This window comes from Hyperolius riggenbachi, chromosome 1 (assembly GCF_040937935.1).
Source record: "Hyperolius riggenbachi isolate aHypRig1 chromosome 1, aHypRig1.pri, whole genome shotgun sequence".
In the NCBI taxonomy this organism is placed as follows: domain Eukaryota; kingdom Metazoa; phylum Chordata; class Amphibia; order Anura; family Hyperoliidae; genus Hyperolius; species Hyperolius riggenbachi.
The window spans coordinates 175,673,219-175,817,397 of NC_090646.1; the positions used below are offsets into that span (position 1 = coordinate 175,673,219).

Consider the following 144,179-nt stretch of genomic DNA (forward strand, 5'->3'; position numbering starts at 1 on the left):
AAATGGCAAAAGGTAGCTTATCTCGGGGAGAGCACAGCACAATTTAAAAAAATATATAAATTACAAAATGTAATTCCAGTTACACACCCATACAGCAAAACTTGATGAAGTTCTTCATGAATTCCATGAGTAAGGGGGGCTCCAAGTAGGGAATAATAGACACTATGTGGTCATATGACTGGTATCCATTCTAGTTAGAAAAATGCATTTGCCGGGTGTGGTGAAAGATTTTGCAACTTTTATTATCTAATGATTAGAGATGGCCCGAAGTGTTCGCTGGAGAACTTGTTCGCGCGAACTTAGCTGTGAACCACAAACACTTAGCGAGTTCGACCCGCCCCCTGTACTACATCATTGGGCTACACTTTGACCCTCTACATCACAGTCAGCAGACACATGGCAGCCAATCAGGTTGCACTCCCTCCTGGAGCCCTCCCCCCCCCCCCCTTATAAAAGGCAGCGCCGGCAATTTTCTCACTGTGTGCTGCTGTATTAGTCAGAGAAGGGAGAGACATTGGAGAGATAGGGAAAGCGACAGTTAGGAGGTCTGTTAGCTTGCTCCTTGCTGATATTTGTTGATGAAAAGCACCCCAAAACTGCTCTTTTGAGATCTAATGTTCTTCTGATGTGTGTGTGTGTGTGCCACTGACACTGCATATACAGTTCTGTCTGTCACAGCTGGCCCATGCTAATTACTGTACTGTGCCAGGCCCAGCACATTCAGTGCATACCTTTCACTGCCTCTGTGTGACTGCACATTGTATTATACCACCAGCAGTCAGGTCAAAAAAGTGTTCAGTACCTCACCTTATCAAAATGAATGAGGCATGGATCCTGGAGGGCTACTGCCTGCCCAAAGACTAAGTTAGTCCCCACACACAGCATCTCTGCATGCACGCCGTGTGACTGCCTGCCCCAAGACTAATTCAGTCCCCACACAGCATCTCTGCCTGCCGGCTGCTGCTGCCTGCCCCAAGACTAAGTCAATCTCCACACAGCATCTCTGCCTGCAGGCCACTTGACTGCCTTCTCTGCCACCACCAACAGGGCCCAAGACTCCAGGTGGATTCCTGAATTTTTATGGCCGCTGCTGCTAGCAGCAGCTGCTACCAAACATAATAATATTTTTTCTGGTGCGTGTACATGCCTAATTTTTCTGGCTGCACTGCAGCTGCAACAACAAAACAAAAGTCATGTACATGTATCAATTCCCCTTTGTGATCGTTACCTTGCCGCGGTGAAGGGGCTTGCGTATCACAATGAAGCAATGACCGGCTATATGAGTGTGTTGGGGGGCACACCTGACCCAAGATAATAAGGTCATTGCTTCATTGTGGACAGTTGTCCTGTCATTGAGCTAACTTAGCCCGACCATATGGGCTTGAATACCGCCATCGCCTGCACTCTCGCCATGGTGCGCACCAGTCCAGCACGGCCATCACTGCACTGAAAGCTGTTTGCAGTGCGTTACACAGTGAGTTTGGTCTGTCAGTGTGAAGCAGTACACTACTTACACTAACTGCTGATCCATGTATACACACGCAAGATGTTTTCAAGCACTTTAGACCTCCAATTTAGCAATGCATTGTGATTTGAACCTAACTTGCCTAATCTCCATGCTCCCCTCCAGTGACTGACTGAGCATTACCTAGTACTCATACTGTGCTGTGTGATCTGGTTTTCTTGTATTCCTGTATTGTCATATTGCTGTTTGTCACCCCTAAATATCGTCTGTAACCTAAATTAATGTCCAGCGCTGCCTAATATGTTGGCGCTTTATAAATACAATAAATAACAATAATAATAATTTCTGCCTTTTAGGGATTATAACCCTGCTGTGCGACAAATCCATAATTTTCCCCGGGACTTTTGGCATGTATTCCACTCTGCCATGCCCCCCTCCAGGTGTTAGACCCCTTGAAACATCTTTTCCATCACTTTTGTGGCCAGAAACAGTGTTTGTAGTTTTTCAAGTTCGCCTGCCCATTGAAGTCTATTGCAGTTCGAAAAGTTTTTCAGAAGTTTGAGTTCGAGGTTAGCAAACCGAAAATCGGAGGTTCGAGCCATCTCTACTAACGATTGACTCAAAGCTATTAGTATGAGAAAATGTAACCCAACCTAACCCTATTCTCATACACAACCTTCCCCTGGTGATTCCTAACCATCACCCCTCCAACGCCTAACCATAAGTAATCACTTGGTGATGCCTAACCCTAAGAACCCCTCTGCCGGTGCCTAAGCCCAAAGTCCCCGCTAATGTCTAACCTTAATTTGCCCCCGCCAATGCCTAACCCTAACTAGCCATCCTGGCGATGCCTAAACCCAGTGGAGTACTTAAGGAACTCTGGGCCCCATTGTGAGTTTTACATTGGGGCCCCCCAAGCACTCTATACATAACAATTGATACGGCACATCAAAACCTGCCAAGGACAGCCACAGTGTCAGAGGTGCAAGAATGGGATGGGGAACAGCTTGTTAGGGATTACTAGCATTCAAAGCATCTATAGAAGTGATTATTAACAGAACAGGACCAAGAAAGAGCTAAAACTGCAGTTAAGGGAGGGCCCAACAGGCCCCCCGCCCCTGGCCCAAGGGCCCTGGTGTGGTCGAGACCTATGCAACCCCTATTGCTACGCCACTGCCTATTGCCTAACCCTAACTAAACTTAATCGATCCCCTCCATCTGCAAACCCGCCAAAAGAGATTGAAAACTATCAATTAGGTGACGGTGGTTGCAGATAATTACAGCTGGGAGTACTGAAAAATCCAGGCATGCGCAGTTATACACAGTCCGTACAAACTACAAAACTACATAGCAACTTAAAGTTTTTGAATAAATAAGTTCATATTAGCTCTGTGCTCCCTTTTCAATGGTTGGTTCTGGTACAAAACTACATAGTCTGTTGGGTCGCAATATCTTTCACCACACTGGAATTGTGTTTAAAACTTATGATAGTGTTGTGAACATACTGTAGCAACACACACCATGCAATAAAATGATCCAATTTTACTGCAATTCGATAAAAACGATCGAAAAATCGAAACAATTTTTTTTTTTTTTTGTTCGGTAAATCTGATCAAATTTCCTGTTTTTATTAGATAAAAGAAGATCGGGAGTGTTGTATTTTTCTGATCAATTTTTATCAAAATTGAATGGCGTAGGGTAGACTGTCAGTTACTTGATGTACAGACCCAAGCAATTTTCAGACACAGTTTTCAATAATTTTTTTTCAGAATTGGTGAGACATAGAATATATGTATTTGGTACATTGGTCAGATTTTTGAAATGTTACAATCAGTCAGAAAAATTGATTACAATTCTTGAATTGAAAAGATATTGAATTTAAAAGTGTATCTTGTGTGGCTACCTTAACAATCTTTCTCTGAGGTGTGACTGACAGGTGCAAGGAATGAGCAGGGCTGAAATACATAATGACAGGCCCTACATGGAATTGTGGCAACCTGAAGGGTTATGTTTGAGTTTCCCTCTGTGAGGTAGCCCGTGTCCGGATTGGTCAATGAGGTACTGCATAAAGGTGGGAACAGGTTATAGGTTCTGATTGGTCGGCACTGTGGTGAGTAAAAATCTGCCAGGTGTTACTAGGGCCAAACAATGTTGCAACAGCCAATGGCTGTGAACTAAGGTGAATATAAACAGGTCCGTTTTTGGCAGGTTAGCTGCCTTTGTTCCTGAGCGGTCTGGGCGAGCTCTTGAGCTTGTAATACAGAGCTTGTATTACTGAGCCCCCAGCCGCAGTGGATATACTAAGGCTCCTGGCAGCAAGAGCCGAAGAGCCGGAAGGTCTGGAGACCTTGGCGAGATGCCTTCAGCTAGCGGAGGAAGAGCGGAGGGAGGAAGCAGCAGTCGGCGGAACAGCGGAGAAGTCGTCGAAGAGGCTGCGGAAGAAGAGGAGAGTTTACTCGCCTGAGCCCGGGAAGTCGAGTTCGTCCGGAGGAGCTGCGAAGTCCAAGAAGTTTTCCGGCAGTCAGCGGCAGCCTAAAGGAGCCAGCGGGACGGCAGCGTCAGCGGCGGTGAAGACTGGTCCATCCGTAGCCCGCCCATCGCAGAGCTCGGGAGCGCCGACCAATCCGGGTCCGGAGGAGGCGTGTCTAGCGGCTGGTTTCGAAGATGCGGCCAATTGGGCCGCGGCGCAGTTCCCCATCAGGTCCACTTCTACTGTGGGAGCCCCTACTAGTGCCCCAACGGGCAGCGGTAGTTCCTCCCACTTAGCGGCGACCAACCGGATTTCAGCCGGCGCCGTCTTGGACTCCGCCCCCTTTCTGGTTACAACCCCCCAACGCTCAGCAACCAATTGGAGCGCCGCCGACGGGGTCCGCAGTCTTCTGGACGGCAGCTGGGAATCCTCCCACATCGCGGCTCCCAATCAGATGGCTGCCGGCGGTGCCTCTTCTGACGACTGTTCCTCCGGAGACGAGGAGGAAGAAGAAGCGGCCCAAGCAGCCACCGGTCATCCTGTATTACCCCCCTGTGGTGGAAGCGGGCGCCCACTCGCCGGCGCAGCTGAACGGCAGCTACTAGGGCATCCTGGTGTGTTATCTACAGCTGTGTCTGGTGGTGCAGCGCAGCTTCATGCGGGGGGTTTGCAGCACAACGGATCCGGAAACCGTATTGAAGTGGTAAGCCAGCAGGCTCCTGCTCCTCCTCAAGCTGGCAGTAGTAAGTATGATGGTACTAATGTATCTTCTCTTATTACTGCACTGTTATCTGCTTTACAGGGTAATGTATCTAACAATGTTGATAGTGTTTGGCTGGATAGGGCTAATAATGCTCAAGCTGCCACACCAGCTTTGTCATCTGTTTCTCCTCCTCCCCCTCCTCCTCCTAATACTCAGTTTCAGCAAGCTAATCGCTGAAACAGCTTATAAAGAACAGCTGTCCTGCGAGTTATCTCCTTTGGGGTTTCACCTGCCAATGAATGTGAAAGAGAAAATTTGGAGGGATGAGTATATAGATTTATTGTCTCTTCTCCCTAGTTCTAAAGATTTTCTGAAGCAAGATAAAAAAGATGACAAAGTTGATGAGGATAGGCGGCGACCAGTAGCGAAGTCATTCAATAATTGGTTGCAGGCGTTCTGCATTTACGCCAGTGTTATGGGTGAATGTCACCCTGAAAAAAGCCCAGCCATGTTCCAGTACGTTGATACAATTTTAGAAGCGTACAAATCTTTTGGTGGATTCGCTTGGTTCTCCTATGACGAGACATTTCGTCAAAAAAATTCTATTTATCCAGGTACCAAGTGGGGATCAAAAGATTTGGGTGTATGGCTGACACTAATGTTGTCTCAGAAAGTTTCTTCATACAAAACTAACAACCAATCAACATCAGAGAGGAATAACTACAAGAAAGGCGTTTGCTACGCTTTTAATGATAATCAATGTAAATGGCCTGGTACTTGCAAGTACCGCCATGAATGTGGTTTTTGCTCAGGGTCACACCCGATCTCCAAATGCTTCAAAAAAGCAGCCACTGTAACACAACCTAGCTCTAAAGAGCTTTTTCTTAAGGGCACCCACACCGGTGAAGCTGGCAAACATGTTGCCGTGGCTTCAAATTTACCCAGATCGGGAGAAGGCAGCGTTGCTCATTAATGGTTTTGACCGCGGCTTCAGTTTGCCAGTGTTTTTAGGTGTGGGTTGCTCATTAGTCAACAATTTGAAATCAATTGAGGCTCACTTGGATATAGCTAAAGAGAAGATTAATACGGAGATAATTGAGGGTAGAGTGGCAGGCCCCTTTTTGTCCCCCCCTTTTGTCAACTTCAGGGTCTCCCCTCTTGGTATTGTCCCTAAAAAAGAAGCAGGTTCTTTCCGATTAATTCATCACCTTTCTTATCCAAGTGGTAGTTCTCTAAATGACGAAATTCCATCTGAAATTTCATCTGTTTCATATACATCCTTCGACAGGGCCCTGGATCTGCTGCGTCCATTAGGTCGCCATGCTTTGCTAGCAAAAGCAGACATTAAATCCGCTTTTCGTTTGCTTCCCATCAACCCTTCCTCCTTCAATTCATTAGGTTTTCATTTACAAGGTAATTTCTTTTTCGATAAATGCTTACCTATGGGATGCTCTCTGTCCTGCAGCTATTTTGAAGGATTTTCCACATTTTTAGAGTGGGTCATCCAGTACATTTCAGGTTTTAATTCTTTAATACATTACCTGGATGACTTCCTATTTATGGGTCCTTCTTTTTCCGACAATTGTAATAAATTACTAGTCACTTTTTCAGTAGTATGTCAGGAGTTTGGTGTCCCATTAGCTTCCGAAAAAACGGTGTTCCCAGCCACTTGTATTGAATTTTTAGGCATCACTATTGATTCAGATGAGATGGAATTTGGTTTGCCCGAAGCAAAAATAGATAAGATAAAAACTTTAATTTTTACCTTCCTCAGAAAAAAGAAATTTTTACTTAAAGAAATGCAATCGTTGCTAGGTTCCCTTACATTTGCTTCCAGAATAATGCCCATGGGGCAGATTTTTTCAAGACGTTTGGCTATGTCAACTAAGGGATTAAAATCTCCTTTTTCACATATTAGACTTACAGCAGATTTAAAAGAAGATCTCTTAGTATGGGCAGAATTTTTGAACAGCTATAATGGTCACTCCTTATGGCAAGATGATTTCCGAACAAATTCAGAATTACATTTTTTCACGGATGCTTCCGGCAGTGTCGGCTGCGGGGCTATCTGGTGTGAATCTATTGATTCAGATGAGATGGAATTTGGTTTGCCGAAGCAAAAATAGATAAGATAAAAACTTTAATTTTTACCTTCCTCAGAAAAAAGAAATTTTTACTTAAAGAAATGCAATCGTTGCTAGGTTCCCTTACATTTGCTTCCAGAATAATGCCCATGGGGCGGGTTTTTTCAAGACGTTTGGCTATGCCAACTAAGGGATTAAAATCTCCTTTTTCACATATTAGACTTACAGCAGATTTAAAAGAAGATCTCTTAGTATGGGCAGAATTTTTTAACAGCTATAATGGTCACTCCTTATGGCAAGATGATTTCCGAACAAATTCAGAATTACATTTTTTCACCGATGCTTCCGGCAGTGTCGGCTGCGGGGCTATCTGGTGTGACAGATGGTTCGCTGCAAAATGGCCCCAGGATTGGTTGCAAAAGGAGGTGACAGGTAATATTGTATTATTAGAACTATTCCCAGTTGTTGCAGCATTATATATTTGAGGTGATCTATTTCAAGGGAAAAGGATAGTTGTGAGGAAACGCGGAAAAGCCGCCGCATGTGCCGAGAGCTAGGCGGCTGACTCCGCGTCCTACGCAGCGGTTTGCACGCGTCTGGCGGTGTGGTGGAACACGGAAAAGCCGCCGCATGTCCTGACAGCAAAGCGGCTGTTTGCATGCAGCAGCATGTGCTTGGTGTGGCTGGGTCTGTTAGTGCACCTAGACAGATGAAGAGCTATGCACGCGCGAGCCTGAATGCAGGACCTTTATACCAGCAGGGGAAGTGTCTCCTGTCCTGTAGGACTCATGATTGGCTGAATGGTTCGGGCGGGGCAGCAGAGTCCAGCAACTATATATTCTGCTGCTTGTCAGTTGCTGGTTGTCTGCCATTGCTAACACTTGCGTGAAGGCACTCAGACCTTAGTTAGACCCGACAGTGTGCCAGAACCGGCTGGAGCTGGGAATCCACACTGAGTCAGATTCTTGATAGCTTTATGTACTAATTGTATGGTATTATTTGCTAGACCAGTTCCAGGGTGCTGAGATCAAGGCCCTCACACCCCAGACTAGGAATACTGTGTATCTTCTGTGTATTCTCTAGACCAGTTCCAGGGTGTTGTGAATACGGACCTCACACCCAACACTAGGGAACTGTATTACCATTTATGTTATGCTCCAGACTAGTCCCAGGGTGTTGTGAATACGGACCTCACACCCAAGACTAGGGAACTGTATTACCATTTATGTTATGCTCCAGACTAGTTCCAGGGTGTTGTGAATACGGACCTCACACCCAAGACTAGGGAACTGTATTACCATTTATGTTATGCTCCAGACTAGTTCCAGGGTGTTGTGAATACGGACCTCACACCCAAGACTAGGGAACTGTATTACCATTTATGTTATGCTCCAGACTAGTTCCAGGGTGTTGTGAATACGGACCTCACACCCAAGACTAGGGAACTGTATTACCATTTATGTTATGCTCCAGACTAGTTCCAGGGTGTTGTGAATACGGACCTCACACCCAAGACTAGGGAACTGTATTACCATTTATGTTATGCTCCAGACTAGTTCCAGGGTGTTGTGAATACGGACCTCACACCCAGACTAGGTTGTGTATTACTGTGTTACGTTAGCCCAGTTCAGGGCAAAGCCTTACATATTAGCAGCAGGGCTTCCTGCGTCCCAGCCTTGGTCCCTCGCTCAGGGGTCCACTGGCTACAGGAATATCACCCACCGCTCAGGGGTGAATTCCTCGGGAGTATAGGCCGCCAGCTCCGCTGGTGGTCTTTACTCAGAGTTGTTACTGTTGCACCAAACACTTACACTCTCCCTGGTGTCTAGAGGTTAGACATATCTGATTATTGACGATTCCGCAGATCTTCAATAAACGGGTATATCTGTATTCTTGGGGATACTGCGGATCGCCAAGGATCAGATTCTCTCTCTGGTTGCTGACACCGATCGTTACAGAATGGCAGACCCAAAAAACATGGTGACACTTGATGAACGGATCGATGTGTTAACCGCTACTCTAAAGGAGGTTAAGAAAACGGTTGATACATTACAGACTCAGGTTAACCAACTGACTGAGTCAATTAAGTGTATTTTAAACTCTGTTGCATCAGTGTCACCCCCCTCTGTAATTCAATCTAGAGTACCCTCACCAGGGAAATTCGTAGGGCACCACTCTAGGTTATCTGAATCAGAGAGGACGCGAAGACGCCTAGAGGGTCTTTGCTTCTATTGCGGACAACATGACCATTGGGTACGAAATTGCAGGAAAAAGTCAAGAAAATTTTTTTTGGGGATGGTGAGAGGCCCGAGTTCTAAGGAGTCTGCTGCGCCATCCCCGGGAAATACGGGTTCTGGTGCTAGTTCAGATCCCGGCCTCCAGAAACCATGTGTTGGTGTAACTAAACTTATGGTGGGAAATCTGTCGCTTAAATATCACCCCGATTTAGATATCTCCCGTCCGTCTGATAAATCTTTTCCATGTTCACAGTGTAAACAGGATTTTGTATATTATGCAGATCTCCTCAATCATAGAAAGTCCCACGTACATCCTGCACCCCCTATTATTCCTGAGGAATTGCATTCTGGTGAGAACTCGTATAGGGGAAGTGCGACCTCACTGGGATCAGAGATTAGTTTTGAGGAACAACAGATAGAGAGCTACTATGCGGATAACATTTCCGAACTTTATGAGAGTGATGGCTCTATCTATAGTCATGAATCTGCTGTGCAAGGGTCAAGCTTGCTTATTGCAGCAAATCGAGTTCAGGAGTCTGAAACCGTACAGTCTTCAGCTCCATCATCTGACCAGATTCTAAGTAACAAGAAACCACATTCATGTTCTGAGCATACTTTAGATCTTGTCAACCATAGTAGGCCCCACTTTAAGGGATACATATATTCGTGTTCTGAGTGTGGGGACTCTTTTGTACCTGAGGGACAACCTGTGACTAATGGGAAATCTCACACAGGTGAGAAATTATACGTGTGTCCTGTATGTGAGGAGAAACTTCTCAGTCATGGGAAGTCTCACACCAATGAGAAAACGTATTCATGTTTTGAGTGTGGGGTCCCTTTTGTACCCGAACTACCGCCTGTAGCCCATGGGAGATCTCACACCGGTGAGAAGCAGTACTGGTGTTCTGTATGTGAGGAAGAACTTCTCAGTCATGGGAAGTCTCACACTGATGGGAAATTACATTAATGTTCTGAGTGTGGGAAATGTTTTAAACATAACATAAATCTTGTCAATCGTAGAAACTCACACTGCGGGGGATAGCTTTATTCATCTCCTGAGTGTGTAAGATGTTTTGTAAATAACACTGAACTTCTCAGTCATTGGAAGTCTCACACTGATGAGAAAACTTATTCATGTTCTGAGTGTGGGAAATGTTTTTCGCCTGATGTACCGGTTGTCACGCATGAGAAATCTCGCACCTGTGAGAGCTTGTATTTATGTTCGGAATGCGAGAAATTTAGTGACTGTTACATTTATACCTTGTTCCAAAATTCTGAATCTGACACAGGACGGTCCTCGACTTTGGTATCTGATCAGGTGAAGAGTGTGGGTATGAGATGAGGACGTCGCTATCATTGTCTCCTGGGGCGTGTCCGGAGTCCACGCCTCAGGGGGGGTACTGTGAGGAAACGCGGAAAAGCCGCCGCGTGTGCCGAGAGCTAGGCGGCTGACTCCGCGTCCTACGCAGCGGTTTGCACGCGTCTGGCGGTGTGGTGGAACACGGAAAAGCCGCCGCATGTCCTGACAGCAAAGCGGCTGTTTGCATGCAGCAGCATGTGCTTGGTGTGGCTGGGTCTGTTAGTGCACCTAGACAGATGGAGAGCTATGCACGCGCGAGCCTGAATGCAGGACCTTTATACCAGCAGGGGAAGTGTCAGCTGATCAGGAAGGTCAGCTGACTCCTGTAGGACTCATGATTGGCTGAATGGTTCGGGCGGGGCAGCAGAGTCCAGCAACTATATATTCTGCTGCTTGTCAGTTGCTGGTTGTCTGCCATTGCTAACACTTGCGTGAAGGCACTCAGACCTTAGTTAGACTCGACAGTGTGCCAGAACCGGCTGGAGCTGGGAATCCACACTGAGTCAGATTCTTGATAGCTTTATGTACTAATTGTATGGTATTATTTGCTAGACCAGTTCCAGGGTGCTGAGATCAAGGCCCTCACACCCAAGACACACTAGGAATACTGTGTATCTTCTGTGTATTCTCTAGACCAGTTCCAGGGTGTTGTGAATACGGACCTCACACCCAAGACTAGGGAACTGTATTACCATTTATGTTATGCTCCAGACTAGTTCCAGGGTGTTGTGAATACGGACCTCACACCCAAGACTAGGGAACTGTATTACCATTTATGTTATGCTCCAGACTAGTTCCAGGGTGTTGTGAATACGGACCTCACACCCAAGACTAGGGAACTGTATTACCATTTATGTTATGCTCCAGACTAGTTCCAGGGTGTTGTGAATACGGACCTCACACCCAAGACTAGGGAACTGTATTACCATTTATGTTATGCTCCAGACTAGTTCCAGGGTGTTGTGAATACGGACCTCACACCCAAGACTAGGGAACTGTATTACCATTTATGTTATGCTCCAGACTAGTTCCAGGGTGTTGTGAATACGGACCTCACACCCAAGACTAGGGAACTGTATTACCATTTATGTTATGCTCCAGACTAGTTCCAGGGTGTTGTGAATACGGACCTCACACCCAAGACTAGGGAACTGTATTACCATTTATGTTATGCTCCAGACTAGTTCCAGGGTGTTGTGAATACGGACCTCACACCCAGACTAGGTTGTGTATTACTGTGTTACGTTAGCCCAGTTCAGGGCAAAGCCTTACATATTAGCAGCAGGGCTTCCTGCGTCCCAGCCTTGGTCCCTCGCTCAGGGGTCCACAGGCTACAGGAATATCACCCACCGCTCAGGGGTGAATTCCTCGGGAGTATAGGCCGCCAGCTCCGCTGGTGGTCTTTACTCAGAGTTGTTACTGTTGCACCAAACACTTACACTCTCCCTGGTGTCTAGAGGTTAGACATATCTGATTATTGACGATTCCGCAGATCCTCAATAATCGGGTATATCTGTATTCTTGGGGATACTGCGGATCGCCAAGGATCAGATTCTCTCTCTGGTTGCTGACACCGATCGTTACAATAGTGGTGCAATCTGATAACAAAGGCGTAGTATATGCAATTAACTGCTCATCATCCAAATCCCCTATTGTTGTTAAACTATTAAGAATGTTGGTCTTATACTCACTCAAATATAATGTGAAAGCGCAACATATTCCTGGGGTGTTTAATGATATAGCAGATGCTCTGTCCCGCTTTCAGATGGAGAGGTTCTGGTCGCTGGCCCCCACAGCTCTTCCCAGGGGAGAGGAAGTACCACTTTTCCTGTGGAACTTGATATGGAATTAATTAGCGCAAGGATTCAACACTCTGTCTCCATAGCGACCTGGAGGTCCTACTCAGTCGCATGGAAAGACTGGTTAAATTTTCTTCATTCATTGGGTCTTAATGATACTCACGTAACAGAAGGGGTAGTTCTTCATTACGTAGCTAACTGCATCAAGAAAGGTCTGTCTCATTCTCATATAGTAAAATCCATGGCGGGCATTTCCTTTTTTCTTAAGTTGAACAACTTACCGCCGTGTAATTCTTTCTTTTCGGTTAAGCAGTTACTGAAGGGACATAGGCGTTTTTCGCATAAGCCGGACGGTAGACTTCCGATAACAGTAGACATATTATATAAACTTTGGGTGGCGGCGGGCAGCGTATGCTCTTCCCCTTTTGAGTCATTGCTTTTCCGGTGCGCGTTTACTTTAATGTTTTTTGCTGCTTTTCGGGTTTCGGAGCTTATTTCCCGTAGCACCCCCCGCTCAGGCGGTTTGCACTATGAGAATGTGATGGTATCCGCGTCTAAGGTGGGAACATTTTTGAAATCTTCCAAGACGGATCAATTAGGAAAAGGTTCCTGGATTGAATTGAATTCTTGGGAAGGTCATGATCTTTGCCCAGTGAATAATTTAACGAAATATCTGTCTGTCAGAGGAGATTCACCGGGCTCTTTGTTAAAACATGAGAATGGGTCTTCACTATCGCTTTTTCAGTTTAAGTCAGTGTTGAGTCTTTGTTCAAAAGCTTCCGGTTTAGATGGATATAATTTATTCTCCCATTCTTTCCGTATTGGGGCTGCCACCGAAGCTGCAAAGTTAGGTCTGTGTGAGAATCTGCTCAGCTGCCTGTGCAGACAGGCAGCGTTTTGACCACTGTTCACGTCTGTATTCTGCAGGTCTCTTTAAGAGAGACCTTTTGTCAGTTCTGCAGCTTGCTGCTGAGGAATTTGCATACATTCGTTATGCAAATCCCCTACCTGCCTCCTGTGATGACTGGCAGTATAAAGGTTGGGATTACCCACAGTCCTTTGCTGGTCATTCCTTCAGGGTTTGTAGTACACACTCCTAGAGAGTGTCAGCCATGCTCTTGGTTTGAAGATCAGCTTAGTGTAATTCCTGGAAACTGTGCTAGGCAGATTCCCTAAGTGCAGTTAGGATTGTTTATCTGTTTGTTCTGTTGCTGTTGTCCTGTCCCAGCGGTGGTCGACAGGAATGGTTCTGATCTCTGTTCTTGGAGTATAGCTGGTGCAGCGGTTGCTACCAGCTATCTCTTCTGTTCTGTCTCCTGGGATCGCGCTAGCCACTTTTCGCTAGCGCTGTGGATACTTCTGTTCTGTCTCCTGGGATCGCGCTAGCCACTTTTCGCTAGCGCTGTGGATCCTTCTGTTCTGTCTCCTGGGATCGCGCTGGCCACTTTTCGCTAGTGCTGTGGATCCTTCTGTTCTGCTACTCTGTACCTGGATCTCACTCGCTTCTCGCTGGTGCTGTGGATCCTGTCTCTCGCTTGTCCCTGTTTTCGTGTGTCTGTCTTGTCTGCTACGGACGCTTGCTGGAGACTCGGTGAGGTAACCGTTAAGCAAGCGTTCGCGTCCTCTGTTTCACGTTTGTCTGTCGATGGTTAGTTAGGCGTGCTTGTCTCTATTGTGCTTATCACGTGGAGACCACGCATAACCGCGTGCACTGTTGCGAATGAGTGCGGTTTTCGCGGTTAGCTAGCGTTTGTTATTTTCCATATCTCCTCATTGTATGATTTGCTGTGCCTTTGCTACTCTCGTGCTCCGCCTTGCTGTAGCCTTGTGTCACGTCTGGCGATCGCACCTCTCGCGATCGCGTTCCTGCTTCTTATCTGCTGTGGTGTGTGCACAGTCGCAGGTTGGCGACTAGTTTTATGCACACACACACAATCTGTCTCTGTGCTCACTCTCAATCGCTTCTCTTGCGATTGCTTTTCTTCCCTTCGTACAATTTCTGTCTGGCGTGTGTGGTAGGGCAGAGGAGCTGTTCCTCTGCACTCCACAGCTCCACCTGCTGACAGGAATTTCCCTCTGCAGGTGCATAGCACCTAGCCTGGGTGTCCTCAATTATACGCTTGTGGAGGAAATCCACCACGTCAACGCACGTATGGTGCGCTGACCACGGAGACGATTCCGCAATCGTTACAGTCTGTCAGACAGTATAATAAAGAAGTTAGGCAGGTGGAGGTCGGGAGCCTTTAAGTTGTATATTCGCCCTTAATATTGTTTCTATTTTACAGGTTCAAAGACAGTGGTGTGGATTGTGGGCCACTCTTATGTTTTTTGGGCCCACAACAGAGCTTATCGAAGATGTTATACAACAAATTTGAACATGGACCCAGATAGATTTGCTGTGTACTGGAAAGGGGTGAGGAGAATGGTGTGGTCCCAGTTGAAGAATGCTTTGTTCACTTTATTTAAAGAATGGCCTGCTCCCGACATCTTAATTTTGCATCTAGGTGGTAATGACATTGGAAAAATCAAATCCCTGGAATTATACTTTAACATAAGAGATGATCTTTTGTTCTTACATGTCCTGTCACCTAAAACGGTAGTGGTATTTTCTGAAGTTGTCCCCAGGTGGGTTTGGTTGCAGTTTTCTAACCTTTTCCCGTGTGAAAAGGTCAGGCGACGGCTAAACCATAGGTTAGAGAAATTCTTGCCAAGTATCGGGGGGTTTTCTGTTTGGCATGTGGATTTGGAAGGAGGCCCTCAGGGTTTATACAGACAAGATTGGGTGCACCTCAGTGATGTGGGTTTGGATAGTTTTAATTGCGACCTCCAGTACTGCATCGAAAAGGCCGTTGGTGGGGTGCCAGGCTAGCCTGGCGGGTGGGGTCCTTTTGGAGTTGGTATTAGTTTTAAGTGATCTGAACTGTAATGGTGGATCATATGTTGAGTTATTTGATGTTTGATTTTGAATAAAGTTATCTCTTATCCAGTTTTATAACCCTTAACGTTTTTAATCAATAAAGATGGCCACGGCCTTAAACTGCCAGTCTGGGGTGTCAAGTTGTCTTTAATTTGAATGTTTAATTTGTATGTGAACATAGTGTTGCCTTCATTTCCATGAGCAGGGCCAAAATACATAATGACAGGCCCTACATGGAATTGTGGCAACCTGAAGGGTTATGTTTAAGTTTCCCTCTGTGAGGTAGCCCGTGTCCGGATTGGTCAATGAGGTACTGCATAAAGGTGGGAACAGGTTATAGGTTCTGATTGGTCGGCACTGTGGTGAGTAAAAATCTGCCAGGTGTTACTAGGGCCAAACAATGTTGCAACAGCCAATGGCTGTGAACTAAGGTGAATATAAACAGGTCCGTTTGGCAGGTTAGCTGCCTTTGTTCCTGAGCGGTCTGGGTGAGCTCCCCACCCAACACTCCCTGCAAGAAGATCGTCGTGGTCAAAAATCTTTATTGATCAAAGTCGCGCCCGAAGGTGTGGACACGTTTTCATGTTGGGGTCCATTTGGAGTTGGTATTAGTTTTAAGTGATCTGAACTGTAATGGTGGATCATATGTTGAGTTATTTGATGTTTGATTTTGAATAAAGTTATTTCTTATCCAGTTTTATGGACCTCAACGTTTTTAATCAATAAAGATGGCCACGTCCTTAAACTGCCAGTCTGGGGTGTCACGTTGTCTTTAATTTTAATGTTTAATTTGTATGTGAACATAGTGTTGCCTTCATTTCCATGCCGAAGGTGTGAAATGTGCATCACTTACGGTTATTTGGGAAGTAATAGTAACAGTACACTAACCAGGGCAGAAGAAAGTAACAAACCAGTATTTAAAGAGAACCCAAGGTGGGTTTGAAGAATATTATCTCCATACAGAGGCTGGATCTGCCTATACAGCCCAGCCTCTGTTGCTATCCCAAACCCCCTTAAGGTCCGCCTGCACTCTGCAATCCCTCATAAATCACAGCCACGCTGCTGACAAACAGCTTGTCAGAGCTGGCTGTGTTTATCTCTATAGTGTCAGTCTGCTGCTCTCCCTGCCTCCTGCAGAACTCCGGTACCCGCCTGCATCCCTTCCCTCCCTGCTGATTGGAGGGAAGGGAAGTGGGCAGGGACCGGAGCTATGCAGGAGGCGGGGGAGCAGCTGAGACTGACACTACAGATGTAAACACAGCCTCACAGCAATGCTGTGATTTATGTGAGGGATTGCAGAGTGCAGGGGGACCTTAGTGGGGTTTGGGATAGCAACAGAGGCTGGGCTGTATAGGCAGATCCAGCCTCTGTATGCAGATAACATTCTTTAAACACACCTCGGGTTCTCTTTAAATTTAAGGTGGTGAAAAGACTCCTTGTATGTATGCCACATAATAAGGGCGTTGGTGCTTCATAAGCTTATTTCCACTTACATTTTACTGAAAGACCATCTTTTTAATTCTCCCTGGAATTCCTGAGGTATTATATAATAGCAGCTCACACAAATCAAGCTGTCATTGCTCAGGGCAGAGTTTACCTTGCCATTTTATATTAAAATGCTTTACAACATGAGGGAATGAATCTGTACTGGAGCAATCTCTGTCCAGGCAAAGAGACATTTCCTGGTATGACAGAAATATGCTGCATTTTTTTTTCCTTTCTCACATGAACAATTCAGGCAGCCCCTGACATTTGGACTGGAGATCTCCGCCTCACTGTGTTTACACAGTTGTCTCCATTCATTCAGTGAAAGAAATCACTTCCCTAGTGGTAGCTGATAAAAGGCTCTCTGCGGTGGAGTGTCAGAGTCATTGCGAGACCCAGCAGCACATTCCTATTCTCAGGCACAGCACAGGCTCCTTCCACTTCTTAAACAAACTATTTATTTTCTTTTTCAGAAGCATGCGAAAGCACAACAGGAGATCACAGCCTCACAGCAGCTGTCACTATGTAGAGTGTCTGGAGAGATGACCTCAGCTCGGGCAGGGACATTCAGGAGCTCATTGGTACGATTACTTTGTGCTTGGATCTGTAGAACTTGGGGTGGAAGACGCCCCAAGACCAAGAGGAACCTAATACTTCTTTGCACTGCCTGTCTTCTGTATGGAATTTTTGTAGTAAGTCAGGTGGTTCACTTTTTGCCACAGAAGCCCACTCAGAAAGTGACTGTCACTCAGCAATCTAGGAACTTTGTGGAACAGAACACATTTTATGTTGACAATTCCCAGCCAGATGGGGGCGCTCTCAACAATTCTCCTACACTGCAGCCTAATGTTGTGTACATCACTTTGAGGTCCAAGAGGAGCAAGCCATCCAATATCAGGGGAACAGTGAGACCAAAGAAGAGAAGGAAATCTGTTTCACTTGCACAGAATGAGCTGGGGCACAGCATCCTTCAAGGTATTGGCAAAATGGAAAACAACCTTGGGGCAGGTAGTCAGAAAAGAGGACTTTCCACCCATAAATTCAGGGAGCCATCGTTGACTATTTTAGGCGATGCAAGGGGGGAGATGAAGCATCAAAGCAACATTAGAATTTACAGTGACAGTGCACCGCCTTGGTTTAGCACAGCTGACATAAGGACAATGAGGTTCCTAGCAGATCATAAGATACATGAGATTAAACAGGTGCCTTCAAGCCATGCACAACTCATACTGTTTGAAAGTCCGTCCAAGAAAAAGCCTGTTTCATCAGCCTGCCAAGGAACGTGCGGACTTGTTAAAAGACCCCTGGACATGAGTGAAGTTTTTGCTTTCCACTTGGATCGAATACTGGGACTTAACCGGTCTCTGCCAACTGTAAGCAGGAACTTTAAGTTTGTGCAAGGTGAGAGATTCTATTTTGTTGTTGTTCCTATGATTTTTTTTATTTTATTTTTAAGTACAAAAGCCACTAGTGCTTCCTACTTCTCATATTCTACTGGACAAATGTGTCATAAGTATCTAACAGAACATGTATTCCTGCAGCTAACCATGTGAATGGTTCCATAGGTTAACATTGGATCCGTCCACAATCCGTTCCATTTGTACAGTATACGTTCTGTTCCGCGAACGGACCGTTTTTTATCGCAAGTGTGAAACGAGCCTTATCCCAGTCTCCTGAACTGACAAAGATTGGGATTTTTTTTTTTTGCCAGCAGCAACTCTTAAATGTTTGGCCTTCTATTTTAAAACCTATTCAATGTAATTTATCTTATAAATTCATTTTTTATGAAAGTATTTCTAATGTAACATGATGGTGGTTTTACTGCTTATTTCATCAGTTAACGCTTTGGTTACAACTAACCATTGTGAATATGGTGATCATCATAAGTTTGGATTTATTTTGTATTCCGTGTATGCCCTAGTCAAGGGATAATCAGCCACCTACCGTATCTTGGCACTACAGGCCCCAGCAGGCTCTGCTCATTAAAGCAGGATTGCACATACTCTGGTTAATGGAATTCCTCCTCTCCCATCAGCATTTCTAAGTCTGTTGGATAGTATCAGGATGTGCATCATTGTTACTATAGTTATTAAGCATCACACATTGCAGATATGTTGTGCTGTCATGCGAATCAGTTACTAGTGTAATCCTTACAACAGTTTTTATTGCTGCTATATTGGGCTCTACTTATCCTGTATAGTATTCCACATGTGGTGTAACTTATTTAACTTACAGGCATAGACAATGCATTTTCAGAGGGAACTGTGCATGGTATGCAATTCATATTTTTTTTTTACGTTCAAAAAACGGTATACCGTATATATTTTTTTCAGAATATTTGCTTTGTGGATAAGTCAATTTACTATAGGAAGTATTAAAAGGTAAAGGTAGCCATACATGGGTTGAGTGTGTAAGTGATTTACTGACCTACGCAACCCCTGGAGATAAATGGCAAGTAATGGGACAACAAGGTGAATAAGCTAAAGCTAATGGTTGCAGTGGACATTGTATAAAGCAAGGGCCGGGTTTCTGGAAAGGCCACTAAGACCCGGACCTTGGGCGGTTGCAGCCCAAGGGGGCACCTGAACATGAAATAAGGGATGCTACATAGGAAAGAGGAGGCTGAACATGGGAAGCAACTCATGAAAAAGGGAAACAGATACCCAAGGGAGCTGTTCATAAAAGAGAGGGACTTAAAGAGACTCTGAAGTCTCCTAAAAATGAGGTTTATACTTTAAAAACCTCTTTCACATAATTCCTCCTCCTAAAACACTGCATCCCTGCAGCTGAAAACTTCATAAATCACCCCAAACTCCCTGGGGCACATCGCGGGGCTCCTTCCACATAGAGGCAGAGCTTTTGGCTGCAGCTCTGCCTCTACACATGTCCATCAGCGCGGATCGCCGCCTCTCCCCGCCCCTCTCAGTCTTCCTTCACTGAGATGGGTGGGGGAAAGGCGGCAATCAGCGCTGATTGACGCTCATGGAGGCAGAGCTGCAGCCCAAAACTATGCCTCCTTAGGGCAGCAAATTCCACGACCAAGAAAGTCAAGGATTTTGGAGGGGGAGTTAGGGGTGATTTATGGAGTTTTCAGATGCGGGAATGCAGTGTGTTAGGAGGGGCAATTATGCTAAAGAGGTTTTTAAAGTAAAAACCTCATTTTTAGAAGACTTCAGAGTCTCTTTAAGTACATGGATGATACTCTTGGAAGAGGGGGCTGCACATCGGGGGGGGGGGGGGGGGGTTGGGGGTGCAGCTGCACATAAATAGGGAGTCAAAACATACTTGGCCTGGGGCACAAAAAGTATAAACCTGGCCTTGTATAAATCTAGTTAATTGCAGTGGTTCCAACGATTTTCAGTCAGATTTCCTGGAGATATCTCATTTGGTGGTGCAGTGTGTTACATCATCCGCTGTATTAGTATGGTCTATTAGTACGATTTTCCTGTAATCTTTCTAGTTTTTAAATATGTTACATCTTCAATGGTGATTGGATTGCTGTAGCAGTAATTCACGGTGGAAGTCCTTCTCTCCTCACTAACAGCAGATATTTTGCATTTGAATATAATTATACATTATTTTAGCCTAAGCCTAAAGGTGGCCACACCATACAATAAAATGATACAATAAATGACAACTGAAGTGAGAAGAAATAAATATGGTAGCCTCCATATCCCTCTCTCTTCATTTGTCCTTTAAGATTTCTTGCCAAAACAAGTTGGAATTCTATACATTTTATTAGTTCAATGGAAAAAAAGCATAAACTTTTTCAGTTTTACAGTAGAATATATGTTTATTAATTTCCTTATTGTGTGTGTAATTGTACATGTTTCAAGCATAAACCATACCTGTAGTAAGTGGAATATGTAGGCAGCCATCTCTCTTTCCTTTTAAAGAGTACAGTTTGATTGGCTGTCTCGCTGGTCTTTTAGCCTCAGCATTTTCCCTGTCAGACATTTAAAACAAACAGCAGAATCAGAGCACCTAATCTGTACACTTGTGAGATTAATACATGCAGAAGATGATCATAATAGCAAGGGAAGGATTCTTGAGCAGAATGAACATGGCTATCGCTTTATCTCTCAGTACCGAACCATTAATTGAGCAACAACCACTTCCGGGGCCATATGCAATTCACGTTTTCTCCTGTGTTTTCTCCTAGGAGATAATTTTTTTATACTCTATTTATAATATTTTTTCAGCACTTTTGCGATTAAAAAAGTACCAAAAAGTAGGTGAAAAGGGGCTATCAAAATTATTTTGAGTATTTTTTTTAGCTTGCTGGTGATTTAAAAAACATTTTATTTACAAGTTATGGAAATATCACCTAGGAGAAAACTCAGGTGAAAAATGTAATTGCATATGGGCCCCAGACTTTTATTGCATTTCCCTCCTCACTCTTCATTTAGTCTCACTCCTTCCAAAAAACACAATAGAAAATCTCCTCAGTATGAGGGGAAATCCCAGCTTTAGTAGTTGTCACCAGACAGGTGCCTGTTGGGGGTATTCCCCCACCTCCCGTCTCAGTGACCAATTTTGGACCCACCAAACATTAACCTTGCTTAACCACTTCCCGACCGCCTAAAGCACAGAGGCGGCCGGGAAGTGGACCCCGCAAGGACCAGCTCACCCACAGAGGCGGCGGTTCTTGTAGGGGCATGGGCGGAGCGTTCGCGTCATCCGTGACGCGATCCTCCGCCGGCGCCTGACTCCGCTCACCCGCTGCAACATCCCGCCGGCCATACGGAAGCGCCGGCGGGATTTTAACCCCACGATCACCGCATACAAAGTGTATAATACACTTTTAATGTTTACAAAGTGTATTATACAAGCTGCCTCCTGCCCTGGTGGTCCCAGTGTGCGAGGGACTACCAGGGCAGGCTGCAGCCACCCTAGTCTGCACCCAAGCACACTGATCTCCCCCCCTGCCCCCTGATCGCCCACAGCACCCCTCAGACCCCCCCTGCCCACCCCCCAGACCCCTGTTTACACCCAATCACCCCCCCCTAATCACCCATCAATCACTCCCTGTCACTATCTGTCAACGCTATTTTTTTTAACCCTAAACTGCCCCCTGGGGACTCCTGATCACCCCCCACCACTCAGATTCTCCCCAGACTTCCCCCCCCCCCCTGTGTACTGTATACCTCTATCCCCCTGATTACCTGTCAATCACCTGTCAATCACCTGTCAATCACCCATCAATCACCCATCAATCACCCCCTGTCACTGCCACCCATCAATCAGCCCCTAACCTGCCCCTTGCGGGCAATCTGATCACCCACCCACACCAATAGATCACCCGCAGATCCGACGTCAGATCACCTCCCAAGTGCAGTGTTTACATCTGTTCTCTACCCTAAACACCTACTAATTACCCATCAATCACCCCCTATCACCACCTGTCACTGTTACCCATCAGATCAGACCCTAATCTGCCCCTTGCGGGCACCCAATCACCCGCCTACACGCTCAGATTGCCCTCAGACCCCCCTTATCAATTCGCCAGTGCATTAGTTACATCTGTTCTTCCCTGTAATAACCCACTGATCACCTGTCAATCACCCATCAATCACCCCCTGTCACTGCCACCCATCAATCACCCCCTGGCACTGCCACCCATCAATCACCCACTGGCACTGCCACCCATCAATCAGCCCCTAACCTGCCCCTTGCAGGCAATCTGATCACCCACCCACACCAATAGATCGCCCGCAGATCCGACGTCAGATCACCTCCCAAGTGCAGTGTTTACATCTGTTCTCTACCCTAAACACCCACTAATTACCCATCAATCACCCCCTATCACAACCTGTGACTGTTACCCATCAGACCCTAATCTGCCCCTTGCGGGCACCCAATCACCCGCCTACACGCTTAAATTTCCCCCCAGACCCCCTTTATCAATTCGCCAGTGCATTAGTTCCATCTGTTCTTCCCTGTAATAACCCACTGATCACCTGTCAATCACCTGTCAATCACCCATCAATAACCCCCTGTCACTGCCACCCATCAATCACCCCCTGGCACTGCCACCCATCAATCACCCCCTGTCACTGCCACCCATCAATCAGCCCCTAACCTGCCCCTTGCGGGCAATCTGATCACCCACCCACACCAATAGATCGCCCGCAGATCCGACGTCAGATCACCTCCCAAGTGCATTGTTTACATCTGTTCTCTCCTCCAAACACCCACTAATTACCCATCAATCACCCCCTGTCACTGCTATCCATCAGATTAGACCCCTACCTGCCCCTAGGGCACTCAATTACCCGCCCACACCCTCAGAACGCCCTCAGACCCCAGCCCTGATCACCTCGCCAGTGCATTGCTTGCATCTATTCCCCCCTCTAATCACACCTTGAGACACCCATCAATCACCTCCTGTCACCCCCTAGCACACCTACCCATCAGATCAGGCCCTAATTTGCCCCGTGTGGGCTCCTGATCACTCGGCCAAACCCTCAGATCCCCCTCAGACCCCCTTCCGATCACCTCCTCAGTGCATCGATTGCATCTATTTTCCCCTCTAACCACCCCCTGAGACACCCATCAATCACCTCCTGTCACCCCCCTAGCACTCCTATCCATCAGATCAGGCCCAATACAACCTGTCATCTAAAAGGCCACCCTGCTTATGACCGGTTCCACAAAATTCGCCCCCTCATACACCACCTGTCATCAAAATTTGCAGATGCTTATACCCCTGAACAGTCATTTTGAGACATTTGGTTTCCAGACTACTCACTGTTTTGGGCCCGTAAAATGCCAGGGCGGTATAGGAACCCCACAAGTGACCCCATTTTAGAAAAAGACACCCCAATGTATTCTGTTAGGTGTATGACGAGTTCATAGAAGATTTTATTTTTTGTCAAAAGTTAGAGGAAATTGATTTTTATTGTTTTTTTTTTCACAAAGTGTCATTTTTCACTAACTTGTGACAAAAAATAAAATCTTCTACGAACTCGTCATACACCTAACGGAATACCTTGGGGTGTCTTCTTTCTAAAATGGGGTCACTTGTGGGGTTCCTATACTGCCCTGGCATTTTAGGGGCCCTAAACCGTGAGGAGTAGTCTAGAAAACAAATGCCTCAAAATGACCTGTGAATAGGACGTTGGGCCCCTTAGCGCACCTAGGCTGCAAAAAAGTGGCACAAATGTGGTATCGCCGTACTCAGGAGAAGTAGTATAATGTGTTTTGGGGTGTATTTTTACACATACCCATGCTGGGTGGGAGAAATACCTCTGTAAATGACAATCTTTTGATTTTTTTTTACACACAATTGTCCATTTACAGAGTTATTTCTCCCACCCAGCATGGGTATGTGTAAAAATACACCCCAAAACACATTGTACTACTTCTCCCGAGTACGGCGATACCACATGTGTGGCACTTTTTTGCACCCTAACTGCGCTAAGGGGCCCAAAGTCCAATGAGTACCTTTAGGATTTAACAGGTCATTTTGAGAAATTTTGTTTCAAGACTACTCCTCACGGTTTAGGGCCCCTAAAATGCCAGGACAGTATAGGAACCCCACAAATGACTCCATTTTAGAAAGAAGACACCCCAAGGTATTCTGTTAGTAGTACGGTGAGTTCATAGAAGATTTTATTTTTTGTCACAAGTTAGCGGAAATTGATTTTTATTGTTTTTTTTCACAAAGTGTCATTTTCCGCTAACTTTTGACAAACAAATAAAATCTTCTATGAATTCACCGTACTACTAACGGAATACCTTGGGGTGTCTTCTTTCTAAAATAGGGTCATTTGTGCGGTTCCTATACTGTCCTGGCATTTTAGGGGCCCTAAACCGTGAGGAGTAGTCTTGAAACAAAATTTCTCAAAATGACCTGTGAAATCCTAAAGGTACTCATTGGACTTTGGGCCCCTTAGCGCAGTTAGGGTGCAAAAAAGTGCCACACATGTGGTATCGCCATACTCAGGAGAAGTAGTATAATGTGTTTTGGGATGTATTTTTACACATACCCATGCTGAGTGGGAGAAAGATCTCTGTAAATGGACAATTGTGTGTAAAAAAAATTAAAAAATTGTCATTTACAGAGATATTTCTCCCACCCAGCATTGGTATGTGTAAAAATACACCCCAAAACACATTATACTACTTCTACTGAGTACGGCAATACCACATGTGTGGCACTTTTTTGCAGCCTAACTGCGCTAAGGGGCCCAAAGTCCAATGAGCACCTTTAGGCTTTACAGGGGTGCTTACAAATTAGCACCCCCCAAAATGCGAGGACAGTAAACACACCCCACAAATGACCCCATTTTGAAAAGTAGACACTTCAAGGTATTCAGAGAGGGGCATGGTGAGTCCGTGGCAGATTTCATTTTTTTTGTCGCAAGTTAGAAGAAATGGAAACTTTTTTTTTTTTTTGTCACAAAGTGTCATTTTCCGCTTACTTGTGACAAAAAATAATATCTTCTATGAACTCACTATGCCTCTCAGTGAATACTTTGGGATGTCTTCTTTCCAAAATGGCGTCATTTATACTATCCTGGAATTCTAGCCCCTCATGAAACATGACAGGGGGTCAGAAAAGTCATAAATGCTTGAAAATGGGAAAATTCACTTTTTGCACCATAGTTTGTAAACGCTATAACTTTTACCCAAACCAATAAATATACACTGAATGGGTTTTTTTTAATCAAAAACATGTTTGTCCACATTTTTCGCGCTGCATGTATACAGAAATTTTACTTTATTTGAAGAATGTCAGCACAGAAAGTTAAAAAAATCATTTTTTTTCCCAAAATGCATGTCTTTTTTGATGAATATAATAAAAAGTAAAAATCGCAGCAGCAATCAAATAGCACCAAAAGAAAGCTTTATTAGTGACAAGAAAAGGAGCCAAAATTCATTTAGGTGGTAGGTTGTATGAGCGAGCAATAAACCGTGAAAGATGCAGTGGTCTGAATGGAAAAAAAGTGCCTGGTCCTTAAGGGGGGGTAAAGCCCACGGGGGTAAAGCACCACTTTTGTTTCCTGGTCTCTAATAGCTATACCAGCTGCCATGTTCCCCCATTCCCTTCTAGTTACCCATTAATTATCCAGGGGAAGTTGTAAAGATGGCATCTGTGACCTCTTTAAACTCTTTGTTATGTGTGCACTAAAATAATTACATGAGCCCTTCCTGAATCTTCTGCGGTTGGGCATGCCTCACAAATAGACTAATAAAACACTCGTTAAACTTTTAAATGTAAAAAGAAGAGGTAAAATTTAAGGTTTATTTTTTTTTATTAATGAGCCACATTGTTGGCATGCATATTAAAAGTGCTATTGAGATGCTCTGGGTGCTAAAATGGTGATTGTTTCACTTCAAGGTGCCCATTTACCATGAGATGGTCCTGCCACATCCTACTGCAACGCAAAAAATCAACAATCATATGACCCTGCGGCAGAGTACGCTGACACGGTCATATGCATAGCGCTACCCCCCGTTTAGTGATGTACTCCCTGCTGGGAAGGAAGTACGTCACTGGGATGCTCATAGACTTCTATTACAGCAAGCACTATGAATTAAGCGTGGTGCTTGATGTAATTCACTGCTGCCCTTGCGGTGTCTCAGATACTTCTGTCGCAACGGACTGCAATAAGTGTGAAAGTCTCCATAGACTTTCATTGCTTTTGCGGCCTCTTGTGGTAAAATAGGGTAACACAATGCAGGAATTATCTGCAAGTGTAAAAGAGTCTTCAATCAAAAATGCTAGAATTTCGATGCTCTTCTTTTAAATTAGTCAATAAACTAGAGCTTGTATTTTGCAGACACAGTTTTCAATCAGGATAATACTAATATTGTAAAATACAAACTTTAGTCTCAAGCAATGCTTAGCTACTAAGATAAAGAATTTCACACAAAGTGTTTCTCTCCCCCCTGCCTCTTCCCCCTCCAGTTGCTTGTAGAGTAGTGATACACAGGCTGGGGGCTGGAATGATTTGTCTGTGATCTGTCCACACAGGAGCAGCTTGCTAGCAAATAAGGATTAAAACATGCAAGGAAACTAGATAAGTACATCAGTAGGTAACTCTTCTTCAATAATAGCACATGGACAATCTGCTCTGCTAAAAAGCCAGTTCTTATCAGTACTGAGCTAGTTAGCCTTAATTTTATCACCTGAGTTAGGCGAAAAATATCTTAAAACTTTCCATACCAAAATCAATTTTGGCTTTGAATAGGGCACCCCTCCATATGAAACAGCTGATTTCTAAATAACAATTGAACGACTATGAAAAGGTCTTAGAGGTCCAGCCAGCAGTGAGTTGTGTTGTTGCTCTCCCAAAATAATGTGTGCTAACAGCTGCTGTGTGATTTAACATGCTGGTATCCAGCCTTACCTGACATTTCAGGTTTCATTCCCTTAATCTTTAACAAATTAAGCTCAAAAGTCCACAGCAGTTCTATGTGCTTTGGAATTACAGCATGTTCAAGTTGTACAAAGTTGTGTCCATTCAGTTTATTTGTTGTTCTGAAGGTCCTGGCACCATATAAGGCATAATGAAGTCTGGTGAGCTGAATCACGGATAACCCCCTATGACCCCTACTGAACAACAACACCTCAAATATGCAGGAAGGTTTTAAAAAGAATGACACCATTTATGGCTTCCTCAAAAGATTAAATTATCCGACTGTCAAAATATTACACGTTTTTTCTTCATACTCCCATCCTGTATACTGGAATTAGTTTAACCATTTACTGAGATGATTTTTGTAGCAGAGGACGTCAGCTGGAGAGTAGACATGGAAGCCCCACATTCATCTGTGGAATGGAAAGGGGGGGGGGGGCAACTATATTTATTTTGCGTTATCCTGACAACTGATAACTGCATGGAACCATGGGAGGCTCAGTAGACTACCAGGGAAAAATATATTAACAAGAGAAGTAGGACCTCTAGACCACCAGATATATGTATATATAGGGGAGTGGGGACACAAGACCATTGGGAAAAATATCTGGCAGAGGATAGACCAATAGACCACCAGGAAAAATGTAAAAAAGGATCCTTCATGGGGCCACAGCACAGGGGACACTATATAGAGCCACTAAAAAGGGCGTAAAGTAGGGGGACACAACATAAGGTCCACTATAACACAGCATAAAATAGGTGGCAATTTATATTAAGACACTATAAGGGGTGATTTAATAGGAAAACTTACGGTGGGGACTAAAAGGGAGACATGAGGAATGGGGACACGTGATAGGGGCACCATAATACAGGTTATGTGAGGGGAATTAAACTTGTAAGATATTACAGTGAAAATAATGTTAAAGAGTATCGGAGCTGAAACTCTAGTGCAAAATGTCATACTCTGGATCCTACTGAGGTTTCCTATGGCGTCCTCCAGTCCCCCATTCCCGCTTGCTGACCCTCCAAGGGCTTGTCAGTAATTTGGCCTTCCGAAATGATCTTGCCTTCTAAACTTCCTTAAATGTCTTCATGCATCTTTAAACAGAATTGTAATCTCTAGTAAATAAGGTCAATTTGCATGAACTTTGCAAGCAAGCTGAAATTATTTGCATCGCATTGACCATCTCTGATCACCTAACACTTCACCATGCACATTTCTTTTGTGGATGTTATCCTGAGTACATCCTTCTTTGGACAAACAAACCTTAACCGTAACTCCTAAATTGTCTATAGCTAATCTATTCCAGTAAATGGTACTTAACAATAACCTAACTCTTCCTGCTACTTTAACCCTAAGCTTATACAAAAAAAAAACTTAGATTAAAGAGGAACTTTAGCGAAAAGGGGGAAAAAATCAATACATTGCAAAGTGAGAGATCAAGAAATGATTGGTATTCGACATGCAATTTGTTCATATTGTTTGAACCACAACCAGCCTGCATGTAATCATCTTTACTACTGACAGACATGAAAAACATATGCACAGAGGGAGATACTGGTTGCTTGGCAGTTGGAAACAGCCATTATTTCCCACAATGCTACAAGGATCCCACAGTGTGATGTCAGGACCTAGGTTGTCAAATATTTCCAGGGGCTGTGTGTTGAAACCATGTGTCAGCAGCGCCCCTAGTACAAGGCAGTTGCACATTCCATACCTGCACTCATGTAGATAGGCCTCTGACCCTCCCCATGAAAATCTCTAAAGCTTCCTACACACATACCAGGCTTGTCACCTGGCGAGGATCAATTGCCAATCCTTCGGGTGACATTGCAAAGTCGAGGCTGTACAGATGCATCACTAGCCTAAGGGATAGTAATGTGTTCTGTTGTTATGCGAGGGGAGGGGGGGGGTGACAGAGCAGTGCTGAATGTAATGTCATGTGGTGTTAGTGGGGAGAACAATGTGCTTGACTGAATAGATCAGTAATCACAAGCTATGGCATTGCAGAGCATTGGATGCTGCTGTACACACACTAAATTTAGGCAGAGATGGTGTTGTTGGCCACCTTGGCCCGAGTTTCTTCTAGCCTATGTACAAAGCTTAGCATGTGCAGAGGAGGAACCATTGGTGACAACCAATAATTACTTTAATCAGAAGAACTCCATGTCAGACTGAAAGTGAACCCATGTCCAACTGTTTATAGATTAAGATGGAGGACATAATCATAAATCATACCTGCCCTTTCCTCCCTCATTTAGCTGCTCATCCATCATCTCTAGTCATGTGATCATGGTGACAGGATTAGTGCTCCCCAGTTGAGTGACAGTTGGACAGTGGGATCAGCTTAATGAGGGAGGTAGAGGAAGGCACTATTTACGATTTAGGCCTCATTCTTGCTCCATAAACAGCTGGACACAGGCCAACTTTAATGTACTCTCTTCATTTATTTATTTTTACTTTATTCTCATTGAACTTTACATTTCAACAGAATTTGAAAAGCTGCAGGTTTCCACAGATCATCCGTGTGTGAAGGAATTTAAAGCATTTGTTTTACAATATTCGTGTATGCAGCAAGTTGAAGTTTTGCTTATATCTTGGAAAAGGAATGTACTGGACTGATAAGTGTAATCCTATCTTCCTCCCTTTTCCCATTCAAAAGGGCATGCTCTAGAATTATGCCAGATGTACACAAACCATGTTATAATACAAACAATTTTTTGAGTGGCTTATACATTAATAGAAGCTTTAGAAACCCTTTTAGAGCTTTATTTACAAAGCACACTTGCCTTCCATAGCTTCAAATCATAGTTCTTTGGTAAAACAAAAACCTCTGGTCTATTTGTAATAGACCAATGTCCTCTAGTTGTAAATAAACAGTATAAAACAAAATATGCAGCATGTTCTTTTTACTGTTAGCAGATGACTGCGTATTGGATCACATGTGAGCTGACTGGTCAATAGTGATTTCTATGCTTTGGAGAACTCATGGAGAAGCATGTGATTAGTTTGATCAGCTGATAGATTTGTAAGGTTCTGAGGTTATAAAAGGGTAATATTTAGACACTACTAGCCATCTTATTTAGATCCATGCTTGAAGTTTAGCTTTAAAGAAAACCTGTACTGAAAATTAAAAAAAAAATAACCACACACAAGTCATACTTACTTGCTGCGTAGTCTTCTTATCAATCTCTTTCTCCTCTCCTGTTTCCTGTTTGTCCACTGTGATTAATGGAATTCTCCGTCCTCCATTTTGATAATGGCCATTACCCCATAACAGCTTCCTGGTCAGCACACAGTTAAACTGTAATATCGACCGCTTGAGCCATAGGGAAACATGGACACATCAGTTCTCCTCTCAGCTGTAACTGACAGCAACTGATATATAACTGACAGCAACTGATATATTTCAGTTCTGACAAAATGTTGTCAGAAGAACTAGAAGGGATCATTGTCAGAAGAAAATGGTGAGCTTCTGAGAGGAACTGATGGCAAGGTAGTATTGTAATGTTGATTTGAAGTTACCTCATGTGTTAATTTTAAATAATTTTACTCAGTACAGGTTCTCTTTAAGGCCCCTCCCCAGCTGATATGTTATTACTGTTCTGACTCCCTTTCCTTTCCACTAGTCTTTTAAGATGAGATTTATAAGTTACAAATCCTCATAAATGCCTTTTCTTTATATATGAAGAGTGGTGGTCACATGACCACTGCTGAGCCTTATTATCCCCTTGATGGGTCAAGGTGTGCATTGCTGCTTCCAAAGATTGTATCTGTTTCACAGTATGCCTGGAGGTAGCTGTGTTGTACCTCAAAATGTTGGCTTAGTGATGGATTAAATTGTAGGAATTGATACTGCTGCTGTGTGGGTGCCTAGTTTCTACTTTGTTCACTCAATCACCGCCCCATTGGAATCAATAGAGGGGAGTGGTTCCATATGCATGGGGAGGAAGGGGTGGGGGATGCAGTTTGGTCAAGAAGCTCACTGAAGTGTGGAAACAGAAAGTCTGGCCATAGGTGCACACCAGGAGCAGCAGGGGTCTTTTGATATCATTGTTACCCATAAACCATAATTACGAGAATTTTTACTTATAAATCTTCTTTCAGAGCATTTATTGGGGGGAAAAGAATGCTGGAATAGGAATGTATTTCTTTTCAGGAAAAGGGCTTTAATGCAAATCTGATTCGAAAATAAACTTATGAGTTAATGCATTGTATGCGTAGTATGGATAACAGATAAAACATTAGTAGCAAAAAAAGAGTCTCATCTTGTTTTCCAGTGCAGGAAGAGTTAAAACACTTGAGTTGTTATCTATGCAAAAGAGCTTCTCTGAGCTACTTGACCAACTTGGTCAAACTCAGTCCTGTTTCTAAATAGCTTAAAAGGAACCTTAACTGAGGGATATGGATATTTATTTTTAAACAATACCAGTTGCTGGTCAGTCCTGCTGATCTCTTTGGCTGCAGTAGTGGCTGAATCACACACCTGAAACAAGCATACAGTTAATCCAGTCTGACTTCAGTTACAGCACCTGATATGCATGCTTGTTAAATGGCTGTGGCTAAAAGTATAATGGCCCATTTCCACTTGTGCGGTGCGGAATCGCCGCGGATCCCCCGCTGACGAAATCGCATGCGGGTGCGATTCCGCATGCATATTTTACCGCGAATTCGCATGCGATTTTGCATAGGTTAGTAGTGATGCGATTTTAACCATGTCACTGTCTGTGTGATTTAACATTAGTTTCTATGCGAAATCGCATGTGAAATCACAGTAAAATATGCATGCCAAAACCGCATGCGATTTCCCTATTAAATACATTATCGCCGATTCGCATAGCAGTGTGCGGGATGCGAATTCTGACGGCTCTGCCGTGCAGATTCCTCATGCACAGAAAAACACTCAGGATTACTGACAAGTGGAAACAGGGCCATCCACTTGTATTGGCTATGCGAATCCGCATGCGGACAACGCATGCGGATTCGCAATAGTGGAAACGGGCCCTTAGAGACACAGGATCAGTAGAAGATTCAGGCAACTGGTATTATTTTAAAAGGAAAAATCCATATCTTTCCCTTTAAACAGCCAGTGAGAGGCAGCTTGTGAAAAGGTTTTACTGCAAGAAAGTTCAAAGGGTCTTTAGCTCTGCTCCTTTTTACAGCTTACATACAGATTGCAGTTTCTAAACTGCAAATATGACAGAATGATGCAATGTTATAAATAAAGCTATATAACTGAAAATAAAAATATAAGACTCTTTTCTTTGCTACCAATGTTCTATTAATTATCAGCACTACACATACATTTCATTGTATCATAAGTTTGTTTTCACTTCTGTGTCACTTTAAAAAAGGCATTACAAATTAATAAAATAAGAAAAATATATTTTTTAAATCTATTGACCCATGAAATAATCCTAATTTTAAAATAGATTATTATGCACTGTGCATTTATGTGAGGGCTGGACCCCTAACACAGGCATCATATTGCTGGATTTGGTCTATGTTAGAATATTGTAGGGCTTTGAGTCCTGGATGCTGTTACAGGATAACATTGACAATACCATTGTACCATATGTTGATTCTCTACCATTGTATGGAGGATTTTTCTCCATGGTGACAGTCCTGTGTTTTTATTTCCATTGGCCTCTTGCTTCCCAGTGCGTAATTGGCAGGACAAAGTACTGCAATGTGCATGCAAACTAATGTATCCTGATATATTACATCACCTGCACAATACATGCAAATTATATTTTGACTTGTAACATATCTGCATGTTTAATTTATTATATATTAACAGTGCATCCAATATTAATTAATCTGAATAATATATTATTCATTTATGTCCGACGAAGGCTTTTTATAAGCTGAGAGCTCACTGTTTATTCATCTCTAAGTTAGCCAATAAATGGTATCATCCTGATTCAAAACTCCTTGCTATTAATCATTTATGAAAATGCATTCATAGTGAGCCCAAGAAGACCAGGCTCTTATTCAGTTAATTTCTCTCATCTGTTATGTGCCAGGAAATATTTTTTTTAACTTGTCTGCCAAATAAGTACTGTATATTCCTGCGTATAAGACTTATACGCCGGGTATCATTGATGCTGGGTGATACCCCCTATCCTGTTACTGTCTCTCAGATCTTGCTGCTGAGGACTGTAGTGAAGGGGCGCTCGGGGATGTGGCCCCCGGTTGTTTGCGCGACCCCCGGTTGCTTGCGCGACCTAGTGGACAGTGCCGTGCGCAGCAGGCTATGGGGGGGGGGGGGCTGGGGTGCGGCTGCATAGCTAGCATAGTTGCCCCAGTGTAGGGAGTTTAGTTGCCTAAGTATAGCTAGTATAGTGCCCCAGTATAGTGCCCCAGTATAGCCAGTATAGTGCCCCAGTATAGCTAGTATAGTGCCCCAGTATAGCCAGCATAGTGCCCCAGTATAGCCCCCCAGTATAGCTAGTATAGTGCCTCAGTATAGTGCCACAGTATAGCCCCCCAGTATAGCTAGTATAGTGCCCCAGTATAGCCAGTATAGTGCCCCAGTACAGAGATACGCTGCTACTGTAGAATAAACACATGCGCTGGAGAGGGGAGAGCGGCCGCTGCTAAGGTAATAACAGCGGCGGCCGCGGGGACGGGCGGGAGGGGGAGAAGAGGACGGCACACCAGGAACACTGGTTGAAAAACACTGCTCTATACAGTGTTGAACAAGATGTCATTGCTATATAAATACACAATAATATATATTTAATCATAATAATATGGTAGAATATTAGACTATGACTATGGTATGATCAGATTGTGAGCTCCTCTGAGGACAGTCAGAAAAGGGGGCATACGAAAGAGGGGGATGCATGGGGGAGGGTAGTAAAGAGGTAGAGGCACAAGACAGAGAACCTGGGGGGAGAGAAGAAATGGCAGGAAGACCTCTCACCAGGACTGCAGACATCACCAGTACTGTTTGGCAGGGACATGCTGTTAAAAGAAGCCACTAAAATATGAAAAGAGGAAAGTGTCATGGGGGTAGACTACAGGGAGTGAGGGAGAGCTGGGAAAAGAGATAAGATTACCTGCAATCAAGCTAATCTAAATTACCTGGAGCTTGCTTTTCTGCTCACTACAGAAGTCAGCATTCAGCACTGGTATCGCTGGCTTCTGCCACAGCAGACTGCCTTGCATTATTGATTAATTACTCTGATCAAGATAAATAATATTCTAGGGAACACTGGTATTACAGCAGCCAGTGCACATGGTTACTAATGACAGGCAATTTCTGAAGCATTAAACACATCCTGCCACCTCTCCCTGCTAATGTCCCAGCTGCAGCACAGCAATCATTCTCTCTACTCACCCTGCTGTTCTGCACATTCACTCACTGCAGGCTATGTGTAGAGAGCGAGGAGACACATTGCCCACGGGACAGGAAGGGGGAGGGGTGCTACATCTAGTGCAGGAAGTAGTACAGTCCCCTGCACTGCCTACTGCTATTTTCCTGAATGTTGCCCAAACTATGAAAAAAGGTCCCGGGGAAAGAACACAGTGGCTGAACACCACAGCGGCACCTCTTGCCATGGCTGCACCCAGTGCTGTGAACACTTGCAGCCTTATGGTAGTTAGGTCACTGATCACATTTGGATTTTATTGGTCAGTTGTTATTTTCATTAGAGATCAGGCTGTCCCCACTCTCTTTTCCGTTAAAATAAACACTCTTATCTGATTGGGCTATGCTCATGATTTGTTGGGAAAGTTTGTTGTAATTGGATTGTGGTTTGCATGTTCAACTATTACTGGAACTGTCTAGCTTAAATTCATATTGTGTGAGAGTCATTACTGTATCTGCATTCCACTATCTCCAGCCTTTTCCTCAGGAAGGTGACTCAGGCTTAATATATTTCTGTTCCATTGTGATACCATTGTTGTGTAAATTCTTTGTCACACTAATGTTGCTTGCAGACTGGATCTTGCATATGGAAAGGTGATTTGTTTCTGTTTTAATGTTTTATATTATGCAGGCGGAAGGGGAGGTTTGGTGTACAATATATGAAAGTCTGCTCAAAGTGGACCTGAACTCTTCCACAGTACAGAAGGAGAACATAGAGAAATGCACCCTGCTGTATATATTTAGAAAGTTTGGCCGGCCTGTGACTAATCACCACCGAAAATTGATCTCTCAGCTGTGTCAGCTCAGGAATCTCGGCAGTCCTCAGCAGAACAGCTAATTTGTAAATACAGGATCCTAAGTCAATCCTATGTCCGCTTCCTTGAAAGCAGCAAGTAGACACACTTATCTTTAAGGGCAGAGAGGAAGTTCTGAGTTTAGGTCCTCTTTAAAGGAGTCATCAGGGCAAATCAAGTAAAATGAGTGGTACTTCCCGGGGGCTTCCTCCGGCCCCAAGCTCCCAGGACCTCCCTCGCCGCAGCTCTGCCTGCAGCTGTTCGCTGGAGCTCCGACCCGGTCCCTGGCGATGACGTCAGAGCGACCTGGAGGTCGCTCTGTACTGCGCCTGCGCGATCGGCGCTGTCAATCACCGCCACGTGGGCCGGAGCGGACTGCACAGGCGCAGTAGTTCTGCGCAGTCTACTCATTTTACTTGATTTGCCCTGATGACTCCTTTAAGGAGCCAGGACTGATTTCTATGATTTGTATTGTCTTATTTCTCAAATATTCAGCCCCTAGAAGTATTATGTTAATGCTGTTTGTGCAACTACCACAGTTACATTTATTGTAATGAAAATCACCCCGTTTATAATGGTCAGTTGAAAATACTAGGAAACTGATGGGACCACCAATCCCCCAATAACACAAGAACTCATGGATCAATAGAAGAAAAAGTTGTGTCTCGCAGTTACAGCTTAAAGTGAATCTAACTAAGAACTTTCTCTCTGCTGTAAAAGGGTAGGCACAGTTTGATAACCTTTAGGGGAAAAAAAATTCTTCATTTCAGTTTACAGAAATCCTAAAAACCTGAAGCTTCAACTGGATTAACTTTCCAGGGAGCTCAGTCTTTTCCTGTGCAAACAGATCTGCAGAACTCTCATTCACAGCTACTGATAAGGCTAATTACACTCTGATGTAGCTAAACAAACACACACAGCTCACACAACACACAGTGCAGTGGATTTCTACAGCATTTATATGTGGAATTAAAATTTTTCATTGTGTGCTGTGCAAGAGTGCAGGTAAGCTTTAATTTTCAAAATAATATCAAAGGGAAATGGCTGTGCCTATATAACTTTCTGCTGCTGACTAATTAATGGAAATTTTCAATGAACATCTCTCTCGGCTCTTTTTTTCTTTCTCTTTTTTTTGTAATTTTTTTTTTTTGGGGGGGGGGGGGGGGGGAGTGCTAACAATCAGGGAACAGTAATAGAGGCTAAAGTAAATTACCACTGACCACTAGTTAAGTCAAATGCTCTAATGTAAGTGATGGATGTTTAGTACATACTAATCACTTTTCTATTAACTTCAGTTTTTTTTTTTAAATTTGGAATAAGTGGCTTGATTCCACAGAGGTTGCGCATATGGACTTAGTGAGGGATAGACTTTTTGAGACTGGGGTGGATTTGTAATATGTGGAGGACATATACTATCAGTTTAGTAAGATTGCTACGTTTTATTCCACACTCTATTGGATTGTAGGGGAGATTCCTTTTCTGCATTTAATTTATGCCTCTGGTACGTGAATAACTGATGTAGTTTATGCATTTTCCCTATATACCTTGCTCTTACTCCATGCTCTTGAATTGTTCTTCTTTTTGAACGTGTTGCTGTGACTCTTTAAACATCTGTTTGTAACCTGTTGTATGGCATTGCTTTTGTTGTATTTGTTGAAGTTTTTGTTTAATAAAACTTGTTTGAATGAGAAAAAAAATTCTACTCTGTGGCTGCTTAACCAGTTCACCCCCAAGGGTTTTTACCCTAACGGACCTAACTTGTATTCCCTAATAGCTTTATTACTACTTATCACAAGAAAATTATCTATACCTCATTTTTTTCACCACCAATTAGGCTTTCTGTGGGTAGTACATTTTGCTAAGAATTTTTGTATTCTAAATGCGTTTTAATGGGAAAAATACAAAAATAATGGAAAAAAATAATTTCTTCTCAGTTTTCAGCCATTATAGTTTAAAATTAAACATTCTCCTTTGGATAAAACCAACACATTTTATTTACCCAGTTGTCCCGATTATTAAACAGTTTAAATTATGTCCCTATCATGTACAGCGACAATATATTATTTTGAAGTATAGGTGTTATTTTTCTTCTTTTTTTTTTGTAGTTCTGGCCATAATTACAAGCCCCTATGTAATAAATTAAAATTAATTTTCCCTAACAAAATATAGATTAAAAAAGCCCTAAGGCAAGCCCTAAGAGTCCCTGAGGCAACTATTTATTGATTTATTTTAAGCTTATTTTTTTTTAAAGTGTTTTTTTTTGGGAGGGGGGAGGGTTGGAAGTGTAATTTTATTAATTTTATTAATAATGTGCATGTACCTGTATATGTATGTGTTTGTGTGTGTAATATACTTTTTGGCCACAAGATGGCGCTAGTGAACACTCCGGTTATAGGAAGTGATCACTTTTTTTTTTTTTACACTTTATTTAACTGTAACAGTTTCCTGTTTTGTGAATGGTGGTGGCCGCTGTTTGCGGTTACGTCCATTCACTCCAGGCATTGCGATTGGGTAGAGGACCGCTCGGTCCTCTTCCCCAATAACTATACACGGGATCCCGATGGAAACAGCAGCGGTAGCGGCGCGCACACGTGCGGAGCGGCGGCGGGATCGCGTGACGTATTAAAAACGTCATGTTGCCGTTAATAGGCTAAAGCATGACGTTTTATTACGCATGCTTGTCGGTAAATGGTTAAAGTGTAACTGTCGGGCATAAAATCAAAAATCAATTCTTTATTTTTATATAGTAAACAAGTAATATGGATGCTAACCAGGCAATCCGAACGTTAAAAATCAACTTTACTTTTCTGGTTTATAAATGATCATTCCCCAGTTTACCTGAATCTTATTTGGTACATTGCCACACAAACAGTGGTCGAGTGGGGCGTGAACGCGGGTGGACGACGTTCACAAACCTTTTCTTCAACGTGAACGCCGTCCACCCTGTCCCCATTTCCTGGTTGGCGGCGCTGGCAGTTGGGCTAGACAGCTAGAACAGCCGCAGCGGTCATGTGACCGCTCGGCGCGCTGGGCACTTCTCTCCCGGCTTCTCCCCTCCTCTAGTGGGCGGAGCCGGAGTGGCAGCTGAGCTGAGCTCGCGTGATCGCAGGCGCTGCGGTCATGTGACAGCTTAGTCACATGACCGCTCGGCGCGCTGGGCATTTCTTTCCCGGCTTCTCCCCTCCTCTAGTGGGTGGAGCTGGAGCCGGAGCGTAATGACGGCCGCTCGCGTAATGCGGCGTGACGTCTTTACCTCCCAGGCCCTGCCCAGCCAGGCTAAGCCCAGCCCAGCCCAGCAGCCCCCAGCGCCATTTTAGCCACACAGGCAGACGCAGAGCAGACAGACAGAGAGAGACAGTCTGCTGCTCCTGAGCTCTAGTGCGACACTGCGACTGCGAGTGATCTGATCTCCATTCATTACCTGCTACTAGGCTAGCTAGCCTGCCCTATTTGCTCCCTGAGACGAGTCACTGTCTCTGAGTCTGAGAGTGACCCAGTCCACTCCAGAGAGTCTTCTTACCGGACTGACTGACTGACTGCAGCACTGTCACAGAGACAGTGTGTGTGCCAGGCCTGCTAGTACAGACAGTCACAGGACTCAGCAGGAGACTTAATTTAACTCTGCCTGCCAGAGTGCCAGTGCCAGTCCAGCCAGATATAATACCAGTCCATTACCAACCCACCAGTCAGACCAGTGTCAGTGTAATATATTGCCTGATAATATTATTGACCTCCTGCTACCTGCTTTCTCCAGATATTTTTGTCTAAAAAGTGACCACCTGTGACCTGTCACCAGATATATTGTCTAAAAAAGTTACCTGCTGCTGCTGTCTCCAGATATATATTGTCTAAAAAGTGACCTGCTGTCTCCAGAATATATTGTCTAAAAAGTGACCTGCTGTCTCCAGATATATTGTCTAAAAAGTGACCTAATTTCTCCACAAATTTTATCTAAAAACTGACCAGTTGTCACCAGATATATTGTCTAAAAAGTGACCTGCTGTCTCCAGATATATTGTCTAAAAACTGACCAGTTGTCACCAGATATATTGTCTAAAAACTGACCAGTTGTCACCAGATATATTGTCTAAAAAGTGACCTGCTGTCTCCAGATATATTGTCTAAAAAGTGACCTGCTGTCTCCAGATATATTGTCAAAAAAGTGACCTAATTTCTCCACAAATTTTATCTAAAAACTGACCAGTTGTCACCAGATATATTGTCTAAAAAGTGACCTAATAACAAGGTTGGCCAAATTTTCGAATCCCACTGTATATATCCTTTTTTGGGGGGGGTGTGGAGTATGGGGGGTGGCATCCGTGGCTGGGGTGAGCCCACTCACTACTTTTTCCAGGACTATGGCCCACCCATGACCACGCCCACATTCTGCTGCATGGCCACGCCCATTTTTAGTGTCGGGGTAGAGTCCACCCACCTTTTTTTCCAGGACTAGACCCCTGCGCACAAAGGAGGTTGCAGGACATGCTGGGTTGTCTTTTTTTGCTTCTTTACATTCCCCTCACATTTAACTAATGCAACCTGATTGGCTGAATCTCTTTCCCTTCTGTTTTCCCCTCCCACACTTCTGTTCCTCTCTGATTGGACAATATTTCTCATGCTAAGACAATGCACTTTCTATTGCAGAGCTGGGTGGGAGTGTCTGAAGGAAGGGAGGAGTGCAGGAAATGCATACACAATCAGGCAGAGGAGAGTAAGGGAGGAAATTACACCAGGATTGGCTTCAAGATAGACACAGTTAAAATGGAGAATCCTAAGAAGGATTTTCTCTTTTTTTACTATAGAAAAATCACTAAAATCAAAACATGGACAGTGCAATACATATATTATGTAAGTACAGAAAGTATGTATCTACTTATATGTGTTTTTTTCTGAGATAGTATGGCTGACAGCTCCTCTTCAAAACAATACAACATACATATTTTTCATTCTCATGTTTTTGCAGTGCTCACTGTATATAGGGGGGTGGCGTATGTTACCTTGTCCACCTTCTCTGCTATAAGTAGTGAGACTTTCATTACATTACAAAGTCCAGCATAGAGGGATAATGATAAAGTAATGGTGCTGAGGACAGAACCCCATGGGAATTTTGTTATGAGGACCAATGATGTGTAGTCAAGCCTCATACACATGTATGAGGGCTGTCAACCATGGGATTGGTGCTGAGTTCTGTATTCACACAACAAGTTGCTAGCCTAGAGGCTTGTGATTCTGCTGTTGCTATGGAAGGAGAAGGATGGACGATCAGAGGCACATGATGGAGTGGTATATAAAGTCTATTCCTTGCCCAACTGCTGCTTTTGCCATCCTTGAGAAGACCATGTAAATTTGCCTATGTCACCACGACTTTCTAACTTTAGTTACCCTATTTTCTAACATACTATCTCATGCAGAATAATGATTTCTGCTCCAGGATGCTGCATAAATTACATAGTACAGCAGAGCTGCCTCAGTGCTGGGATTACCCCCCCTCTCTCCCCCCCCCCCCCCCCCTTTAGTGTAGGAGCCAAGATTATGACACTAATCACCACACTAAGCAATTCTTTTAGCTTCAGAGAAAGCTGTATTTCTTTTAAATGTAAAATCAAACAAACCACTAAAGAATAAACCACTGAGCTATGCTTAAATTAAAAAGTAAAGAGAGGAAAAGTTATAAATTTAGAACTGGGTTTCTCAAAAGCATTTTTTCAAATGAAAATCATCTTCCCCTCTAGCATGTGTCATTAGGAACAAGCAAAAAAGCTTGTTAACTTTGAGGTCAGATATGTTGTCTTGGTGAATATACTGTACAACAACACAATCCTCTATAAATGTCTGTCCAGCTGATTACATTACTATTACATCTTGAATAGTTAGCATGTTTGGCCCATTGCTTGATGGTAAAACCATGTAATAACCCTGTATTGTATCCAACCCTACCACATAGCTGTCAATGCTTTGAAGATATCCTACTAGACATCACATTGTTACACAAAGTTCTTAGATTACATAGTTAAGTAAGGCATCAGTATGAACAGGATGAGGGCTATGAGGGCGTATTCCAGAAGGAAGAATGTTGGATGTCAAGGTAGTGATTAAAGACTTGCCATACGTCTACATTATTTAGATTATAAATACAAACCGGGTATTATATTTTAGTTTGCTTTCCTTGCAGATTCTCTTTGAGTACAGCAGAGGAGTGTTAACAGCAGCATTTCAGTTTGGATAGCAGGGTGAGCAAACAATTAAAGTATTTGCCTAAGTGTCAAAATACTTTAAGAAGCCAGGAAATCAGATTTCAGTTAAGGGACCACAATCGTAAAAAAAATTGTAGAATTTAAAATGTATATGTATTAAAAGTAAATTAGTTCCAGAATAAAATGTACTATGAATTCTTTTTTTCTGTTGCTGTCACTTATAAAAAGGTTGTACAAAAATTGACAGGTTTTGGACTGGTCTATCGCCTCATGGAAGATTCTCTGGGTTTTCTATGTTTTCAAAAGCACTTCCTGAATGGCAGTTGCTAAGTCCAACCACCAAAATAGCGTGTGAGCAAGTAGGGAGGCTGACTGCCATATTTGTATAGATTCTCTCCATGGGAGTGCTTTTGTAAAGAATAAAGGAAATACAGAGAATCCCCCATTAGGAAATGGACTAGTCCAAAGCGGTTCTGAGCTGGCAAATTTTTACTACCTACTAAGTGACAGCATTATAAGAGAAAAGTATTTTATAATATGTTTCATTCTGGGAGAAATGTTCTTCATATAAGTATGTTTACACATGTATTTTACATTTTAGAATCTTTTGCTATAGTCATCCTTTAAGCCTCTTACACATTCTAGATTAAATTTGGCCATTCAGGGCCAACTCGACTGAGAATCTAGTATGTATACAGCTGCCCTGAAATACCATTTCAACATTTAGCATGCCAACCTGTATGTTTAAAGGATAGGGATGAGCAAGGGTATTGCAGAAAAGTCAGTTGCATCTCTTGCCATAGAGGTGTTGATTGGAAGATTGTAGCGGCCTGCTGTCTCCTAGTTTAGATCTGTCATTGGCAGTCAATAAAAGCTTTCTGTCAGCCTTTAAATATTGGCAAGTGGTGGTAAATTAGATGTCATGGCCACAGAAAATAAACATAGACATAAATCATTAGATGTGATAAACAATCTCTATCTGCATGATGTTGATTGCCACATTGCCCCACTCAGTACAGGACCAGATCTCAGCAGATATCTGACCTCATATATTTTGCACCAATGCAGGTTGTACTGATGTGTACAACACAAAATGAATGTAGCCCCCCTCTGCACTTCATTTGCTCAGTTAAATAAACAATGGCCATTCTTGCTCAATAATCAGTTGAAAACTGTTAAGGTGGCCATACACTGGTCGATTTGCCCTCAGATCGACCAACAGATAGATCCCTCTTTGATTGAATCTGATCAGAGAGGGATCGTATGGCTGCCTTTACTGCAAACAGATTGTGAATCGACTTCAGCATGAAATCGATTCACCATCTGTGAAGTTGCCGCCCCCCCTTGCATACATTACCTGATCCAGCCAGCGCGAGTCCCCTGGTTTCCGCTGTCTTCTTCGCGCCCGGCTACAGCTTCACTGAACTTCCTGCCGGGGGAAGTTTAAACAGTAGAGGGCGCTCTACTCTTTAATCTTCCTGCCGGGACAGGAAGTGAAGCCAGCTGGAACCCGGAGCTCAGCGGATAAGAAGACACCGGAGACCAGGGGACTCACGCCGGCGGAGCAGGTAATGTATCGCAGCTAGCGTCGGTCGTCGGGCATTCGAACGCCGCTATCGACACACTGCCGCCCCACCGGCGTTCGAGCAAAATCTTCCGCATGGACAGCTCGACGGGAATCGACGGGAACGATTGATTTCAGACGGAAATCGATTGCTCTGTCAGCATTTGCGCAACAATTTCACAGCAGATTCGATCACAGTGATCGAATCTGCTGTACATCGGCGGGAAAATTGTTAGGTGTATGGGCCCCTCCAAGGGGCTCTTCAGTTTTGATAGATTTTTGTTACATTCTAATTTTTGGCTAAATAAACTGATAGGGTTTGTTGCTACAGTCAAAATGTTCAATTTGCTTCAGAAATCTTTCAGAGATGATGCCATTCTAAGACACTTAACTTTATTTCATTGTGTTTTTCAGATGTTCTGCCATGTCCAGTTATACTATGGGATTCTACATTGTCTCTCCCTGACAACATTACACAATCCTCTGTCAAGCTGAAGTGGGGAACTTACCAAAATATCCTTTCACACAAGTGTTGGTTGAACGGGAAAGCTCCAAAAGCAGACATGGGCTGTCCAGACATCCATCACCATGAGTGGTCCAAAATGGCACTTTTTGATTTTCTTCTTCAAGTAAGAAAATATATATTGATAGAGGTTTTGTGAAAAATAAATAAATTAATAGATAGGCGCAGGCAGACTGATGGTTTTGTCTTGCTTTTCAGTTTTATTAACATTACTTGTTGTATATCTCATAAGCAAATGACTATATTTGGAAATTATTTTCTGTATATTTACCTTTTGTTTAATAAAGCTTTGATAGTGAAAAAGAAGAAGAAGGGCCTGGTGCCTTAGCAGATTAGATATGACGGTCACATGGCCAGCAGTGGCCTTATAGCTCCTCGTCATAAGCTGGGGCAAGTCCAACGGTGCATTTTAAAGGGTTAATTTGCCATCCAAGGCACGTTTGAGGAGACAGGAGCAGCTGGGGTTTTTTTGTTTGTTTTTTTTACCTTCTTCAAAAGTGACAATTAGATTGAGTAAGATTGAGAGGAGGCTTATTTGCTGACTGGATTTTTCATTGATAAAATAATATACAGTACCTGTACATTGACAGACTTTATCGTACACATTTCAGTAGGATGTTTATTGATTGTAAGAGGTTAATGAATGGTCTGCTGCATGATATTGAAGGTACAGTTTACAGTGTATTCCTGTGAAGTGTAATACATTTGAAGAGAAAGAAAGAATCCTGAAGCTATAAATAGGTTAGCTTAATACTGTAATGGCTCCTTTTGTGACCATTACATACATAACTCTCCTTTTGTGACTGTGCTATGCCTGGAATGTAATATAAAGTCATGTGAGGATTATATTGACCCCAAACATAGTACAAGTGTTTTAGAAATAGTTTGGCGTGTGTCACACTGCAGAATACATGTCAGCTTATTAATAGGTATCTGCTTTTCATCTTGTAGACCCTATCAACAAGTAGGTAAATGAATGGGAAAATATATGAGATGGTTAGCCTGCTAATCTGGGTTTCAGTTACACAGAACCCCCCAAAAGTTTATTTTTCCAAGAACATATTTTCTAAAGTGTCCAAAAGAGTATCCATGCATTTGGCCTATAAATGAATGTTTTTAGCATAATTTAGATTTTTTTTATGATTTAGTTTGACAGTCAATTTGATGACTGCTCATTCATGGAAACAAATAAATTCAATGGAAGTATTTAACCTAAAATGGAAAGTGGTACATTGGGTCCTGCACAGACCGGATTTGTACTTGCCCAAAATGATCATGCATGATAATTTCAGCCAACCATTAATCCCATTTCACGTCCAGTGGGATGCTTCCTCGCATGCTTGTCTGGGCAAGCACATGAGCAAGAGTCCCACAGACGCAAAGTGGCTGTAATGGCGGTCTGTCTTCTGCAATAAAGCCTTGTTATTGGACAGTGCCCTAATCTAGTCTCCTCTTTGTATGACATGTCATTAGTCTGCATCGTATCTCTAAATGAAGATAGCTAAGAAGTTACGTAAGGTGCCCATACACTACTTGATTTGTGGCATCTATTTATTTTTCATATATTTATTTGGATGAGGTGGTCATAGGCAAAGCGCTCCACCTAGCTGGACTATATTGTCTCAGGAGCTAGGTATTATATTGGTAATTTATACCTGGTTAAGTGCAGCAAGACTCTTGGAATTGTTGCAGATCGTACAATGATTGTATTGACACAGATATTGGATTGGGGCCTAGAATCTACTCCTCCTCCATGGTATCATTTTGAAGCATCGTCTATTTTTCCTTTTTATTTGCCCTCTTTAATCACAGTGGTAACTGGTCGTGACATAACTTCCCTTGCTCACAAAAACAGGATAGTATCATTCCTTGCTAAACTCTGGGTGTCTATAGCACCCCAATTTGATTTGATATCCCCCTCCTTTCTTTATGTTATCCTTTTTGGGGAACCCTCCAATCCCTCCTGCTTTTAATAGCCCTCAGATATTTTCCTGGTGGAGAGAACGGGGGTTAACGTCAGCTAATAAATTTTGGTTGGGAGGGAAATGTATTTTTTGTTTTTCAGTGTTCAGATTTGGTAGAGATGCCCCCCTTACTGAAACATTGCAGTATTGTCACATTCAACATTTTTTTTGTTCCCAATTCCCTTTCCCCCCCAATAATGAACTAAAAACATTTGAATCTCTTTATTTTGGGTCTTCTAGACGTAAGGGGCTTATTTCACTACTCTATGCATTACTCTTAGGATGTAACCCTGATGAAAAAATGCTATATATCCAGTTCGGCCTATCTGGACGAGCTTCCTCGTCCAGATAGGCACTGCTGCTCCCGCCGCATGGTGCGCGCGATCAGGCGCGCTGCAGCGCGCGCACCCGCAGCCCACCGCTAGCCCCCCGATCAGTGAATGGGAATATAATTCCCATTCACCGATCTAACTTCCCCGCAGAAATACCGACGCTTTCTATCCAGAGAGCGCGGTATTTCTGCCCCCAGGAAACTTCTCCTCTGCTTTTAAGTTCCTGGATGCGAGATCGTTCGCATCCAGGACTTTTTTCACTGTGGCCATCTTGTGGCCAAATAGTAAACTGCATCAAATATTTACAAATAAGGTATGCACACCTAATTAAATAGCACTTAAGATATACAACAAAGGGTGCTGAGTCAATAAACAGGCCTATAATAGGCCATACACTGTCACTTATATATACAAATAACTCGCACTCCAGCACAAAGATCTATGCAAAGATAATTTATAGATAATATATCAGCCCATACAAAAATTGTAGAAAGTTCACAGCAATTTACATCATAGAAAAACAGTACAGCAAGTGAAATTAGCAGCAAATGCACATAAGGAATATCAACACAAGATATAAGCACACATGCTTGTTACAGCAAGGAGATTAATGAGATAGTAGCCAATGCAAACAATCATAGTGATACCCCCATAGTGTCAGATATATACCCTGACAGCGCGCCGTTTCGGAAATAGTCCTTCGTCAGAGAGTATATAAAAACCTTCCGGCTGCTGTAAATTCCCAAAGAAAGTGAAGCCTTAAGTACCTTAACACCAGTACGCCACCCGCTCTGCACCCACATACATTTTAAATTAAACAATTATAATATTTTACATTTAAAATAAGCAGTTTCCCTCCCACACCAAAAATTACCCACATACATTTTTTATTAAAAAATAAATAAAAAAAATACAAAAAAAAAACAACAACAACATAAATAGTTACTCAAGGGTCTAAACTTTTTAAATATGCATGTCAAGAGAGTATGTTATTATATTATTTAAAATTATAAGCTTATAAATAGTGATGGACGCAAATTGAAAAAATGCACCTTTATTTCTAAATGAAATATCGGCACCATAAATTGTGATAGGGACATCGTTTAAATGGTGTAATAACCGGGACAGATGAGCAAATAAAATACATGGGTTTTAATTACAGTAGCGTATATTAATTTCAAACTATAATGGCCAAAAACTGAGAAATAATGAATTTTTTTCATTTCTTTCTTAATCTTCCTGTTAAAATGGATTTAGAAAAAAATAATTCTTAGCAAAATGTACTACCCAAAAAAAGCGTAATTAGTGGCGGAAAAAACAAGATATAGATCAATTCATTGTGATAAGTAGCAATAAAGTTATAGGCGAATGAATGGGAGGTGAACGTTGCTCGGATGCATGAGATTTTCGCCACTGCGGTGCTGAACCGGATATGAGAGCTTGGGAACGTGAGTTGGGAATTCAGATTTTTTTTATCAGACTGGCCAGTTTCATGGGCCTCAATTTTGTTAAAAACACAGCGGTTAAGCTCCTTTTTCAGTGGTAATACACCCCAGCCAAATTACATAAATTCTATCCTTCTGTGTCTTCGCACTGCTTTCGCAGATTCCGTTCTGATGGTACGCTTATACACATTTTTTGGAATGCCCTGAGGATATAAAATTTTGGGATAAATGGAAAACTATGGCCCGCAAGGTTTTTGGATTTCCGATTTCACCAACAGCTTCTCAAGCGCTTTTATATACAGTGGTGTGAAAAATGATTTGCCCCCTTCCTGATTTCTTATTCTTTTGCATGTTTGTCACACTTAAATGTTTCTGTTCATCAAAAAACATTAACTATCAGTCAAAGATAACATAATTGAAAACAAAATGCAGTTTTAAATGATGGTTTTTATTATTTAGTGAGAAAAAAACCTCCAAATCTACATGGCCCTGTGTGAAAAAGTGATTGCCCCCCTTGTTAAAAAACGTACTTGCAACTTACCGTATATACTCGCATACAAGCCGAATGTTTTACCCCCAAAAAGGGGGTCAAAAGTTGGGGGGTTGGCCTGTATGCGAGTCTTTCCTGGTGGTCTAGTGGTCGGGTGGTCCGCGCCTCGCTCCCCCCGCGGCCGCCGCTGCTATTACCTGCTTAGGCAGCGGCCGCTTCCTAATCCACGTTCCTCTTCTCATGTTCAGTTGCAGAGTGTATCACAGCAGCGCGCCCGGCGCTGCTGCTGTGACGATGCAGGGGGCAGGAAAGAGCGCAGACATACCTACTTATACTGGGCACTATACTGGCTATACTGGGCACTATACTAGCTAAACTGGGCACTTTACTAGCTATACTGGGCACTATAATAGCTATACTGGACACTACCTACCTATACTGGGCACTATACCAGGTATACCGAGGCACTACTTATCCATACTGGGCACTATACTAGCTATACTGGGACACACTGGGGGGCTGCACCAATCCAGCATTTCCTACCCCCGGCTTATATGGGGTCAATCATTTTTCCCTGGTTTTTCAGGGAAACGTTTGGGGGTCAGCTTATATGCGGGTCGGCTTATATGCGAGTATATACGGTAACTGTGGTTTATCACACCTGAGTTCAATTTCTGTAGTTACCCCCAGGCCTGATTACTGCCACACCTGTTTCAATCAAGAAATCACTTAAATAGGAGCTATCTGACACAGAGAAGTAGACCAAAAGCACATCAAAAGCTAGACATCATGCCAAGATCCAAAGAAATTCAGGAACAAATGAGAACAAAAGTAATTGAGATCTATCAGTCTGGTAAAGGTTATAAAGCCATTTCTAAAGCTTTGGGACTCCAGCGAACCACAAATGGCAAAAACATGGAACAGTGATGAACCTTCCCAGGAGTGGCCAGCCGACCAAAATTACACCAAGAGCGCAGAGAAAACTCATCCGAAAGGCCACAAAAGACCCCAGGACAACATCTAAAGAACTGCAGGCCTCACTTGCCTCAATTAAGGTCAGTGTTCACGACTCCACCATAAGAAAGAGAATGGGCAAAAACGGGCTGCATGGCAGATATCCAAGGCGCAAACCACTTTTAAGCAAAAAGAACATTAAGGCTCATCTCAATTTTGCTAAAAAAAACATCTCAATGATTGCCAAGACTTTGGGGAAAATACCTTGTGGACCGACGAGACAAAAGTTGAACTTTTTGGAATGGAAGGTGCGTGTCCCGTTACATCTGGCGTAGAAGTAACACAGCATTTCAGCAAAAGAACATCATACCAACAGTAGATGGAACCATGAATTCTACTGTCTACCAAAAAATCCTGAAGGAGAATGTCCGGCCATCTGTTCGTCAACTCAAGCTGAAGCGATCTTGGGTGCTGCAGCAGGACAATGACCCAAAACACACCAGCAAATCCACCTCTGAATGGCTGAAGAAAAACAAAATGAAGACTTTGGAGTGGCCTAGTCAAAGTCCTGACCTGAATCCTATTGAGATGTTGTGGCATGACCTTAAAAAGGCGGTTCATGCTAGAAAACCCTCAAATAAAGCTGAATTACAACAATTCTGCAAAGATGAGTGGGCCAGAATTCCTCCAGAGCGCTGTAAAAGACTCGTTGCAAGTTATTGCAAACGCTTGATTGCAGTTATTGCTGCTAAGGGTGGCCCAACCAGTTATTAGGTTCAGGGGGCAATTTCTTTTTTCACACCACTGTATTTCCAATGATGATGTACCTGGTATTTTTCTGTATAGATATATGCTTCTCGCTGCTCAATGGAGTATTGCCTTCCAATGGAAATCATCTACCTTTGACATCTCTTTGGTTGCTCAGGGATTGAACATGATTATATTGATTACATGGGATTGAACATGATTATATTCATGGATAGAATGTATTATTTTAGTATTGAGAATCTAACTAAATTCGATCTTATCTAGGAAAACTGGAAACTCTATAGACAATTATGAAAAGCCTACATGATAATTTTATTATGGATTTCTTACATTCCCTGGACCATCTCTGTTTTTTATATCTTAAACCCTCTCTTGGTTATCAGGACTTTATATTTGAAATGCTCCCTGGAATCTCAGTAGGGTAGTTTTAGTCCCCCATTTCCCAGGTAGATCAGATTTGTACTTTCTCTTAAGCAGTATGTATATGCTCCCCTTGTTGTTTTTTTATTTCTCTATGAATATTGTACTGTTCATTGTTTGTTTGTTGGTATATCGCTTTACACTTTAATAAAGCTTTCTTTAATAAAATTTAAATAAAGATTGTATTGACACCCCTTCAATCCTGATATCAGAGGGGCTTGACCTAAGGCAGTTAGCCACCACCTTCATGATCAACAGAAGTCCTCAAAAGGGTCAGTGCAGCAGAATAGTGTTTTCACATTTTATTCATCTGCAAATAAAATCCAACCATAGTTTTGTGGTCAAACAGTGTAACCCTTTGCCAAGGCACTTATCACTGTCAAAGACATGAAACGTGAAAACATTGAACAGCACAATACTTGAAACCTATCAAAACTGTGTTTGCCATATAGGGTAGGAATTTATCACCATCTGACCAAATTTCAGTCAGATAGGTATCAATCGGCTTAGAATTTTTGGTTGTAATCAACTTGTGTACGGCTTCATCCCCTTCTTATTCAAGCCAGTCAGGCAGCGCACAAAGGAAAAGGGAATCCTTTTGGGGGTCTTATGGTTAGGCACCACCAGGGGGGGTGTTAGGGTAAGGCATCACCCGGGGGGTCTTACGGTTAGGCACCACTGGAGGGGGGTTAGGGTTAGGCACTATCAGGGGGGTTAGGGTTAGAAATAGGGTTCTGTGTGAGAGTAGGGTTAGGTTTAGCTATAGTAAAATATCGGCCACAATTACTAATATTTTACTAACAAAAAATAACACTTTGAAAAGTAGAGTATTAGTGTATTTACCGTTATTATACTATCAACACTGTTCCTACACCCAATTTTGCATGGTGCCCGAAATTCTCGTACGTATCCTTTTGTGTCTTGTACTTCATAGTACTGTATATTATTTCATTTAACGTTTCTTGTTTGCTCTGCAAAAGTTCTCTCCGAAGAAATGTTTAATCCAAACAAGTCCTGACTTATCTTTTTATTTTGGAAAATGATGATGTGTCAGATCAACCTATAATTTACCACAGTGATAAGTCTGTGGAAAGACAAAGTATGTTATCCTACACAAATCTTATTTTGACTTCAGAGAGAGCTTTATTTTGCACTTTGTACTCACTCAAGTAGTTGTGAGGCCTTTGTGTGTGTAATGTTAACATTTGTCAATAGTAACAGCATTCCTCACCTTCCAGCTACATTCCCCAGATGCAGAGAAAAATGAATGTAAGTAAGCTTTAGGAAAACCGTATAGAATAGACTGTTCTTTGCATGGCGAAAATACTTGTATCAACTCAGTATTGATTTGTGAGCAGTTAAAGATACACAGAGTCCAAAAGCAGTGATTTATTAACTAACAAGTTAAGGCTAGTTAATTATGGATCAGTAAATGTCATCAAGTATACTTGGTTTTTAAAACATGGTTTTTAATTCTTTTATACGTGTTATAGTTGTGCAAACATTCTCTTGCACAGCCAGGATGCTTCTTTAGCAGATCATTGCATAGTTGCTGTAAGCAAACACTATGTAAATAATTCCAGGATCATGACCTTTTACTTTAACACATCAAGTAGCAGCTCAAAGTTTGGCTCAAACTCAGAGATGATTACAGGTTAGAACCTTTTGCTGTAACAGGCAAATGCCAATTTCTAATGCAAACATAGTAACACATTTTATGTTAGTGTTGTTTTGTCTAAGTTTTGAAACTATAAATTCACTCACATTTCTGGTACCATGCCTAATCTCTTGCGGACGCCACTGATTGAAATCTACACCCTGTTTTACTACCTCTTATCGCTGCCAGGGCATAGGTTTAAATTTCCTGTTGCCAAGCGCTCCTGCCATTATTGTCACTCCGTCAATGCTGCACTCCACTGTCTAATGACAGCTGAGCTCCTTGCACCAGTGATCCCTGAAGGGGGGAAAAAGGCCTGGTCATAAAAGTGGAACTTTAACCAAGGATTGAACTTCATCCCAATCAGTAGCCCATACCCCCTTTTTTAAATAAAGAAAGCTTTTCTTCTTCTCTAATAGATCAACAAGGTATAGCTGATATTGTGTTGAAACTCCTCCCACAGTGTGATGTCATGACCAAGGTCCTCACAGTTTGCTGTCTGGCAGATCACCTAGCAGAACTAAAGATGTCAGCATCAGTGATACATTTCAGAATGTAAATCAGGGAGAGAAAAGATTTTACAATGGGCAAACACTGACTATATAGTCTATACATGAAATTGTACAAAATAACCAATTTTATTCAGTATGTTATTTTCACTACAGTTACTCTTGAAGAGGCCAGAGCCTGCGTGACTGCAGAGCGTTAAAGGGTATCCACTGGTCTTTTTGTTTGTTTGTTAATGTTTTGCAACTCTTCCACCTCTCCCTACCTAAAACTCCTCTAGAGCAGAGTTTGTCAACACTGTCCTCAAGGCTCACCAACAGTATGTTTCTGTCAGACTTTCTGTGACCTGAACCCTTGCCCAACAAAGTTCATGTTCATGCTGTGACCTGTTTAAACTAGCATTTCACAAAATATCAAACTGTTCCTTGCAAGCAGAGAGGTTTCCCAACTGTCTGAAAGAAGCAAGCATCAGACTGCTACTTAAGAAACCATCCTTAGACCCAGATGCTATGAGCAGCTACAGACCTGTCTCCAACCTCCCCTTTCTGTGGAAAGTTATTGAAGAGAATGTGTATCTTCAACTTGTGTGTCTCTTACTGAATGTGCCCACTATGAATGTGCAGGCTGTCTGTCATGTATGGGTGACTGCTGAGGTGTGTCTGTGAGGATCAAATTCGGTTCTCTTGATATTTTTTAAATGAGTTTTTGTAAATGTCTTGTGATTTTTTTTGCTCCCCATTGAGGGCTGTCCATAATAAAGTGTATTTTGGAGTTGTGAGGCCTGAGTAATTTAGAAATATAGGTGAATATATATGACATCACTCATTTCATGCTACCATATACTCAAATTCCAAATGAGGGGTGGATTTCACTCTTTTTTGAATATCTCCAACTTGAAGCCAGGCTCTCAAGAAACAACATCTTTCACCTTCTACAATCTGGTTTCAGAAAACATCACAGCTGCCCTCAACCAGATCTCCAATGATCTGCTCATGGCAAGAGACAAAGGCAAGATTTCCATCCTGTTTTGCTAGACCCCTTAGCAGCTCTTGAAACAGTTGATCATGAAGTCTTGCTTAACAGGCTGCAAGAGCACTGTGACATAGATGGCTTAGTCCTCCAGTGGTTCAACTCATTCTTGGCTGGCAGAAACCCAATGAATATCCTTGGGGCTTTTTCTATCCAACCCTCTACCACTAAAATACGGTGTGTCCTAAAGCCTGACACTATCCCCTTTGCTGTTCACATTATACCCCTTGGAAACTTTGTCCAAAACCATGGTTTGACATATCACTGCTATGCTTATGACACCCAACTATATTTATCATTCAGACCTGGCATGACAGACTGTACTTCACAAATAAACACATACTTAGCCAAGCTTCAGGAGTGGATGAATAACTGGCTAAAACGAAATGCTTACCGAGGTTCTTGTCATCGAAGGTCAGCGCTCGACAGCAAAGCAGCTTCAGTCTCAATCAGAACCTTTAAGGATAGGGAGTTCAGACCTGAACAGCTTAGACTTTGTGTGCAACTTCGATGTACTAGTTGATGGGGAAGTAAAGTGTACCAGAGAGTTCGAAAGAAATAAAGATAAGCTCGTCTGAGTCCCACTTCGTCCTCCCGTGGTCTGCCGATCAGCCCCGATAACAGCTTAATCACATCTAGTCTGGGTCTTCTGCGTATACACGGGAGGTCCACGCATGCACAGAAGACCCAGACGTGACTGATCTGTTAGTAGGGCTAATCGCGGCTGAACAGGAGACTGAACGTGGGACTCGGACGAGCTTATGGGACTGGAGGAAGCCCCGGGTAAGTATCAAATCTTTACTTCTTTCCATCCCTGGTTTCCTTTAAAAATTCCTTTTATCGCCTGAATATTGCAAAAATTAAACACCTAATAACTCCAGCAGATATTCCAACCCTAGTTCATGCCTTCATTACATCACGGTTGTACTTTAGCAATGCTCTCTATACAGGCTTTTCAAACAAAGACCTGCACCGCCTGCATCTAGTACAGAATACTGCTGCAAGGCTGTTAACAAACCAACCCCACCACTGCCACATGACACTGATTCTTCGCTCATTCCATTGGCTGCCTGTAAAATGAAGGATTCTATTTAAGATTGCCTCATTGACCTTCACATCTTTCAACAATTTGGGCCCTTGATACCTGAGGAATTTGTAACAACTGCACCACACCTCCAACAATCTTTGATCAAAAGATCTAATAACTTGGTCACCTCCCAGATTCCATCTCAAAACCATTGCAGTCATAGCCTTCTGTCATGCTGCCCCTAAACGAGGCCAAAACATGAATGTAGTTTTACTTACTTGGAACTTCTTCCAGCCCCTAGAAGTCATTTGGGCCTCTCGTCACAGCTCTGGTCCTCTTTGGGGTCCCGCTGGCAGCCTGTAAGGATTGCCGAACCCCCTGCACAAATGTTCCCACGTCATTGAGCGCGACATTTGACACAGCACTTTTCTAATCAGACATCGGTGATCAGCAAAGCCTTGAAACGCTCCCCAAAAGCACCTCAGTGTGAATCAGTCCTAACTTTTAGGGTTTGTGTGCATGTAATACAGAGAGAAGGGAGTGCAAGGTCAGTATGTCATTGCATGCATATTGATTTCACCACTGTAAGTGCAAATCTAGCAGAGGAATAGAACTCTCAGCATTTGGAAGACCACAGTGCAATGTAAACGCAGCTCTGCATATCCTATTCACATGGATTTTCGGCCACCACCTACTTTATGTGTGTCAAATGCTACAACTAGTTTTGTTACAGCGTTTGCAGTGGTTATGGATTAGTGGTTAAAACCCTATCAGCTCTCGAACGAGTGTTAGTATGGGTTAGTTCCTGCTAGAAGGGACCTTTCCTACGACTGCTATTCCTCTGAATAACTGAACAAACAATAAGCAAAACTGAAGTGCTCATTTATTAGAGAAGTCTCAAGAGACATGTTACACCCATGAGAGGGTTTTCAATGCAGTCCCGAACAAAGGCAAAAAACAAATGTTCACATAATGTCCCCTTATACAATTTTTTTTTTCTGCTCAAAGACCATGTAACGTCGCCCTTAAAGAGGAACTCCAGTGAAAATTATGCAGTAAAAAAGTGCTTCATTTTTACAATAACTATGTATAAATGATTTAGTCAGTGTTTGCTCATTGTAAAATCTTTCCTCTTCCCGATTTACATTCTGACATTTATTACATGGTGACATTTTTACTGTGGGCAGGTTATGTAGCTGCTGCTAGCTGTTTTGGCTGTTAGAGACAGCTGTACACAGCTATTTTCTGTCTGTAAACCTTGTTACATTGTAACAAACTGCCAAAAGTACTTCAGTCCCAGAGCTTCTTGTGGGAGGGGTTTCAGCACAAAATCAGTCATACAGCGCCCCCTGATGGTCTGTTTGTGAAAAGCAATATATTTCTCATGTAAAAGGGGGTATCAGCTACTGATTGGGATAAAGTTCAATTCTTGGTTGGAGTTTCTCTTTAAAGTACCGCCATACAGAGGTAGTTATCTAACATTTCCCTTTAAGATTTTAATGACTGGCTGGCCAGATGAATAAAATGTGTTACCTACATTGAAGCAGCTCACTGTAGTACACTTGACTTGGCTACTGCAGTACACTTGACTTGGTCACTGTTGTACACTTGAAATGGTCACTGCTGTACACTTGACTTAGTCACTACAGTACACTTGACTTGATCACTGCGGTACACTTGACTTGGTCACTGCGGTACACTTGACTTGGTCACTACAGTACACTTGACTTGATCACTGCTGTACACTTGACTTGGTCACTGCGGTACATTTGACTTGATCACTGCGGTACACTTGACTTGGTCTCTGCGGTACACTTGACTTGGTCACTACAGTACACTTGACTTGATCACTGCAGTACACTTGACTTGGTCACTGTGGTACACTTGACTTGGTCACTGCGGTACACTTGGCTTGAGGAGTTAATTTGGGCAGAGGTCTAGGGCTAGGCATTAGAAAGGTATACATTATGTTTAACTGATTGAAGAGTGTCTCAGTAACACAGATGAAAATGTGTTGCATATTCAAACTACAGGAGTATTGGCAATCGCTGTATATATCAATTTCCGGCAGATCTGATAGAATCTGCCAGAAATCTATTACCTCAACATCCCCATTCGATCAACGTTCAAACGATTTAAACTTTCTATCGATCAAAACGGAGCAGAAAATCTCTATCGATCGGGTGTGGGCAGGAGGTGGGGTTGATTGACAGGACACAGTGTTGCGCTACATGAAATCTTTTGAATATACACGTGCTGTGTGTTGTAGGAATTAATCCCTCTCTAATTAGATTTTAATCGGAGAGGGATCGATCATTTTGCAAGACGTGGAGTCAGTCTATTAGTGTATGGCTGGCTTAACTCCTTTCATTACCTGAACCACCGTTACTTCACTGACTGATAACACACCTTATCATTACCGGCTGTGAGTTTCTGTTAGAAACACTGCAGACTAATCACAGTTTAAAGTGAACCTTAAGCTAGAAAAAAAATGAGTTTTACTCACCTGGTGCTTCTACCAGCCCCCTGCAGCAGGCCTGTGCCTTCGCAGCCACTCACTAATCCTCTGGTCCCCCGCTGCCAGCTAGTTTAGTTTTTGCCGACAGGCCCGTCAGGACTGGCCACGCCTAGCTTTTTCCGCATTCCCGACTGCAATTAGCGCTATTGCGGGCCGCAACGCGTCCAAAAATACGCATTGCTGCATATCTATGCGTTCGTAATGCGGCAACGCGTATTTTTGTACGTGTTTTTTTCTGGCTTAAGGTTCACTTTAAATGCTCATAAAAAACAATTAGTACAGCTGAAATAAGGTTTGGTTCTATACATTGCAAAACATAATTGCAAACTGAAAGAACGTAACTGGAATTTCCAGCCCCCAGCTTCAGTATTCTTTGATTTTGTGAGACAAGATTATTCATAAATCCGCAATCTGTTATGTGCACACAAGATCTGTCATTACTCTATGTAGTCCGTTAAAGAGCCCTTATTGATGTGGGGCAATCAGGTACTGATTTAGGGTACCGTAGTTGTTATAAGTTCATCCTTTGGGGCCTTTTCAGACTATTTTGTTTCTTTCCTGTTTTTTTTTTTACTTTTTTTTCTAGAATGCATGCATTTTTGTGTTAGTGTTGTGTTTCTGCAAGCAAAAAAGGTCTGGAACCGTCTAGAAGTTTTGGATTGCACTTAAAGGGCTTGATTCACTAACCGGCGCTAAGTGTTAGCACTGGTGTGAAAAGCCATTTTAGCCTTGCTCACTGCGCGCACAGCGCGGGTGCGCCTATATTAGTGCGCGGTGCGACGATACCGTCGTACCCGCTGCCCGTTAAGTGTCACACCTGGTGCGATGATAATGGCGCATCGGGTGCCCCTGAAGCGTTTCAGGGGCACCCGATGCGCCGTTATCAAGGGGCAGCAGGAGCGACGTTATCTGGCTTATCTCTGCGACGTTATCTGTGAGGTGCGACGTTATCGTCGTACCTCACACTAATATAGGCGCACCCGCGCTGCACGCACAGTGAGCGGTACTAAGACTGATGTGTGGGCGCAAACTATTTCGCGCCGGTTAGTGAATCAAGCCCCAAATCTCTTAACCCCTTAACGACTGCTCCACCAATCGGCAGCCCCAGGACCACTTCATGCCAATTGGTGTGAATTGCTAGGGGCGGGGATTACAGGAGACTGCGCACGTGCTCTCCGCATGAATGACGGAGCTCCGCTCCGCCATCAGCCTACCAGCTACGATCACCACTAGGAGAATTTACTATGTACACCGCTGCAATCTACGGCAGCGCTATACTGGGGACAGCCATGTGACACAGCTGTCCCCAGGGCAGGGTTGCAGGGAAGCGATCCGCTGTCATAGCTGAAGCCTATGACAGCCGATTGCGCTGATTGGCTGGCGGGGGGAGGGAGGGAGAAAAAATATAAAATAATAGCCATATTTATTATAAAATGAAAGAAATAAACATTTATTAAAAAAAAAAGTAAACATCCTGGCAGCGTTCTTAGCCCACGAACAGAGAGCTCTGTTGGTGGGCAGAAAGGGGGGGGGGGGGGTTTACTTGTGTGCTGAGTTGTACGGCCCTGCAGCGAGGCCTTAAAGCTGCAGTGGCCAATATTGTAAAAAAATGACCTGGTCGCTAGGAGGGTTTAAGACCGTGGTCCTTAAGAGGTTAAAGTGGACCTGAACTCTTGTACAGGACAGAAGGAAAACATAGAGAAATGCACTCTGTATGTATTTAGATAGTTTAGCCTGTTTAACCTCCTTGGCGGTATGGACGAGCTCAGCTCGTCCATGACCGCTGGAGGGCGCCGCTCAGGCCCTGCTGGGCCGATTTAAACAATTTTTTTTAAAAAACACGCAGCTAGCACTTTGCTAGCTGCGTGTGGGGGGCGATCGCCGCCGATGCGCCGCTACCCGCCGCGTAAGGCCCCCCCCTCCCGAGACCCCTGCGCAGCCTGGCCAATCAGTGCCAGGCAGCGCTGAGGGGTGGATCGGGACTCCTGATGACGTCACAACGACGATGACGTCATCACGATTGTCGCCATGACGACGGGGGAAGCCCTCCAAGAAATCCCGTTCAGAACGGGATTTCCGGATGGGCTAATGCGCCGCAAGCGATCGGAAAGGTGAGTAAGACGCCGCCGAGAGGGGGAAATCTACATGATTTAAAAAAAAAAAAAATACTGCTGCACCGCCACCCTGGCAATCTTAATAGAGCGCCAGGGTGGTTAATTCCCCCTCACTTGTGTCTAATCACAAGTTGTAATTTGATCTCTCCCCTGTGTCACCTGACTGCCACGGCAGATAAGCTCATTCATGAAAGCAGGAAGTTGAAACAGTGCAGATTTATGGATTTGTATCAGCTGTAACAAAATGTTTTTTGTTTAATGGTTATTATGCTGTTGCATATCTTTTAGGGTAGAAAGGAAGTTCTACTTTTAGGTCCGCTTTAAGTACCTTTGTAACAATTTTTGCAGCGTTTTCCGCAGTGATTTCTGCCAATATTGAAGCATTTTTTTAATTTAGTGCTTGTGATTTGTATAGTGATTGCAATTTCCATTATTAGTTATGGGTAGTAAAAGTGCTGTAAAATCACTTTGTACAGTAATTGGAAAGTGATTTCGCAGAGATTATATACTTTATATTGAAGAGCAAATGCTCTAAAAATGCAGCAGGCACCGCTATTGTGATTTCAGGAACTCACAATCACTACTGTGGCATCACCTCCATTGACTTTCATTTTGGTGCTTTTAGAATCACCAGCGATTCCTAAACGCTTCTAAAAGCACTCTAGTGGGACCCAGGCCTTAGCGTTTTGAAGTGTATAAGGGCCATTATAGGTGACCACACAAGGTCCAGGTGGGCATAAGATCAATACGAGAGCTGCAGAGTTAACCATCAAATGATAGCAGATACAGGTATGTTATTGCGGTATTTGTATCCAGTGTAAAGAGAATGTGCAATGATAACAACAATGCTTTCTTAGAAAAGCTAAAGAATAAATTGCAGAAGTTTATGAGTTTTGCACAAACCTGAATGGGCGTTGTCACCTTGTCTACCAGCTCTGCCAATGTTAATTAGAGCAAGTATTAGGGAAGTACAATGAAGACATTTTGCCCAGAAGGAACCTGGAGTCTGTGTGTGACTGAACATATGAAATGCAGACAGAGGATGAGGGAATGTTTGTGGTTGTGGCAGACTGCCTCATCATCTAGGAAACTGCCTTGTTCTGTCTGGCTTTAAACCCTATATTTAGCAGTGGCATCATGCTTTTATGTTCTCCAAGCTAAACATAGCTGTGCCAGGGTGGTGGACTGGAGGAAACAGGAAGTGTGAATCAGTCACTTTCCCGACGTACTGTTTCATGTGGGGGGAAGTCCTATGTTCAGTTACTGTAAACCTAACTCTCCAGCTTCTCTTCAGCTGTTTTCTCTTTATACTTTATGGATATTTACCGTACATTCCTTTTTAGCAGCAGATTACCAGATTATTCTAGGATCAGAAAAATAAAGAGTACTTTTTCAAAGTCCTTCTTCTGGATTGTGTGTCCTCGGATGTAATTTGGTCCAATAGCAAAATTACAATAAGCCTATAAGCTTCCATCTGAAAGCCCAACTAAACATTCTATTAGAAATCGGGATGTCAAGTGAATATAAACAGCGCTGTCGAGAACACCTGTTTTTAGGGGCCATATGTGACCAGAACTGACATTCAGCTTGCTTTCTCTGAGTTCTGAATTCATCTGCTGAACGGGTCAGACAGGTGTGAGGTCACACACAAAGTAGGAAGAACAATAGATGCTAAACTACATTTCCCACAATACTTGCATTGCAGTAGATGGTCCTTATTCCTTGGTCAAAGGGAACCTGATGTTAGAGACATATGGAGGCTCCCATATTTATTTCATTTTAACAATACCAGTTCATACCTCCCAACTTTTTGAGATGAGAAAGAGGGACACTTTAACCATGCCCCTGCCACACCCCTAGTCACGCCACTGTCACACCCCTAGTCACGCATACCATAAAGATTTTATAAGAAAAATATGTTGTTTTATAATTCAAACCACACTGGTCCTTTCTCTCCTGGTTCATTTTCCTTCATATTCACATTTTAAAATTAGTAATATATCAATTTAAAGGATGGGAATGCATTTTAGAGTCATTTAAACACATTTTTAGTAGAGAAATATATATTTACATAGAAAGAGGGACAAAGTCCTGAAAGAGGGACAAATGAGGAGGAAAGAGGCACAGAGGGAGTCCCAAAGAGGCACTGTCCCTCCAAAAGAGGGACAGTTGGGAGCTGTGTCAGTTGCCTGGCTATTCTGCTAATCATTATGGCATCAGTAGTGTCTGAATCACACTCCTAAAACAAGCATGTAGCTAATCCAGTCAGACTTTAGACTAACATCTGATCTGCATATGCGTGTTCAGGGTCTATGGTTCTAAGTATTAGAGGCAGAGGATCAGCAGGACTGTCAGGCAATGTGCATAGTTAAAGGATACATCCGAGCTCCCCCCCAAAAAATTAGATCTACTTCCTCCTCCAGCCCCTGGCAGCTGATATGTCCCTGGCCGCAGCTCCGGTGTCCCGGCATCCCCTTCGTTCCAGAGAGGCCTGCGCAGAACACTCCAGACCACGTGAGCGCGATTGCGAGCGGCGCTCGTGCAGGCACAGTAGATGCTGACCTGGTTAGGCATCTGACCTGAGGAGCTTGGATGTATTCTTTAAAAAGAAAATAAATATGGCAGCATCCATAGATCTCTCACCTCGGGTTTCCTTTTTTTCATATATTTTCTCCTAGGGAGATATTTTCAAATGTTGTTGATAAAATGTATTTTACGCCAATAGCAAGCAAGCAAGAAAATACAAAATAATTTTGCTAGTACTTTTTGGTACTTTTTCAATTGCAAGGAGTGAAAAAGTAATTTTAAAGAGAAGACAAAAAAATTTCTCCTACAAGAAAACTAAGGGGAAAAAAATGTAGTAAGTGACCATAACCCGGCTCTTTTACAAAGGCGGCTAAACTGCTTGCTTGTCGGGCAGTTCATCCTCCTGGCTGCTGGTCTTGAGCTCCTTTTGGCTGAAATTTCATGCAGCCATATGGCAGTATTTGTAACCACATGCGTGTTATCATTTGACATGTGGTGGCGTTACCCGGCAGTTATAAACCACCACCTGTTTGAGCACAGCCACGGTGGAACTCAGATGTGACTCTTTGGGTGGTGGTGGTGGTGGGGCCTCTCCACCACCCGTGCCGAGGGCAGGGCAAGCTGCCAACCAGTGCACGGGAGCAGCTGAGGGCTTCAGTCTACCATGTAAAAGAGGCCTTATTCAATTAACTTTTCTCCTGTTTTCTCACAAGAAATGTTTTCACATGCTAGCAATTAAACACATTTTTTGCCACTAGCAAGCAAAAGAAAACAAAATACTCGAAAGAGGTTTGATAGTACTTTATTATCTACATTTTATACTTCTTCAATTGCTAAGTGCAGAAAAGTTATTTTGTAGAGAGAATGAAACACTATCATGAGAAAAGGTTAACTGAGGAGGGCCCATGTGTTTGCATGAAGAGGTCAGACTTAGAGGCCCTCACATCTACTTCCTATGTTACTTTTACAGTGCAAGTCAAAAAAGTTTCTTTAGGCTGTGCGGACAAGCGGATCTGTATTGGGCATGCATAAGAAAGTCCACGCATGCCCAATAAGAGAAAGCTGCTTGTGCATGGCTTTTTTCCTCTAAACATGAACGCTTCATTCTACTGAGCATGTGCAGACCTTCCTTGTGCATGCCTGGTATGGATGCCCTCATTCACAGCCTGATTAAATCTATTTGATTCATACTGAATCAAATTGGTGTGGAGACTCCATACACTGGATGGATGGGTTGCAACAGGATCCGGGAAGCCTCTCAACCATCCAGAGACTCCACACTACTGAGGTAAGTAGGTCGCTTTTTTTAAGGTGTACTTAAAAATGCACAAATAAAAGTTTTGAACTGTCAGTGCGGAACGGGCATTATACAAATGGCGAGTAGAACTTTCACATTGTCAGTTTTTTCTTCAAAAACATGCACACAGGGCCGGTTCTAGCTACAGACAGTGGGGCGCTGGGCCAAAAATAACTTGGGGGGCCTGCTCCGGCTGCCAGGCCCAATCCACCTCCCCCCTCTTCCCCATCACACAATATCATTTGATCAAAGTTCCCTAAAAAGCATTTTTGGGATTCCCATTATTCACCTCCTACTTTTCTTATTCAAAGTAAACACACAGCATCCCTGCTCTCATGGGTCACCATAGCTGGAGGGGCACCTTGGGGGCCCCCACAGGTTCTGAGGCCCAGGGGCAAATGCCCCCATTGCCTCTATGGAAGAGTGAACTAACGCCAGCTTGTGTACTGACTAATGACAGCTATGTGGAATATTTTGTACCATGAGGGCGAATGAAAAAGTCCATGACCTCGTGTAGAAAAGTAACTGGACCACTAAACCATTTATTTCTTAAAAAAGTACTTATATTTGACACTTTGGCTTACACCTATCAGGGGGCGTTGCTAGGATTCTAATAGAGTTGGGGCACTTTTGGGCACTCTAGCTGAAAATGCATGTGGTCATGCACCAGAATGTGGGTGTGGTCATGGGTGGAGCAAAATTTGCATGAACTTAACAGCGACCTAAGTAAGTCTGCCCAGCAAAATGTTGGATGAAGCCCCCCTCTCCATTAATAAAAATAAATGCAGCATATTAAATAAATAGGCAGCGAGAATCAGATGCTAGGAGCTCTATCTAGCGTCTGATTAATTCTCAGACACTAGAGGGAGAAGCCCAGAAGAGAAGATGTCTGCAGAATCTGGAGACCAAACGGTTGAAGGTGAGTACTGCCGCCTGCTGCCTGACTCTGCGTGTGGGACATCCGGGGCACCCCAGTATAGACCCGGGGCACGTGCCACTGATCTTTGGGGCTAGCAACTGGGCGTTGTGGCACGTGCCCCGGGTCTATACTGGGGTGCCCCGGATGTCCCACACGCAGAGTCAGGCACCTATTAAAAACAATGCTAACAAAGTCCTAATGAAGCACACTCCTTCTGTGTTGTACTAGGAGTGCCTTCTCTTTATTTCTTTTCTTTTTTACCTTTACATGGTCTTTTCTTCGTTTATGACATTTATGCTAAGTGTATAGGCTTATGCACACTTTATGCCAATTTTGTTGCATTGTAAGGGCCCGTTTCCACTGTCGCGGAAACAGCCACGAATCCGCAGAGTTTCCCTGCAGGCAAATCGCGCGGGGAAACTCTGCCATAGGGGATAACGGCGCCGCCGGCCGAATCGCTTGCAGTAGTGATTCGGCCGGAACCCCCTACAGAATTAACGGCGGAGGCTGCGATTCCCATAGCCGTGCATGGCACAGCTCATAGGATTCGCCTGCGATCCCGCCCACCCGCTCAGTGCCGGCGTGCGTCTACGAGACGCACGCCGCACTAGTGGAAATGAGCCCTTAGTCTACTAGAAGCAGTAGCGTTCCTACAATAGGGCGCAGGGGGGCGTGGCGCACCGGGTGACAGCCAGCCAGGGGGGTGTCGCCACGACCCCCCATGCAGCCGCAGCAGGGGAAGAGCAGCGCTGGAAGGAGGGGTGACAGGGATAGCGGCGGGGAGGGAGGAAAGATCCCCCCCTCCCTCACCTGGGTCCCCTCCTTCCGCCTCTCTTCCCCTTCAAATGACAGCGGGGGCAGCGGGCAACTTAGAGTAAGGGCGGGCGGGCGGGCGGACGGGCAGAGACTACTCACTTTACGTCTGGCTGCGTTCCAGCAGCTGGAACGCTGGGTCGCCGTCACATGCCTCTTCTCCGCCTCCAATGCTGTGACACGCATTGGAGGCGGAGAAGAGGCACGTGGCGGCGACGGAGCGCTCCAGCTGCTGGAACGCAGCCAGACGTAAAGTGAGTAGTCTCTGCACGCCCGCCCACCCGCCCTTACTCTAAGTTGCCCGCTGCCCCCGCTGTCATTTGAAGGGGAAGAGAGGCGGAAGGAGGGGACCCAGGTGAGGGAGGGGGGGATCTTTCCCCCCTCCCCGCCGCTATCCCTGTCACCCCTCCTTCCAGCGCTGCTTCCCCCCTCCTGGAGCAGCTATACTGGGGGCAACTAAACTAGCTATACTGGGGGCATCTATACTAGCTATACTGGGGGCAGCTATACTAGCTATACTGGGGGCAACTAAACTAGCTATTCTGGGGGCAGCTATACTGGGGGCAACTGTACTGCGGGCATCTATACTGGGGGCAACTATACTAGCTATACTGGGGGCAACTAAACAAGCTATACTGGGGGCATCTATACTAGCTATACTGGGGGCAACTAAACTAGCTATACTGGGGGCAACTAAACTAGCTATACTGGGAGCATCTATACTAGCTATACTGAGGGCAGCTATACCAGCTATACTGGGGCAACTATACCAGCTATACTGGGGGCAACTATACTAGCTATACTGGGGGCAGCTATACTGGGGGCAACTATACTAGCTATACTGGGGACAACTATACTGGGGGCAACTATACTAGCTATACTGGGGCAACTATACTGGGGGCAACTAAACAAGCTATACTGGGGGCATCTATACTAGCTATACTGGGGGCAACTAAACTAGCTATACTGGGGGCAACTAAACTAGCTATACTGGGAGCATCTATACTAGCTATACTGAGGGCAGCTATACCAGCTATACTGGGGCAACTATACCAGCTATACTGGGGGCAACTATACTAGCTATACTGGGGGCAGCTATACTGGGGGCAACTATACTAGCTATACTGGGGACAACTATACTGGGGGCAACTATACTAGCTATACTGGGGCAACTATACTGGGGGCAACTAAACTAGCTATACTGGGGGCAACTATACTATCTATACTGGGGCAGCTCTGGGGGCAACTATACTATCTATACTGGGGGCAACTATACTATCTATACTGGGGGCAACTATACTAGCTATACTGGGGGCAACTATACTAGCTTCACTGGGGCAGCTATCCTGGGGGCAACTGTACTAGCTATACTGGGGGCAACTATACTAGCTAATACTTTAAATTACAGTTAGCTCCGCCCTTATGCGGTCATGACCACGCCCAATTTTTTTCCTGGTTGTGGCCACGCCCATTTTTTAAAGGGGGGGGGTGTCTTTTAATACCCAGCACCGGGTGCCAAATGCCCTAGGTACGCCACTGACTAGAAGGATTAATTCACTTCAGGCAACAGTAACGACACGTCTCAAAGTTTTACAACATACTGTTTAGATCATGGTACTGATAATAATACTGACTTTCAACCAGTACTGCTGACATTAAAATGGTGAGACATTAGCCTAGTGTCTGTGAGGATCATAAACATAAGAAACATAGTGTAATGCTAAATTTGAGAAGGAATGGAATTATCTGGCTGGCTGCCAGGGTATCTTTATTTTACTTACTGGCAAAAGACATTAATTCCACTCCGCGTTAATGTGGCAGAAAGGGTTTTTGATTTTACAGATAAAGAATAAGGTAATTGTAGATAGTTCATATTAAATGACACTTTCACATACATTTTTATATTTAATCTTCTGTAATTATATTTCAGGTTTACACTCGTCTTGACAAAAACTGCTGTGGCTTCAGACCGCGAAAAGAAGATACATGTGTCCAGCAAGGCTTACACTTGAAATGCAGCGATCCATGGAATATTGACCTGACACACATTATTCAAAGGAAACAAGACTCTCGACGCTTGGTCTTCATTGACAACACAGGATATTTTGACAGGAGTGAAGATAATTTAAATTTTAAGCTACTTGAAGGAATAAAAGAGTAAGCATACATTTACATTTTCCTTTTACTCCCTGTATCCTATTTTTCTTTAGTTTTTAAAGAGAACTGTCAGCTGCCCATACAGCGCAGGCCAATTCCAGATCAGTTTCAGCAGTAAATCTCTCAGGAATTGGCCAAGTCTGCCGCTTCCACCGCATCCACCGCCTTGCTGCTGCCCCCCAGTGTATAATTGTATATGTGTGCATTTATATATTACCTGTCCTGTGTCGTGGCACCCATCCGTCTTCCAAATCCATTTCCATTGGCCCGATACACGCTGCTGGCTGACGTGTATAGGTAGGGCTAATGGAAGAGTGGTGCATTCGGAAGATGGATGGACACCGCAACACAGGACAGGTAATATATAAATGCACACATGTACATGTACATTTACACACTAGGGGAACAGTGCCGGGGTTTATGTCACATTCGTTGCTCGTCCCGATATCGCTCACCGTTACCGTCACGCAATCGATTGACCATGAAGGCCCAACATCTCGACATGCTTGGCTCAAAATTGGTTGCATTGTCAATAGGGCATGCACTTGGCTAGTTGCTAGATGTATGGGTACCTTCTGGCACTTTTGAGTAGACATTGAGCTTCCTTCATGAAAAAGAGCTGACATATGGTGCTGCAATTTTATGGTTTGCATGCAGCCCTCTTACCTCTTGTTTATAAAGCTTTGTGCAGACGTGCAGTACCCTTTAAATTGAATGAGGTTCCTGAGTTCCTACAAGTCAATATAATTATGTTTTCTTACATGATTTTCTATTTGTATAACCTTAGTCTTAACAATATCAATTTGTGAAAACTGCAGGAACTGAATGCAAAGTAGTAAATAAATACTGCTAGTTAAAGGGAACCTAACCTGAGAGGGATATGGATGTTTCCTTTTAAACAATACTAGTTGCCTGGCAGTCCTGCTGATCTCTTTGGCTGCAGTAGTGGCGGAAACACATACCTGAAACAAGCATGCGGCTTATTTTCAGCAGTCTGGTTTCAGTCAGATTACTTGATCTGCACACTTGTTCAGGGGCTGTGACTGAAAGTATTAGAGACACAGGATCAACAGAAGAGTCAGGCAACTGGTCCCGCACTTTCCGTGTCCTCACGCCACCCCCTTCCTTAAACTTTACATCCTTTGAGACACATGTTATCCGCCTCTACCATCCCCTTCCAGCAGTCATCGCAGTCCTTTACCGCTCCCCATCCACCTCCATTAAACAATTCCTGGACAACCTGGCCTCTTGGCTCCCACACATCCTCTCCTCTGACCTCCCCACAATCATACTTGGGGACTTCAACATCCCCATGGACAGTCCTTACTCCCCTGAAGCCTCTCAACTGCTCTCCCTCACTACTTCCCTTGGCCTCTCCCAACACACCAATTCCTCCACCCACCGCGCTGGCCACACTCTCGACCTGATTCTCTCAAAATCCGCCACCCTCCCCAACCTGGACATCACATCCTTCCCCCTCTCCGACCATCACCTTCTCACTTTCTCCATCTCCCCATCATGCTCCCCCAACCCTCCACCACCCTCAGGTCGTTGGCAGAGAGATTTGCATAACCTAGACCCAACTGCACTAGCCAACCCCCTCCACTCCCTCACATCCACCCTCCCAAACATTACTTACCCAAACCAAGCCGTGGCCAAATACAACCAGGCCCTTTCAGCAGCCCTAGACATTGCTGCACCCCCCACATTCCGCCCCAGCCGTCCCATCAACCCCCAGCCCTGGCACAATGCACACACTCGCAACCTCCAAAAACAGACACGCGCCTATGAATGCAAATGGAGGAAATCCCGCAGCAACTCCGACTTCTTGGCGTACAAGGCCAACCTGCAGCTGTTCTATACCGCATTAACTGATGCTAAACAAAAATACTTTGCTGCCTTGATCGGATCCCAAGCCTCCAACCCTCGGCGCCTCTTCGCCACCTTCAACTCCCTCCTTAACCCCACCACTCCTCCCCCCACCTCCGCCCTCTCAGCCACTGATCTGTCCACCCACTTTACCGACAAAATAGCCAGCATCCGACGGGAAATCTCATGCCTCCACTCCACCACCTCTTCCTCCCCCACTAATACCTATTCCCCACCCCACCCACCACTCACTGCCTTTACTCCTATCACAGAGGACCAAGTCAACCGTCTCCTAGCCACTTCTCCTGCCACCTCCAGCCCCCTAGACCCCGTGCCATCCAAATGCCTCCGTCCTCACTTCCCTGTTCTGGCTCCTGTCCTCACCACTCTGTTTAACCTCTCCCTCTCCACGGGTACCTTCCCCTCTGACTTCAAACAGACCACTGTACTTCCCCTACTTAAAAAACCCTCACTAGACCCCTCACTTCCATCCAGCTACTGTCCCATCTCCTTACTCCCTTTTGCATCTAAACTCCTGGAGCGTTTAGTCCACCAACGCATGACCCATTACCTTGACTCCAACTCCCTGTTTGACCCCCTACAATCAGGATTTCGGCCAGGCCACTCCACCGAGACTGCCCTCACCAAGGTCGTCAATGACCTCACGCTTGCCAAGGCCGAAGGAAAATACGCTATCCTTCTCCTCCTAGACCTCTCATCAGCATTCGACACTGTTGATCACTCCCTGCTACTCCAGTCCCTGCAATCTGTGGGTATCCAAGACCGTGCCCTAGCATGGTTTTCCTCCTACCTCTCAAATCGCTCCTTCAAGACCTCCTTCAATGGTTCCTCCTCAACCTCCTTCCCACTTTCAGTTGGGGTCCCCCAAGGCTCTGTTCTTGGTCCCCTGCGGTTCTCCATTTACACCGCCTCCATCGGAAAACTCATCTCCTCTCTGGGTTTCAACTATCACCTATATGCAGATGACACCCAGATTTACCTCCATACCACTGACCTCTCCACCACCACCATGGAGAAGGTATCCTCTGGTCTCTCAGCTATTTCATCGTGGATGTCTGCCAGGTTCCTAAAATTAAACCTGGATAAGACTGAACTCCTAATCTTCCCGCCCCGTGCTGCTTCACCCCCCACTGACCTCTATGTCACTGTCAATGGCACAATCATTCATCCAACCACACAAGCCCGCTGCCTGGGTGTCACCCTAGACTCGGCCCTCTCCTTCACCTCCCACATCCAAACCGTAGCTAGAGCCTGCTATTTCCACTTACGCAACATCTCCAAGATCCGGCCTTTCCTGACCCCAGACACTACCAAACTCCTTGTCCATGCCCTCATCATCTCCCGCCTGGACTACTGCAACTCCCTCTTGTCAGGCCTTCCTCAAAACCACATCGCCCCCCTAAAATCCATCATGAACGCAGCAGCCAGACTCATCTACTCCCACCGCTCTGTCTCCACAACTCCCCTACGCAAATCCCTTCATTGGCTTCCAATTCACTTCAGAATCAGCTTCAAGATCCTATGTTTGGCATACAAATTCATACACAAGTCCTGCCCAACCTACATCTCTGACCTGGTCAGCAGATATACACCTGGCCGCCCACTTCGCTCCTCCAACGACCTCCTCTTAACCACCCCACGCATCTCGCACTCCCATGCCAGACTGCAGGACTTCACTAGAGCTGCCCCTATCCTGTGGAACTCTCTCCCACTGCCCATCAGGCTCGCTCCCACCTTCAACACCTTCAAAAAAGCACTCAAAACTCACTTCTTTAAGGAGGCCTACATCAACTCAACACTACCCTAATCCTTTCTGCCAATAACTTCTTGATGCACCCCCTCCTATTGTGTCACCAGCCCCTCCCTCTAGATTGTAAGCCTTTGGCAGGGCCCTCTCCCCTTGTGTATCATACTTGACTGTGTGCACTTTACCCAGAATTTGGAACTGGTAATTTTTTACCACTACCATTCCAGTTTATGATCTGGCATTGTACTATTATCTGCATTGTGTTGTGTATCTTATTGCTATTACCTGTATTGTTGTATCTATGGTCTGTTACCTGTATTGTTCTGTCAACCCTGTTATCATTGTCTGTAATCCTATTTATTGTACAGCGCTGCGTAATATGTTGGCGCTATATAAATATAATAAATAATAATAATAATTATTATTTTAAAAGGAAAAATCCATATCCTTCTCAGTTTAGGTTCCCTTTAAAGGAAACTGATAGTTATTTTTATTTTTTAAAAGATGAGTAAAACTAGATATGGTTATAAATATTTTTAATAAAAATCTTTTAAACAAATCTGAAGTGAAAATAAACGTATGAGATAATTTTTTGTACAGTGCAGTACATGTGCAGTAGCAATAGTATACATGATTTCCCTGCATTCTCATTCTCCTATTTTTAGTTTAAAGAGGAGCTGTCAGCCATACTATCTCAGGAACAAAAAACAAATATATAAGTAGATAAATACTTGCTCTACTTACATAACATATGTATTGCACTGTCCACGTTATGATTCCTGTGAATCTTATAAAGGAAAAGTAGAGAATCCTATTCTAGACAGTTTCCATATTTACTGTGACTATTTTGAAGCCAGTTCTGATGTAATATCCGCCCTTATGATAATATCCGACAGGTCCGATGACCTGCTGGATAGATTCCCCGCTCGATCCCCGCCGGCGGACAATAGCGGTGAATCGAGCGGCTGATAAGGAGCGCTGGCGGGGACGAGTGGGAACTCGGCGGGGACTCCGGATCGACCTGTGTATGCCCAGCATTTGTCTCCTCTGCCTGATTTGCCCGCCTTTCGCTATAGAAAGTGCATTGTTTCAGCATGAGATATATTGGCCAATCAGAGAGGAACAGAGGTAGAGAAGCAAAAAAAGACAACCCAGCATGCCCTGCAACTTCTCTTTTGTGTACCGAATTTTCTGTGTACCAAATAAGAATTATGTAAACTGGGGAATGATCATTTATCAACAAGAAAAGTAATAGTGATTTTAACTTTTGGATTGCCTGGTTAGCATCCTTATTACTTGTTTACCAGATAAAAATAAAGAATTGATTTTTGATTTTATGCCCGACAGTTACTCTTTAACCACTTGACACCTGAGGCATTTTTCCTCTTGTGGACCAGAGCAATTTTCACCTGTCAGCGCTCCTCCCTTTCTTTTTCTAATAACTTAATCACTACTAATCACAGCGTAATGATCTATATCTTGTTTTTCTTGCCACCAATTAGGCTTTCTTTGGGAGTTACAGTATGCCAAGAATAATTTTATCCTAAATGCATTTTAACATGAATAATAAGAAAAAAAAATTATAAAATGCATTATTTTTCAGTTTTTGACCATAATAGTGTTAAAATAAAACATTCTACTGTGGATAAAAGCCACACATTTTATGTGCCCTTTTGTCCCGGTTATTGCAACGTTCAAAAAATTTCCCTAGTACAATGTATGGCGCCAATATTTCATTTGGAAATAAAGGTGCATTTTTTCAGTTTTGCGTCCATCACTAATTACAAGCCCATACGTTAAAAATTAATAGTAATATACTGCCTTGACATACATTTTTAAAAAGTTCAGTCCCTGTAACTACTTATATATATTTTTTTTAATGTAATTTCCCCCTCCCCCCTTATATATTAAAAAAAAAAGTTTGGGTATTATGGGAGGGTGTGGGAGGGAAATAGTTAATTATATCAGTCAGTGTGGGGATTTTTATTAAATAAAAAGCAATTTTGGTGCAATATACTATTTGGCCACAAGATGTCCTCAGTCGTCATTTCTGATTCACGTACGTAAGCACGTGAATCGGAAGTAATCCGTGGCTGTGTAACACAGGAAGATACAATGAATGCCGGCGTCTCGTAGACGCTGGTATTTATTGAATCGGGGACTTAGATTTATGAATGGGACCTGCGGTCCCATTCATTAACTTCCCCTCTAAGCGGCGGTAACGGCGGTGCGCGCGCACGCTTGAACGGGAACGAGCGGCGGCTGCATGCCGCTGCAGACTTGTTTTTCCAGGGCCGAGAATATACTGCACGGCATGCAGCAAGTAGTTAAAGGACTACTGTAGGGGGGTCGGGGGAAAATGAGTTGAACTTACCCGGGGCTTCTAATGGTCCCCCGCAGACATCCTGTGCCAGCGCAGCCACTTACCGATGCTCCGGGCCCGCCTCCAGTTCACTTCTGGAATTTCAGACTTTAAAGTCTGAAAACCACTGCGCCTGCGTTGCCGTGTCCTCGATCCCGCTGATGTCACCAGGAGCGTACTGCGCAGGTACAGACCATACTGGGCCTGCGCAGTATGCACCTGGTGACATCAGTAGGATCGAGGACACTGCAACGCAGGTGCAGTGGTTTTCAGACTTTAAAGTCTGAAATTCCAGAAATGAACCGGAGGCGGGGCTGGTACATCGGTGAGTGGCTGCGCGGGCACAGGATGTCTGTGGGGGGCCATTAGAAGCTCCGGGTAAGTTCAACTCATTTTCCCCCGATCCCCTACAGTATTCCTTTAAGGCGTTACATTTTAACAGTGTAATATACAGTGCTGCCCATAATTATTCATACCCCTGTCAAATTTTGACTTAAAGTTCCTTTTATTCAACCAACAAGTAATTTTTTGACAGGAAATGATATAGGTGTCTCCCAAAAGATAGTAAGACGATGTACAAGATTGTGGGAAAATATTATATACCATTTCAAATAGTCCAAGCTGTTCTAAAGCATCCTAATTACACTGATTAATTAGGAACAGCAGTTTAAATCAACTCAACAGGTGAAAAACAGCAGCTCTCTGCAGTTGGTTTGCAGACAATCATGGCTAAGACAAAGGAGCTCAGTGAGGACCTGCATCTGCGCATTATGGCTGCTCACAAGCCAGGAAAGGGCTACAAGGTCATTTCTAAATGTTTTCAAGTTCCAGTGGCTACATTGCAAAGTATTATTATAAAATACAAGATCTTCTGCACTGTGTAAACTCTGATATATTACGGATTATTATTATTATATATTAAACTTCTGAGTATAGTAAACTCAGTCCTCTGGTCCCAGCAAATGCATCTGTATAAATATACAATGTATGACCAATTCTGATATAGTAAACTTCTGATATGGTAAACTACTTTTTCTGTCCCCTTGGGGTTTACTATAAAGGGATTCTACTGTGGCTAAAAGTATTAGTGGCAAAGAATCAGGACAGCCAGGCAATTTGGATTGTTTACACACGTTTCAGCTTTCGTATCCCTCTTACTACTGAAACTAAAATAAAAAACTTCTGCCAGCCCTTTGCAGCCTCCCTGTGCCTGCGCCTTCCCTGAACGATCCTCCAGTTCCCAGCTGCACCCTAGTTTTGATTTGATGCGCAGCCCCAGTCCGCGTAAGTCCTGATCACGCTCCGGTGCACGGTAGTTCTCTGCCTATGCGCAGTATGATAGAATCTCGAGGATCAAGGAAACGCATGTGCCATGGCCCGTCGACTCGCCAGTTGGCTGTCCCGAAAAGGGTCGCTATGGGGGACTGGAGGAACACTTAATGAGAGCGTGGGCACAGGACAGCTGCATGGGGCAGGTAGAAGCCCTAGGTAAGTGAAACTTTTTTTTTTTTCGTTTCAGTTTAGGTTCACTTTAAGCAGCATGAAAATTCTTGCATTGCATATCAACTAGAAATTATTCTTTGCAGACAATTTAGAAAAATAAAGCCCTTACTTTGTAACTAATAAAAACATAAAAAAACCTTCTCTGTTCTAGGTTTCCTGAATCTGCTGTTTCAGTGCTAAAAAGTCAGAAACTCCGGGAAAAACTCCTACAGTCATTTTTTCTGGATAAAGTTTTCTGGGAAAGTCAGAGAGGACGTCAAGGGATTGAGAAACTCATTGATGTAATCGAAAGAAGAGCCAAAATCCTGCTGACTTACATCAATGCCCATGGGATTAAAGTCATACCAATGAATGACTAATCGACCAAATGACCTCATACAATGAACAAGTGAAATACATGTTGCGTCACAGTTACTTAAAACAGCACAAAAGGAATGATGTGACTGTTGTGAGCTTATTAGGGCCAGAGCCCACTGATGCAGTTGTGTCCGCTTTTCAGTTACACATCAATGTTACAGATGCAGAAAAGCGGACAGAAGCGGATACAACTGCGTTAGTGGGCTCAGGCCCTTATGGAAAATGTGTTCCACTAGAGGAAGGTATGGAGTGGCACAGTATACTCTGTGCATATTGCACTATTCTTTGCTGAGTTGCCATCAGCAGATCATGAATGTCCTTCATGTTGGACTCAATAACAAAAATGTGGTTGAGCTTAATTGGTCAATCAAATGATGCAGTATTTATCTGCTGATGTTGTTTGAATGAAGCATCATTTTTTAACTTCATTACATTTTGCAATGTGCATTTTAGTGTTACAATCTGCAATTGTTTTTCTTTTTTTATAGAAAGTTATTTTTCTTGTTATTATGGCTTTTGAGCACATAACCTTGTTTCCATCTAAATGGTTACATACTATAATCATCCATTCTTACTGGGCCAAATAATGCTAAAGCCCGTCTCTATATTTTACCAAATTTGATTTTGTTTGGTAAGGTAATTTATCCATGAGCACCATCAATAGAGTTTAATATGTTACACTTGTAGAGATTGTCACATCTGATAAGTAAAACTGACCCCATGTGTGGCTGAGTCTGCCAGTGATCTACTGTATTTACCCTTACCCTCCCAGTTGATGTAGTTCTGATAAGATTCATGCAGTTTATTGGTCAAAGTATGATTAGGAGTGGCAGTAAACTGCCATTGAGCAAGTGATGATTTGCTCAGTGACTACATAGTTTTGAATTACATCAAGCAATCTAAACTAGCAAGGCTGAGGTGTAACCAGTTCTTAATCAGATTCCATCAGAGAATCATCAGAAGAACTTAAACATAGACTTAGGGTGCATACACATATCCAGTTTGGATTAGCCAATTATTGGCCTATTTTACCAATTCCTTGTAGTACGAGAGCTAACCTACACAATCTGTTCAAAGTATTCAAAATCTGTTAGCCCTCATACTATATGGAGGTAGTAAAATTGGTTAGTGATTGGCCAATCAAGAATGGATGGGTGTATGAACAAAAAAAGAATCACCTGGCACTTTACTCACCGGGCACGTCTTTCCAAGTCCCTAGAAGTCTGTGTGGTCCCTTTCTGTCCTGATCCCCTTCAGGGTCCCACTGCCATATACCAAAGGCCTCTATCCCAGGCCAGGTCATGAGCTTCTGCACACATGCAGGCAAGGGTGCCTGCCACGATTGTGCTGCCATCCCTTAGTATTCTGAGCATGTGTATGCGGAGGCCTTCCAAAAGTGACAGTGGAACCCTGGAGGGGATTGGGAGGATAGGTAGGGACTGCACAGGCTTCTGGGGCTGGAAGAAACCCCGGTGAGTATTTTTTTTTTCTTTTTACACCTTGGAAGTTAGACCTACTTTCTACTTTGTGAACTACTGTCAGGCTGTTATCGAAGGATATTGTAATCAGTAAGGCAGGAAGTTATGATTTTATGCAAAATGCATACAACAGGAGTTTCAAGTCAAACAGTCTATTAACTTATCTTACCCCACAAATTGATGTGGGGTTATACATGAACACTGTTTAAATGATAAACGATAGAATAATAAATGATAGAATGATAAATGATAGATCATACCTACAGATCTCCTACAGTGAAAAGCAAAACTCAGACATTACCGAGGGTTTTAGTTAAGCATCTCTACAAATGTATTAACACAAAATAGCTAATGGTTGTTCTCATAGCCTTGTCTTAAAGAGACTCTGAAGCGAGAATAAATTTCACTTCAGAGCTCATAGTTAGCAGGGGCATGTGTGCCCCTGATAAAACGCCGCTATCCCGCGGCTAAACGGGGGTCCCTTCACCCCCAAACCCCCCCCCACCTGCAAAATCAACGACCAACTTGGTCGTAAATTTTGCTCTTCCTGGAGGCAGGGCTAACGGCTGCAGCCCTGCCTCACAGCGCGTCTATCAGCGGCGCATCGCCGCCTCTCCCCCGCCCCTCTCAGTGATGGAAGACTGAGAGGGGCGGGGGAGAGGCGGAGGTACGCGTCTGATAGACGCGCGGGAGGCAGGGCTGCGGCGGTTAGCCCTGCTCCAATGCGGAAGCGCTCCCCCGCTGCACGGAGGGGATTTGGGGGATCAGGAACCCCCGTTAAGCCGCGGGATAGCGGCGTTTTAGCAGGGGCACACATGCCCCTGCTATCTATGAGGTCTGAAGCGAGATTTATTCTCGCTTCAGAATCTCTTTAAACTTGTCAAAAAGCTGGAGATGGCCTTTTGCTTAAATGGGCCATTAATGCTGTAAATATTTGTATCTACTCTAAAAATACACATTTCTTTTCTGTAAACTTATCACTACATTTATTAAATTATATTTCATTTTTGCATTACAAAATAAGCAACTACTTAACATAAAAAAAGCAAATATATGCATGATGATAAAAAGGCATCATAATTATGTTTCTTGCAATTGAGTATTTTAAACTGTTGTTAATTTAGAATGTGCTAATTTATCTTTTTTTCATATAGGACCAAAAGTATTTGGGGGTGCCATGTACAAATGGTATCAGGTTGCCCATATCCTTCAGTTTGTTTTGATTATTTTCACATACTGTACATGGCCACTTCAGTTAACACTAATAAATATATCATTAAAATTCATATTTGACATGAATGAATGTTTGAAAAGCACTACCTGAACTACTTTCTAGCATATATACGGATTGGTATAGAGTCTAAATATTTTATGTTTATCTTATTTCCCCATAACTGTTTTTTACATAAATCCTCAGATTCCTCAAGGTGCATTTTGGCAAAACTCTATTAAGACTTAATCATGCCTTTTTTTGTTTGGAGAGTAGCTTTTTTTATCTAGAAATCCACCCTTACAAGCCACATTTGTGGAGCACCTGTGAGATGCTGGCATCCCATGCACACAATGACAACTCAGCCATAAATTCTTGTCACTGCTGCGAAGCTGCCATAGGCCTCTTGGTAACATCTGTGCCAAAACTCCTCCTTATGGTGCCCATACATGGTACAATAAAACATTTGATTTTCATGTTGATTCGACCAAAAAGATCGAATTGATTGAAAGTTGAAAATAATCTTTTTTTCAATCAAGAAAAATGAATGATTATCCTGTTTATTCAATAAAAATCCGATCAGACATGTTGGAAACATCTTTATATTTGATCTAACAGAATAATCAAACAAAATGATCTAATTGAAAAAAAAATAATAAAAAAATAATAAAAAAATTGTACCGTGTATGGGCACCATAACTAATCCATTCTGGTGAGATGGCCTGATCCAGGAATGCTGCCAGTGACGGCAAACAATATCCACTTCTTAATCAAGTGGATCCAATTAGCTCGGTGCAAAATGGAGATGATTAGTGATACTTGATTAAATTAAAAGTATTTTTGGTGGGGGGACCTTTTATAGATTTCAATTGTTCTGTTTTTTGTTTTTTTGAATGGTTGCTATTATATCTTTCTTTAGATGGTATAATTTGCATTGAGTAAATACAGCTGGATGTCTTCATTTCAGGCAGCAGCAAAATGTGAATGCTTCCAAGGGCGTGATTCTTTTCTGTACCCACCATATCTAATGGCTGATTTATTTATTTACAAATCTCTGAATAGGGTTTTTGTCCCTCAGACTTTCAGTGTTTTCAGATCTGCTGGTGTGAAACATATTTTAGTCACAAATCACTTATGTAATTTTAGAATGTGACAGAAAGTGAATAGGGTCATAGCGGAAGACAGAGGAAGTTATTGGACTGAAAAAAAGTATTAGCATATGTTCCTGATAGCCTATATGAGTGTCTCACTGCTTTTACAGTTTAGTAATACTATTAGGGTTCATGTGATAAAATATTTGGGTGCAAAGCACTTAATACAAAGTACAGTAGCTACAGGAACCAATGAGAATCCATTATGTGCAGTTCATTGAACAACACCATAGCAAGAAAGCCTCAATGAAGATAGATACTAACAGAATGTACAATATAACCTCAGTCAAGTCATCGATTGAAGCAACCTGAAAAAAGTTACCTATGGTGAATGAAGGCTTTGGATCCCATAGAGACTTTCTGATCCTCTCTCCAGATCCTCAGTCCACCAATGTTTAAAGAGAAACTCCGACCAAGAATTGAACTTTATCCCAATCAGTAGCTGATACCCACCTTTACATGAAAAATATAATGATTTTCACAAACAGACCATCAGGGGGCGCTGTATGACTGATTTTGTGCTGAAACCCCTCCCACAAGAGGCTCTGGTACCGTACGGTACTCTGGGCAAACTGCCACAATGTAACAATGACACACACAGGAAATGGCTGTTTAAAGCTGTCTGTTAAAGCCAGAACAGCTACATAATCTGCCCACAGTAACAATGTCACCATGTAATACATGTCAGAATGTGAATCTGGGAGAGGAAAGATTTTACAATGAGCAAACTCTGATTAATCATGTATACATAATTATTGTAAAAATTAAGCACCTTTTTATATTAAATTATTTTCACTGGAGTTCCTCTTTAAGTTATTTGGCCAATTGGTTGAGTATGCCTTCAGGAGGCTTCAGAAGCATGCGTGTCTGTGAGTGCTTTCAAAGATGGGCAGCTCCGTACTGCGCAAATGTGAGCACGCATTAATGTCTCTGAGTACTTTCCAAGCCTTCCAAAGACTCCCGAAGGTGAGGAATTTCACCAAAGAGGTGGACCAAGGGCATGCAGAGTGAAGACCGGGAAGGCTCAATGAGACCCAGAGCCTTCCCTCTCCATAGGTGGGTATATAACTTTATTTTCTGGTTGCTTCACATTTTCATTAAATCAACAACTTGACTGAAGTCATATTGTATGTTTTCTTGGTATCCAGTTGCAACTATCTTCATTGAGGCTTTCTTGCTATGGTGTTGTTCAATACACTGCATGTGGCAAAGTGCAGTAATCCATAATAATTGTTATTCCCCTCCCCATATAGTTACGTAGATCAGCACAGAATGGATTCCATTGGTTGCTGTGGCTTCTGCATTTTGCATTACCTGCTTTGCTTCCAAATATTTTATCAAATGAATCCATCAGTATCTTTTCTAGTAACTTTCATGTTTTCTACTTTATTTACAATTTATTCTAGTTAGTTTATATTATGTTTTATTAGGTCAGAAAAATATTCAAATCGCCATCAATATGAAGGTCCTGAAATGTTTCACTTAAACATTTTTTTGTACTTCTTTGTTGTCCTTTGAATATAATTGACTTTTAAATTATTATTGTAAAACATTTTGTATGTTTACAATTGAACAGAAGTAAACCATTGCACAAGTATATTTAATTATAGTTTTTTGTTTGTTTTTGTTTTTAGATATATACATATATGTGTGTATATATATATATATATATATATATATATATATATATATATATATATATATATATATATATATATATACACATATATATACACAAAAGTTATATTTGTTCACCACTTGAAATTGTGTAGAAGGCATCACAAGCAAATTTCTAATGCAAAGTTATACAATATTTGACCTTTTGTTACTGAATCACACTGTAATCCCAAGTGTTACATATGGTAACATTGTAATATCACTTGTTTTACCATGTTGGTAAGTGTTTTATGGTAGACTTTTGGATTTGATGAATAAATAAAATATGACATAAAACAGTGTTTCTTTTTCGGATTGGAATAAAGTATGTGAAGTACCATAAAGTTGTACAGAGTATATTTGACAAATGAAGTGGTTTCCTCTGTGTTTCTGTAAGACAGCTGGGCAACCGCCTGCTTTCCTATTAAAGTGGATCTAAACTCAGGACTTGTTCTCTGCTCCAAAAGATTAGCCACATGATGATAACCTGTAGGGGAGAAAACAAATCTGCATTACAATTTATAGAAATCCTAAAAATAAAATTGTTTTAACAGGATGAACTGTACAGGGAACGCAGAAAGTGTTAAGCCTCTGTCTTTCCTGCAGAGACAGAGTTGAGGTAGAGCCATGGTAGTGCTACAAGTCACAGCTACTGATAAGGCCAATTACACTCTGATGTAGCTAAACAAACACACAGGGAACACTGCGCATTGATTTCTACAGCACTTATATGTGGAATGAAAGCTTTTCACTTTTGTGCTGTGCAAAACCCACTGTAAATATTCCTACAAAAAGGCCATCTACTTCTGTAGCTTAATAGTTTACTTGGCAAGAACATTTGAGTTATCAGGGTACAGAGGCAGCTGGCCTCACTGAAACACTTACAAAAGAGTCTTCTTATAGAAAAATCTACTTGTGATTTAATTTTTAGCTAGGGGACAGAAAATGATGAGGTTGTGTTTGCAAGTTCCCTCTCCCTTTTAAAACAAAATGAAAACATATCCAACAAAATACGGATGATGATTTACAAAGAGGGTAGTGTGCAGTGAAAATCTATAAAAAAAGTAATTATACAGATAGATACACAGGGACATAGTTGCTGGTGCTCAAGTTTTGCACTAGGAGGTTGCATTGAACTTCATTCACCATCTCTTGATATATTTCCTTCACACTAGGGCTTTGCTCACCTAAATGCCCTGATATTTTATGCATAGGCACTTTGTTCATATATTGCGACACCACATCCACAACTGACTCCTGAAGAAGAGCAACTTTTTTTTTTCCACAACGTGTCGAGCTGTAAGCTGGGTCACCATCCAGGCAGCGCATGAAGTTAGACCTGCTTTCCTAGTGCAAAACTTTAGGGGACCATGCACTCAGTTGCCTGCCTTGTACAATGCCTTACCTGACATGTTTTTTAAGACTAAATAAAGGCACAGATTTAGTTATATATTGAGGCTTATTTCCTTGTTTTGTGCTGTGCAGCATTCTGTGTGTTACCGCTTGACGCGTGCATGAATGTTTGCAGTGTAAGCATATGTCTATGGAGTATATGTTCCAGTGTATGAAAGTCTAAATGTATACTTTTCAAAACTGTTGAGTTGCCATCCAGACACAATTACAAATGTTTATGTTGCACATAAGATACATTTCCTTTGGTCTCTGCAGACAGCTTATTCAGAGACACAAGCAGCAACTAATGGCCCATACTCACGGGCAACTTTTTGGCCTGTCGCCAGCACACGTGAGCATGTGCACGACAGGCCGGCGACAGCTCTTCGCCGGGTCCCTCCGCATACATACAGCGGAGGGACCTGGCAACTGATGCGGCAGAAGCTGTCGCTGTTGCTCCTCCCCCCGCCGGAAGCCCAATGTATTTCTTATCTTGTTGCTGTCGCTAGTCCGCGTACTCACGCGGACTAGCGACAGATGCGGCGGAGTTGCGGCGGCGACTGTCGCCAGACGATTGAGCGGTTCAGTCGCCCGGCGACATCAGCGACGAGCGAAAGTTCGGGGTGCGCTCCCGTGCAACGCCGCATACTCACGGGCGACCTGTCGCTGCAACATGCGCGCGCCGCGTGTTGCAGCGACATTTGTAGCCCGTGAGTATGGGCCATAACAGCTTTCTCACACACAGGGTTAACAGATGTAGTGTGAGGGAATCCCCCCTCCCCTCATGATTAAGTAGCCTGTCAGATTTGGCATCAGTAAAGTGTGAAAGGAATTTGATAACAGTAAACAAAGAGATAAGCATTCAAATGAATACACCATTACTTAGCAGCACTTCCCAAACAATTCCTATCTCAATTGTGATACCTCCCCTAGGCCTCATTCACAGTGGGATGTTGTGTTGTAATGCAACGTTAAAATCACAATGTAGCATTACAACGCAATGCAAAAAAAAGGTGGTAATGCACATTAACCTGCGTTACTGTCGCATACAGTAGGTACAGTAAAGCATACAGGCAATGAAAAGTATGCTTTCCTGTACCTGATAACGTGTGCGTTTTAGAGGTAACGCACTGCAAGCAGTGCGTTACCATAACACTACCCGTTACAATGCGATGCTAATGTCACACTGTGAACGTACCATAGGATTAGCATAGCAATGCGGTAAGCTGCGTTATAAGTGTTTATACCGCAGATTTGCAACGTCCCACTGTGAATGAGGCCTCAATCAAAATCAACAGATGCTGATCAATTAGCTTGCAAATGGTTCATTAACTGTCAGCAAAAAGCTTTGACTTGCTCAATTTAAATGGACCTTCCCATGCCCTCCACCCACACCTTGATTTAGTGAAAATAAAAAAATTAGGACATTTAAAACAAAAATCAATTATTTGTAAGAGGGCTGGAAATGATGTAATGTTTATCTACTATAGCCTATATGTAGTAGTGGATACTTAAAGGGAACCTGAACCGAGTAAAATTATTTAAAATAAACACATTATGTACCTGCAAATTAATAATACATACTTACCTCGCTATCAGTTCCTCTCAGAAGCTCACCATTTGCTTCTAACAATGATTCCTTCCAGTTCTGACAAGATTTTGTCAGATGTGAAATGTATCAGTTGCTGTCAGTTATATACCAGTTGCTGTCAGTTATATACCAGTTGCTGTCTGTTACAACTGAAAGAACAAATGATTTGCAAAGTAATGTCCAAGTTTCCCTATAGCTCATGTGGGCGATGTTACAGTTTAACAGTGTGCTGACCAGGAAACTGTTACAAGGTCATTGCCATTTTTAAAATTGTGGATGTAGAATTCCATCGATCACAGTGAACAAACACCACTCGGTAGAGAGGAGAAAGAGATTGATGAGTAGACTACACGGGAGGTAAGTATGACGTGTGTATGATTATTCTGACTTTTAATTTTCAGTTCAGATTTGCTTTAATTTTCCATTTTCCTGCTAAAAAATAGATGAGAAATACTTCCTGTAGAAGCAAAAATAAACCAAGAACAATGTGTTCTTTTGCAACGTGTTCCTGATTAGAGTGGAAGAAATGGGCCTTTTTGTCAGCTCATAGACTATGGCTGTAATGAGAAAACATTGCGTTGACTGCTAGGGTTCTAATACATAAAATATCTATAGAGATAGTAAGTAAAGATCATTAGATAATGAAACAAAATGAGTACAGTTCTTGCAGCTGCTTTCTATCTGTGTTGACATGGATCAAGTCTTACAGTTTGCCCATGGGAATGCTCTGGTCTGGGAAGCATTGCATTTCCTGTTTAAAACAGCAATTCCCTCTGAAATCGCATTCTTCACATCTACTTTTGTTTCACATAGTTTTCATATTCCTTTAGTTCCCATATCTTGTTAGGTTTGTTTTTTATTTTTCATCTTAAATGGACAGTACATACATTCATTCAGATGCCCCTCACCACCCCTCCTGACCCTAAGAAGCACCTACAATGGGGTAAAAGAAACATTCAACCTTTGCAGTTCTCTTTTATTGCAGACTATAGTTTTAACCTCATAAACTTACAGTAGCAGCTAGAAAATAAACTTGGATTGAAAAAGAGAAATGTTTGGATTGGAAAAGAAAAATGTGTCCCAGCTACGAGTATGGCTACTCTATAAGTGGTTTCTGGATAGTGTAAAGGTTAAGGTCTCTGACTTTAAAGAGAACCTGAACTGAAAATAAAAAGTCAAAATAACCATACACATGTCATACTTACCTCCTGTGTAGTCTACTTCTCAACCTCTTTCTCCTCTCCTGTGTCCTGTTTGTCCACTGTGATCAATGGAATTCTCCGTCCTCCATTTTGAAAATGGCCATTACCCCATAACAGCTTTCTGGTCAGCACACTGTTAAACTGTAATATCGCCCACTTGAGCCATAGGGAAACATGGACGTTACCTTACACATTCAGATGTAATTGACTGCAGCTGATATATAACTGACAACAACTGTCAATATGTGTTTATTTTAAAAAAAATGTACTCGCTTCAGGTTCCCTTTAACATAAAAGATGTGGGTTCAAATCTCGGCTCTTCCTGCTCAGTAAGCCAGCACCTATTCAGTAAGGAATCCTTGGGCTAGACTCCATAACACTGTTACTGACCATGCTTAGTGGCTGCAGTTCAAGCACTTTGAGTCTACTAGGAGAAAAGAGCAATATAAATGATATTTTTCTTATTTTGTGTACATTGAGCCACAGGATAAGGTAACACAACACAAGCACAAGTTTTTTTTTTTTTTTGCTGCAAACAGCTATAAAAACAGTACTACTCTTAAAGGATACCAGAGCTGAAACAAAAAGTGAAAATCTGCAGCGGGGAGCACTGACGTCACGACTATGCAGGGGAGGGGCATTTGTGCAAGAAAGGAGGGGGCACAGGAGAATGGGGGGAGGGGGGTGGTGGGCATGAGGACTAATTCATATACATGCCTGCCCCCCCCCCCCCCATTTACTTTTTGTTTCCTTGTATCCTTTAAGTAAACTTGACAATTTCAGTTTACAAGACTGCGGAATTTTGCTTTAAAGAGAACCCGAGGTGGGTTTTAAGAATCCTAATAGCAGACAGAGGCTGGGTCTGCATATACTGCCCAGCCTCTGTTGCTATACAGCGTCAGCAGCCTCTAATAGCAGACAGAGGCTGGGTCTGTGTATACTGCCCAGCCTCTGTTGCTATACAGCGTCAGCAGCCTCTAATAGCAGACAGAGGCTGGGTCTGCGTATACTGCCCCGCCTCTGTTGCTATACAGCGTCCCTCCAGGACTCCCCTGCGCTCTGCTCTGCCCCTCATAAATCACACGCCGCTGTTTACCTCTGCCTATCAATCTCGCCGCTCTCCCGCCTCCTCTAGGTCGCTGCTTTCCGCCCGCGTCCCTTCCCTCCAATCAGCGGGGAGGGAAGGGACACGGGCAGGGACCGGAGCTATGGAGGAGATTGATAGGCAATTGTAGACAGTCGGCTGGTGACACGCAGGGGGCCGAGCAGAGCTCAGGGGGACCCTGGAGGGACACTGTATAGCAACAGAGGCTGGGCAACTAGCCTCTGTCTGCTATTAGGATTCTTAGAACCCACCTCAGGTTCTCTTTAAAGGGAAGCCCACGTTGGAGGCTGACATGTTTGTTTACTTTTAAATAATGCACATTGCCCGGCTGTCCTGCTGATCCTCTGTCTATAATGCTAGGTACACACTATACAATCTATACAAATCTGTTAGATTTACCTGCCAGGTTGATTCTTTCTAACATGTCCAATCTAATTTCGATTGATTTTTTGATCTTCCGATCGTTTTTTTAATCATTTTTCAATTTTTTTAATCGATTTTCATAGAACTGAACGAAAGTCAATCGAAAAAAACATTAAAAAACTATTGGAAAATTGAAAAATCGATCGAAATTCAGATCAGACATGTTGGAAATAATCGATCTGGCAGGTAAATCTAACAGAAAATTGTATGGTGTGTACCTAGCATAATACTTTAAGCCATAGACCCTGAACTAGCATGCAGATCAGATGTCTATGATAAACCTGACAAGATTGGATGCATGCTTGTTTTAGGTGTGTGATTTAGAGCCTACTGAGCAGAAAGATCAACAGGAGGGCCAGGCAACTGGTATTGTTTAAAAGGAAATAAATATGGCAGCTACCATAGGTCTCACACCTTAGGGTCCTTTTTAAATACCTCCGTAAAAAGCAAATTGTTTATAGATCTGTGCATCAGGCCAAAGAGAGGGACATTAGAGAAGGAAAGAGAGACAGAGATTTGCTTCCAAATGACATATGTCTCTTCAAAGGAGGGCCAACTTTGAGCTGTGAATTTATTCTTAAATATAGTAGTAGCAGTAGGGTATTGTACCGTGTTAGCCATCAGTAAAAGCAAGAAGTTTTAAATCAAGATGATACCATTTATTGGCTAACTAAAAATGAATAAAATAAGCAAGCTTTCGGCCTTGCAGCCTTCGTCTGGCTTATATCCTGTTAGTTTGCAAACTGGTGGTACAGACAGCTTATATACATGCAACATCAAAAGGGAAAACAGATATTTTTTTCAAGCATAAATACATGTCATTTATGCTTGAAAAAAATATCTGTTTTCCCTTTTGATGTTGCATGTATATAAGCTGTCTGTACCACCAGTTTGCAAACTAACAGGATATAAGCCAGACGAAGGCTGCAAGGCCGAAAGCTTGCTTATTTTATTCATTTTTAGTTAGCCAATAAATGGTATCATCCTGATTTAAAACTTCTTATTCTTAAATATGTGAACTTTTGGAGCCCACACACACATCAATTTCCCCTGATTTGGCAAACTGATCAATCACTCTCTGATCAAAATCTGATCACTTGGTGATTTATTCTTATTGCACATAATACGATTTTCACTAGATTTCAGCAGGAAATTTTCAATCTGCCAGAAACTGAATGGAAAAATCAAAAGCAGGTTCACTTTGAACAGTTGGGCAGGATACCAGTGGAGTCTAGGACTGTCTCAGTTTTTAGTCTTTGCAAGTTTTATGTATGTGCCTTCCTTTACACGGTATTATAGAGAACACTGCAGCTTTAACTCTCCCTCATTATGGATTTTGTGTAAAGAGCAGTTTCTGTTTCTGACTGGTGTGAGGAAGTGTAGAATGTGAAGGTTTACAAAAATGGCTTTATCAGCACTGACTAAGCAGATAAGGCACATTGTACAACAGTGGGGTTGGTGTATTCATGGAGATACAAAAGGTCAAAGTACAAAAGAGTTTAAACATCCTGCTGGAATCACAATCTTCCACTTCACTTTGCTTTTGTCCCACTGCCTAAACTTCAACTTGACCTTCCAGTACTCTGCTTATTATAAAACAATACGCACTGCCACATCGCTGCTCTGTGCTCTCCTAAAGCAAAACAGTTACATAAAGCACAATAAATAATGATGTCAAACATTGCAGCGTATTCCCACACTCAGTAAAACGAAATATAAAAAAAATGAACATTGGACTGAAAATGCATTTTGTTGTTAAATGACACTATACAGTAAACATTCATATTTTTCTCAAGGAAAAAAATTATAAACTCGATATGCTTATTTGAAATAAAAAAAGGTAAAATGAAATAATTAATAATAATGTTCTGAGTTTTTATTTAATCTGGAAGTAAGAATTTGGGGAGGGTAATGTCGGCAGTACAATAAAACCAAACAATTTTAAACCATTCTAAGATTACAGGTGAAACTCAAAAAATTAGAATATTATGCTAAAGTCCATTTATTTCAGTAATTCAACTTAAAAGGGGAAACTAATATATGAAATAGGAACTCTTTGCAGGTGTTTTGGATTAATTCGCTGATTAGAGTCTGACACTTTTAGCCCAGAATATTGAACATTTTTACAATATTCTAATGGTCTGAGATTTTGATTTTGGGGTTCTCATAAGCTGTAAGCCATAATCATCAACATTATAATAAATAAAGGCTTGGCATATCACACTTTGTCTATATTAGTTTCTCCTTTTACAGTGGTATTAAACTCTGACATAATATTCAATAAAAATGTGTGTCCTACTTTTTATAACCCATACAGTTATCATATTTGTTTTTGTGCACAAATATTATTATTCATTTAGAAATGACAAGTTCCCAAAGTACAGTTTATTTGCTCTGAAAGCTGCCATTGCATCTTATTCATAGATACATTATATATATATTGTAATGTACCCAGTGATTATTTCTGAGCTGTCTGATCTTCACACGTTAGAAGAAGTCTCAGCACTGCCAGGGAATGTTTACATTCCTCTCATGCTACAATTAAGTAAACAAAAGATAATATTGAAGAAGAAAGAATGTGTGCACCTTCCGTCTTCAAAACACCTTGATTTATTGTTTCAGTGACATCCAAACTTACATCTCTTTAAGATCATAGTGCTAGGCTGTCCACCGTGACTGGTGCCTAGTTGAGGGGTGGGGTGCTGAGATGGAGGTTCGGAGCACAAGTGCAGGCTAGTGACGGCCATTTCCCGTCTAAACAGACACTTGGTCATGCTGCGTTCCACGCTTCTAGACACCAGTCACGGTGGACAGCCTAGCACTACGATCTTAAAGAGATGTAAATTTGGATGTCACTGAAACAATAAATCAAGGTGTTTTTGAAGACGTAAGGTGCACACATTCTTTCTTCTTGAATTGAATCTACATCTATACTTGTTATTTTCACATGGAGCACATGCTGGGACATCCAGCACCAACCAGATCACTAGGAGTGGGAGAGAAGCAAGGTTTTTTTTATTACCTCTTCACTGCATGCAGTGTTGTCAACTCTTGCTTGCTTTTGCTCCCACTGTCTTAGCATGTGGCGTCCTTTCTGTAAGCTGCGGGGGGCATGGCTGATAGGGAGAATCTCCCAGCGACTAGGCCGCAGACAGTGCCTTTACTTGTGACACGCGCAGTTTGCACAGCAGACAGAAGCAGTGTCCCTGTGATCTGCTGCGCTGCAGTGACCTGAGACACTAGCAGTGACATGTGCAGCCATAGTGACCAGGTTGTCCCTTTGTGAGCGCATGTGATGGCCCTGTGCATGTGCGCAGATGGCACATGCCTAAGGCTGCCCCTGCTAGGCACCCCAGGCTTCATCGCTTCCACAAGGCTGCTCTTCTGCCTAGCACCCATGGCACCTTCACTACCACTTGCTGCAGGGGCACTGGCTGCCAGGAGTACATGCTGCTTCTTACCAGGTCTCCGGAGCTATGATATTCAGGAAACTCCAGCAAAGCATCACTGAGCCTCCCGCTAGGGCTCTCATTAGTTAACTTGTCAGCCAATGAGAATCTTTCCTGCATGGGTGAAAAGGAGGATGGCTACCCGCATGAGGCTCTGCCATATTAACCATACCAGCCCACATGGAATGCCTCCCCCTCTGCTACAGGTCCCTTCCCCTCACCGGTTCCCTGGAGAAGGTGGGGGTGGATAGGCCCTGGAGGGGTTTACTTTGGAATCTGTGAGCCCCCTTTAATAAAGGATCCCCAGATGTCAGTCCTCGTTCTGGTAAATAGGTATATAGGGTCTCTTTTTACCCTATGCCTATTTTGTGAAAAAAATACACAAACTTTATTTAAAAAAAAATACTTCCGTATTCCTCTTTTTTTTTTTCATCTGTCACTTTTTTCTTTTTTTTTTTTGTTCTTCTCGCTTCTCCTTTAAATTTCGATTGGAGAATCTCCTTCAGCTTCTGCTCTCGTTGCTAACTGCTGTTTTACCCCAGGCACCTGGAGCTCACCCGCCATCCACCCTTGACACCTTCTGAACTGAACTACAGGACCTGCTGAGACCATCCCCACCGCTCTCCTCTGCTACTGACGGTTTACATTGAACTTGAGCCCCGGCAAAGCATCTTTATAGCACCCACTGGGGCTCCCCAATGAGAATTCTCCCAAGAATCCCTAGGGAGCAGTGGCTGCTGTACACACGCTTCTTAGCAGAGGCAGTTGTTATCCCCTTAGTCAGGTTTAATCTAGTGTGTGTACAAGTCTTTAAGGTCAGAATTAAAGTGGACCTTAACTCAGACCTCCTCTCTGCTCTAAAAGATGCACATCAGCATAGTAACCTTTAAACAAAAAACATTTATTTGTTAGACCTCATACAAATCCTAAAATAAATCTGCACAGTTTCTACTTCCTGATTCATGGAAACAGACATATTGTTATAGCCTGTGCTTTCAAATGGGCCTATCTACTTATCAGACATAGGCAGTCAAGTGACACAAGGGAGGATCATATTACAACTTGAGATTAGACACAAATTAGGGAAAATTAGACAGCCTAAACTCTCTAAATACCTACAGGGTGCATTTCTCTATGTTTTCCTTCTGTCCAGTGCACGATTTCAGGTCCACATTAAGGATCTGAAGCCACCACTTAGATAAAGTTCCACTTTCCAGATTTGGCTGATGTTAGGGTATTTAAAGTAATATTGTGCTAATCCTTCAGGGCAGGGGCCTGAGCTTTAATTAAAATATGGTGAAGAGGAAGAGAGGCAGAGCTGGCACTGCAATTAGGGATTTTAATTAGCAATAAAGTAAAGTAATTTACGGTCATGGATGCAGGTACAAGCTATTGCGGACTAAGTGGACGCCAGGTCTGAGTCCCCCTGCGGACGTCCATTCCGCTCCACCGGCACTTGTTCATCGCAATGGGAAGATTGAGGTTAACAAGTGCCAGTGGCGCGAAACGGACGTCCACAGGGGGACTCAGACCTGGCGCCCACTTAGTCCTCCTCTCTATCATATGTCTGCTATCTGCATACAGCTTGAGCACGCAATTTAAAGGGACCAGCACCCTTACAGTCCTAATTCATCTACAGTACAGGCGTGGCCAGTCTCCTGCTGCAGAACTCCTGAGTGGTGGAATCCTACACCTTTCTTCTCTCAGAAAGAGTTGTAAATAATGCCCATCCCTTCCTTCTTCACTAAGCTGTTCCCATTGACAAACTGTCATGGGACTGGTGCCCAATGCCATTTATCCTGTCTCTGTCACCAATATCACATGGCTAGAACTGGTGACAGGTCGCTAATGGGAGCAGTATAATTAGGAAAAAAGTGGTGGTATGATTTACAAGACTTGAAACCCATTCCACACACAGGTAAACACAGTTTCACTTTAACCCTTTCCATACCTTTTACCTGAACATCCCCCTCCCCCCGGTATCCTGGAAAAAAATAAGTGCTGGGGGGATTGTGGATGAATCAAGAAAAGAATCGGCATTAGGGATCCGAAGGCTCTAAACCCGGTTTAAGTGGCTGGGGGAGTGGGGTCTGGGATCAGGGGGGGGGAGGGTGCTTGCACACTGTAGCTCCACCCTCCTTGCACGAGCAATCAATCGATATTATGCTGTGCTCTTTGTTCCTGAAGGGGGTCAAAGTTTCTGAGTTTTTACAAGTTTTTTGATTCACATAGAGGTATGCCCTGCTGGACCAGATCTGACAGCAACAGCCCTACAACAATGTTCTCCAATGGCACCAACTGCATATATACGGACGGGACTACACATGCGCAGTTGAGGCAACTGGAGTTCCAGTCGCACATCTTATGGAACTGCCAGCGGAGGGACAGATGGAAACCAGAGAATGCTGAGAGGCCTCATGGACTATGGAGGACTGGAAGAAGCCCCAAGTAAGTAAAAGTCAATATTAAATGGGAACTTCAGCCTAAACAAACATACTGTCATTAAGTTACATTAGTTATGTTAATTAGAATAGATAGGTAATATAATTTTTTTACCCACCCTGTTTTAAAAGAACAGGCAAATGTTTGTGATTCATGGGGGCTGCCATCTTTGTCATGGGGGCAGCCATCTTTTTGGTTGAAAGGAGGTGAAAAGGAGCAGGAGACACAGTTCCAACTGTCCTGTGACCTGATAACCCCTCCCAGCTGCAAACCCTAGGCTTCAAATGTCAAATTAAAAATGTAAAAAAAAAAAAATTGCACCAAAACAGCAGAAAGAGAACAACAACATCAGAAATCCCATCATGCTTTGCACAGCATCAGGGGAAAAAAGCCCGGGCAGTTTTCTTCTGTGCAGCTAAAAATGAGGCTTGTATAAGAGAAACAAAGTTCTGATGCTGTGAAACTGTTAAAGAAACACCAGGCCTTTTCAGTGCTGCTGAGTTGATTTTTAGTCCGGAGGTTCACTTTAAAGCACAGTTCAGGTGTGCTTTGAGTCTAATCATCCTGCTCTGAATATACACAGTATAAATGTAACTGTAGAGATGTTGTGTTTTGCAGCAAAGGTTGTTTTGAATAACTGTTATTATTCTGTCCAGCATAAGTGTTTCTAGTTTCTAGTGTTTCTAGTTTTCAACGTACGCCTCCCCATTGAAGTCTTTTGCGGTTCGCGCAAGTTCGCGCAAACCGAACATTCGCGGAAGTGCAGACAGACATCCATCAGTCCTTGGGAAGCCCACAGAAGTAAAAATAAAGGAGCCGATGGCGCAGAGCAGCTAGAAATCTCCCTGACTGCATGGACGAGACTGACTTGTCCATACCACTTTCAGCTGGACGAGCCAGGCTTGTCCATACCGCTAGGGGGGTTAAAGGACTTACAACATGCACTACTTTATGGCATACCACATGTAATTTCTCAATGACAATCAGTAGCTACCGTGAAAAAAATACATACGTTTAAAATTGCACACAGTGTACAAAAAATTGCATGCGGAAAATAATTTTCTGAATGGACAAGTGTGAACCCTCCTTAGTGGTGCCCATACATGGTGCAATAAAAACATTCAATTTTCTTGTTCATTCGACCAAAACGATCAAATGAAATGAAATTCAAAAATAATCTTTTTTTCTATCCAGAAAAACGAGCAATTATCCAATGCTTTCGTTATAAATCCTATCGGATATGTTCGATGTAACGGAATAATCAAACAACATTATCTAATCAAAAAAGATGAAAAAAATTACTATATATGGGCACCATTAGGAAGGTGGTTCAGCACCCAGTGAATGCAAAATAATTTTTTAGCTGTTATCTGTCATTTAATATTTAGTTTTATTGGTTAAAGTTTAGGCTTATGCAGATTGCTGGTCTTCATACCTGTCTTACAGCATTACATACAACTTAGCTTTATTAAGCATAAAGAGAAACCTTCTTAATGTCACAACTGTGATTGTCCATTCTTGGCAACATATGAAGTATTCAGAACAGGCAGAGAATAACAGCTGTGTAATACTATAATGGCTGTGTGTGGGCATGCTGAGCAATTCCCTGTCTGCATATTAGAGAATCAGTTGCTTAGCCATTGTCTGACTTAGTTGTGCTGTGTTTGTAGAAATGAGCACTCATATATTTTAGGATTAACGACAAACATTTCCCAGCAGTGGAACATTAATTATCAGTGGAATTGGTGTACTGGAGTTCTCAGAAAAGATGCACCAGATGGAAATTGCTTTTGAGTTAAGCAGTTATTTGTCACATGAACTTAGATTTTCAGATTGCAGTCCCATTATTGGGGGCTTTAAAGTGAACCCAAGGTGAGAGGGTTATGGGGGCTGCCATATTTATTTCCTTTAAGGCAATACCAGTTGCCTGGCTCTGCCTCTAATAGTTTTAGTCATAGACCCTGAACAAGCATCCAGTGCATTAGATGATTCTGACAATATTGTCAGATCTGACAAGATTAGCTGCATGCTTGTTTCTGGCATCTGTACACGTGTACATGCCTTTTGTTTTGTTGTTGCAGCCGTAGTGCAGCCAGAAAAATTAGGCAGGCATGTACTCACACCAGAAAAAATATTATAGCGGTCGCTGCTAGGCCTAAAAAATTCAGGAATCCGCCTGGAGTCCTGGACCCTGCTGGTGGTGGCGGAGAGGGCAGTCAAGCAGCCTGCGGGCAGAGGTGCTGTGTGGGGAGCGACTTAGTCTTGGGGCAGGCAGCCAGTCACAAGGCGTACAGGCAGAGATGCTGTCTGTGGGGACTGACTTAGTCTTCAGGTGGGCAGTAGCCCTCCGGGATCCATGCCACATTCATTTTGGTAAAGGTGAGGTACTGAATACTTTTGTGACTTAGGCGACTTCTCTTCTCAGTGACAATGCCTCCAGCTGCACTAAAGGTCCTTTGTGACAGGACGCTTGAGGCAGGGCAAGACAGAAGTTGGATGGCAAATTGGGACAGCTCTGGCCACAGGTCAAGCCTGCGCACCCAGTAGTCCAAGGGTTCATCGCTGCTCACAGTGCCTACATCCACACTTAAGACCCGGTAGTCGACTACCTGCCGGTCCAGGCGTTGGTGGAGGGTGGATCCGGAAGCGCTAAGGTGAGGTGTTGGACTAAAGAATGTCCGCATGTCCGACATCACCATGAGATCGCTGGAGCGTCCTCTCCTTGCCTGCGTGGACATGGGAGAAGGATTACTAGCAGTGGTACCTTTATTCCATTGTGCTGTGACATCACCCTTAAACACACTGTAAAGCATAGTTGGCAGCTTGTTCTGCAAGTGCAGCATCCTTTCTGCCTTCAGGTGAGTTGATAACATGTCTGCCACTTTATGCCTATACCGAGGGTCTAGTAGCATGGCCACCCAGTACAGCTCATTCCCCTTAAGTTTTTTATACGGGGGTCCCTCAACAGGCTGGACAGCATGAAAGATGCCATCTGCACAAAGTTGGATCCAGACGTACTATCCATCTCCTCTTGCTCTTCCTCAGTGATGTCAGGTAAGTCCTCCTCCCCCCAGCCATGAACAATACCATGGTAACGTCGTGCAACACAAGCCCCCTGTGACTCCTGCTGTGGTTGTTCTTCTGCCGCCACCTCCTCCTCCTCCTCCAAAGAAACACCTTCCTCATCATCCAAGTCTGACTCCTCTTCCCCACACGACTTTTCCTCCTCCTCCCCTTTCTGTGCTGCCGCAGGTGTTGAGGAAACATCTTCTTCTGATGTAAATTGCTCGCACAACTGTTCCTCCCGTCACTGTTCCTGTTCACGCTCCTCCACAGCTTGATCCACCACGCGCGTACCGCTCCAGGAAGTAAGCGTACGGGATCAAGTTGCTGATGGTGCCTTCACTGCGACTCACCAGGTTGGTCACCTCCTCAAACGGCCGCATGAGCCTGCATGCATTTCGCATCAGTGTCCAGTTGTTGGGCAAGAACATCCCCATCTCCCCAGATTGTGTCCTTTTACTGTAATTGTACAGGTACTGGGTGACGGCTTTCTCCTTTTCTAGCAGGCGAGAGAACATGACCAGGGTCGAATTCCAGCGAGTCGGGCTATCACATATCAAGCATCTCACCGGCATGTTGTTTCTCCGCTGCATGTCCGCAAAACATGCCATAGCCGTGTAAGACCGCCTGAAATGCCCACACAACTTCCTGGCCTGCTTCAGGACGTCCTCTAAGCCTGGGTACTTTGACACAAATCTTTGAATGACTAGATTCAGCACATGTGCCATGCAGGGTACATGTGTCAGCTTTCCCAAATTCAAAGCGGAAATGAGATTGCTGCCATTGTCACACACCACGTTGCCGATCTCCAGCTGCTGCGGGGTCAGCCACTGATTTACCTGCTTGTTAAGAGCAGCCAGAAGAGCTGGTCCAGTGTGACTCTCCGCTTTGAGGCAAGACATGTCTAAGATGGCGTGACACTGTCGTACCTGGCATGCAGCATAGGCCCTAGGGAGCTGGGGAGCTGGGGCTGTGTAGCTGGAGAGGAGATGGCAGCACCAGTAGAGTTGAACTGCCACTCAGCCAAGGAGGAGGAGGACGACGACAGCGAAGAGGATGTAGCAGGAGGAGAGGAGGTGACAGGAGGCCTGCCTGCGAGCTGTGGAGGTGTCACAAGTTGGTCCGCTGCACAGCCACGTACTCCCTGCTTGCCATCGGTCACCAGGTTGACCCAATGAGCTGTGTAAGTAATGTACCTGCCCTGACCATGCTTGGCAGACCAGGCATCTGTGGTCAGGTGGACCCTAGACCCAACGCTGTGTGCCAGAGATGACACCACTTGCCTCTCAACTTCACGGTACAGTTTGGGTATCGCCTGTTTAGAGAAATAATTGCGGCCTGGCATCTTCCACTGTGGTGTCCCAATGGCCACAAATTTACAGAAGACCTCAGAGTCCACCAGCTGGTATGGTAACAGCTGGCGAGCTAACAGTTCCGCCAAACCAGCTGTCAGACGCCGGGCAAGGGGGTGACTGGCCGAAATTGGCTTCTTTGGCTCAAAGATTTCCCTCACGGACACCTGACTGCTGCTGTGGGCAAAGGAGCAGGAGCCGCTCAAGGTGAGAGGCGGAGTGGAGGGTGGCTGGGATTGTGAAGGTGCAAGGGAGAAAGATGCTGAAGATGATGCACCTGAAGAAGGAAGAGGAGAAGGAGGGTGGCTTTTCTTTTGTGTGCTGCTTTTGCTCCGGTGCTCATCCCATTGCAGTTTGTGCCTTTTCTCCATGTGCTTTCGTAAGGCACTTGTCCCTACGTGGGAGTTGGCCTTTCCACGGCTCAATTTTTGGAGGCAGAGAGAACAGATGGCATTGCTCCGATCTGAGGCAGATACATTAAAACATTTCCAAACCCATGAGCCCCCTTGGGGTGTGGGCACTATGGTGGCATCAGCAGCTGACGTTGAAGGGTATGTTGGCTGGTTGTACATAGGTGGCGATACATGGCGCCAGACACTGCCACCAGCTGTTTCTGATGACGAGCTCCCCCTGCTTCTTTCAGGAACTCGTCTCCTCCTACTCCTCTCTGACTCCCCCTCTGAACTGTCCCCCTGTTCATCTCCTCTATTGGGAACATATGTGGAATCCGTATCATCGTCATCATCATAATCATCCTGTCCAGCTTCGCTTGCCTCAGACACCTCCAAAACTGCACCAACAGCAGGTACTTCATCATCCCCCTCCGCACATGTTACATCCATAGTGTTGCCGCCTAACTCAGACATATGAGGTGGTGTAACTTGCTTAGCGCCTTCATCTTGTTGTAGCAGTAGTTGCTGTGAATCAGTTAATTCCCCACCAAATAACTCCTGCGAACTGTCAAATGTAGCGGAAGTGGTACTTGGAGTTGTGCTGGCGGCTGCGGAAGATGAGGTGTTCTGTGTTAAATAGTCAACCACATCCTGACAATCTTGGGAGTTGATGGGACGTGCCTTCTTCTGCACTGTACTTTGGTCCAGGGCTGCACGAAATCACATCACCATGGCCTTGCACAGACCTGCCGGGTGGCCTTCCTCTGGGTTTGCCTCTACCTCTGCCTCTACCTGTTTTGTCCATATAGGGGGGATGAAGTGAAAGGTATGCACTGATTTGAGTAATACAATGTGCAGTCACACAGGTGCAGTTAACAGGTATGCACGGAGTGGTATATCACACTGCGTGCACTCACGTAGGTGGGTGGGTGCACTGAAGTGAACAACAGGTACTAGCAGGTATTTGCAGTGATGGGTATTACAATGTGCACCTGTCACACACAGACAGGTACCGGACAGGCACAGTGACACTGCGTGCGCTCACGTAGGTGGGTGGGTGCACAGTGAACAACAGGTAGGTATATGCAGTGGGTATTACAGTGTGCATCTGTCACACACAGACAGGTACCGGACAGGCACAATGACACTGCGTGCGCTCACGTAGGTGGGTGGGTGCACAGTGAACAACAGGTAGGTATATGCAGTGGGTATTACAATGTGCACCTGTCACACACAGACAGGTACCGGACAGGCACAGTGACACTGCGTGCACTCACGTAGGTGGGTGGGTGCACAGTGAACAACAGGTAGGTGTATGCAGTGGGTATTACAATGTGCACCTGTCACACACAGACAGGTACCGGACAGGCACAGTGACACTGCGTGCACTCACCTAGGTGGGTGGGTGCACAGAGAACAACAGGTAGGTATATGCAGTAATGGGTATTACGATGTGCACCTGTCACACACACAGGTAGTAGTCACTGAATATGCTGGGCCTGGCAGTGGCACACACAGTAGGAATTAGCAAGGCTGTCTATGCAACACAAGTGTCAGTGGGACACACAGAAAAAGAATAGATCACAAGAACAAGATTAGCTCTCAAAAGAGCTGTTGTGGGGTGCTTTTTTAGCAATAAGAATCAGCAAGGAGCAAGCTAAGAAGCCTACAAGAGCCTAACTAAGCTTTCCCTATGAGAGTCTGCAGCAGCTATCCCTTCACTAATTACTGCAGGCACACGAGTGAGTGAAAAGCCTAACGCTGCCTGCCTTTTATAAGGGGGGGTGGGGCTCCAGGAGGGAGTGTAGCCTGATTGGCTACAATGTACCTGCTGACTGTGATGTAGAGGGTCATAGTTGACCCTCATGATGCACTATGGGGGCGAACCAAACTTCCGGAAAAGTTTGCGGTTCTCCGCGATCGCGAACCCCGGAAGTTCGCCAGGAACCGTTCGTCGGCGAACCGTTCGGGCCATCTCTATTTGTGGGTAGTGATCTGATCTGTCCCTGTGAAGCCCGCATAGAGCCGTCGGGGCAGAGCAGTGTAGTGGCATAACCCCCTCTCCCTTCCTCTTTGCAGATTTCCCCCCTCCCATCCATCTTATCCTCCATCCCATCCCATCACCTTTCCTTTCCATACATCTGATCACCCCTCCTTCCCATACATCTGATCCCCCCTCCCTCCCTGCCAATCCCCGGGTGCCGCTTAGAAATGAACAAAGAGGGTATATCTCACCAAAGGCTCTCTCCAGCGACGATCACCCATTCTTCTCCGCCACAGTCCCGGACCCGGACTACTGTTCACTATACCGGGGACGCGGCTTGATGACGTCATCAAGCCACGTCCCCGGTATAGTGAACAGTAGCCCGGAGCTGCAGAGGAGAATGAGCGATCGTTGCTGGAGAGAGCCTCTGGTGAGTTATACCAACTTTGCTCACCTCTCAGTGGCACCCGGGAATCAGCAGGGAAGGAGGGGGGGGATCGGCAGGGATGGAGAGAGGGGGGATCGGATGTATCGGAAGTAGGGGTGATCAGATGGGAGGGAGGATCAGATGGAGGGGAGGGGAGAAATCTTCAAGGCAGAAGGGAGAGGCTTTCCTATACTGGGAAACTTACAACTGGCATACCTATAAAGTGAAACCTATAGCTGGCATACCTATAATGTGGCACCTATAGCTGGCATACCTATACTGTGGCAGCTATAGCTACCTTTGCTATACTATGGACACTCATACCTGGTTTACCTATACTGTGAAACCTATAGCTAGCATACCTATACTGTGGAACCTATAGCTGCTTACCTATACTGGGGACACTTATACCTGGCTTAATTATACTGTGGAACCTATAACTGGCTTACCTACATTGTGGAAACTATAGCTGGCTTACCTATAATGCGGAAAATATAGCTGGCTTACAAACTTGGGCACCTACTGTATAGCTGGTTAATTTATACTGGAACTTATACTCACCATTGGCGTACTGATCCCTCATCATGTACCTCCGATAGCTTTCCCAGTGTCCTCTTCCATGTCCCTTGCAGATTTGCTTCAAACAGTGTCATCAACATCTGGCGGCAAACTTATTAAAAAAAAGTAAGTACAAAAAAAAAAAATGCTTGAAAATGATATGAAATTATTTGAACCACTTTTTTGCACAAAAATCCTGGAAAAATTGAACGCTAGGGAGGTTAAACACAGAAAAATGTCAATGCCGAAATAGCAATGCTTCCCAAAATCAGGCTATGTGCATAGGAATACATCATTAGTGTTTTTCTCTGCAATTTCACATTATTGAACAAGTGTGAGCCCTGTCTAAAGGCCATTTAAACCAAGTATGATAAAGAAGTTTTTTTTTTGTTTTTTTTTAAAGAGCTTTATTGAAGAGCATATATTATATATATACACTGTACAGCGCTGCGTAATATGTCGGCGCTATATAAATACTAAAAATAATAATAATAATAATAATAATATCAAAATACAACTCAGTTTTTCAAAGAATAATAAAGCTCCCAGGTTCACAAATATATATTGGCTTACACAATGAACAACAAACTGTGTTCATAAACAACATAGAAGAACACTCTAAATCAGGGGTCTCAAACTCGCGGCCCGCGGGCCATTTGCGGCCCGCGATACAATATTTTGTGGCCCCAGGGCCCCAGAGCTTGTAGGGGCCCCCAGTGGCTACAAGAGGAAAAAAAAAATTTTCAAATCGGCCTTATAGTTTTTGAGAAAATCGATTTTAAAGTTGCAAAGGAAAAAAATACACATTTAAAAACCCGCCGACTTTAATGGTTAATAGCAAATCCACCTTAAATGCTAGAAACCCTAAATTTGCAGGATATGTTAAGGAGATCATTAGGAATAAGAGGAAAAAACAATTTTTCAAAAAGACCTTATAGTTCTTGAGAAAATCGATTTTAAAGTTCCGAAGGAAAATAGTATACTTTTAAATGCGGTAAATGTCACTTTTAGTAGCAAGCCTAACGGTAGTGTAATTTTACATGTATCAAAAGAAAGAGCAATACATTTCCTGACAGAGTTTCCAGGGGGTCCATACGCAGCCGCAGCGCTTTGGCCAGGGATCGCTATACAGCCGTAATATGGCTGTATGAAGATTCCGGGCATTTTTTCCTATTTTCCCAATTTTTTTTTTTATGTTTAGAGTGGGCGGGCAGAGGCGGCGATCCGCCGCGATTGACGTCAGGAGGGGCAGAGCTGAAGCTGAAAGCTCTGCCCCTTCCAGGAAATGCCGGCGGATTGCCCCCGGGGCGATTTGGGGGCTCTGCAGCCCTCGTTTTGCGGCGGGGACACGTGAACTCCCTTATGCGGCCCAGCCTCATCCTGACTTTGCCTCCTGCGGCCCCCGGGTAAATTGAGTTTGAGACCCCTGCTCTAAATGATAGAGAAAAACAAAGAAAATAAAAATGAATATTGGGTCAGGCATGATATTGCAAATGAACATTGACTTAAAGCACTCCTGAACTAGTGCAAACATTTGAACTTGCCTGGGGCTTCTTCTAGCCTCCCTTAGTGTGTCAGGTCCCTTTGTGTCCCCTCCATTGCACCACTGCCAGTTTCTAAATATCTGTGACTGGAACTCCAATTGCGCCTACTGCACATGCGCGGCCCCATTTGCACATGCCCACAATCACATTCCAGTTGCCAGATGCAGTCTGTGCCTGTGCACTTCATTCTTTGTGACCCTCCATTGTGCAGAATTCTCTCGGCAATGGGAGCACAGTCGTGGTTGCATGGGCAGAAGGTAAGACTGGAGCTCTAGTCGCAGGTATTTCGTAACTGGCAGCGACGCAATAGAGTAGACCCGGAGGACACCGTGCGACTTGAAACACTATGGGGAAGTTGGAGGTAATTAAAAATCAATTTTTTTGCACTAGTTCAGATGTGCTTTAACTAGATTACATCAAAGCAATATCAGGTAAGACTTTGTATGTGCATCCCACTCCAGTTAGGGTTCTTTCATACAAGCAGCTGACAGGCAGCGAATTCACCACCTGCCAGCTGCTCTCTAGTACCAGTCGGGCTCTTGTTAGAGCTTGGTACTGGCAGTACACAGGTGCCCTCCCCCTTAGGAGTCACATCTGAGTGAGTGCCGCTGCCGTACTCAGATTACATATGTCGCAGCTCTCTCTCGCCAGGTAACGCCACTGTGCGTCAAGTGCTGAACTCAGTACTGCTTTCAATTACATGATCAAACTTTTAAAAATTAAAGAAACAATAACCATAGAAAACAAAAGGACAAAATTTGGGCACTCCGCTTACAGAGCTATGAGATGGTATATTTAGAGCTGTGGCTGGAGTTAAGGTTTTAAATGTAACACACTTTTGCCAATCCTAAACTTGTGTTTACTTGAGAAAATGGTGCAAAGCTGCAATATTTTATCTGTGCTCATTATGCCAACAAATGGTAGATAAATGCTACATTTACTGGGAACTGTTAATTAAAGACTAGCAAAAGACAACGGTATTTTGTGCAGATGCAGCTGGTTGGACGCGAGTCAAGACGTGTCTCCTTGGAAGGATTTCTTTGTGCTTAATAGCCAAATACTGGATTCACTGAAACAGAATGTGAATATGTAATGGAGTTTGTGGCATCCTATATTAAAAGGAGCTGAAATCTCGAATAAATGCTCTTTTATGCGCCTTCTCATTGGAAACTCATTCATGTGTTAACTTAAGCAGTGACTCACTAAAGTAGTGACATCATGGGAGGATCAGCCTGGAACGTTCAACTGTTAAAATGAAGCAATACCAGTGCTAAGATGTCTGCTCATTACATGTTCATTTAACCTGGTTTATTTCAAAATACAGAACAAAAGAAACAGAAAATAAAATCAAATTAACATTAATTGCATGAAAGACTTGCAGTACATAATATTTCCTCACGACGCCATGATGTTCTAGCTTAGCAAACAACTCCAGCCTCTATCAGTTTATCACTCTGTCCTCTGTATCTCTCTGTTTCTCCTCACTTCTCTTCCTGTGACACTCAGGGCTTTAAAGAGACTCAGAGATGAAAAATAAAAAATTTATACATACCTGGGGCTTCCTCCAGCCCCATCAGCATGGATCGCTCCCACGCCGCCGTCCTCCGCCGCCTCTATGGACGGTACCGGGTCTCGTAAGTTCTGCTGAACGCGGCCAGTTGTACGCATGCGCAGGGACTCCCATTGTCTCGCCGGTGCCTGCTTTACACATGCGACGGTGCAGTATGGAGGGAGTGCACTGCGCTTGCGTCGACTGGCCCTGACTGGCCGAAGTGAAAGGACCCGGTACTGGCTATAGAGGTGGCGGAGGACAGCGCCCTGACTGGCCGAAGTGAAAGGACCCGGTACTGGCTATAGAGGTGGCGGAGGACGTCGGCGTGGGAGCGATCCATGCTGATGGGGCTGGAGGAAACCCCAGGTATGTATAAATCTATTATTATTTTTGTCTTTGAGTCTCTTTAAGGTGGTTCTCCAGACAGAAATAAGGATCTTTTTCTCAGTTCTCATTCTGCAACCATCCAGGTGATGGGCTTGATTCACAAAGGTATCTGTAAGCATGTCCACATTCAAGTTAGGTATACTCTAGTTGAATCAGTGGCTTTACTACAATTCATGGAGCCCACCAGCGAAACCCTGATGGGATGCTCACACCCCTTCCCTTGCCTCCTCTTGGTGCACTTCACCGTATTGTGGCCCATCTCATAAGGGTCATACGTGTGGCCATCATGATCTTCACACCCATAACAAGTGTAGCCACAAAAACACCTGATCTGAAGTATAACCCCCTGAATCAGAGAAAGGGAAGGTTCGTATTTGGGGCCCCCAAAGCTCTGGGCTGCTCCCCTCTAGTTACGCTCCTGAGTTGAATTAAGGACATATCTACAAACCACTTCCCTCATAGCAAGGGTGGCAAATAAAATATCATGCACACACCCATGTAGAGCTGCAAAGCACCCCCATACAAGTGTGGCCAATATAAACAATCCCTCCTCTGTTCTAGTCAGTCACGCAAGTTATGGCACCATGCTTCCACTCCATGTGGCTCCCACTGCAAGTCACAGGACATGCAGTACAAGTCACAAGACATGCAGTACAAGTCACAGGACATGCAGTACAAGTCACAAGACATGCAGTACAAGTCACAGGACATGCAGTACAAGTCACAGAATATGCAGTACAAGTCACAGGACATGCAGTGCAAGTCACAGGACATGCAGTACAAGTCACAGGACATGCAGTACAAGTCACGGCATGCAGTGCAATTCACAGGACATGCTGTACAAGTCACAAAACATGCAGTGCAAGTCACAGGACATGCTGTACAAGTCACAAGACATGCAGTGCAAGTCACAGGACATGCAGTGCAAGTCACAGGACATGCAGTGCAAGTCACAGGACATGCAGTACAAGTCACAGGACATGCAGTACAAGTCACAGGATATGCAGTGCAAGTCACAGGACATGCAGTACAAGTCACAGGACATGCAGTACAAGTCACAGGACATGCAGTACAAGTCACAGGACATGCTGTACGAGTCACAAGACATGCAGTGCAAGTCACAGGACATGCAGTACAAGTCACAAGACATGCATTACAAGTCACAGGACATGTAGTGCAAGTCACTGGACATGCAGTGCAAGTCACTGGACATGCAGTGCAAGTCACAGGACATGCAGTGCAAGTCACTGGACATGCAGTGCAAGTCACTGGACATGCAGTGCAAGTCACAGGACATCCAGTACAAGTCACAGGACATGCAGTGCAAGTCACAGGACATGCAGTACAAGTCACAAGACATGCAGTGCAAGTCACAGGACATGCAGTGCAAGTCACAGGACATCCAGTACAAGTCACAGGACATGCAGTACAAGTCACAAGACATGCAGTACAAGTCACAGGACATGCAGTGCAAGTCACAGGACATCCAGTGCAAGTCCATGGACATGCAGTGCAAGTCACTGGACATGCAGTGCAAGTCACTGGACATGCAGTGCAAGTCACAGGACATGCAGTGCAAGTCACAAGACATGCAGTGCAAGTCACAGGACATGCAGTGCAAGTCACAGGACATGCAGTACAAGTCACAGGACATGCAGTACAAGTCACAGGACATGCAGTACAAGTCACAGGACATGCAGTGCAAGTCACAGGACATCCAGTACAAGTCCATGGACATGCAGTGCAAGTCACTGGACATGCAGTGCAAGTCACAGGACATGCAGTACAAGTCACAAGACATGCAGTGCAAGTCACAGGACATCCAGTACAAGTCACAGGACATGTTTCAGGACCGGTAGTCAAGTAGCTGTGTAGAGGAAGAAAAGATTAATCAGGTAAAGTATACATTTAAATGCGGCAAATGACAGTTCTTGGTCCCTTGGATGGTCCCGGCGAGCGGCGATGACGGAAATTGCGGCGGGTATGCGCGGCAATTCATCAGGATTCCGTCGTCTTTGTACCAGCGGTCTCTGGTCCTTAAGGGGCAGAGGCCGCTGGTACGTAACATATCCTGCAAATTTGGTGTTGCTAGGATGTAAGGGGCCTTTGCCATTAACTGCTAAAGTTGGCTGGAATTGTTTCACTAAGAACTCTCATTTGCCGCATTTAAAATATATACTTTTTTCCTTTGAAATTTTAAAATCGATTTTCTCAAAACCTATAAGGTCTTTTTGAAAAAAAATAGTTTTCCTCCTCTTCCCACTGTTCTTCTCAACGTATCTGTCAAATTTGGTGTTCCTACCACGTAAGGGGGCTTTGCTCTTAACTGCTAAAGTCGGCGAGAAATAATCACAAATTCATTTTTATCGTGATCACAACCATGATTGCATTCCAAATATTTGTAATCACAATTTCCGTGGCCGATTTTCGTGATCCAGAATCGATCACGGCGTCGAATACCGAAGCCGAATAGTGAAAAAAAACGGCTAATCCGTGATCACGGTAAATATCTGCCCATCACTGATGTAGAATGGGGGAAAGCCTTTTAGGTCTCACATGTCTGTAGGAGTCACGGGGGCTCCTGGGTTTGAATAAGGCCTCATGTCAAGCTGGTGGTTGATCTATTCATATATTGATCCGACTGTGATCAGTTTCTCCTCCGCCCATGCACTTAGGCTCCTTTCACACTAGATTGCATTGTGATACGATTGTTCTTCAATTGCATCGCAATGTCAGGGGCAAATGCAGGATTTTTAAGGGGGGGGTTCCTGAAAGATCCAGAAGCACGTATGTCCCCGAGTGCTTCTGAATACAGGTGGCTCCATACTGCCCATGCACAAAAGTGCGCTGGCGTAGTACGGAGCTGCCTATCTTTGGAAGGACACGAGTGTTTCTGAGGGCTTCTGGTAGCAGCAAATGTGAACGGGGTACAGCGCTGGAACAACTCCCCAAGAGAGGAACAGGAGATAGACTTAGTTTGGACAATTCAGTGGAATATGCTACATAGTGTCACATAGCGCAAGCGATACCCATATGATGCAGGGATATATGCATCTGCGGAAGATGGCGGCGCTATATAAATACTAAATAATAATATTTTGCCTCACCAGGATTGCACTTTTATTTAGCTTTCCTGTATGACAAGAAGACACAGCCAGCCAGCACTAGGGGAAGGAGGGAAACAAAGGTGAATGAGGGAGGGCTGGTGCACACCAAGAGTGCTTCTGAGCGTTTTTCAAATCAACAGTGATTTGAAAAGCGCTTGGCTAATGTTACCCTATGTGGGTGTTCCCACAGCAGCGTTGTGATTTTTTCAAAATCGCAGGTATACTGCATGTAGCATGTTTTTGAGCAATTCATTCAAAAATCGCTCTGAAAATCACTTCACAAAATCACACTCACAAATTGCTAGCGATTGCTATTGTCATTTTGGCGTGCACTAGCCCAGAGAGAGGAGTGGAGAAATTGAGAATAGCCTGAGATGGAGCAGAGAACGTATCTGTATTGCAGTCCCACATCACACAGGCTACTTGCCTGTAATCGGACTCCTGTCCCTGTCAGTCTCTCACACAAGTCAGAAAGAAGCCCTCCTGGAGTCTAGGGACTGTCAAAAACTTTTCAGCTTGTTAAACACCTTACCCACACATGCAGTCATTATAACAATGGGGAGAGACCAGACAGATGTTTGCCCACAGACCCTGAGTCCAGGCAAGCTCTGCATCATGCTGTGTATATTTACCAGCTTGCCTGTACTCTAATTTCATCATGTCTGACACTTCTGTGCTGTGGAGAGTCCAGGACTCCATATTCAACATTCTCTCACTGCAGGCTGCATCTTCTTGTAAGGGAAGCTGGGCTGCCTCTCTCATTCTATTAGCTGGAGGGAAGCACCAGAAGTAAGCAGGGAGGGAGAATGAGGCTGTTTATATTATGCGGGCTTCCCTGGCTGAATACACAGCTCAGTGCAGGGGGGAGGTTCCAGACACCCGGAATAGCCCCCTAAGTTCGCCAGTGAATGTGTCCGAAAAGTTGCATTGTGTGCAGTGAGTCCATACAGTGAGGCATACACTTCATTGATGCCCACATCAGTTTATTACAGGTGGTGACATATTTAGTCGACTCCTGTCAGGTGATTTCTGCAAAATATGTGTTTAGTAAAAGTTCTAATGCGAAAAAACAAAACCCCATACACATACTATATATGGTTCAATGAGCACCATCGGCTGCTTCTAATGCTGTTTATTGGATATCATCAGGAATACAATGGCTGCATAAGCCATATAGTTTCTGGTATGCATTTTTTAATAAAGTTAATGCTTTATCAAGGCTAGCGGCAGACTCACCTATCTAAAAGCTTAGCATGCAATAAAAAAAAAACACAACACAACATGAATTCAGTAGTATTCAGGAGAATTCAATAGTAACGTAATAAGACTGCGCTAACACCCAATTAATAATTAAACACCAATTTAAACCCTAAATCAGGCCCCATGATCTACCATTGACCAATAACCAGGTCCAGATTTACATCACAGGAGCCTACAGGTACAGATGTTCTGGCAACCTAGACTTTGCCCTCCATGAACCTACAAACCCCCACAGAATTGCGCCACAAGTGTGCTGGCTGTCCCAGCTGTCACTTCCCCCTTACTTACCTTGCCTGTCATAGGTAGCTACAGGTGTCCCCTAGTATTAGGCAGTCATAGGTATCCTCAGTATTGAGTGGCTAGTGGTGCTCCCGGCTAAAGGGAGATCTCGTCAGTGGAATGCCGAGAACTTGGTGAGTAACCTCTCATTTACGCTCTGCTCAGACACTGCATAGGGAAGGAGGGAGGCAGGCACCAGGGGATGGGAGTGAGTCGCCTTTCCATCATTAGGCACCTGTAGGCATATGCCTACAGTACCTTATGGTAAATCCAGCCCTGCCGATAAAAGAGTGGAGTGATCGGCAGCACTCTAACTTCCTGCTGATGTCATGGAGCTACTTCCAGTAGTTGCCAGCTCATGCTTCTCTCCTTCCTGCCACAATCCTTTCAGTCAGAAGACTAGCAGTGTGCAGGTAGAACCTGTAGGAGTAATCTTCATTGGCTTTAAGCCCCCATGCGCCTTATTGCCTACCAAAACTCCTCACAGCTGCCTAAGGAAAGGTTGTCATCTAAATAACGCATATACAATTAAAACTAAGAGGGTAGAAGGTTACAGTAGGCCTATGCCACCCTATCTGGCCCCTAACTAGGCACTGCAGATGCCTTTCCATGAGAAAGGTTACAAATCTTGATGGGTTTTATAATGGTAAAAAATAATTCTGTTCATGCACTCACTGTTACTGTTAGATGTTTCTGACTGTTTATAACTGTATTTGAACTCATCTGGAAGAGTTTTAAGTTGGAAAGAATTGACAAACAACTAAAGGACAGCAGAGACTGGAAACACTTACTAAATCTACAAACTACAAAACAAGGAATAAATATAAACCCAACTACTAATTAGACATCTGCCTAAGATACACCTATCATAAAAGAAATATGGAGGCATCTGACAGCTGGAAATCCTAGTTGCCTGGTCCTCTGACTGCCATACTTTATAGCAACTAGATAACACGCATGCAGATTAGGAGTGTTATGCCTCATATAGAAGCTCAGCTGGGCGTGATCACTGGTGATGTCTTTAGGAGTGGATGCTATAGAGACACACTACTTGACTATACTACTATTTTTGTTCTATGCGATGGTGAGAAGTGGCAGATGAGCAGGTAGCATCCTGCAATGCAAGGAACAATAAAAACCAATACTGCGTGTTCACTGTTTGTCATGTAGCAGTACTAGCTATCCAACATGACCGATCATTAAACAAAATCATGGGGTAACTGTACCTGGTGCCAGATTTTAAAAAATATAGCATGTATAGGGCCTTAGCCTACTATCACACTATAAAAGTTGCATTGCACATAACAATTGCAATGCAGAGCATACAGTGAAGCATATACCACATAGAAGTATGCTTCCCTGTAACTGTAAATGTGCATGTCGTCAAGTAAATGCACATCATGGTGCGCGTCATTCTGATGGAATCCGGCGCACTGCACTGCTAACATGCATATGTGAAAGTACCAATGCAATATAACTGCATCATGTTGTGATGCAATAATATTGTCTGTTGCGATGGATACAGTGTGAAAGTATCCTTAGGGCCAAACCATCTGATCACATACTGTTTTCAAGTGGTTTGCTTAGAAATGATAGCTACGGGAGCAGCATAATAGCCATACGATTAGCTGTTTTAGAAGTTCTACAATGGAGCCTCCATATTTATATTAGGGCAATTGTGCTATACATGAATTACTTTTCAATAAAATGATCATTAGTAATTGCTTATCAATTGATATGAATTACTGCAGTGCACAGTATACCTAGGTGGTCTGATAGTAAAAGCTGATGAAACCCAGGGAGGCTTATGTACATAAGGAAACACTTCATGAACCTGTTGTGAATTTACTTTGATTCTGATCTGAATGTGAGCCTAAGAAGGGGACACTACTTATTCAGTCACTTGACAGGCAGTCTATTGGGCCAATCAAAGAGCGGGGATCACGTCCTTTAAAGGAATACTGTAGGGGGGTCGGGGGAAAATTAGTTGAACTTACCTGGGGCTTCTAACGGTTCCCCATAGACATCCTGTGCCCGCGCAGCCACTCACCGATGCTCCGGCCCTGCCTCCGGTTCACTTCTGGAATTTCAGACTTTAAAGTCTGAAAACCAGTACGCCTGCATTGCCGTGTCTTCGCTCCCGCTGATGACACCAGGAGCGTACTGCGCAGGCCTAGTATGGTCTGTGCCTGCGCAATACGCTCCTGGTGACATCGGCGGGAGGGAGGACACGGCAACACAGGCGTAGTGGTTTTCAGACTTTAAAGTCTGAAATTCCAGAAGTGAGCCGGAGGTGGGGCCGGAGCATCGGTGAGTGGCTGCGCGGGCACAGGACATCTGCGGGGGACCATTAGAAGCCCCGGGTAAGCTCAACTCATTTTCCCCTGACCCCCCTACAGTATTTCTTTAAAGTGATTGGACCCGAACGGGCTCAGGGCGGGACGAGTGGAGTACCCGTTATTGTCACATAGCAGGCGTAAAGTTGCTAACGCTCGCTATGCTACACTACAGCAGCATAGCATGCTCTCCTGTCACTGAGGTTAATTACGCGCCCTACACTGCCACTAGTGCGTTTACCATGCAGACTCTAATAATTAAGGCGTGCAGATGAAATAGCGTGAGTAACAGAAGGTTACTCCTGCTCTTTCTGTTAGTGAATCAACCTCTATATATCAGTAACTAACAACCCCTGACAGAAACATAATGGGATCCAGTAACAATATATGTGTGCTGTTGTGCTGCATTGTGCGATACAATACTGACAGCAATGACCTTGTGTTTGTGATATGCAGTATACAGTATATATACTGGCCTTGAGTACCAGAGGACATTTCAGCAATGACAATGACCCAAAACACACAGCAAAAGTGGTGAAGAAATGGTTAGCAGACAACAACAATAATGTTTTGGAGTGGCCCAGCCAGAGTCCTGACTTGAATCCAATTGAGAATCTGTGGAGGGAGCTAAAGATCAGGGTGATGGCAAGAAGACCCTCCAACCTGAAAGATTTGGACCTCATTACTAAAGATGAATGGGCAAAAATACCTGTGGAGGCATGCAAAAAGCTGGCCTGCAATTATTGGAAGTATTTATTTGCTGTATAAAGGCTTCTATTGCTTATTGAGAAGGGTATGAATAATTTTGGACTGGACAATTTTTGCTCAAATGTAAATAAAAGCTGAGAAATGTGTTTTTTTTCCCACAATAAGGCCTCTTGTTTATCGTTTTATTCTCTTTTGGGAGACACCTATGTAACTTCCCATGAAAAAAATGACTTGCTGGTTGAATAAAAGTAACTTTAAAGAGAACCCGAGGTGGGTTCTAAGAACGCTAATTGCACACAGAGGCTGGGTCTGCATATACTGCCCAGCCTCTGTTGCGATACCGATCCCTCCAAAGGCCCCCCTGCGCTCTGCTCTGCCCCCCCCCCCATAAATCATACGGCGAGCTGTCGACACGCAGCGTGTTGCAGCCGGCTGTTTATCTCTGCATCTGTCAGTCTTGCCGCTCCCCCGCCTCCTCCATTGCGCTGGTCCCCGCCCGTGTCACTTCCCTCCCCGCAGATTGGAGGGGAGGGACGTGGGTGGGGACCGGAACTATGGACGAGGCGGCGGAGCAACAAGACTGACAGATGCAGAGATAAACAGCCGGCTGCGACATGCTGTGTGTCGTGATTTATGGGGGGCAGAGCAGAGCGCAGGGGGACCTGTGGGGGGATCCGTATAGCAACAGAGGCTGGGCAGTATATGCAGACCCAGCCTCTGTGTGCAATTAGCATTCTTAGAACCCACCTCGGGTTCTCTTTAAGTCAAAATTGGCCAGGAGTATGAACAGCGGCGGCTCCAGCTTCCGAAGGGGGGCTCGAAAGGGGCACAATGGCTGGCTGGTGGGGCTCAAGGGGGGAACTTGTACTTATATGTGCCCAGTATATGTAGCCAGGGGTATATGTGCCCAGTATATGTAGCCAGCGGTATATGTGCCCAGAATATGTAGCCAGGGGTATATGTGCCCAGTATATGTAGCCAGGGGTATAATATGTGCCCAGTATATATAGTCAGGGGTATATGTGCCCAGTATATATAGTCAGGTGTATATGTGCCCAGTATATGTAGCCAGGGGTATATGTGCCCGGTATATGTAGCCAGGGGTATATGTGCCCAGTATATGTAGCCAGGGGTATATGTGCCCAGTATATGTAGCCAGGGGTATATGTGCCCAGTATATGTAGCCAGGGGTATATGTGCCCAGTATATGTAGCCAGGGGTATGTGTGCCCAGTATATGTAGCCAGGGGTAGGTGTGCCCAGTATATGTAGCCAGGGGTATGTGTGCCCAGTATATGTAGCCAGGGGTATATGTCTAAGTATATGTAGCCAGCGGTATATGTGCCCAGAATATGTAGCCAGGGGTATATGTGCCCAGTATATGTAGCCAGGGGTATAATATGTGCCCAGTATATATAGTCAGGGGTATATGTGCCCAGTATATATAGTCAGGTGTATATGTGCCCAGTATATGTAGCCAGGGGTATATGTGCCCGGTATATGTAGCCAGGGGTATATGTGCCCAGTATATGTAGCCAGGGGTATATGTGCCCAGTATATGTAGCCAGGGGTATATGTGCCCAGTATATGTAGCCAGGGGTATATGTGCCCAGTATATGTAGCCAGGGGTATATGTGCCTAGTATATGTAGCCAGGGGTATGTGTGCCCAGTATATGTAGCCAGGGTATATGTGCCCAGTATGTAGTCCGGGGTATATGTCCCAGTGTATGTAGCCAGGGGTATATGTGCCCAGTATATGTAGCCAGGGGTATGTGTGCCCAGTATATGTAGCCAGGGGTATGTGTGCCCAGTATATGTAGCCAGGGGTATATGTGCCCAGTATATGTAGCCAGGTGTATAGTTGTCCCCAGTATAGGTAGGTAGGACTTACCATAGGTGTCCCCAGGCCAGGAGGGGTGGAAGCGGAGAGAAGAGGAAGCCGTGTGGACAGCGGTGGAGAAGGAGGCCGTCTCCCCCCTTCCTTTACCTTGGGGCTCCCACTCTCTGCCTCGCTCCCCCCTCAGACATCAGCGGCTGGCTGGTCAGAAGACTTCCTCTCTTCCCAGCGCGGGAGAGAGATCGATCTGTGCGCCGCTACTCTGGTCTAGACTAGACCAGAGCGGCGCACAGATCAGCCGCGCTGGGAAGAGAGTGAGTCTTCTGACCAGCCAGCCGCTGCTATCTGAGGGGGGAGCGAGGCAGAGAGTGGGAGCCCCAAGGTGACGGAAGGGGGGGAGACGGCCCCCTTCTCCGCCGCTGTCCACACGGCTTCCTCTTCTCTCCGCTTCCACCCCTCCTGCTGCTCGGCAGCCCTGCGGAGGGGGGGCTTTTGCAGGGGCTGACAGCTTGTCAGCTGGGGCTTAAGCCTGGGTAAGCCCCAGTGTAGCGCTGCCACTGAGTATGAATAATTATGGGCGGCACTGTATATCTCAGTTGGTGCAATGAACATTGTTTGCCACATATATTTATGATCTGTCAACAATGGTTGTGGATAGTTCTTTAAGAAAATCCCTTGCTTCAGACAACTAAAATTGAATCATAGTTTAGTTGAAACTGTTGGCTTTCTCTCAGCTGGGCTGAACAACCATCAACAGCAGCTGTATCTGTGGGAAAACAACTGTGGTAATTCCTGTCTGCAGGGAAACTAAGCGTGAAGATCCCGGCTACTTCTGCAGCTGGATGTAGCTGTTCCACGACCTTCAGCATGTTTTTTTCCAGACACTTTTAGGAACGGTGGCTGTTATGTGCGCTTTGCATTGTGCAGTGTGTTCAGGTATTTCCTCTTACACCTGCACTAAAAGGAAACAAACAAGAGCATATGTATTATCTCATGCACAATAGAAGGAGAATGCTTAACCCAACTGCCCATGATAATACAGTACATAGTGATAACATTAAATCTATATCCAAGTTTAGGCTTGTGATTGCTTTTATGTATATTGAGTGGCATACAGTATATAATATACAATGCTAAAGCCAGTGGCGTAGCTAGAGATCATGGGGCCCCATAGCAAAACTTTCATGGGGCCCTCAGATGTAGGCACTTTTAAGCAAATTCCACCTGCCCCTACCCTATGTATATAAGTTAATGGGGCAATTTAGATAGCCTTGCAATCAGCCCTGCACATAGTTCAGGGGCACTGTGACAAAGTTTGAGGGAGGAGGAACACAAGAAATTAATGGTGAATACATTAAAGGGGAACTTCAGCCTAAACAAACATACTGTCATTAAGTTACATTAGTTATGTTAATTAAAATAGGTAATATCATCTCTTACCCACACTGTTTTAAAGAACAGGCAAATGTTAATGATTTCATGGGGCAGCCATCTTTTTGGTTGAAAGGAGGTGACAGGGAGCACAAGACACAGTTCCAATGGTCCTGTGTCCTGATCACTCCTCCCAGCTGCTAAGCAACGAGAACATCAGAACATCAGAAATCCCATCATGCTTTGCACAGCATCAGGGGAAAAATGCCCATGCAGTTTTCTTTGATGGGGCGGAGCTTAGCTTCTGTGCAGCTAAAAATTAGGCTTTGGTAAGAAGCCTGATGCTGTAAAACTGTTAAAGAAACACCAAGCCTTTTCAGTGCTGCTGAGTAGATTTTTAGTGTGCAGGTTCACTTTAAGTACCACCTGGTACAGGGCCCCATATCAGCTGCTATGGCTATTGCTAAGCCCCTGGCTAGAGCAATGCTAATTTCTTGTGCAAACGTCACATTCTCCATGGCTGGATTGAACAGCAGTCTATGAGATGTCCAAACTCCTCCCCATCCCATAATCCTCACATGATGTACACAGAATAGAGCTGGGTAGGGGATACAGCCAGTGTTTTCCACTGACCTTGCTCACCTTCTCCCAATGTTTCAAAGAAGGAAGCAGAGGGAAGAGGTGTGCTTGGCCATGTGATGCCTCTGCACAGACAAAGAAACACCCCTTTGCTGGCAGCTTTCTACGTTGTGTGTCATCTGGATAGCCTACAGGTAAAGCTGTTGCCTTTCATGTACAATTTGAACCTTTGGGCAGGGGTTTAATTCTGGCTCAAGCCAGTATGTAAAACAGTAAACACAAGAGTCTGTGGGCAAGGCCCCCTAATGATCCTGGTGGAGCGTGCCCTGGTGGAGCGTGCCCTGAAGCACTTTGAGTCTGCCAGAAGAAAAGGGCAATACAAATGTTTTGTTTCTTGTCTTGTGCACAGATATCTGGGTTATGACACTGACGTTTCCAAAGGTATATTTTGTTCAACAGCTGCATCGAAAGAAAGAAAGAAAGAAAGAAAGAAAGAAAGAAAGAAAGAAAGAAAGAAAGAAAGAAAGAAAGAAAGAAAGAAAGAAAGAAAGAAAGAAAGAAAGAAAGAAAGAAAATTGTGTGTGATAAAAAAAAGTCTTCATTCATCATTCCTAGCAAAAACAAATCTTGATGGGTGAACTTTACATTTTTAACTGGGCTTAAGGGACATTTCTGTTCTTTGTAATATGTTATGCAGCACAAAGGCATCAAGAAATACATGTTGTAAAAGTGCAATTCTTTCCTGGACTAGCCGGCCCCTTTTTTGCCCAGTTATGACTGAAGTTTACTTCCCCACTTTTTAGTTAGCCAATATGGAGCAGGGTTGGCCAAACTGTGTGAAGCATTGGACTCTATAGTACTGTAGTTATTAGTAAGAATAAAAAGGTTGCACTGCAAAAATGTTATCAAGTTTTGAATGCAGAATATTCCTTTTAAATGGATTTATTGAGGCTACCGGACTAGAGGTCCAGCTATGTGCTTACCTGGTACTCAGAACATTGTGAGACAGAAGTTGAACTGTGCTATGGGATAGCTGATAAAGCAAACCCTGCCTTATCAATCACAATGAAAACCTGCTACAGATTTTGTTTGTAAAAATAAAAAATGGTTAGTACTGATTGATCACAAGTATTCCCACCAGACAGTGTTGGACTGGAAGGTGGAAAAACTGAGGAAATCCACCTGCTGGCCAAGCAGCAGAAACCAAGTGTCATTACTTCCGATAGAAACCTGTAGCAAATCTTCACTGCGAGCAGCAACACATGATTACTGCTGCTTGGCCAGCAAGTGGATTTCCTTAGCTTTACCAACTCCCACTCCAACACTGCCACCAGCCCAGTCTAAGGTTAGGTTCACACCAGACATAAAAATGTTCATTTTTCAGCAGCAGAAAACAACATATAAATGGACAAGTCAATGGATGTTATATTATCTATATGATTATTAAGACTTGTCCATTTAATTTCACAGCAGAATCAAAATGCAAATGTGGCACTGTCCGGACACAGTCAAAGCTGTGGATGCCTTCGGGGACATTGAAAGTTTATGGGAATGAACAATGCCTGTAGGCATTTTCCCTGACCATTTAATTGTCTTCTCATGCCTCTTCTGTCTTTCTCTCATCACCTCCTGTCTTTTGTCTCTCTGTCACCACTCAGGAGGGAGGAGTCTCATTGGGTCAGTCAGTGGACCAATGAGAATCTTCCCTGGGAGGGAGGATTCCAATTGGTTGGATTTAATTTAATGGGTAGCTGCTGGGGATCCCATCAGTATTGCAGTGTTTGTCCCAGGCCACATGGAGGACCTGAGCAGTGGCGGATTGGACTAGATGCACAAAAATGAGTGGTGCAACTGGCTGCAACAGACACAGTGGGCTCTATTCATAAAACCTTACCGCAAGTTTTCCGCTCAAAACAGCGGATTTTCCCGTCCATTTAGCAAAGTGGGCATTCATAAAAGCTGTTCCCGCATGAAAATCTACAATTCCCCAGCAGAGCGAGAAATTTCCGCCCTCTCCAGTGTTTTTCTAGATTTATCTAGAAAAAAGTAACAAAATGGCCATTCATGAAGTTTAGAGGAAGCGGTATGTGGACGGGAAATACCGCTTCCTCTGATTTTGCGGATTACATACAAGTGAATGGGACAGACCTCCCAGAGAGAGCAGTGCACGGAGGGACTCTGCCGGCTGAAGTGTTTCCGCATGCCTTCCGACAGCTTACCGCCAGCTTTCAGCGGGAGATCTCCGCTCTTGCATCGCAGCTTTCAAGATTTCTTTGAATGACCACCCAGAAGTGTAAAATACCGCTGCGGTATTTTCCCTCCAGAAGTTTTCTCGCAACAACTTTTTTATGAATAGAGCCCACTATGGACTTTGCAACAGGCACAGCATATCTACACAGGCCTGATGTGAACCTAGCATAACTATGATGTGAAGAAGAGAGCTGCTGGGGGTAAAAGGGGAGATGCACATAGAAGAGAAGAACTACTTGACATAAAAAGGGAGATGCACACAGAAGATTTGCTCATAGTATTCAATATCTGTTGACCCTTATACTAAATTGTGGTGTTAAAATTGGCTAATCAAAATTGGATGTGTGCTCCAGGCATTAGCAAGAGCTTAAAGAGAACCTGTACTGAGTAAAAATATTTAAAATAAACACATCAGGTAACTTCAAATGAACATTACATAGTTACCTTGCCATCAGTTCCTTTCAGAAGCTCACCATTTTCTTCTTATAACAATCCGTTCCAGTTCTGACAATATTTTGTCAGATCTGAAATATATCAGTTGCTGTCAGTTATACATTAGTTGCTGTCAGTTGTAGCTGAGAGGAAAACTGATGTACCAGGTAATATCTATGTTTCCCTATGGCTCAAGTGGGCGATGTTACAGTTTAACTGTGTGCTGACCAGAAAGCTGTTATGGGTAATGGCCATTTTCAAAATGGAGGACGGAAAATTCCCTTGATCACAGTGAACAAACAGGACGCGGGACAGGAGAAAGACACTGAGGAGTAGACTACATGGAAGGTAAGTATGACTTGTGTATGCTTATTTTGACTTTTAATTTTCAGTTCAGGTTTTCTTTAAGAAACAGGTCCCCAGGCAACTTAACCAAAATTTTTGAATCTGAAAAAAAGTACTTGGGCATGATTACTGCAAATGTGGGCTATTTACTTGTGTGGGTGGATGAAATGTTCCTCAGTCCTCAGAATCTGCTCACATGTTAAGGCTGATCTAACCCTGCGCATAAAAAAAAATAAAAAAAAATAGATTGTAGCACCACCAAAATCTACAGTAGTCTCCTTAAAGTGGATCTAAACTTAGAACTCCCTCTCTTTTGTAATGGATTAGCCAGAGCAAGATAACCATTATGTGAAATACTAAAAAAAAAAAAAAACTCAGTTGGTTTATTTTGCAGCAACTCAATGTGGAATAATACTTTTCATTGTGTGATGTGCCAGAGCTCAGGTCCACTTTGATAAAATAATCATATAATCGAGGGGAGAATGCAACCTCTCCATGTAATGTGCAGATCTCGAATCTCAAGAACAGAGATGTCTTATGTGATCCAGAAACATCTAAGAATATGTGGGAATCACAGTATCTACCATAAACTCTTACCTAAATCGGGGGTGGCCTAAAGTTTAAATAATGTTTACTCTATAATGGCATATTCTCCCCCCCCCCCCCCCTCCTCGCCTTACCGTAATATGCATTGTATGCATACCTTTGAAGCAGGATAAAACTACTGGATCACTGTCAGGAGTTTTTACTTATCGGTGTGAATCTCAACATTTGCACGCAAAGAAGTGAGGTAATTTGCTGGCATCAAATCAAACCTATATTTTTACATGCTTTTATGTGACTTTTCCCAGGAACCAGCCTGTAACCGGCCAGTACCCTTGGATTTCAACATAGCTAGACTATACTGTACATAGGTTTGCAAACTCAGGCAGGTTTTCATCACTCACTGCTGCCAGTTCTCCAAATTTCCCAACATCACGTACAGCGACTTCTCCCCTCTCTCTGTAGCAGAAAGCTATTTTTCAGATAGTGCAGCTGAATGACAACCTCTTTAGTATGCTGTTAGGTTTTTGCAGCCGTCTCTACAGATATTCATTCACACTAATTCGACTTATAGTAATCACTTTCTGTTTCATTAGCGATGATTTCCAGTGAGCCGGCATGTGTCTTGCTGACATTTGCAATGATGCGAGTACGCATCCAAATCCCTGTAGTCTTTCCATGCACGGCTATAGAGATTCACGTGCATGCTGCGTAAAAATGCAGCATGCCGTCCAAATCGTGATTTCATGCCATTTGGTCTGCAAAGTTATTGGTGGAATAGGTTGCGCTTGTGGGCAAATGCTGCAGATTCCAGAGCAGTAGAAATAGGCTCTTATACCACCTGAATGGTGCAGTCATTATTATTATTATTTATTAGATTTATATAGCGCCAACATATTACGCAGCGCTGTACAATAAATAGGCTTACAGACAATGATAACAGGGTTGACAGAACAATACAGGTAACAGACCATAGATACAACAATACAGGTAATAGCAATAAGATACACAACACAATGCAGATAATAGTACAATGCCAGATCATAAACTGGAATGGTAGTGGTAAAAAATTACCAGTTCCAAATTCTGGGTAAAGTGCACACAGTCAAAACGTTTTGAATCAGGATGATACCATTTATTAGCTAACTTTAAAGAAAAAGAGTAAGCTTTCAGCCAAAAAGCCTACTTCAGACTCTGTTCCTGTGTGCTGACATCTAACACCAGAAGGAGTTGTTTGCAAACACACACGCACAAACACACACACTATTTTATGGTTGGTGTTGAAATAGACAGGATTGCTGTGACACAGGATTTGTAGTAACAGACAGTACCCTGAGTAACAACTGTATACCTATGGTGGATACCACGGCCCCCTTCAGGCATCACAGGGGGTACTGCTGTATGGGGCCCAAGTGAATCTGGGGCCCAGCAAACCATGCCACACATGGGCAGCCCATTAATCTAATGAAAGGTGGTGGGAGGATCCAGGAGTTACCTCAGTCAGTTAGCAATGAACGTAAACCTGATATAAATGGGAGAAAAGGACTTTTACTTACCTGGGGCTCGTTCCTACCCCCTGTAGTCCATCAGCTCCCCCAATACCCGGTCCAATCCATTGTGCTTCTGTGAAGTCCACACAATCCAGCTGGGTTATGGGCCACTGCGCATACACTGTTCCCAGCAGTTTGCCTCCTCCATCGGGCTTCCATAGATGGGAGCGTTCTGTGCAAGCGCAGTTTCACTCTTAAAAGACACATCCGAGGACATTAAAAAAAAAAGATCTACTTACTCAGGGCTTCATCCAGGTCTTGGCAGCCGATATGTCCCTCGCCGCAGTTCCAGTGTCCTGGGATCCCTTCTGTTAGAGGGCGAGGCCGGCATCTTCTGTGTCTGCACAAGTGCGCGGCCACACTGCTTGCGATTGCGCTCACGTGGCCTGGAGCACTCTGTACAGGCCCAAAACTACTGGGCCTGTGCAGAATACTCCCAGCCACTGCAGTGCACTCCCGCAGGCGCAGGCAGGCGCGGAGCTAGGGGGGTCGGGGTAGGATAAGTGCCCCGGGGCGCCGGGTCCCCAAGGGCGCCCTCCGCCTAGCTGAGCTGCGGGGTTTTTTTTCTTCTTTTGGGGGGGGGGGGGAGCAGCGCAGAGAAGAGGTAGAGCTGTGCGGACGGCGGGGAAGGGGGGCAATCACCCCCCTCCTTCCCTCACCTTAGGTGCTCTCCCTCCCTCGCTTTCCCCTCCATTACTGTCCGGGTGGCTCGTGGCTGGCAGCGGCGGGCGGAACTCACCTCCGTCTCGCTCCAGCGCCGGCCGGAAGTTCGGGTCCCGCAGCCGCTGCTCTGGTCTGGACCAGACCAGAGTAGCGGCAGATCCATCCGGCGCTGTGACGAGACGGAGGTAAGTTCCGCCCGCCGCTGCCAGCCACCTGGACAGTAATGGAGGGGAGAGCGAGGGAGGGAGAGCACCTAAGGTGAGGGAAGGAGGGGGGAGATTGCCCCCCTTCCCTACCGCTGCTCACAGCTCTCCCTCTTCTCTGCGCTGCTCCCCTCCTGCTGAGGAGGGGGACACCTGGCTACCTACTCTGGGCACCTATACCCCTGCCTACATATATTGGGCACATATACCCCTAACTACATATACTGGGCACATATACCCCTGGCTACCTACTCTGGGCACATATACCCCTGCCTACATATACTGGGCACATATACCCCTAACTACATATACTGGGCACATATACCCCTGGCTACCTACTCTGGGCACATATACCCCTGCCTACATATATTGGGCACATATACCCCTAACTACATATACTGGGCACATATACCCCTGGCTACCTACTCTGGGCACATATACCCCGGCCTACATATATTGGGCACATATACCCCTAACTACATATACTGGGCACATATACCCCTGGCTACCTACTCTGGGCACATATACCCCTGCCTACATATACTGGGCACATATACCCCTAACTACATATACTGGGCACATATACCCCTGGCTACCTACTCTGGGCACATATACCCCTGCCTACATATATTGGGCACATATACCCCGGCCTACATATATTGGGCACATATACCCCTAACTACATATACTGGGCACATATACCCCTGGCTACCTACTCTGGACACATATACCCCTGCCTACATATATTGGGCACATATACCTGTAACTACATATACTGGGCACATATACACTTGGCTACCTACTCTGGGCACATATACCCCTGCCTACATATACTGGGCACATATACCCCTAACTACATATACTGGGCAGATATACCCCTAACTACATATACTGGGCACATATACCCCTGGCTACCTACTCTGGGCACATATACCCCTGCCTACATATACACCCCTAACTACATATACTGGGCACATATACCCCTAACTACATATACTGGGTGCATATACCCCTGACTATATATACTGGGCACATATACCCCTGACTATATATACTGGGCACATATTATACCCCTGGCTACATATACTGGGCACATATACCCCTGGCTACATATACTGGGCACATATACCCCTGGCTACATATACTGGGCACATATACCCCTGACTATATATACTGGGCACATATTATACCCCTGGCTACATATACTGGGCACATATACCCTTGGCTACATATACTGGGCACATATATCCCTGGCTACATATACTGGGCACATATACCCCTGACTATATATACTGGGCACATATACCCCTGACTATATATACTGGGCACATATACCCCTGGCTACATATACTGGGCACATATACCTCTGGCTACATATACTGGGCATATATACCCCTGGCTACATATACTGGGCACATATACCCCTGACTACATATACTGAGCATATATACCCCTGGCTACATATACTGGGCACATATACCCCTGACTATATATACTGGGCATATATACCCCTGGCTACATATACTGGGCACATATACCCCTGACTATTTATACTGGGCACATATTATACCCCTGGCTACATATAGTGGGCACATATAACCCTGACTACATATACTGGGCACATATACCCCTGGCTACATATACTGGGCACATATACACCTGACTATATATACTGGGCACATATACCCCTGACTATATATACTGGGCACATATTATACCCCTGGCTACATATACTGGGCACATATACCTCTGGCTACATATACTGGGGACACATACCCCTGCCTACATATACTGGGCACATATACCCCTGGCTACCTGTTCTGTAGACATCTCTACCCCTGGCTACCTGTTCTGGGGACATCTATACTGCTGGCCACCTATTCTGGGGACACCTATAGACCTGGGGCTACCTATTTTTGGGGAACCACTGCTGTTAGATTGAGTGTATTTTGGGGAACTGCTGCCAGGTGAGAGGTGTCTACCATATTAAGGGGGCATTCTGCCTATTTATGTGAAATGCTGTCTATTTATGTGCCTCATGACTGCTGAATTTGTCTTGTTGGGGGCCTCATGGTTACTGAATTTGTCTTGTTGGGGGCCTCATGATGTGTTGGGGGTCTCAAGATCGCTGAATTTGTCTTGTTAGGGGCCTCATGATTGCTGAATTAGTCTTGTTGGGGGCCTCATGATTGCTAAATTTGTCTTGTTGGAGGCCTCATGATTGCTAAATTTGTCTTGTTGGGGGCCTCATGATTGCTGAGTTGGTCATGTTGGGGGCCTTATGTTTGCTCATGATTGCGTAATTTGTCTTGATGGGGGGGGGGCTCATGATTGCTGAATTTGTCTTGGAACATGCTGGAAGGTACATACTGAGGGAGGGTGGGTGAGCGTGAGCCTGCTAACCTCCATGTACATTTGGCTCCACCCATAACCACGCCCACATTTGGCCACGCCCCTTCACCTTAGGGGGCACATTAATAGTCTTTGTCCCTGGGCGCTGAAAACCCTAGCTACGCCTCTGGGCGCAGGAGATGCCAACCTGGTGAAGTCAACATCTCCAACAGAGGATATCCTGGGACACCGGAGCTGCGGCGAGGGACATGTCGGCTGCCAGGGGCTGGATAAAGCCCTGGGTAAATAGATTTTTTTTTCCTTTTTTTAAATTTCCTCTGACCTATCCTTTAACAAACTGAGCATACGCAGTCCTGTGAGTGCGTGAAAAGTGAACACACAGACGTTAGTGTGTTCAGGCCTTTAAAGATTGTGGTTTGCCATATGGGGATAGACGGGAGTGAGGGGCCCAGTAGGTTTGCCCAGTATGGGGCCCAAAAATTTCTGATGGCGGCCCTGGGGGATACACAGAAAGGACCCCCAGTAAAAGACAGCACAAAACCCAAGTAACAAGCACTACCTGCATGAAGAACTGAAATGGCTAGTGAAGATTACTTGTCTGTATGCTGTCTTGTGTTGCGCCTCCCACCTCTGGCCTGGTCTGCTCTGTTCCCTGCCCCTTGTCATGTTTGGCCAGAAAGCAGAGCTGATGCAGGACTCCAGCCGGCTGCTTGATCTCCGAGGGAGGGAGGAGAAAGTATATGGGAACACCAGGGATTCTGTAGCACAGCATCCCCAGTACCTTAAAGTAGGAGGTGTCTGTGGAACATGCCATACATGCACCCCTGTAGATACGCCTCTGTGTTTTGGGGATATGGAGGAACACCCATGCAAACACAAAGAGAACTTTCAAACTCCATGTACAAATATTCAAGACTCCATGGTTGACAGACACAAGGGAATCTGTCAGTAGTATGCAGTCTGTTGTTAGCAGTGGCATAGCTAAGGAGCTGTGGGCCCCGATGCAAGTTTTACAATGGGGCCCCCAACCACTCTATACATAACAATGGATACGGCGCACCAAAACCTGCCAATGGCAACTACAGTGTCAAAGGTGCAAGAAGGGGATGGGGAACAGTTTGTTAATGATTACCACTATTCAAAGTATCTATACAAGGGATTATTATGAGCACAGGACCAATAGAGAGCTAATGCTACAGTTGAGGGAGGGCCCTTTGGGGCCCCTCTGGCCCAAGGGCCCCAATGCGGTCGCAACCTCTGCAACCCCTATTGCTACGCCCCTGGTTGTTAGTCCTGGAGAAAATTCAAAGGCTTAAAGGAAACCAGAGCTAGTATACATAAAACGTTTTATACATACCTGGGGCTTCCTTCAGCCCCATACGCATGGATCGCTCCCATGCCGCCATCTTCAGCCTTCCCGCAGCTCCGGTACCGGGTCCCCAAACCCCACACAGTCTACATAGGAGAAGTGCGCCCTCTATGTATCTCTCCAGTGGCTGCTGGAGAGATACGCAAACAGCGCACTTCACTTACTTCAGACTGGCTCCGACTGACAGAATTGTGGGGACCAGGTACCGGAGCTGCAGGAAGACTGAGGACGGTGGCGTGGGAGCGATCCGTGCAGATGGGGCTGGAGGAAGCCCCAGGTATGTATAAAACGTTTTATGTATACCAGCTCTGGTACACTTTAACAACAGAAATTGTTAAGGTAATACCTTTAAAGAGAATCTTTACTGTCTGATTCGTACAATAAAAAACATACCAATCGAGTCACTGTGATCTTCTGGATCCCTCTTTGCCATTTCCGCCGCTCCCCGCAGTGATCCTGGCTTTTAATCGCCAGTTTTAGGCAGTGTTTAAAAACAAAAAACATGGCCGCTAACCAGGAAGTAATGTTTGTGTATATACATATATATATATATATATATCATGTTGCAGTATACTACAAGTTTTTATTACATAGTGAACTCCAGTCAGGGATTCTCAGTTTCTCAGCATGGAAAGCTCCCATCCCCCTCAGACAAGCTGAAATTGAGAGCAGAGAGCTGTCTGTGATTAAAAAACAAAGCACACACACAGAGCCTGCAGGGGGCGTGGATGGGGCATGCATAACTTTTCCCTATCACAGCAGAGGCAGTGCATTCCTCTCTGTCTCGACAAAGCTTGACAAAGAAAAGAAGATTAGATATATTAAAGAGACAGTGCAACTAGAAAAGGCTGCAGTAAGCCAGACCACATTAGAACAGGTATAGGAACTTATAGGATAGAAGAAATAAGGCTGAAAATGTTGTTACAGAGTCTCTTTAATGACTGTACAACATTTATTTGCAAGCTTTCAAAACTTTAAGTTTCTTCTTCAGGCATAATACAGCACTTGATTGGAACAGTACAAAACTATTTCATCCATTCAAAATCTACAGATGTGTATATTTTACTAGAGTATTTTATTGTGAAAAATCCTGGTTGCTTACTTGTCTGGTATTAATTACAGTTGTGTTTACCATAAAAGCAATATCTGCTAATGCATCTACTTGGTAAACAAAGTGCTTTAATGCATTGTTTTGGGACAGAATGATGTTTGAAAATCTAGTGTGCTAGAACACGGAACTCTTAGTTCTGTCTCTATATAAACACACACTTCTCTTTTCCTAACAATAAATAAGCCAAAACTCAAAAGGCGATTTAACCCTGAACTGAAACTCTTTTATAGTCTTTTCTATACTCTTCAAAAAAGTGTTTCCTATAAAATTTGAATAGGTCATCATGGGGGTAGATTCATTATTGTTACCGAGCTGTAACAGCGCGAGTTAAATGCTGTTACGCACGTTATCAAAGCAGCGCAACTTAATGATCCCTCATGCACGCTACGCGCGCTAGTGGCAGCGCAAGCATGCGCACCTAATGCGTTCATTAGCCATGCGTTAGTGACGTATCACTACAGCAATATCATGGCCGCTACTACATTAATTAACATAGTAGCGGTCACGCTGGGTAAATATCACTGTAATGACATGTTACTACCGCACGGCTAATAAAAGCATTGACCGTTGCTTAGGTATGCATGCTTCGCTGCCACTAGTGTGCGTAGTGTGCATGAGGCATATTTAAATCACGCTGCTTCTATAACCGCGCGTAACAGCATTTAACTTGCGCTGTTACAACGCGGTAACAATAAGTAATCTACCCCATTGAAACAAAAGCAGTCTGGTATAGTGTACATTCCAATAATCCCCATCCTTTGTAGCTATTACAGGAGAAACATACGGTAGCTCTCACAGCCATTAAACACCCTCTTCCATTCTATTAATCAGGATACTGACTATGATAGGAATGATGAGGTGATGGGTGTGGCATTGTGGGAAGAGTATATATTAGACTCTGTAGCTAAGGAGCTCTGGGCCCCAGTGCAAGTTTTAATTTGGGCCACCTCAAGTGCTCATAAAACAACCAACAGTCTTAACTTGATGCCCTAGTGATCTGTGTGTAATTACTGTGTTCCGTTCCCCCAAGTAGTTCCTTTACATGAAACCAGTGGTGTAGCAATAGGGGGTGCAGTAGTTGTGACAGCACCGGGGCCCTTGGGCCAGAGGGGCCCCCTTTACCACAGTATTAGCTCTCTATCGGTCCTGTGCTGGTAATAATCACTTCTATAAATGCTTTGAATAGTAGTAATCATAACAAACTGTTCCCCATCCCCTTCTTGCACCTCAGACCCTGCGGTTAACCTTGGCAAGTTTTGGTGCACTGCATCAATTTTTATATATAGAGGCGTCTATTTGAAAAGGGCGCCTGGAAAAAAGGGTGCCTGGTGTTGCCCATATATGCCAAACTCGGCTACAAAAAGTGCGTCTGGTGTAGCCCATATACTAAGTTTGGCTACAAAGGGCGCCTGGTGTAGCCCAAATACCAATTCGGCTACAAAGGGTGCCTGGTGTAGCCCAAATATTCAAAATTCGGCTGCAAAGGGCGTCCGGTGTAGCCCATATATGTCAAATTCGGTTACAAAGGGCGCCTTGTGTAGCCCATATATGCCAAATTAGGCTACAAAGGGCACCTGGTGTGGCTCATATATGCCAAATTAGGCTACAAAGGAAGCCTGGTGTAGCCCATATATGCCAAATTCGGCTACAAAGGGCACCTGGTGTAGCCCATATATGTCAAATTCGGCTACAAAGGGATGCCTGTTGTAGCCCATATATGCCATATAGTTTTAGTTTATAAAAAGGATGCTGTTATAGGCAAAATGTGTTGGGCTATAAAAGGGCTCTAGATATAGCTGAGAAAAGTGATTACTATGACCTAACTTCTCCCTACTCTCACACAGAACCCTCCCCTGATGGTGCCTAACCCTAACCCCCCTGGTAGTGCCTAACCCTAACCCCTCCATGGTAGTGCCTAACCCTAAGACAGCCCCTGGTGATTACTATGACCTAACTTCCCCCTACTCTCACTAAGAATCCTCCCCTAACCCCCCTGGTGGTGCCTAACCCTAAGACCCCCCAGGTGGTGCCTAACCCTAAGACTCCCCTGGTGGTGCCTAACCCTAAGACCCCCCAGGTGGTGCCCAACCCTAAGACCCCCCAGGTGGTGCCTAACCCTAAGACTCCCCTGGTGGTACCTAACCCTAAGACCCCCCACATGGTGCCTAACCCTAAGACCCCCCAGGTGGTGCCTAAGCCTAAGACTCCCCTGGTGGTGCCTAACCCTAAGACTCCCCTAGTGGTGCCTAAACCTAAGACCCCCAGGTGGTGCCTAACCCTAAGACCCCCCAGGTGGTGCCTAACCCTAAGACTCCCCTGGTGGTACCTAACCCTAAACCCCCCTAGTGGTGCCTAACCCTTAGACCCCCCGCCCTCCGCTTGTAATGCCTAATCCTAACCCCCCCCCCCCTTGCACCCCCAAATAAAAAATCTCAGCTATAAAAGGGTTCCCTTTTGTAGCAGAATCAAAACCCTTGTAGTCGAAAATCTTGTAGCTGAATAAAAAACATGGTCTACAAAGGGGCGCCCTTTTGTAGCAGAATCAAAAACCTTGTATCTGAATAAAAAAATATGTGCTACAAAGGGGTGCCCTACTGTAGCCGAAAACCTTGTAGCCCAAAAAAATATGGGCTACAAAGGGGCACCCTACTGTAGCCAAAAACCTTGTAGCTGAAAAAAATATGGGCTACAAAGGGTCAACCTACTGTAGCCAAAAACCTTGTAGCTGGAAAAAATATGGGCTACAAAGGGTGCCCTACTGTAGCCGAATACCTTGTAGCCGGAAAAATATGGGCTACAAAGGGGCGCCCGCTTGTAGCCTATATCAAAACTTGGGCGCCCTTTTCACCACCTTATAGCCCATATTTCCAGAAATAACATTGATGTCTATGGAGGCACCCTGTTCATACAGGCAGCTCAGGCGCCCTTTTCAACGAATCCCATATAGAGTGCTTGGGGGGGCCCAATGTAAAACTTGCACTGGAGCCCATGTCTCCTTAGCTACGCCACTGCATGAAACAGCCTTTTGTTCAGTTCAAAACCAGAATTTAAAGTGTACCTGAGCTCGGAAGTTCCTCTCTGCTCTAAAAGATAAGCAGCAGCATAATAACCTTTAAATAAAAACATTTCTTTGTACAGCTGATACAAATCCTCCAATAAATTAAACAAAAAGGAGAAACAGACACTCCCCCTATATATTTATAATCAGTATCAACATAAAAGGAGTAAGGAACAAGAGATAACAATACAGTAACAATACAAATTTAATTAACTGAAGCCAACAAAACAATTAAAAACAAGGCTGGACCGTCCCAAGTCACATGATGCCCTTGAACATAATGGTAATGATAATAGAAAGCTCAGCAAGCAACATCAGATTATATCTAAATTGCAATCATATACAGTAATGTATATTTTCACATATGAAGTGCTAGTGCCCAGTATTATCTCAGTTTGTTAAGGTCTTTGAATAGATCAATACCACATCCAATTGGTAAATTTACATAAGCTGGAAAGTATATATTGTAGATGTGGTATCAGACCAAAAACAGATATGAGAAAAGGGGTATAAGAATAATGTACCAAAATCCTGCAAGAAAGTCTAGTGCAGATAAAACATGAATATAAATATAAAATAATAACGTGATTACATAATAATTTGGTCATGAATGTGTGGTATAAGAAGATTCTCTAAATAGAATAGTAATAGTGGGAAGGTGCAAGGGTAATATGCATACCTCAGAATTAATAGAAATAATTAAAAAAAACCCAACGGGATATAGTAGAGAGAGTAGTAGTGAGGATAAGAATTCTGTCAGGTAACGAGAGAAATTTGCAGTGAAATCAGTGGAGTGAATAGGAAAGCAGGAAGATGGCTGGTGTTGCTGAGCTTACTGATGTAATAGCGGTTTGGGGGCGGCCGCGCTGGCTCTCCTGTGCCCCTCCGACTAGTTTTGCTGATGCTGCGTGAGGGACAAATGTTTGAAAAGCTGGCGCAGTTTAAATAGAAAGTATAGGTACGCATAGACGTGGCCGCATTATTAGCGTGCAATTCTGCAATAAATCTGCAGTGTATCTACTTCCTGCTTTCATGGAAGACATAGGGTTAACATGCTGTGTTTACAAATTAGCGGCTCTGCTGAGGCAGCCAGCTGACACCGCTGAGAGATCAGATTACAGTTGTGATTAGTTACAGATGAGGGAGACTCTCTAAATACATAAGTGCTGCATTTTTCTATGTTTTCCTTCTGTCCTGTGCAAAGGTTCAGGTTCACTTTAAGAAAAAGTAATTAATCTCACTACGTGTTAGTCAAAGGTGTTCTCAGACCTTACTGTAGTCCTAGCCTAAAGTCTCTACCATACTCTAAGGCAGTGATGGCGAACCGAGTGCCCAAACTGCGACCCAAAATCAATGTATTTATCACTGAGTGCCAACATGGCAATCTATGTTGAATACTGGCTACCCGGCCCCATGTGATCCCCGGCCGGGCTGGCACCAAAGGTAGGGGCGCCTCTAGCAATTTTGTCACTCCAGATGAGAGAACCTACGCTCCTCCCCAATAATAATAATCGCAATGAGGAAATGTTTCACCATAAAATAATCATAAAGCAGCTATCTTTCACCAGAAAATAACCGTAATGCAGCAATCATTCACCAGAAAACTATCATAATGCGGTAATCTTTCACCAGAAAATAACCGTAATGCAGCAATCATTCACCAGAAAACAATCATAATGCGGCAATCTTTTTCCAGAAAATAACCGTAATGCAGCAATCATTCACCAGAAAACAATCATAATGCGGCAATCTTTCACCAGAAAATAATCGTAATGCAGCAATGTTTCACTAGAATAAAATCATAAAGTGGGCAGCGTTTCAACAGAAAATAATCGTAATGCAGCATGGTTTAACTAGTAAAAAATCTTAAAGTGGGCAGCGTTTCAATGGAAAATAATCGTAATGCAGCATGATTTCACTAGAAAAAAATCATAAAGATGGCAGCGTTTCAACAGAAGATAATCGTAATGCGGCATGGTTTCACTAGAAAAAAAATTGTAAAGTGGGCGGTGTTTCAACAGAAAATCATTGTAATGCAGCATGGTTTCACGAGTAAAAAAAATCGTAATGTGGCCAGCATTTCAACAGAAAATATTGTAAAAAAAATATTTACTCACCTGGCAGAAGCCTCCTCTCCCGGCGACAGCGAGCAGCTACCTGATGATCTGCCTGCAGCCAGCCAAAAGTCCTGCGCTGACATTGGACCAGGCACCCCTGCGAGCAGAGCGGGGAGGGGGTGGAGGCGGAACTTTGAAAAGCATCTCCGTGAATGGATGCTAGTCTTGCTCCACCCCCTCCAGACATGTGACGATATTCTGAATCAGCTGTGGTGGGGATAAAAATTAGCAGCGGTGGCGGACACAGCACGCGTGCCCACAGAGACGGCTCCACGTGCCGCCTTGGGCAAGCATGCCATAGGTTCACCATCGCTGCTCTAAGGGCAATTTTGGAAAGAAAAAACTAACTTGTAAGTATATTTTTGGGATATGGGAGTAGACCGGAGTTCCAAGAGAAAATGCACATAAACATGGGCATAATATATAGAAACTCCATGCAGATAGTGTTCTGGACAGTGTTCAACTCTAGAGCTGCAAGCAAGCTGAAAAACCCCCAGATTATAAATTATACGTGAATGAATAAGCTATTCAGTCATGTACACTACAGCAACCCAATTGAAATGCAGCAATAAAAATGACATAATAAATATTTTGAATTTTAACTTGACATATCATTAATTAGAAAGAAATCAGAAAGTTCACCACTTACTGGAATATTAATGTCACACTTTGCAGAGGGTCAGGAAGCTTTGTAAGGGTTAAAGGCCATGTAATTCTTCACAATAAGGCAGGGTAATCACTCTTTAGCATACAATCCTGCTACTGGGGTTTTGTTTCAACCATATAGGATATTTGGACGCTGACTTCATACTTTTAAGAATGTCTTACAGACTTGGCAAGGAAACCATATTTTCCACAATGGCTCCCACAATGTAAAGTACTTTAATACAGAACAAAAGGTCACATTCCAAACATGAGTATTTAACGTAAATGTTGTATTCCCTTTTATAGCTTACTATTATTTTACAATGTACCATTGTGTTGTAGCACTGTAGAAATTGGTGATCCATCACAAAGCACTTTGAAGCTTTTCTGTAAGTCTGGGGAGTTGTGTAAGATGCTCAGTGAACAATATTCAGTCAGGGAAATGCATTCAACATTAGAGTAAGGCCCTGTTCAGACTGTCAGCGTTTGTAGAACACGTATGAATTCAAAGAAACGCAAGTTGAAAACGCATGCGTTTTTCTTGCGTTTGAATGCGTTTTCTATTGCGTTTTGCACACACACGTGACCCGGGGGAAAAAAAAGAATTATGGGAACCGCAGAGGGAAACGTACGCTAAAACGCAATAGTACACGTTTTTGATACTTTCATTGTGTCCGTTTCTGTGCGTGATGCACAGAACTGCGTTCAGCAATGAGGATGAGAAATGTATGCCTCTCATACGCATACATGTGAACGAGGTCATTAGAAAACATCAGTAGCCATTTCTGTGCGTAAAATCTTTCTGTATGCGTTCTGTAAAAACGGCTAGGAACGCACATAGTCTGAACAGGGCCTAATGCTTTCATGGGTTATTGTTAGTTTTACAATGGGTATCTAGCCAAAACTTTAGCTAGAGATTATGAGGTCATTGCACAACTTTCATAGGGACTTCAGATGTAGGCACCATTTAGCTATGCCTCCTGCCACTACCCTATGGATATGAGTTCATTGTCAACTTACATTCTTGTGGCCTTCGCACTGCATATAGTCTGGGCACTGAGCGTGGAAGACCACAAGCAAGTTAATAGTGAACACATGTCCCACCTAGGCCCTCTCTGCTCCAGGGCCCCACAACAGCTGCTATGGCTATTTCTACGCCCCTGTTGTAGTTATTCTCATCTGATTTCAATTTAGAAAATGGTATTAACTGTTCATTATCTCCTCCCCCCCCCCCCCAAAAAAAAAGGATGGCTTGTTGTCTTAGGATTTGCAAGAACAATGGCTAGTTAGAAGCCAAAATGTATTTTACAGTAGCTTTCTGCCACAGTAACGAAAATTTAGAACGCTAGCCATCTGGGGTTTCTGGTAGAAAAGTACCATAAGTCATCCCACTTGTATAACTTGCACTGCAAAATGCAGTGACCTGCCTCAGGGACAAGATATTGGACTGTCAATCCTTAGGTATTTATCAGTTCATTTCAGCTAGCCTCCTTGCCACATTTGGAGGCAACACTTACAAGCCTGCATATTTTCAGGATACCCATTTTTACCTTAACCACTTGAGGACCCACCCTTTACCCCCCCTTAAGGACCAGACAGGGGAGGACTGGGACCTTTTGGCCTGGGGGGCAAACACAAACTAGAGGCCCGTTTCACGGAATCACCAGCCCAAAGCTATACCTTTCTTGCGTGCAAATCTAATAATGGTAGCACGAAGACAATACATCAATCAGTTACATTGAAATATACACGTAGAAAACTACAATCTTTGTGAAAAAAAATCTTTTTTGAAAAACAAAATCTGATCAGATTGGTTAGATATCCTTCCGTTAGTGGCTCCAAACGATCATTTCCAATCAGTCATACAAATGATCAGACATGAATCATCATTCAGCAAATTGTATCGTTAGTGGCCACCTTTAGTCCCTCCTGTCATCTCAATGCCTGGCAGCTCACAGTCACACACACAATTTAACATTGGCCTGCTATCACAGGCAGTTTTAAAGGGAAGACCCGCGCTGCACATAAAAAACAAACTGCACTCACTTGGGGCTTCTTCCAGCTCCTGGCAGTCGATCGGTGCCCTTGTAGCAGCTCCTCTCCCTCCCGGCGTCCAGCGGAGAAGAAGCCGACTTCTCCAGGTTGGCTTCCGGGTCGGCGTCATGTGCGTTCCATGGCGCGGGTCATCAGGTCTCTACTGCGCAGGCGCAGTAGTTCTGCGCCTGCGCAGTAGAGACCTGATGACGTAACTTACACCACGTGACCCCCCGCCGTGGAGCGCACAGAAGCCGACCTGGAAGCCGACCTGGCGAGGTTGGCTTCTTTACCGCTGGACGCCGGGAGGGAGAGGAGCTGCTACAAGGGCACCGATAGACTGCCAGGAGCTGGAAGAAGCCCCAAGTGAGTGCAGTTTTTTTTTTTGTTTTTTTTTAATGTGCAGCGTGAACCTTCCCTTTAAGTGTACCAGAGACGACAAGTAACAACGATTTTTTACTTATAGAAATATTATATTTTGCCCCATAAGCATGTGAGAGTTCCTCTCTGTCCTCCACTGGTCTGCCATTCAGCAATCAGCCCCGGTAACTCATTCAGTCGCAGCGGTTGGGTCTTCTGCGCAGTTACAGTGGCTGATTACCGCTGAACGGAGGCACGTGGGAGGACGGCGAGGGACTCAAACGTGCTTATGGGGCTGTAGGAATCCCCAGGTAAGTAAAAAAAAATCTTTATGTGCTGTCTCTGGTTTCCTTTAAAGCAGTACAGTAGTCTTTAATCTTGGATACCTGATAGTGACATAGCTATGAGCCATAGTGCAAGTTTTCCTACAAGCACTCTATACATAACAATTGATACGTCACACTAAAACCTGCCAAGGACAACCAGTGTCAGAGCTGCAAGAAGGGGATGGAGAACAGTTTGTTAATTACTACTATTCAAAGCATCTATAGAAGTGATTACCAGCACAAGACCAATAAAGAGAGCTAATACTGCTATTGAGGGAGGGCTCCTCTGGCCCAGGAGCAGTCGCAACCTCTGCACCCCCTATTGCTACGCCACTGCTAGCTGGAGTCGGTGGTTTCATAAACTGAGGAGTCGGATGGTTTTTGTACCAACTTCACAGCCCTGGTTTAAAGGAAACCTGAGATGGTAATTAGTGGTGTATTTATACTTAACCTGGTGCATGAGGCGCATGGGCTCCTTCGCCGTCTCTCTTGCTATTCTCACCAGTAATCTGACCATTCACATTCAGTCATGCTCTTCCGCGCATGCACAGCGGCGAGCACACTCCTGTTGCAGCAGAAAGCATTCGGTGCCGCCACAGGTGCACATCACTGCACAGAAAAGCATGGCTGGCAGTGACTGCCCAGATTACCGACAGGGATAACGAGAGAATGGAGCGGCCGTGGAGACCATAAACGAGCCCATGCACTTCATAGGGTTGGAGAAAGCCCCATGTAACGTATAAAACACCACTAATTAATAGATCTGTTTCGAATAGATCCTTTTTTTCAACTTATCAGTTAGTTTGAATGTACAGAGTTTTCCAGATTTTTTTATTGTACAGTGTATGGGCACCTTTAGCCATAGTAAAATATTTTTGCCATTACAGTGTAAAATATTGGAGTTAAATACCGATATGTTACTATTGCTAAGGTGCATATACACGGTACAATAAAATAAATCTGGCAAAATCTGTATATTCAATCTAACGGATAAGTCGAACAAAAGGATCTATTCGAAAAAAAAAGTTAAACAATTGTGGGCACCATAAGCCTAATCTCACACAGAATGCTTCCCCTGACACCTAACCATCCCTCCACAAGCTACCTACCTGATGCCTAACCCTACGACAAAATTCCTACCTGATACCTAACCCCAACCCCTGCACACACTACCTACCTGATGCCTAATCCTAGCCCCCCTTGCACAAACTACATAACTGATGTCTAAACCCCCCACCCCGAAAACGACCTGCCTGATGTCTAACCTCATCCCCCTCCCCGCACACAGACTACCTGCTGCCTAACCCTAAACCTCTCCTTCATGATGACTAGCAGCCCCCCCCCCCCCACACACACACACATACACACACACACACACAAACTACCTGATGCCTAAACCCCTCCTGCTCACCCATACAAACTACAGGTCTGACACCTAACACCCCACAACTACCTGCTGGATGCATGCCTGTCTCCCCCCTCCCCTGCTGCCAATCACACTGCAAGGAAAAAAAAAGTTCCCTCAGGCCAGCCAGGGTCAGAATTGCAATTTATTGGGGTCATTAACTACCACAAATAAAAACTCAGTCAGAGGACACTGGGCAGATAATTGAAGAAATTCAACAGGCCAAGCCAGCAAACAACAAAGCAAGTGAGGAGAAGTAAAAAAAAAAACAAAATGTATAAAAACCTCCTGTGGCGACCCGGACTCGACCTCCTCTCCTCCTCCTGTCTCCTCCTCCACACCTTACAGGTGGCGTCTCCCTCTCCCAGTCTATGAGGACTATGATCCCTCCGACTCCTCCAGGCTCCAGTCAGCCCAGACCCAGCATGAAGGCTCACTCACTCTGACTGCAGATCAGTGAGCTGAGCGGCAATGGCTCCAGGCGGGGGGGCGGAGTCAAGTCTTCAAGAGGCTACAAGTCCCGGCCAAATAGCGTGACCAACACGCTCACGCGGCACGCAGGAGTCGACGCAGCTATGCACCAGGCCGCCTCAGCCCCAGATTGGATACTTGTCTTGGAGAGGCAGAGTCAGACCGGCCGGCGGAGCGCGTGCATCTTCAATCATCAGCCTCCAGCCGGCCCATAAGTAGTAAGTCTGTCTGACTCTGCTACTTACAGGGGGTGGGGGGGCTGGCTTAGTGAGTAGCCGCGGCGCACAGCTCTCTCTACTGTCTCATTCACTGGCTGCGGACCTGCGGTCTGGACTGGTCCTGTCCGCACAGTGCGCAGTGCGCACGCACACCGGCCCTAATTAATTCAGATTCGGGCGGCCCGGGGGGCAATTGCCCCCCGTCCCCCCGCCCCAGTCCGCCCCTGGGACCAGCGCTGTTTCAGCTGATCTGTGCTGGGTGGGCTCTGCAGCCCCCAGCACAGATCAGCGTGCAGGCAGAGCGACCAGATGGCCCCCCTTTTTTCCCCACTAGGGGGATGATGTGCTGGGGGGGTCTGATCGCTCCTGCCTGCCGGGTGTTGCGGGGGGGGGGGCACCTCAAAGCCCCCCTCCGCGGCGAAATCCTCCCCCTCCCTCTCCTACCTGGCCCCCCCTGGAGATCCGGGCTGCACAGGACGCTATCCGTCCTGTGCAGCCAGTGACAGGCTGTCTTCTGTCACATGGCGGCGATCCCCGGCCGCTGATTGGCCGGGGATCGCCGATCTGCCTTACGGCGCTGCTGCTGCCATCGGCGGCCCGCAGGCTATTCACGGAGCCCCCCGCCGTGAATTGACAGGAAGCAGCCGCTCTCACGAGCGGCTGCTTCCTGATTAATCAGCCTGCAGCTGGCGACGCAGTAATGCGTCGCTGGTCCTGCAGCTGCCACTTTGCCGACGCACGGTATAAGCGTGCGGTCGGCAAGTGGTTAATTAACCTGGTTTCAGTATTTCAGCATCAGAAACGCTTATACCTACTGTATATATTGCAGTATACTGATATGTAACCTCCCTCACAGTGATGCTTAGCCTGGGGTATTATCAGTGCTGGGCCGAAATTACGCATGAGCGTAATTACGCATCGTAATTCAATGTAAATTTACGCGTAAGCGTTACGCGTAACTTACGGTCTTACGCGTAATTATTTACGCGTAAGACCGTAAGTGGTATCGTAATTACACTGTCTACCGTAATTGCTAGGCATGCGTAATTTTACGAACACTTACGCGTAATTTTACGCGTAATTACTAACGTAAAATCTCCCATTTTCTAAGAGTAGCCAATCAGTCAACATCCTAAGCAACCAATAGTATCTTCTCCCGCCCTTCAGTATAAGCGTACGTTTTGACGCATACGAATGATATGTACGCAATAACTGTCACATTGAAGGCTATTGCGTACATATCGTCCGCATGCGTCAAAAAATACGCATTAATGGGTATTACGGCACTACGCGTAACATCGTAGTGTAAGCGCCTTCATTACGGTATCCTTACGCGTAATTGCGTAAGTTTACGCGTAATTACAGTGATGTACCGTAGATAATTTCCTACGCCGTAACCGTAATTGCGTAATGCGTAATAGCGTAAAATTACGCGTAATGATCCGTAAGCGTAGATTTTTCCATTACGAGCAGCACTGGGTATTATGTCATGCAGCCTTTTACCCCAGAGCACTCTGGTAGATCCACTGATGTTCCTACTTCACAGACGGAAAAAGAACACCCCACAGCGATTGACCTTAGTAGCAGTAAAGTTGCTGGCATCACTGATACATGTAAGAAAGAAAATCAGGTAAGATTTAGCAATGGGCAAGCATTAATTAAAGATTTTTGTAATAAATATTGTTAAAAAAAAGAGGAGGGGCGGGGGGTGGAGGGATATATACATCTTATTCAACATTAAATAGATTTTTCATGATTTTAGAATTAGGGTTTCATCCAACTTTAAGTTTACAGTAAGGACATTTTCTTGTCAATTACAGCATTGCAGTTGCTCAATTCAACGATACCTGATTCAAATGCGCAATGTTCAGGAAGAATACCACTTTTAATCAAATAGGATATATACCTTATACTGTATATACCCCATATATAAGAGACTTTCATCTCTCTCCTGGCTTTCTTTCCATAAAGTATTATACACAAGTGTTGCTTTTCGTGCACTTTTTTCGTTAGTTTCTCTCTCTATCCATATTTACTAAATATTAACAGGATTCCAAAATCCTCGATTTTAACAATATTAACTACTTTGCACTGCCATCTAGTGGAGATATTTATATAAAACTATTTAGATGAAAGAAAACTAATAATAATAATAATAATAATAATAATAATAATAATAATAATAAAACTTATAGTGATAGGAATATGAGGCTGGTTTTCTATTGCCTTTTAAAAAATGCTGGTTGCCATGCTGCTCTTCTGACTTTATCCCCTAAAGGCTTGTTCACATTATCAGCATTTGCTGATTTTTTGAAGCGCTGCCGATTTTGCAAATGATTTCCTTTGACAGTGTTCACACGTGATCGTTGCATTTTTTTTTAAATTGCAAACGCGCTACACGTACCATTTTCTGAGTCCTTTGGCTCAATGGAAGGCATAGGTAAATCGCAAAGTGCTTGAAAAAGTGCTTTGTCTAGCGATTTCCCAGCGCTTTTATGAATAAATACATTGTATTTATTAATTTCCGGGTTAAAGAGTTCACTTCCTGACATCAGGAGGTGAAAACAATCATAGCTGAGCAAACGATCTTAGAAAAGCGCTTAGACACGAAAAAAAAAAGCGCTTGGACAAGGAAAAAGCCCTATAAAAGAAAATCACAATATAAACCGCTCAGCGCTTGCGATAGTGCTAGCGATTTATAATGTGAACAAAGCCTAAGAGCACTCATGCAATTCATAGATTTGGACCACAGTCAGGGCATCAGCTCTGCGTAATGGTCTGGGTCCGTGAGTCAGACAGAAGTAGTGGAAGAAGAACTGTGCCATTTTCAACAGCCTGGCATGTAGCATTTTAATAGGGGAAAAGATAGCAGCATCTATTTCAGTTTAATAACTAGTGTCATTTAAAGACTATTTTTAAAATAACTTTTTAAAATTTTGATTGTAATGCATTAATCTCTTCTCATGGCATGGTATGGTTGCGTAGTGGAAAACACTCCTGCCTTGCAGCATTAGGGTCCAGCATTCAGTTATGGGTTTCCTCCCAGTACCCTTAGGCTACTTTCACAGTAGGACGGTGCGTTTGATGCGCACAATGCGGCCCTAACGCAACGCATGTAAACTTTCACAGCGCGACGTTAAAGTCGCACATTAGAAAATGTACTTACTATAGAACGAAAACGGGGCATGCGGAATATTTTAAAAAAGGAAAAAAAAACATTATTGAGCATGTGCAACACAAATAGCGCAGCAGAATCATTGCTAAACGCACAGCATGCAGCACTTTCTAATAACGCTACACGTTACACACTAACGCAACATGTGCACTGTGAATGTCACACAGACTTTGCATTGCTGTACGTTAGTCTGCGTTACAATATTTTATCACATGCGACTTTAACGTCGCACTGTGAAAGAGGCCTTAGGCTATGAAAGGGACACATGACTATGGTAGGGAATAGATTGTGAGCTTCTTTGAAGGTTAGTTAGCGACATAACTCTGTAAATCACCAAGGAGGATGTTAGGTTGTATTAATACACAATAATAAAAATTATTTTTATAACCTTATCTTATTCTTAGCTTATGCAACTTTTTAATGATGTATGAATGCTGTATTTTAATGTTAGCAAGGTAAGGCAGAAAAGGAGGTAGAGATTCACTCATTAGGGCCCTTTTACACTTAATCAGTTGCTCTCAGTTAAAACCGAAAGAAAACTGATTTTCAAAGTAATGCCCATGTTTTCCTATGGCACCTTTCACACTTAACGCGTTTTAACTGAAATCTTCTTCCCAATGCACTGCTATGGAAAAAACACGTACCAACGCGCACTAACGCGTACTAACGCACACTAACGCATACCAACTGATTAAGTGTAAAAGGGGCCTAAGCGTGCATACCTCCAGCTGCCAATCAGATGTCATGCATTAGGAGATTAAGGTATGCAGCATAAAGTGTGCAGCTGCCAGGAAGGAGAAGAGACCAGATGTAGGGCTGGAGCAAGAAAGTATTACTCTGCTCTGCTGTGCTGCAGAAGGGGAAAGAGAGGGTGCTTATAACCTCAGGCTCCCCTGTAGTAATGAAGATTGCGGGGGTATAATTACGCCACAAATTCAGAAGCAGGGACTATAACTGAAATACCTATGCTCACCCTGAGTTTTATAGACTGCATCTTTGAAGACAGGGCTTTAACCAATGTTAGTAATATTTTTATGTCAGACTACGTTTCTTATTTGCCTCTGGTTCTGAGCAATACAGAAAATGTGGGTGCCGCTACCAGAGGAAGTTTGGGAAATTTTTACACCCACGGCGCCTTAAAATTACTATTTTGCCCCCAGGAATTTTGCAGATTGGTGGGTGGGGAGGGGGACAAACATGCTGGTTAAGGTTAGCTGTGCGGGCAGGCTGTTGAGGTTAACTACTTAAGGACCCCGATAGTTGAAATCTACACCCTGTTTTGATGGCTATCTTGCTGCCAGGGCGTAGATTTCAACTCACCGCCGCATTTGGCGTTTTAGTCGTTCCCAACGATCTCGCCGCTGATCCCCGCCGTAGCTCACTCGCTCTGCCTGTGAGCCCTGTGAGAAAGTCAGGAGACGATTTAATTGGCTCCTGGCCCTGTATTTCAATGTAAGCAACTCCCATTGGCTTACAGTGAAAGAAGCGGCTCCTGACCGGCTCACAGGAACTCTGCCGTCAAAGAGACAGCAGAGTGGGTGGCCTAGATTCCTGACATGCGGCGGTGATGGAGGTTATGTGGAGGCTACGTGCGGCGGTTCATCAGGATTTCTGTACCAGAAGTCTCTGGTCCTTAAGGGGGCAGAGATCCCCTGGTGCTTAAAAAGACTCTGAAGCGAGAATAAATCTCGCTTCAGAGCTCATAGTTAGCAGGGGCACGTGTGCCCCTGCTAAACCGCCGCATACGCGCCGCTAAACGGTGGTCCCTTCACCCCCAAACCCCCCACTGCGACACTTGGTCGCAGGCTTGGTCGCGCCTGTAGGCAGGGATAACGGCTGCAGCCCTGCCTCCAGTCGCGTCTGTCAGCCGCGCATCGCCGCCTCACCCCCGCCCCTCTCAGTGAAGGAAGACTGAGAGGGGCGGGGGAGAGGCGGAGATACGCGCTGACAGACGCGCGTGGGGCAGGGCTGCGGCGGTTAGCCCTGCCCAAACCAGGAAGCGCTCCCCCGCTACACGGAGGGGGATTTGGGGGTCAAGGGACCCCCGTTAAGCCGCGGGATAGCGTCAGTTTAGCAGGGGCACACGTGCCCCTGCTATATATGAGGTCTGAAGCGAGATTTATTCTCGCTTCAGACTCTCTTTAAGTGGTTAAAAAAGTCTAAAGTTTGGCTTCACTGTAAAATCAATAGTCCCATTGCAAAAGAACAAGAGTTTTGTTATAGTCTTGTAGAAAGGGCATTCAGGGAGGAATAAAAGGAAACTGGAAGAAGTAAGTTCAATAATAGGGCTAAATAAAGCCAGAAAGATAAAAGAATACTTAATTTATTCATTTGAAAACCACTCAGAACAACCCTATGTAACCTTTCAAACCATTAAATAAAACTGACAACATTGTCAGGTTACAACAGCCTCAGTCAAGCTGCTGGGTGAACGTGTGACACAAACAGCAATAAATGCAGAATCTCATGCATAACTGATATGCTCTGTCAATTTTCCTTTGTATGTTTGTGAGTTTTTTTTTAAACATGCTTTTACTTTCCACCTATTCCTACAACCCACGTTTAGCAGCAAGTAGGGATTATATCACCATAGTTTTCCATGGGGCCCATAGGATGAGCTAGAATTATTAACCTTGCTGTCATCCAAGGTTAGATCTCCATACAAGTTATAAATGAACTTGACTCATTAAGTTTCTTAGTCCATCTCAGATTGCACATAGCATTACATGTGTGAAAGGACACCTGTACTGAGAGGGATAAGGAGGCTTCCATATATGTTTCCTCTTAGATAATGCCAGTTGCCTGGCTGTCCTGATGATCCTCTGCCTCTAATACTTTTAGCCACAGACCCTGGACAAACATGCAGATCACATGTTTCTGATCAGTGGCTGACTTAATCCAGTCAGACTTTAGTTGCAAGCTGCATGCTTGTTTCAGGTGTGTGATCCAAATACTACTGCAGCCAAAAAGATCAGCAAATAGACACAGTTTTAAAAATTATTTTATTATTCTTAATTTACAATATATACTTATATTTAAATAATGGCCCCACGCTAATACCTCCCTTCTTGGAGGTGAAGGGTGGAGACGCGGATAGTTCCCCCAGTGGTGGCAGCACTTGGGGGCCCTGCTTGCACCTTCCCTCGCCCCTTGTAACGATTGCGGAATTATCTCTGTGGTCAGCGCACAAGGTGTGCGCTGACACGGCGGAAGTCCTCCACAAGCGCATAAAATGGCAGAACCCAGCTTGGTGCAATGCACTGGTAGAGGGAAATTCCCACCGGCAGATGGAGCTGTGGAGTGCAGAGGAACAACCCTTCTGCACTGCCACAGATGCCAGATGGGAATTGTACGAATTGCAACAATGCAGGGCAAGATAGCCCTCAGAGAGAGAGAGAGTGAGCACAGCGACAGAATGTATGTGTGTCCACCAATCTAGTCACCCCCCCCCCCGGCGACGGTGAACACACAACAATGGAAATCAAGTGGGAACGCAATCGCAAGAGTGGCGATTGCCAACAGTGACACAAGACCGAATAAAGACAGAGCACAAGTGTAGCAAGAAAGACACAGCAATACCAATGATCAGAACGCCAAGGAAAATAACAAACGCACTCACTAAGCGCGGTCGCCGCACAAAAAGCGCAACAGCGACAAAGCACGCTAATGGCGCAGTCTCCGCACGAAAAGCGCAACAGAGACAAAGCATGCCAACCCTAACTAACCAATGTAACACGAAAAAACGAATAGAGAACGCGAACGCTTGCTAAACGGTTACCTCACCGAGCCTACAGCAAGTGTTCGTTCCAGACAAGACAGAAGGAGCAACCAGTAGCAATCGCAGCTCTGGCCTACACTCCCAGACAGAGTACAGTCACTGGCGACAAGACAATCGCAACAGAAAGACAGTACAAGGCAAAACAGATAATACAACCTGACTACGCTAGAAGGAATGCTAGTGCACTCCCGAGGAATTACTCTAAGATAATCTTAGCAAACAATTAGCAAAGGCTGAGACTCCAGGTAAGTTAGCAGGAACAAATCATCATGACCAGCAAGGGATTCTGGGAGGAAATGGCATTTATACTGCAAGCCATCAAAGGAAGCAGCTAAGCAATTTGCATGCCAAGTGGATGCAAATTCCTCACCAGAGCAGGAGCTCAGCAAGTTGCAAAGTGAAGACAGGTCTCCTTTCCAGGGACCTGTAGCACTCAGACCTACAAGATGGTCAAAAAGCTGCCTGCCTGTGCAGACAGCAGAGCAGATCATTACACCCCTTCTCTACTTTTGGTGTCATTGTGTGTGGGGGCAATTTGCAACAGGCAATAGCCTGTGCTTTGGGGGGAGGGGGGAGCAACGTGGATGGTCCCCCTGGGACGTGGTCAAGTGTGGAGGTTGGTTGTCTGTCCCCCCCTTCCCTGGGGGCAGCCATGACGCTCCTGAGCATTGCACATGCTTGGGGGGTGTCAGTGCTGCTCCCCATTTCTTGGGGGTACAAGGAGGCCCACGCAGGGTGCCCCTGTTGAGATGCAAAGTATTTTTCATGGGCAAACTCCTGCAGGGAACAGCGGTGACTTTTAGACTCTGCATATTCTGGCAGGCAGATGCTTTCAGCAAATGCTATGTTAATTAGTCAATAGACAATCAGGCAGCCAGTGAACCTAGTCAGAGCACACACTTCTTTTTCTCCAGTTTGTAGCCCATGCTAATACATTCCCGAAGCATGACCCATGAGGGAGGGCTGGTGGATGGATTCCAAGGACTCCACCCCCTTCATCTTCCTCCCCTGCCTTTTCTCCCTGTCTTATCTCTCCCTTTTATCTATCTTCTCACTGATGCTATCTGCTTTCTCTTCCTTATTTTCCTTCTTTAGTGATCCCGGTGCCAGCATATTTGGCTTTAATACTGGCAATACACAATGAGATTTTTCAGTCGATTTACTGTCCGATCTTATTTCCGATCTGATTTCCCCGATTTTCAATTTCCATTCACTTCTATGAGAAAAATGTTTGAAAATAAGATCGGACATGTCAGAAATTATCTATTGAACCATCTATTTGCTGAAAAAAAGTATGGTGTATTCCCAGCATAATGCTCCTTTGAAATAGTTGATTGAGCTACTTGTTAAGACCTAAATGTAAAAAAAGGGTACCAATATAGCTACCCCTTAAAGCAAAGATATGGTAATATTGATTCTTTTATGATATGCTTGGTCATTATGGCAAAAAGCAACAACAACCAGGTCAATCTGCCAGGGAAGCCTTTCTTAAAAGCTCAGACCACATTAGGTTTTCCAAACCAGGAAATGTTGGTTAATTCACCAGCTATAGTTTCCTAATGGTAATTCCTTAAATGACAGCATCAGTAACACAATGGCATCGGTGTCATACTTGACATTTGAGGAGGCCCTGGCACAGAGGGGGGGGGGCAGGATGGTGCATCTTCCCTCCCCCCAAACAGCATCTGGGGGGAGCTTCGGCAGTGAAGCCTGTGCCCCCATGGCCGGCCTTTGACCTGAGCGACCGGAGTGGTCGCTCAGGGCGCCGGCTTCCAGGGGGGCACACGCTTCCCTCCCTCAGATAA

The 144,179-nt window shown here is 44.2% G+C and overlaps 1 protein-coding gene across 1 annotated transcript; it reads left to right on the forward strand.

Annotated features, from left to right (window-relative positions):
• The first annotated feature begins 16,876 nt into the window (after positions 1-16,876).
• On the forward strand, positions 16,877-76,049 carry GASK1B (golgi associated kinase 1B). The gene is made up of 4 exons (XM_068269519.1): positions 16,877-17,921; positions 43,230-43,444; positions 66,049-66,275; positions 73,929-76,049. Exons 1-4 carry the CDS (start codon positions 17,063-17,065, stop codon positions 74,134-74,136), a joined length of 1,509 nt encoding a protein of 502 aa, XP_068125620.1. The 5' UTR covers positions 16,877-17,062; the 3' UTR covers positions 74,137-76,049.
• Positions 76,050-144,179: the final 68,130 nt, after the last annotated feature.

Excerpts from the sequence above, each read along its gene's own strand:
- GASK1B (XM_068269519.1), top strand. The coding sequence starts at position 17,063 with ATGACCTCAGCTCGGGCAGGGACATTCAGGAGCTCATTGGTACGATTA. Across the intron at positions 17,922-43,229 it reads GAACTTTAAGTTTGTGCAAG|ATGTTCTGCCATGTCCAGTT; the intron begins GTGAGAGATTCT and ends TGTGTTTTTCAG. Across the intron at positions 66,276-73,928 it reads CTACTTGAAGGAATAAAAGA|GTTTCCTGAATCTGCTGTTT; the intron begins GTAAGCATACAT and ends TCTCTGTTCTAG.